This window comes from Gopherus evgoodei, chromosome 13, assembly GCF_007399415.2.
Source record: "Gopherus evgoodei ecotype Sinaloan lineage chromosome 13, rGopEvg1_v1.p, whole genome shotgun sequence".
In the NCBI taxonomy this organism is placed as follows: Eukaryota; Metazoa; Chordata; order Testudines; family Testudinidae; genus Gopherus; species Gopherus evgoodei.
The window spans coordinates 32,543,940-32,684,889 of record NC_044334.1 but is presented as its reverse complement, the minus strand read 5'-3'; the positions used below and the strand labels follow the sequence as shown (position 1 = coordinate 32,684,889).

Genomic DNA, 140,950 nt, shown 5'->3' with positions numbered 1-140,950 from the left:
AAAGCTTTCAATCTACTGAGCGTGTTCACCCTATTTGTATGAATGTATCATTCTTGCCTCTGAAGCTAGAAATATAAAGTATTACTCTGAAGTCTTATTGTAATTATGCAAAGTGTGGGCCATTAATGGTGGCTTGGAATCTTGATGGCTTCCATTAAGTAGGACAATTGGTTGTGAACGGCTCTGTTTACTTGTAGCCTTCCTGGGTACATGCAGGGAAGAGCTGGAAGAACGAAGGCTGGGATCTCACAGGACCTATCTTTAATCTGGTGCTTTTCCATGTAGAAGGAGGGGTGGGAACCCAGAGAGAGACAAAGGATTCCCACCTCGTGCCAAAGATATAAAAGGGGGTGGAACAGAACAAAGGCCAGTCATAAGAAAGCCCCTAGTTACCACTTGAGCTGGAACTAACAAGGATTGTACCAGGGGAAAAGGATTGGGCCCAGACTAGGAAGAAGTCTGTGAAAGAAGCTTATGGGAACATCTCTAAGGGCGAGATTTACCTGTAACCAGTTTCTTAATGTATTAAACTTAGACTTGTGTGTTTTGTTTTATTTGGCTTGGTAACTTACTTTGTTCTGTCTGTTATTACTTGGAACCACTTAAATCCTTTTTTTTTTTTAATACTTAATAAGATCACTTGTATTTACTGTTAAACCCAGAGTAAGTGATTAATACCTGGGAGAGCAAACAGCTGTGCACCTCTCTCTGTGTTATAGAGGGTGGACAATTTATGAATTTACCCTGTATAAGCTTTATACAGAGTAAAAAGGATTTATTTGGTATTTGGATCCCATTGGGAACTGGATGTCTGGGTGCTGGAGATAGGTGACCTGCTAAGCAGTTTTCGGTTAAAGTCTGCAGCTTTGGGGGCATGGACCAGACCTGGGTCTGTGTTGCAGCAGGGCTGCGTGTTCTGGAGTCCCAAGCTGGCAGGGAAAACGGGCTCAGAGGTAAATTCACTGAGAGGGTCTCTGTGACTGAACCTGTCACAAGAGTCACCATAGAAAAGAGGAGTGCCAGCTCTGGGGGCATTGCATCTACCATGGGAAGCGAGAGCTTGACTAGCCCGCAGGGGCAAGATGGAAAGAGACTGCATAAGGGAAACCCAAATAGCTTGGCAGACAGTAGCCCAGGCATATCAACTGCTGCCAGCCAGGACAGGAAGGGTGATTACTGGGCTGTCCAAGGCACATGGGAGGCAGATCCCAGCACAACCTGGAAGACAAGTCTATCCATCTGCTAGGCATGGCTCAGTCTCAGATAAGGACCAGCATGTTAATGAGCTATTGCAGCATTCCCCCTTCTTCAACAGCACTGGGGGGGCGGGGAGAGCCTGAGTCATAAGAACAGCCATACTGGGTCAGACCAAAGGTTCATCTAGCCCAGTACCCTGTCTTCCAATAGTGGCCAATGCCAGGTGCCCCACAGGGAATGAACAGAACAGGGAATCATCAAGTGATCCATCCCATCGCCCATTCTCAGCTTCTGGCAAACAGAGGCTAGGGCCATCATCCCTGCTCCTCCTGGCTAAAAGCCATTGATGGACCTATCCTCCATGAATTTATCTAGTTCTTTCTGAACTCTGTTATAGTCTTGGCCTTCACAACATTATCTGGCAAGGAGTTCCACAGGTTCACTGTGCATTATGTGAAAAAATACTTCCTTTTGTTTGTTTTAAATCTGCCTATTAAAATTTCATTTGGTGACCTGTAGTTCTTGTGTTATGAGTAAATAACACTTCCTTATTTACTTTCTCCACACCAATCATGAATTTATAGACCTCTATCATATCTCCCCTTAGCCGTCTCTTTTCCAAGCTGAAAAGTCCCAGTCTTGTTATTCTCTCCTCATACAGAAGCTGTTCTATACCCCCAATCATTTGTGCTGCCCTTTTCTGAACCTTTTCCAATTCCAATATATCTTTTGTGAGATGGGGCAACCACATCTGCAAGCAGTATTCAAGATATGGGCGTACTATGGATTTATTCAGAACCAAGCTATCCCTTCCTTAATGATTCCCAACATTCTGTTCACTTTTTTTTTTTTGACTGACGCTGCACATTGAGTAGATGTTTTCAGAGAACTATCCACAGTGACTCCAAGATCTCTTTCTTGAGTGGTAACAGCTAATTTAGACCCCATCATTTTATATGCATTATTGGGATTATGTTTTCCCATGTGCATTACTTTGCATTTATCAGCATTGAATTTCATCACCTCTCACATACAGTGATCTTATCCTGCTGTCACTCCTGCTTCTCCCTGGGGTGAGAGGGCACCAGGCCCAGTGTCTTTACTCCTTTTTCCGCACTCTGTTGTTGATCACATTTAGGCCATGGGTTCAGACATACTAATCAGTCAGTCTTTGGGCTGGTCTTGGCCCCATTGGCTCCCTGGAAGGGCTGCTATCCATGCCAAAGTGAGAGAAGGGCCCCAAAACAAGGATTACAGCCCAGAAACAAGTGTCTCTGCTAATCAGGAATAGAGAAGCCTGCAACAGGAACAGGCCCCATTCCTCAGGGTCTTTAAGGACAGTACCACAGGATCAGTCAATGAGCACCTCCCCAGTGCAGCGGGGGTCACCATTTTTTGTTTAAAAAAATTTTTTCTAAAGGAGAAATAGCCTTTTTCTAAAACAAACTTTTTTGTTTGTGTTTTTTGGCAAAAAGCCCACCCCGAAAGCCAGAAACTTGGAGGGTTGCTTTTTTGTTGGAAAAAGTCCATGGGTTGTTTTTGTTTTTTAAATGTTGAAGGCAAGTAATTGCTTATACAGACCCATGACCCCACCCTGACTTCTGCAATCAGACACTGCAAGTACCAGCACACGTTTGTTACTGTGTGAAGTTCTGAGTGCTAGTGGCACCAAGGCCACCATACTGTGACTGCAAAACACCCCCAACTCCAGCAGCTGATCATTGCAACCTCCCAGCTAGTCATTACCGGCTGACCTTACCACAGCCACGTGGGAACCTTAAAGGTGTAAAACAGCAGTTCTCAAACTGTGGGTGAGAACCCCAAGGTGGGTTGTGGGGCCCAGGGCCAAAGCTCAAGCCCAAGACCCACTGCCCAGGACCAAAGGCTAAGCTTGAGGACTTCAGCCCTTGGTGGTGGGGCTCAGGGTTATAGGCCCCCCTGCATGAGGCTGAAGCCCTTGGGCTATGGCTTTTGCCCCCCAGCCAGGGGTGCTGGGGCTTGGGCTTTGACTGTGCCCCTGCAAGGCAGACTCATGGTTCAGTCCCCTCTCCCGGGGGTTATGCAGTAATTTTTGTTGTCAGACAGGGGTCACAATCCAAGGACGTTTGAGAACTGCTAATGTAAAACATTTAAATAAATATTTTCACTGTATTAATGACAAATATCAAACCAACCAAAGTTGACAGAACCCTACGGGAGGCCGGATCTATTTTCATAGAAAAGCTGTTGTGTGACCTCTTATATAGTGTACAAAATCAGGAAGGGTGATTGAAGCCACACAAAATCTCTGAGCTGTGTTAAGTATCAGAGGGGTAGCCCTGTTAGTCTGGATCTGTAAAAGCAGCAAAGAATCCTATGGCACCTTATAGACTAACAGACATATTGGAGCATGAGCTTTTGGGGGTGAATACCCACTTCGTCAGGTTCACGTAGTGGAAATTTCCAGAGGCAGGTATACATATGCAAGCAAGAATTAGGCTACAGATAATGAGGTTAGTTCAATCAGGGAGGATGAGGCCCTCTTCCAGCAGTTGAGGTGTAAACACCAAGGGAGGAGAAACTGCTTTTGTAGTTGCTAGCCATTCAGTCTTTGTTTAATCCTGAGCTGATGGTGTCAAAGCTCAGCAGTTTCTCTTTGAAGTCTGGTCCTGAAGTTTTTTTGCTGCAGGATGGCTACCTTTAAATCTGCTATTGTGTGTGCAGGGAGATTGAAGTGTTCTACAGGTTTCTGTATATTGCCATTCCTAATATCTGATTTGTGTCCATTTATCCTTTTCCATAGGGACTGTCCAGTTTAGCCGATGTACACAGCAGAGGGGCATTGCTGGCATATATTACATTGGTGGACATGCAGGTGAAAGAACCGGTGATGGTGTGGCTGATCTGGTTAGGTCCTGTGATGATGTCGCTGGTGTAGATATGTGGGCAGAGTTGGCATCGAGGTTTGTTGCATGGATTGGTTCCTGAGCTAGAGTTACTATGGTGCGGTGTGCAGTTACTGGTGAGAATATGCTTCAGGTTGGCAGGTTGTCTGTGGGCGAGAACTGGCCTGCCTCCCAAGGCCTGTGAAAGTGAGGGATCATTGTCCAGGATGGGTTGTAGATCCCCGATGATGTGTTGGAGGGGTTTTAGCTGGGGATTGTATGTGATGGCCAGTGGAGTTCTCTTGGTTTCTTTCTTGGGCTTGTCTTGTAGTAGGAGGCTTCTGGGTATGTCTGGCTCTGTTGATCTGTTTTCTTATTTCCTTGTGCGGGTAGTGTAGTTTTGAGAATGCTTGGTGGAGATTTTGTAGGTGTTGGTCCCTGTCTGAGGGGTTGGAGCAGATGTGGTTGTACCTCAGTGCTTGGCTGTAGACAATGGATCATGTGATGTGCCCAGGATGGAAGCTGGAGGCATGAAGGTAGGCATAGTGGTCAGTTTTCAGTATAGGGTGGTGTTAACGTGACCATCACTTATTTGCACTGTGGTGTCTAGGAAGTGGACCCCCCGTGTAGATTAGTCCAGGCTGAGGTTGATGGTGGGGTGGAAGCTGTTGAAATCATGGTGGAATTTTTCCAGTCTCTCCTTCCCATGGGTCCAGATGATGAAGATGTCATCAATGTAGCATAGGTAGAGAAGGGGTGTGAGTGGATGAGAGCTGAGGAAGTGTTGTTCCAGGTCAGCCATAAAAATGTTGGCATATCGTGGGGCCATGTATGTGCCCATAGCGGTGCCACTGATCTGACGGTATATATCGTCAAATTTGAAATAGTTGTGTATGAGGATAAAGGCACAGAGCTCAGCAACCGATTGTGCTGTGGCATCATCAGGGATACTGTTCCTGACAGTTTGTATTCCATCTGTGTGTGTGATGATCGTGTAGAGAGCCTCTACATCCATGGTGGCTAGGATGGTGTTTTCTGGAAGGTCACGAATGCATTGTAGTTTTCTCAGGAAATCAGTGGTGTCATGGAGATAGCTGGAAGTGCTGGTGGCATAGGGTATGAGTAGAGAGTCCACATATCCAGACAGTCCTTCAGTGAGAGAGCCAATGCCCGAGATGATGGGGCCTCCAGGATTTCCGGGTTTGTGGATCTTGGGTAGTAGATAGAATAACCCTGGTCGGGGCTCTAAGGGTATGTTGATTTGTTCCAGTGTTATGTAGGGAGTGTCCTGAGTATATGGTGCAGTTTTAGTGTATTCCTCAGTGTGATCTGAGGGAAGTGGCCTGTAGAATTTGGTATTGGACACTTGTCTGGCAGCCTCCTTTTGGTAGTCAGACCTGTTCATGACGACAACAGCACCTCCTTTATCAGCCTCTTTGATTATAATGTCAGGGTGGTTTCTGAGGCTGTGGATGGCATTGCGTTCTGCACGACTTAGTTATGAGGCAAGCGATGTTGTTTTTCCACAATTTCTGCCTGTGCACGTCGGCGGAAGCATTCTATGTATAGGTCCAAACTGTCATTTCAACCCTCAGGAGGAGTCCATGTGGAGTTCTTCTTCTTGTGCTGTTGGTGGGAGGGTACCAATATGCTGTTCAGTGTTATCTTGAAAGTATTCTTTGAGTCGGAGACGCAGAAGCAGGCTTCCAGATTGCCGCAGAACTGTGTCATGTTTGTGGGGGTGGCAGGGCAGGAAGAGTCCCTGAGATAGGACAGACTGCTGCTGGGCTGAGTGTGTGACACAACCTGAGCAACACACTTCTGTTGTTCCCAACTCGCCAGGCCCCTGGCTCTGTGTATTTGGAGGGGTGTGACCATGCTTAGCCTTACACTTCACACATTCCCATTCTCTGTACAGTACCCTCCAGCCTGCTTGTATTGCCCCTACCCAGTTCTATTGCCCTTGCAATCTCAACCTGCCCACCTGCTACGGATGTGCTGAGCGGGGTGGGGTGGGGGGGAGGGGTGTCCTGGTTAAATTCATTCTGCTTGTTTCCAAACAGGAAATGTGGATACTGGATGTTTCCCTTGGGATTTCCACAAAGGACCCAGTCCCTGGGCTTAGCTGAATGGGTGGCACTACTGCTCCAGCAAAGACATTTCCCATTAGGGAAGGCCTCTCTCCTTGGACTGAGGTCTCAGGCAGCAGGCAGGCTTCTCTGCAGCACTGGGCTTCTTTTGGGCAGGAGGCAGTGAGTTAGTGCTGAGCCCACAGCCAGGCTGAAGCTACAGGTTAGTCAGTCTCAGCATGAGATTAGCTGATGTCTAGGATTGGTGAGTGGGTCCCATGCCGAATAGGACCTTAGTCCCCCCCCAGTTACAGGGACTGGGGACAGCAGCTGCCTCCCTCTGTTCACTAGAGGGCAGAGGCCTTATATGATGCTTGCCGGGTAAGAGACTCTGTGGGGCTAGACCCAAGGTCTGCAGGAAGGCCGATATCTCCATGCCACTACTCAGCAGCTATGCTAGAGCCCTCACAGCAGGCCAAACTAACAACTTCTCTTGTGGCCTTTGATTGGTCCGGGCCCCCTAGATAAGCCCAGGCAGAGTTCCAGGAAGTGTCTATACAAAGGGGGCTTCCCTGCCAGCCGTAGTGACAGACCTGCCACGTGGCTCGCTCTCGGACTCCTGCTCTGGTTTCTGAGCCCAGCTCTGACCTTTGGTGCTGTTCCTGGATGCTGACCAGCCTGCTCCAACCACTAGGCTGGACTTCCCTAGCCCCAGTTGTGACACCGGGGCCCTCACCAAGGGCACCCATGTGCTCCTTTATCTTCCCCCAGGCCCCTTCTGTGCCATCGGCCTACAGCGAGTCTGGCCCACCTTGCTGAGATAATTTGTTAGTCTCTAAGGTGCCACAAGGACTCCTTGTTGTTTTTGCTGATACAGACTAACACAGCTGCCACTCTGAATCCTATCAGCCTATTTAGGTTCCCCGAAGAGGTATTATTGCATCTCAAGCCACCTGCGTAGCTACCTGTTCCTATACGCCCAGTCTGCTTCACATCTGCCCCGGGATACAAGCCACTGGTGATGGCAGGCACTATTTATGGGATGGGTGGGCTTAAGGAGCCCCCTGAAACAAGCCACTGTCCTCAGTGGGGCAGCCCAGGGGTCTCTGAGGGTGGGATTTGTTGATGATTTGTGAGCCAGAATGGAATCCACTTCCCTCCCCAGTGCCAGCTGTGCTGCAATGCTAGCAGCAACCACACATCTCTGAAGTGGGCTAATCTGTCTGGGACACAGGGCAGGTCTACCTTGCAATCAAACGGTGTGACTGCAGCTCAGGCAGACCTGTTCTTGCTAGCTTTACCTGCACTAGCATTGCTACAAACACAGTGCAGGGTAGTGTCTGTGGCAGGAGCTTCAGCACAGGCTCACCAAGCCAGCCTGGATCCCTGGTTCCCTATTCACATTGCTGCCGCCCACGGCACCGCATCTACACTGCTCTGTGTAGCAATGCTGCCATGGGTACATCTACCTGAGTTTCAAACAGCACTGACCTACCCACACACGTAGCCCGGCCCCTCACGTAGCCCCCCCAGGCACACGCTGCCCACGCAAGGTGCCAGACTGCACTGTTTCCCACAAGCTGCTTCCCTCACCTTTCTGAAGACTGGTGTCTGGGGCCTGGAGGAGTTGCCAGTATCTCCGCTCTCCATTGCTGGCTTTCACCCCCATCACTGCAGCTAAAAATGGACCATGCAAGGTGTTCTGGGTTTCAAACCTAGAGTTGAAGGGGAAGAAGAGGAGATGTGATCTCCAGGCAGAGCAGAGAGCAGGTTGTTTCTACTTTGGTTCCACTCAGGCAGCAGCAGCAGGTCCCCACACCAGGGCCCTTTCACAGGGACTAACGGGCTAGGAGCACAGTCCTGACCACACACTGCTGCACCTGGGGCCAAACCTCCTCGTCACAGGGAAGTGCTGGGTGTAGTCCCCACCTATGAACAACTAGCTGCCTTCCCGCAGGTGAGATAAAAGGCCAACAAGCAGCACTGCAGAGAGGCACCTGCACGAGACCCTGGGCCGGAAAACAGAGCTGGAAGGGAATTGGCCACACCAGCCAGGGGAAGAGACCTGGCTGGGGATCCCGGGGGTGCTGGCAGCAGCAAAACCCCCCGAGGCAGAAGCCTTAGGAGGCATCAGATGGCAGGGCCTAGTTCACCTATCTGGACTGATGTTACACTGAGTTTGTGTGAACAATAAATCCCTGCCTTGGAGAAGGGAATGAAATGCTGATACTGGAGATAGCTTCCTCAATGTGCTGGCTGTTGAGTTAGTCTGCCAGCTAGCACAAGAGTGGGGAAACTGAGGCAGATGCCAGGTTTGGGGAGACCCTGTTACTCTCCCTTCAGGATCATCCCACTTGTACAGACTTTCCCCACATACCCAGTAGATCCCTACAGAAACTACGACCTATTCAAGCACAGAGGGATTGTTTCATAGTGATGGATGTCCCAGAACTGTCGGAAGAATCTGACACCTGGTAACTGTCTGGAATCCCTGAGGGGGTCTGGAAAATCCAGACCAGGCCCAGGAGGAGTACGGGACACTGTTGTTACTGAACTAACAGCTCATGGCACCGAAGGGTCTCATCACTTCACAGCAGGTTGGTGGGTGTGATCGTCCCCATATTACAGGAGCAGGGCAGGGGGAACTGAGGCACAGAGAGGGAAAGCAACTTATCCAAGGACACACGGTGAATGAGTGTCAGAGCCAGGAACAGAATCAAGGAGCTCTGCCTTACAGGCCTGGGCCCTGGGCTACTCTTCCTAGCGTTAGTCCTGGCGGTGTGCAAGCAGATTCCCTGCTAGCATTGTGGGTGGGCATGCCCTGGACTGCCTGCCTCCCCCAGCCCCTTTAGAAGGCGGCGTGCTCCTCTTCCCAGGCCTCCCCATCAGTTTGTTCCCAGCACAAGCAGGAGGCTCTCACGTGAAATGCCCAGGGCCCTGCTCTGCAGCGGTTCTCAGCATGTCCTGGAGGGAGGACCCAGAGAGCACCTGGATGGAGTGGTTGTACAGCGTCTCAGGGTTCGGAGGGTGCTCCACAGCCAGCTGAACAATGATCATCTTGGTCCCCAGAATTACTGTCCTGGCTCCTGGGCACTGGGTGTCTAGCTCCAAAGTGTCTGAGAAAGAGGGAAGAGGCTGTCCAAAGCACCAAGTGTCATGCAGACCCACTGGCACCAGATTTTGTTGGTGCCGGTGGGTGCTCGCACCCCCACACCCGGCCCCAGCCCTGCCTCTGCCCCCTCCCTGCCCCATTGGATCCCTCTCCAAATCCCTGCCTTGGCCCCGCCTCGAACCGAAGCACGCTGCCTTACTCCTCCTCCATCCTCCCTCCCAGACTTGCTGCACAAACAGCTGTTTTGTGGCACATGCGCTGGGAGGGAGGGGGGAGAAACACGATGAAGAGGTGAACTGGGGCAGGGGGGCGGGTCGAGGACCTGCCAGTGGGTGCTCTGCACCCGTCAATTTTTCTCTGTGAGTGCTCCAGCCCCGGAGCACCCACAGAGTCAGCGCCTATGTCCAGACCCCTGTGGGGAGCCCTAGCATGACAACCTGCTGTCCTAGTCCTCCTTCTCTGGGCATGTTTGCTGGGCTCCTGGGATTTCTCCACCCTAGCTCCTTTCCTCAAAGGCCCCTGTTGCAGTGACTGTAACTCCAGCCTCACCCCTTCCCTTCCTCTTGGTGGGATCTGCAACTAGGCATGGGATCCAGGGCCCCCAAACCCTGCCCCTCACTCTAGCATCCCTGTCCTTCCTGTTACCTTGCTCTGCCTGGCACTCCATGGTGGCAATATCCAGGTAGCTCTTGCCATCCAGTACGGGCAGCAGCTGGGACATGATCATGGGGTTCTGGAAGTGACCCTGTTCCAGGCTCCCCAACAGGGCATCCATGCCTTTGGGACACACTGGCTTCTTGCTCATCCTGGTGGCGATCAAGAGCTAACAGGAAGGGTTCAGAGGAAGTGAGAGAAGCCCCATTTCAAACAGCTGACCCCCCGCGTCAAAGCCAACTACAGGGGAAAGTGAAGCATCTGGCGGGCAACACCCCTGGCAAGGCAGCTACTTCCCTTCACATGAGTTGCGTGGGCCAACACCTGCTCTGTTTGCTCCCACCCAGGGCAGGATGTGGGGCCAGGATAAAATTGAGCATGTCACTGTAAGAGGAGGGGCAGGATAGTAACATCTGCATGGGGTGAAGCGTCAGCCTGACACACTTTAACATGTGGGGGAAGAGAACCGGGGGGTCTGAGGTGGTATTATCCCTGGGGTGAGTGACTGTCCCACATGTGCCAAACACGCTTACAGCTAATAGCTCAGGTGGTCCCTGGGGCCTGCTGCTGGGGCTGTTCCAGCTGGCTGCTGGGCTGCTCACCTGCCGCTGCTGGCACCAAGCTGCACCCCTGGGACTGCTGCTCAATTGGTCCCCGAGGCCAGCTGCTTGGGCAGCCCTGGGTTCAGCCACACTGGCCACTGCAGAAGTCACAGAAAATCATGAAATCCATGACTTCCACAACCTCTGTGAAAGAGGCAGAGTCCTACTCACCATCATTAGGAGTGCTTTCCATTAAAGGAGCATTGCCAAGTAATGTCGGCCTGGCACTCAGAAAAGATTCAAATAAAACTAGGTTTTCAATTTCACCGCTGCTTGCCCTACATTAGAAACTCAGAGAGGCTGGCTGGCCATGCGCTAGTGCAGGACAACCAGGAAGCACAATCCACCAAGTAGTTTTTCTCTCTGAGCTGAGCTAAGTGCAAAAAGCAAACAAACTGATGAGACATCAAACCAAAGCCCTTTCTGCTTGTGACCCTCACACACTGACTGACACTTTCTCAGAGTGAAATCTGTTAACTCCAGGGTCTCCAAATTCCAACATGGGATCATTCTTCCCACTTCAGGATCAATTGAAATAGTTCTTAATTTCCTGTCTTAAGTGACTGTGCAGTGATGATGGAGATTGCTAAAGAGCAGCTGCCTTCCACCCCAGAGGCGGCCGCCTTCCAGCAAGGAGTGAGGCTAAGAGATCCCAGAAACCTAGCTAGCCTGGTGATAAAGACTGGATTTGATTTGCTGACCTCTGTACTAAATCAGACAAGGACATTGGGAAAAAACCTACATCAGCCAGATGCTGGTGTAGATCAGGAGTAACTCCACTGAAGCAGAACATCAGTGTGAGACCTGACCCAGGTCCTATGTTTTTAAAGGGACAATGTCCCTTTAAACCAGTTTGTACTCTGTATGGTAAGAAGATGGGGCAGGACAGAGGTCATGGTGATGGACAAGCAGGTGACTCAGGGTATGTCTACACTGCACACAGAGCCTGGGCTCTGACTCAGATTTGAGCCCAAGCGCCCCTTCATCCACCCACAAATCAGTCTGACTTTGGTCAGCAAGTGCCCAGGGCCCAGGTCCTAGGACCCTGCTGGGGGGTGGGTCAGCACCCAAGTCCTGCTGCAACTCAGGTCCAAACCCTGTCACTTTGCAGTGTGGAGGGAGCTCAAGCCATAGACACCAGTCAGAAGCTCTGCGTAGTGCAGCATGGTTGCAGTAGCATGGCTGAGATATGAGTCCAGAAGCAGTAAGCCCAGGTTCACAGTGCTGTGTGGACATTCAAGCATGGACTTGGAAACACCAAAGCTACAGCTACAGAGCCCGGGTCAGTTGACTTGGGCTCGCAGGATATGTGCTACCGGCCTGACAACAGCTGTGTAGACGTGCAGCTCAGGCTGTCAGACCCACCCCCTTGCCAGGTTTCAGAGCTCAGGTTCCAGCACAGGATGAGCCAAGTCAGCTGACCCAGGCTCTGAGATTTGGGTCCTTCTTTGCAGTGTGGGTGTCCCATGGGCTGTGTGTGCAGTGCAGACATAGCCTCAGAGGGCTTCTCCAGAACAAAGGGCTACTCTACAGGAAGCTGGCAATGCTGGGATCCTGCAAGCCATGCAGGAGGAGGACGTGCTCCAGAAACCCGCTCTCCCCACCTGCATGGCCAGTGGGCTACTGAAGATGTTGCCGAAGGTGCCCCTGGTGGTCTGAGCCTGGAGAATCCTGTTCGTCACTCTCTGGACAGCCAGGCTGATTGCTGCCACTAGCTTGGGTTCATAGAGGTTGGCCTGCTTCAGGCAGGCAAAGGCCAAGCCTGCCATGGCCGTGGTGTCTGTGTGAGGAAGAGCAGGAGAAGGGATTACAAGGAGAACCACCCCTGCCCAAGCGACTTCAGTGGAGCTATGGCCTTGTGGGGCTGGAGCACAGAGCTGAGAATGGGAGAAACCAAACCCCTCTCGGAGGGAGCTGACTTGCATGTACATCCCAAGGGAAATGCAAAGGCTGTGCTGTCTCCAGCCATGGCAGGAAGGCCGGCTAGCCTGAGGAGCCGGCACAGAGGACCATGCCGACAAGCACGTACCCACAGAGAGCTTGCTGCCATGCGTGAACTTGTTGTGCTGCTCAGCATTCAGGAGCTTCTGGATCACATGGGAGTCGATCTTCTTGCCATGGACACACAGGGCCAAGACCCCCAGGCTGTACTGGTAGTAACTGGTGATGGGGCGGCCATTCCTTTTGAAAGCTGTAAGCAGGAGAAAGGAATCAGGACGAAAAAAGCAGCATGTGTTCCCATCCCCCCAGCACAAGTCATCCCTCCCCCCTCCATATCCTGGGATTCTGCACTGGGGGCTTCTCTCATTGCACCCCATTGGATGGATTACAAGCTTGCTGTACCAGTTCCAAGCCACTGCCCACACTTCTGATCCTCACCCTGGTGCATACTGAGTTGGAGGTGGAGGTGGACAAATGCTTCCTGGTGTTCCCAGCGTGGCTCTTTGTTATGAATGGCCCAGGAGGGATATTGCCACTGGATCTGAGCTGTGAGCAGAGAACTAGTGTTCCACTGACTCCTGTTCTCCGGCAAAGACACTGAGCTGGGAAGCATTCCAGAGATGCTGCATACCACCCCAGGCAGCTTCCTGCCACTCTCTGCAGTTGCCATTGGTGCCAGCCTCGAGCAGCACCCTCTTACCTATCTGCTCCTTCTCCTTGTGCAGATGGTGCTTCAACCGGGTCACCAGCCGCCTCTCCAGGAGCCTCTCCATGTCCTGGCAGGCAGCCCGCAGTGCTAGGAGGTACAGAGCCAGGCGGCCTGTGTTGGGCTGCTTCTGTTGGCCACCTGCTTTGGAGCTGAGGTGATAACAAGCCAAATACTCACCACATGGCTTCTCCTTCCCACACATGCCCCAAGCCCCCCTGAGGCTAAGGGAAGCTGTGTCCCCAGGGCAGCAAACACCAGCTCTGGGACAGTGGCGTCTCTCAAGATCCCTAGCAGAGTTTGGGGCCTGAGTGACCATAGCCCTGTGCTTTTGTGTACCTGACAGGAGCCCGTAAATGCATCCAGCCTCATGCCAATAGTAAATCAGCAGAGAGCCATGCCCACCCTCACACTGTCTGGGCACCTCCCCTGGTGCAACTGGGGCACAGGATCCTGGGGCAAACATGGGAGGTCACCACTCACAAGTGAGCAGAAAGCCAGCCCCGTTGAGAGGAGCCCATGACAGGAAGAAAGGCAGGGAGGAGAGCGTGTTCATCTAGAATGCAAGTGGCAAGATATAGAGGGGCCCTGCTCCTTGTTCCACTCTTGATGGTGGGATTTGGGCTCCATTGGCCATACCTGCTGGCACTGGGCTGGAAGACATTCTTCAGTCTCTGGAGGTACTGGGCCTCTTTCTCCAGACTGTGGTCAGCAGAAAGACGAAGGGCCAAATACACACTGGGGTTCAGCTCCTCCGACAGATCCTGGCTGAGTCTCAAGAGCTCCATGTTCAGGCATTTGATCAGAGCAGGATTTCCCCTGGGAATTTCTGGGATAAAAACAAAGGAAGGAAGAATGGAAGCCAAGGAACAGAGTAGATAGTAGGCAGCTGTGTGAGAAAAACAGCAAGTCCGTAACACTCAGAGTATCATCTGTAAATCTCAAATTGCTTCACAAAGTGAAGTCTCCTTTTAGGAAACTGAGGCACAGAGAAGGGGAAACGGCTTGTCTGAAGTTTCACAACAAATCATTCAGAGCCAGGAAGAGAACTGAGGTCTCCCAGCAAGGAGACCAGTGCCTGTCTGGTGCTTCCCATATATAATGATTAATAAAAGCAGCCTTACAGGAGATGAAATGTTGCATCTCATGGAAAATATAGCAATTTGGATAATGTAACAAGTCCAGAAAGGGTTAAGCAGCTCACAGGCTAAATTAGAATAATTTAACCTTTAGAGACATGGTAATTAGGGCCAATTCATGTTAAATAGACTAGAGCTTTGAAATGAAAATCTGTACGGTTAGAGAATTAGAGGTGATACTAATTGTGTTTACTTATATCTTCTTAGATGTTAAACATGTAAACAGAGGGGTCAGGTTGGGAGCAGGAGGCATAGCTCAGTGGTTTGCGCACTGGCCTGCTACACCCAGGGTTGTGAGTTCAGTCTATTTAGGGATCTGGGACAAAAATCTGTCTGGGACTGGTCCTGCTTTGAGCAGGGGGTTGGGCTAGATGACCTGCTGAGGTCCCTTCCAACCCTGAGATTCTATGATTCCACGATCTATTGATTCAGAGATCAAAAGGGAATATTAGCATTTTGATGAAACCTGTATTTCTCTTTAAAGTCTGTAGTAAACTGTCTATGAACTGCTTCATGGAGACTTACCTTATGCTGATGAATGCAACTAGTTACCTGTGTATACATAGGAAATAAGTAATTCTATTTCTAAGCAACTATTCTTCACCCAAGGAATATCTGCTGTCAAGAGGCTATCATAACCTGCCAGTGGTCTATAAAAGAATGCTTGGGCCCTGATACTGTCACCTTAGATCTACTTAAGTTTCATCAGGGAAAGTCTGAGTTGCAAGACTGTGGTCTCTAGTTCCATTCTGGATTGCCCTGATGTTGGATATTGGACTATAACTTGATGAACTGATTCTGGAACAAACTCTTTGCAACTCAAAAGCTCACCATCTCTACTATAAAACTGACCAAAGAACTTTATTCAGATCTGTATGTGTAACTTTCTTTTTTAATAGATTTTAGTTTAGTTAAGAAGAATTGGCTGTAAGCAGATATTTGGGTAAGATTTGAAAAATTCATTTACCTGGGGGGATAATGTGTCCAATCCTTTGGGACTGGTAGAACTTTTAATACGATTAAGAAGATTTTCAATAATCCTCATCATATTTGACTTGGCTGTCTGGGTAGGAGCTCAAGGCTGGGTTGCTTTAAGAGAACTGTTCTGGCTTCTGGGTAACCAGGAATGTAGTGTAGCTGTTTTGTTGCTGACTTGGTGAATCTAAGTATTAGAATAATCACCAGTTTTGGTGATTGTCTGCCCCATTCTTTGCAGTCTGCCCTAATTGAGCAATCTCAGCATGGCCCCCTGGCACCAGTAACAAAGTTGAACAATTACAGGTATTGAACTAGACTCAGCATTAGAAAGTTTCCATGACACCAATTGGAATTTGCGTGGAAACTGGATGGTGCAGAGGATTGAGAATGAATAGAATGATGAATTGTCCACATCTAGATCACTGGTCCAAATTTGTCACAGGTCAGTCATGACTGATGGCTGCTGCTAAGAAATGAGTTAACGAGGCTTAGACCGTCCCTCAGGGGGTGGGTGGCTAGGTCTCAGCTGGTATTACCTCTGTCAGTACAGAGGCCAAAGGCGATGAAAAGCAAGTCTCTCACCCAGCAGGCCAGCTCTGAGAGGGAGGAAGGATGAGTTTGATGGGTGGGATGGCACAGGGAAACTTGCCTGTGCTGAACTGGTCCTGTGGAGGGGTAAGAGGTCTCCAGCATAGCAGAATTTGTAAGTCTGGTTTTGCAACATTTGAGGAAGTGGGGCTCCATCTTGCAGCTGCCAGTTCCCATGCACAGACATGGGGGCCTGCTCTTCATCCACTATTCCCCTCCCATTGCTGCACAGTCATGTTCTGGCACTACTAGGGGGAAAGGAAAGAGCAGGGGGGGGCATCTGCAGAGGGGAACCATCTCCTTGGCCCCCACTGCAAACAGCCAAAGACATTTCTAGCTTCATCCCAACCCAGAAACAGGCTTGATTACAGCAGAGAGGTACAAAAGATCAGGGAGTGAAACAGCCAGGAGCCAACAATTCTTGGTGTTGGAGCAATGCCAGGCCTGATTCCTGGCATCTCACAATGGAGCTGTGGAGGGCATGGGGAAATAGGAGCCCTAGCAGCTCTGGCCAGTAAATTCCAGCCCAGCCTTTTCTCCAGCCTTAGACATGCTGCAAGAGGGAGATCAGAGGATGAAATCAGTTTACCTCCAGGCCATGTGTATGATGGGGCTGCACAAATGGCCAAATAATTAACACACTACTTGCACATAACTATAGCTCTGGAATCTCTCATTGTTGTATGCATTGTTGGTCCCAGGATATTAGAGAGACACGGTGGGCAAGGTACAGGAACAGCAGAAGCTTCCTAAAAGTTGGGAGGGGCCACTGGTGCACAAACCATGGCCTTGTCCCGCACCCTGCCTCTTCCCTCTGAGGCCCTGCTCCATGCTGCCCCTTCTCCTGGGCCTCCCCGCCCCCCCCCAAACTCTCCATTTCCCCCAGACCCCACCCCCATGCTCCCCTTTCCCCAAGGCCCCGCTCCCATGCCATCTCTTGCCCCCAAGCCACCCTCACTCACCGTCTGCCCCCTCCCCCTTTAAAAAGTGATGGGGCCACAGTGTCTGTTTGCACCCTCCCCTTCCAGCATAGGTAGTTAGCACATATTTCATGACACCATTCAAGGTGGAGTGGTCTGTTAACACTTCTGCAGTCACAGGACAAAAGAGCAGGGGGTATAGACTGTTGTAATAAGCCATAAACCCAATGTCTCTGTTCAATCCATGATTTTTAGGCCATGTCTACATTAGCAAGCTTACAGCAGCACACCTCTACGGATGCAGCAGTGCTGCTGTAAGATCGTTCGCATAGCCACTCTATGCCGATGGGAGAGAGCACTGCTGCTGACATTACAAAACCACCGAAACGAGCGGTGGTAGCAGGGCTGTCCTTAGGATTTATGGGGCCCTACGCAGTACTATTAAACTGGTGCCCCTATGCCCAATGGAAGCCCAGGCTCGCAGCCTGGCAGGGGGAGGATGAGGCAACAGAGGATACCGAGGCACCTAGCCCACCTCACAGAGGCTGAGAGTCACAGTTCACCGCAGAGATCCTCTTCCTCATGCAGAATGCGCGGCGCTGATGCGTTCAGCTGTGACTACGGCCCCTGCCTGAGGAGACTGCAGTGCGCACTGGGTGTGCAGAGCTGACCCGCTCTTACTGTGTCATGGGCAATGGGTGAAGCTGCCACTTGGGGAGTCCAGCTCCCCAGCCCCCCTCTTCTGCCTGTGGCCACACCCATACTCCACTCCTGCTCTGCTCAGGCCCCACCCCCTCTGCCCAGGCCCTGCCCTCTTCCTACTATCTCCTTCCTCACCTCCTTCCAGCCAAATCCCTGAACTCAATTGAAGCAAATGACATTTAAAAAACCTCTTCTGCAATTTCTTTCTAAAGAAAACAGAACATGTTTTCTACTGCATGCCAGACGGTGAAGACTGGACAAGCAGAAGATACTTAATTAAAAAAAACACTAAATTTGGGAATAAAAAAAAAAAGTCAGTCACAGGTTTTTTGATACACCCTGAAGTTTGTCAGATCTATTTGCAAAAATTTTGTAGTAAGGGCAAGTCAGCTGTCTTGCTGAATACAATATTAAATATGATGGAATATATGATGCAGCTCTTCTCTGTTTTAGATTTTCTTAATCAGTATTTCTAAACTGATTTTATATTTTAAATGTACTCCTAAACCATTCCAGATTACTACCTATTTACCTGACTGAAACAAAGACATTTTAAATTAATCAGTCGGAGGTTTAATGTGTTCATAACAATGTTCATTGCTTTTAGAAAAAGGGAACACTAATTTACTTTGTGTGATCTCCACAACAATAGACCTGTTTATGAAATTTCACCCCTGATGGCATGGGTGATGTAATTGATATGATGTGACATCATCACAGAACCTAATCACATCAACCACGCCATCAGGGGCTCAGTCACGTGCACACCTACCAATGTGATATATGCCATCATGTGCCAGCAATGCCCCTCTGCCAGGTACATTGTCCAGTTTTGCCAGTCTCTACACAAAAGAATAAAACGGACACAAATCTGACATCAGGAATCATCACATTCAAAAACCAGTAAGAGAACATGTCAACCTCTCTGATCACTCAGTAACAGACTTAAAGCTGGCAATTTTGCAACAAAAAAGCTTCAAAAACAGACTCCAATGAGAAACTGCTGAACTGGAATTAATTTGCAAACTAGGTACCATTAACTTGGGCTTGAATAGAGATTGGGAGTGGCTGGATCATTACATAAATTGAATCGATTTCCCCATGTTGAGTATCCTCACATCTTCTTGTCTGAAATGGGCCATCTTGATCACTACAAAAGTTTCTCTTCTCCTGCTGATAATAGCTCATCTTAATTAGCCTCAGAGTTGGTACGGCAACTTCCACCTTTCCATGTTCTCTGTATCTCTATCTTCTTACTGTATGTTCCATTCTATGCATCCGATGAAGTGAGCTGTAGCCCACAAAAGCTTATGCTCAAATAAATTTGTTAATCTCTAAGGTACCACAAGTACTCCTGTTTTTTGCAGATACAGACTAACACGACTGCTACTCTGAAACCTTTCACTTTTAAGTTACTAGGTCCCCTCTAGAGGAAGACTCACCAGGCTGTAGCAGCTAGCTGTGGGAACCTGCCTGTGGGAGGCTGCAGGAAGGGTCAGAACAGGGATAGGAAGAGGTGGAAGGGTAGACACTAAGACCCAGGGATACCCCAAGTTTTTGGATGCCCTATGCAGCTGCGTATGCTGCATATGCTTAAGGATGGCCCTGGGTGGTAGCTGTGTCAGTGGGAGAAGCCCTCCTGTCAGCATAGCACTGCCTACACCAGGAGTTAGGTTGGTGCACCTGTGTGTCGCTCAGGTTGTGGATTTTTGTAGTTATACCAACACTTGTTTGCAGTATAGATCAGGGCTAGGCTTTCATGTAAATGTAACCCAGGCTCACGCAATGGGGCATGCCGTAGTTGCTGAACCACAGAGATATTTAAGAGCCTGTGGCCTGGTCTACACTAAGCGTTTAAACCGATTTTAGCAGGTTAAACCGATTTAACGCTGCACCCGTCCACACGAGGCCCTTTATATCGACATAAAGCACTCTTTAAACTGGTTTCTGTACTCCTCCTCGACGAGAGGAGTAGCACTGAAATTGGTATTACCATATCGGATTAGGGTTAGCGTGGCTGCAAATCGATGGTATTGGCCTCCGGGCGGTATCCCACAGTGCACCATTGCTGTCCAGAGCGGTCACAATCTGAACTTGGATGCAGTGGCCAGATAGACAGGAAAAGCCCTGCAAACTTTTGAATTTCATTTCCTGTTTGCCCAGCGTGGAGCTCTGATCAGCACGGGTGGTGATGCAGTCCCAAATCCAAAAAGAGCTCCAGCATGGGCCATACGGGAGAAACTGGATCTGATCGCTGTACGGGGAGACAAATCTGTTCTATCACAGCTCCGTTCCAGAAGACAAAATGACAAAGCATTTGAAAAAAAATCTCCAGGCTATGATACAGAGTCCACAACACAGTGCTGCGTGACAAGCATAATGGAAAGCCAAAGAATCAAATGGAAGCTCATGGAGAGAGGGAGGGGGGACTGAGGACTCCAGCTATCCCAGAGTCCCCAGCAGTCTCCGAAAAGCATTTGCATTCTTGGCTGAGCTCCCAATGCCTGTAGGGTCAAACACATTGTCCGGGTTCAGGGTATATCTCGTCAATTTACTCCCCCTCCCTGCCCCGTGAAAGAAAAGGGGAAAAAATCGTTTGTTGACTTTTTTTCCAAGGTCACCGTATGTATACTGCATGCTGCTGGTAGACACAGTGCTGGGACAATGAACAGCAGCATCCTCTCTCCTCCCTTCCCCGGTGGCAGACAGGCAGTAGGACTGGTAACCATCCTTGTCATCAGCCTGTGAGTGCTCCTGGCTGGCCTCAGGTGAGGTCGGCCGGGGGCACCTGGGTAAAAATAGGAATGACTCCCAGTCATTCCCAGTAGATGGTACAAAACAGCTGGTAACATCTTCATCATAGCAACTGGGGGCTGAGCGCCATCAGCCCCCTCCCTTTCATGTGTAAAGAAAAGATTCTGTACTGTCTGGACTATTATAGCAGCAGGATGCTGGGCTCCTCTCCCCCGCACCGTTTAATGTCCTGCCTGGACTATCATAGCAGCTGGAGGCTGCCTCCCCCTCATTTTCTCTCACTAACAAGTCAGTGCTTCTTATTCCTGCATTCTTTATTACTTCATCACACAAATGGGGGGACACTGCCACGGTAGCCCAGGAGGGTTGGGGGAGCAGGGAAGCAACGGGTGGGGTTGTTGCAGGGGCACCACCTAGAATGGCATGTAGCTCATCATTTCTGCAGGATCTGACATGGAGCGGCTGTGCTCTCTGGTACACTTGCCCCATATTCTAGGCAGGGCTGACTATTTTTAGATACCATAAAGGAGTGATTGACTCGGGGAGTAATTCCCATTTTTGTCTTTGTGCCCCCGGCCGACCTCAGCCAGGGGCACCCATGACAGCAGCAGACGGTACAGAACGACTGATAACCATTTCTGCTATCTTGCAAAGGGAAATGAATGCTGCTGTGTAGCGCTGCAATACCGCGTCTGTTAGCAACATCCAGTAGACATACGGTGACAGTAAAAAAAGCTGAACGGGCTCCATGATTGCCATGCTATGGCGTCTGCCAGGGCAATCCAGGGAAAAAGGGCGCGAAATGATTGAAAGCAACGGCAGACACGGAGGAAGGAATAAGTGACGACATTTACCCAGAATCACCCGCAACACTGTTTTTGCACCATCATGCATTGGGGTCTCAAGCCAGATTTCCAATGGGCGGGGGAGACTGCGGGAACTATGGGATAGCTACCCACAGTGCAACGCTCCAGAAATCGATGCTAGCCTCGGACCATGGACGCACACCACCAAATTAATGTGCTTAGTGTGGCCGCATGCACTCGACTTTATACAACCTGTTTTACAAAACCGGTTTATGTAAAATCGGAATAATCCCATAGCGTAGACATACTCCATGACAGCATTCTTGCTCAGAGATCTGGTTTAGCCCAGGCAAGAGGCAGTCATGCCTCTAGCTCTGGAGGGTGCTGGTTCAGTCCCTGCTAACTCTAATTCACTAAGGGTTGGTTTTTTTATGTAAAAATATTAAGAGCAGAGTCCTTAAGCTGGAATCAAACATTCTGGGTTCAAACTTTTCAAATTCAGAATTGTGCCCTTACCTTCAATTTGAGGCCAAACTCATGGATGGCCTGGAAGGGACGGAGCACAGATGCCTGGTGCTTTATACAGTCTGTTAAATCTTATTCAGTAAGCCAGCCTCACTAACAGCCCATCTCCTGCAGGTGCTGGAGGCTGTTCACATGAGAGGGAAGGAAACAATGGCTTACCGACAGGGCAACTGGATCCAAACTGGTTGCCCCCACTCTGGTCTGGGTTGGGAAGGTCAGTTGCTTTGGTTTCAGCAGGGTGGGAAGGTACTTTGGGGGAGAAGAAGATGATATGTTCCCTAATAAAGGGAGGCAGCAGCAGCTCTGGCTGCACATGGACAGGTCTTTCCTGGAACACACACAGCTACTGGAGAGAGAGGAGTCTTATTTTAGAGAGCCTGTTTTGAGCCTTGGAAAGCAGGATTCCTCTAAGAGAGACTCTGGCCATGGGGCAGCAGGGAGAGAAGCCATCAGTCATGGCCCATGTACAATTAAAAGAACAACTGAAGAGCTGAATGCACCCAAGGAATGTGCCTGCTACATGGCCTCACTGGTATGAAATAGCATGTTACTAATCTAGAGGACTCTATGACTAAGGGAACCGGGAAGGAGATATGGAGCCTTCTGACTCTAAGCCACCCATTGGAATCTGGTCCTAAGTAAGCAATGACAAAGTTGGTCCCATCTGGCTGGTGGTCTGCATGAAATATATTGGGAGTCTTGGACAACTCTGTAGGGGACAGGTGTCCTCACCCCTGGGGGGCATCATAACTGGCACTACTAGGCACCCTGGCTGGCACTCCTAGCTGAGAGGCCAAGGGTCAAGAAGACATGGAGACCAAAGGTGAAACCCTGGTCCCTGTTCAGTAATAAAACTCACAATGACTTCAGTGGGGCCATGCTTTCACCCTACATTCTACTAGAGGAAGGAGGTCCCTCCAGGTCAGGATTAATGCATTGGGAAGGGGGAGACATCCATTGCTGCTCCCCATGCTGTGTCTGCTCTGGGCACAGATAGGCTCCAGGGACCTCAGAGGATTACATTAACTTTAGAAAAACATAAGGTGTGGAGAAGGAGGAGAGGGACATAAAGCAGGGACACAAATCTTCCTTAGAGGTTTTTAAGGTGAGGCTTGCCAAAGCCCTGGCTGGGATGATTTAGTTGGGATTGGTCCTGCTTTGAGCAGGGGGTTGGACCAGATACCTCCTCAGGTCCCTTCCAACCCTGATATACTGTGATTCAGTGCACTGGTCTCTCCCAATTCAACAGAAGCGGTTTGCTCACACCAAGGGCAGGGCTTGCTCCCACGTGGCCTACGTTAGCTATAAATTGCCCTGCACTCCAGTGAAAAAAGGAACGCAACACTACGGGCTTGGCTACACTTGCTAGTTACAGCGCAATAAAGGAGCCCTGGGCGCACTAGCTCACTCACTGTCCACACTGGTAAGGCATGTAGAGCCCTCTGACTCCGCGGCTATAGCGCTGCTGGTTCTCCACCTCGGCAAGTGGAATAACATTTGCTGCGCCTTGGTGACAACGTCCAGGCGTCAGTGTGAAGGAGGCGTTGTGTTACTGAACTCTGATCGGTCTCCAGAAACGTCCCATAATCCCTTAAATCAAGTGGCCACTCTTGTCACTGTTTTGAACTGTAGGAATGCAGAAATGCAGAAATGCCCTTTCAAAGCTCCATTTCTGACAGCTGGCATGCAAGCCATTACTGTGGAATGCTGGGGGGAGGTCTGCAGCTGTCTGAACTTACAAGACAGCATGCTGACATGCTCTCGGCCCCCAAAAAACCACATACACACAACACACTCCCTGTCACATTGCCCCCCACCACCCCATTTGAAGAGTATGTTGCAGCCACTTGTATGCTGGGATAGTTGCCCGTATGCTGGGATAGTTGCACATAATGCACCACTCCCAATGCCGCTGCAAGTGCTGCAGACGTGGCCACGCCAGTGCACTTGAAGCTGTCAGTGTGGACAGACTGCAGGGCTTTCCCTATTGCGCTCAAAGGCTGGTTTAACTCAAAGCACTCTAGGTCTGCAAGCGTAGCCATACTCTGAGCTTATCGTCTGCACCTTTTATCCAGGGCTGTACATGGTGCTCATTGCCATGGTATCTGAGGGCCTTTCACCTCCTGCAGCTCAGAGGAAAACTGTCATCACTCCAGGAAATGGAGAGGAAATAAAAACCAAGTGAGCCAGACACAAGCACCAAAGAGAAACTACTTGGAAGAGAGAAGCTGAAACAAGTATATGCAATACTCCTCCAGTGACTGCAGACATGCAGGAACCTAGGGCTGCTCGTGGGCAGACCAGGGCTCTGTCGGGAAGTTCAAGCTCGTTCTTAGCCAAGAGACAAATGCCCAACATTTATACAATGCTTTCCATCATCAACAATCCCAGAAGATGCAAATCATGCCGCCCACTAGTGAAAAACAGCCACCTCTGAAGAGGAAGACAGCATCTGTTTCCCAGTACACAACAAAACAGTTTAAAGCAGGAAGTGATTAAGCCTGGCATAAAATCACAAGGGGATTTGGTCAGGAGGAAATCAAGGCGAACACCCTTGATCTCAACAAAACCATCTGGACTCTTCAATGCTCACAAACAGTCAGGACTCTGTTATGTCTTGTGACATATGTTCAGCAGCCCAAGGAGTTCCTAGCATTGCTCCAATACTGACTTACAGGGAAGAGCACTCCCTACTGCAGCACCAATACTCAGCAATGGTTTATTTTTAATGAGAAGACAAGAGGAGCTTCCATCTACCCTGGTGGGGGTCTGCATGTATTAATCGATGCATGCATTGAGCGGAAGTGAGGAGCCTCTAAAAGTCTCTCATGATACAGGAAGAATGCATGTAGAAAGCTTCTGTACTCACCACAGAGCTGGACTGGGAAGGCCAAGACATGGAGGACGAAAAGGAGCTGCAACATCCTGGGCTCCATATCTGCAGTAGGAGGGAAGGCAGTGGGGAGATGTGATCAAAGCCCTGGCAGGGAGGCCACACACTGATCTGCAGATTCCTTAGAGGTCACTGATTAAACCAGAGAAGTGTCGCAACAGGATCCTCTGCTTGGGTTCAGGAGCTAAGTCAGCAGAAAGAGAAAGGACTTTGGCTGAGTGGAAAATGAAGAGAAACCCAGAGAGCTAAAGCTGCAAGGAGGTGCAACTGCTTTTCTTTCCTGCTTCTTTTTGCACACTCCTGGTAATCCGCCCTCATGGACAGTCTCCTGTTCTTGTACAGATAGTATGTTGGACATCTTAACCAGGCGGACTGAAGCTTTCAGCCCCTTCTCCTGGGCAAATAACAGCAGAACAATGCAGGGTCAGACAGCCCTGACAAGCGAGTCAGTTTCACACTGGTTTAACTTCACAGGAGCTACTACTGATTTACACAAGTGTGAGGGGAAAGTCCGGCCTGCTGAATGCCTGTGAACTGCTAGAGAAGCTCTTGGTGCTGGCTGTGAGGGACGTGGAGCTGGGGAGGGGGAAAGAGCTACTCAAACCATTTCCATGTCCCAGACCTAGGAAACTGCTGCATCCCAAGGATGCCCTCCCCCAGCTCTGAACGGGCTAGGACAGACACCTAGAAATAGCATCAGAAACAAGCAAAAACGGCTGGATCATTCATGGCCACCAATAGCACTGGGGTTATGCACATGCTAAGGGAACAGTGGGCTGAATCCTGGCCTCGGTTATGGGATAGAACTCCCCTTACTGAAGTCCAGGGAGCATCTCTGGATCAGGTGTAACTGACTGCAGCGTTTGGCTCACTATTTATAGATGTTAACCCAGTAAACCTGAAGTTCAGCCCCACTGACTGTGGATCTCTCAGGTAGCATTAAACCCAGTCTCTACCCAGTGCACACCCCCCTTGCCCTCCTGAACAGTAGCCATTCCTTTCACTGGCCTCAGAGCTCATCAGCTGCTGGCAATTCTGGCAGGCCTGATGGACACAGAAGGCTCCTTTTACTGTCCTCACATCTAGACCCCTAAATAAAGCAGCAGCAGATTATGCAGACACAGCTGATGACACATGTTCGAGTACTAGAGACACGGAACTGCAAACACTCCTAACAGTCAGGCCAGGCCAGTATTCAGCAAGTGACGAGTACTGGTGCACTTTAAATTGTTTAAGTGATTCACTCTTCTTTGAGGCAATGTCTGCCCTTCTCCAGGCTATGCAAACATTGCGTGGTCATGGTGATCAAGGGAGGGAAATGGCCAGGAGGAAAGAGTGGACTCATAGGTGTCAGCGCTAATTCCATTAAGATTTTTATATAGCAGTTATCACCATTGTATTCTGTCTGCCCACTAGGAGCTGCTGCATAGGTTCCTTGTCTGCTTCTGCAGCCTGTAATAACACAACTGCCCATAAAGAGAGGGCTCGGATAAGGGCTGGCCTGCTGCATGGATTCTCCAGAGCCTCCCCAAACTCACAGGATATGGGAACCCTCTCCTTGGAAGGAAGCCAGGTCCCCTTCCCTTCCTGTGGGCCAGAAAATTCCTGCTCCAGATATTATGGTGCCTTAGACACTTGGAGAGATTCAGCTCTAGAGCTTTACTATTCTCCTGCTGCCAGTTTCCCCACAGGACTGGACAAGAGCGCCCCAGCCACTAGTGCCAATACGAGAGGTTCAGAGAAGCAGCCATACAACACTTCATCGCCTCTGCTGGGCTTCATCCTGCTGGAACAAAGCAAGAAGACGTGCTAAATGTGTAACAAAGCACGTGCCCTGCAAACACCAGCCCTGAGCAAACCACTGACAGTGGGCTTTAGGACCCAGAGAGGGACGGAAATCTGCCTCTCTTGCTCGTAAACAAAACGAGCAGGGGGCGAAAGTTACACCCGATAATGGGCTCGTCCCTGGAAATCCTGGGCTGCCTGGAGTTCTGACTGAAGCCGAGGGTCTTCTGACCTGCAGCCAGTCTGCTAGCCTGAGTGGCTCTGAAACTAGCTGCAATAATACAGCAGTTCCCATTGTGTTTGGGGGGCTTTCTGCCCCGAATGCTCCAGTCTCGGGATTTTGTCCCAAAACTCGCTGTTGTAACAGGAGGCTGGCTGGCGCCTTACCCTGGTTACGGGCGCTGTTCTCTGTGATCCCGGAGCCAGAACAAAGGCTGGGCACGGTGAGGCGCTTCACCCTTTGTGCCTGTTGTGGTCATGTGACACACACACACCCCAGCCGGGTCAGCTGCTGGAGTCAGCTCTTTGCGTCCTGCCCCGGGAAGCACGGGGGGAGAGAGCTCAGCGCCCAGGAGTTCTGGAATGGAAACCGGGGGGCAAGGACCTAAGAAAAGCTCCAAATGGGTTTGATTATTAATCAAATCAAAAGGAAAAAGATTCAAAATAGCCTGAATTCTAGTCCTGGGTTTGGATTAAGTCTGTTCCCAGGTCATTGAACTTCTAGGTGAAGTTCTAAAAGAAATCCCTCTTCCCCAACAGATGGGGGCCGACATTCAGAGTCAGGAGGCCCATAACTGCTCCAGGGTGAACTGCTGGGCTCCGGCAGTAAGCCTAAAACAGGCCTGCACAACTCAAAGCGGTGAGGGCCATATTACTCCAAAGAAAACAGCTGAGGGCCAAACCCCTCCAGCCCTACTGAAACACCCCCTCCCTCAGCACCACCCAGCCCCGCTAACCCCCCCCCCCGCCGCGCACCACTCAGCCCCTGTGTAAGCAAGCAGGACTCACCCCAGCTGCACCACCTGTTGGTCTTCTTGGGAATTAGCTCATCCAGCCATTGGAGTGCCCTCAGCAGGCCGGTGTCCCACTGCCGCTGGCTTTGTGTCCCTCCTGGACTCCAGTGCCCTTTGATCTGGGGTGCTGCACCCTGGCAATACCCCCACACTCTGGCTCTGGGTCTCCCCTCTCTAGGGAACCCCCAAGCCTCTAATCCCCACCTTACCTCAGTACAAGCTACTGCCAGTCACCAACTAGCCCCCACACCCTGGGGCAGACTGCAGTATATCAGCCACTCATCACAGGCAAGATTGGGTTTGGACCTGCTGCCTTCCTCTATAGCTGGGCTGCCCCGGTACTGGTCTTAGGCCCTTAGATAGGGCCACAGCTTGGGGGTTTTCCAGGCTGGAGCTCCCATGCTCCTCTAGCCTTCCCCCAACCCTGCTCCACTCCCCCCGTACCCTACTCAGCTCCCTAGCAGCCAGACCCTTCTCTCTCTACAAGCAGAGAGAGACTTCCTCTGGCCCACAGCCTGTTTATACAGGCCAGCTGGGATGGCTTCCCCAATCAGCTCAGCTTTTCCCCTGCCACAGCCCTCTCTCAGGGCTGTTTTAAGTCCTTCAGGGCAGGAGCGGGGTAACCACCCTGCAACACCTCCCAAAACACATCCCCCCAACCCAGCGCTGCCCGCACCATGGAAACAAACCTTCCTTGCCCAGCACTGCCCCGCCGAAACAGCTGTGGGCCGAAAAGGAAGGGTTGGGGGTGGGGAGTGATACTTTAATTGAAAAATTCTTAATAAAGCAAACAATTTTTTAAATTATTTAAATTTTTTTATGAATCATGTAAAAATGAAAAACACCTGTTCCGTTGAAAGAAAACATTTGTACTTTTCATAATTACCTTGCAAATTTAATGAGAGATATTACATCTCTTTTCAGCGACAAGCTTGTCATATTCAGCGGTCATATTTGAAGTGGATATTTTCATAATGTCTTCCAAATGGTTGTCAGAGAAGAACGTTGCTTGTTTTTATTCATGTTCATGATGGAAAATGTTTGTTCACATAAATAAGTGCTTCCAAAAATGCTGAATGTTTTCAGTGCAACTTTGATAAGATTCTTGTATTTTTCATCGTCCAGACTTTTGTAGAAGTCCCACAGGCTAAGTTCTCTGTGCTTATTTCAGTAAACTGCCGAACATTGAAGTTCAATAATCTCCAACTGCAAATGTAGTGGCACTTCCTCTGGATCCACAGAAAAGAGATCTTCAGTCAGCTTCAACTGGATGTCTTCTTCTTTAGACAGACAAAGTAAGTCTTCTGTGAAATTCTTCAGTCAAAAGATTGATGTGCTTTGGGTATTTTTCTCCTAACTCGGCATGTTTGTGCTGAGGGATATGCTGTGCAGAAATGGGAAAGGGACACATTTCACTTTTTGACAGCTGACTTCTGAAAAGTTTCAGTTTCATTTTGAAAGCTTTCACTGCTGCACACATTTGACATATACGTTGATTTTTTCCCTGAAGTTGAATGTTGAGATCATTCAGATGTGCTGTAATATCACAAAAGAAAAAGATCTTGATTCCAGGACTCATTTTCAAGCTCTGGGAATTCTATTGGCCCATTTTCTAGGAATTTTGCTACCTCCTCTTTCAAAGCAACGAAACACTGGAGCACTCTTTCTTGACTCAACCACCTCACTTCTGTATGGTAGATTAAGTCGCTGCACTTGGCATCTTCCCCTTCAAGAAAGGCTCGAAATGTCCTATGTTTTAATCCTCTAGAATGGATGTAGTTTACAATGGAAACTACCACTGACATTACATGCTAAAATTTTAAGACTTCGCTACACAAAACTTGCTGATGTATAATGCAGTGATATTTGGTTATTTGTCTCCCGATAAATTCTTCAAGAAGACTAAGTGCTCCAACATTTTTTCCCTCACATACCTGGAGCACCATCAGTACAAATGGCCACCAGGTTTGTGAAATCTAATCCCAATTTATCATTCATGCACTTTATCACTTCACTGTAGATTTCTTTTCCTGTTGTGCGACCCGTCATGGAGCACATGCCAACAAGTTCTTCAGTAATTTCAAAGTTTTTATCAATACCTCTAATAAAAATGAGAAGTTGGGTGGTGTCTTTTAAATCGATGCTTTCATCCCTAGCTAGGGAGTAAAAGCAGAATTCACTGACTCTCTGCTTTAACTGATCACTCAGATTGGTAGAAATGTCAGCTATTCTCTGTACAGTCATGCGTGATAGACTGACATTCTCAAATAGTCCCTTTTCTGGACATAACTCAGATACAGCAATCAACATACAGTTTTTTAAAAACTCGCCTTCTGTGAAGCATTTCCCAGCAGCAGCAATTTCTTTAGAAATTTGAAAGCTTACTTTAGTAACCGTATCGTTCTCAGTGCTCACTTTCTTGAAAATTTGCTGTTCTCCACTAAGGTTTTTCACTAAACTGGCTGTTTTAATTATTTTTTCATTTGTGTTCAATTTGGCGAGATTGGGATGTTTAGTTTCAAAGTGCTGCCGAAGATTGTATTCTTTCGGAACGACTAACGTTTCGTGACACACGAGGCACAGTATTTTGTCTTTGGAAACAGTACATAAATATTTATTTGTCCATTCAGTGTTGAAAACTCTGTGCTCTGATTCTGTTTTTCTCTTTTTCTTGTCACTCATGGTAGCCATTATGAAGCTCAAGGTTTTGTTGAATAAATTCACACACAAGGGAAACACTCACAGTCACACACAAAGAGAAGAGATCTCTCACGGCGCGTGGCACACTAGCAAAGCACTGACAGTGTGTGGAAGCCTGTAGAGGGGGAAAGAAATGGCACACATAGGGTAACCAGATCACAGCAGTAAAATAGGACCCGCCCTCTCCCTGCTCAGCCCCACCATTACACCCCTCTTCAACCCCCTAGAGGTCACTATATTACTGCACGCAGCAGTACCGCAAATTAAAATACTGAAAATGGATGTCGCCCTCTAGCCACCAACTCGCCACTCGCCTCCTCACCCCCCCAAGTATAAAGCCTCACTGCCACTACCTGTCCACCCACCCTCTTGGTTCATCATCCCCCCATGAAAGAAGGGGAGGGGAAAAGGGGGACAGTTTGAAGGGATTTTCTGGGGCTATGAACTAAGCCAGGGAGAGGAAAGGGGGGCAGTGTAAAGGGATTGGATGTGACTGTCCAACACACAAACATAGGGGCTGCAGGGAGCCTGGGGGGGGGAAGCAGTGTGATAGGGGCCAGGGAGGGGTAAGGTCCCTGGACCAGGGAAGGGGGCAGCAGTCGGGACAGGGCAGGTGCAACACACACACGCAGGGCTGCCGGGGGGGGCAAGAGGGGCAATTTGCCCCAGGCACCGCAGGGGCCCCCACGAGAATGTCGGAGGCTCCATCCTGCCTCTGCCTTCACCTTCCTCCGGCACCTCAGCGTGCCACATCCAGGAGCAGCCCTGGACAGCGCTGCAGCAGTGTTGCTCCAGCTAGGCCTGAGCTCCTCCTGCTCAGAGCCATGTGGTAAGGGGGTGGGGCTGTCAGCTGCAGCCTAGTGGTGGGAGCTCATGCCCCGCTGGAGCCAGGCTGCTGCAGCACTGTCCAGGGCCACTCCTGGATGCGGCGCGCTGAGGCTCCGGGAGAGGGGGGAGGCAGGGGTAAGCAGTATGGTAAGCCTCTCTGAGCCCCCAGCCCTGACCCCCAGCTCTGAGCCCAGCTCCTCTGAACCGGACACCCCGCTGACCCCATCCCCCCACAGCCCTGACCCCCAGCTCCGAGCCCAGCCCCTCTGAACCAGACACCCCGCTGACCCCAGCCCCCCACAGCCCTGACCCCTAGCTCCGAGCCCAGCCCCTCTGAACCAGACCACCCTCTGACCCCAGCCCCTGCTGCGGCTCGAGCCCAGGCCGGGTGCCTCTCCTCTCGTTGCACTTACCAGCTCTGCCTTGTGCCCAGTGCTTCCCACTTCAGCGCCCCCGGAAGTGATGCTGAACCCCAGGCAGGGGGAGCGGGAGACGGAGGCGCCTGGTCAGAAGCATGGCTGCCAGGTTCGCCCTCTGCCTGGGGGCCGAGGGGGGGGAGGACCGACCTCACAGCCTCGCGTGCACTGCGCTCCGACTGCCTGGAGGGTCAGAAGCGCGAGGCTGTGAGGTTGCTCCTCGTCCCCCTCCCGGCCAGGGGGCAAACCTGGCAGCCGCGCTTCTGGCCGTCCGGGCAGTCGGAGCGCAGGGCTGTGAGGTCGGGCCCCCCGCCTTCCCAGCAGGGGGTGAACCCGGTCAGAAGCGCGGCTGCTGGGTTCGCCCCCTGCCTGGGGGTGGGAGGGCCGACCTCACAGCCCCGCGCACGCACATTGCGCTCTGACTGCCCGGAAGCACAAGGCTGTGAGGTTGCTCCCCCGCCTTCCAGGCAGGGGGTGAACCTGGAAGCCCCCCCTACCGCTTGCCCGCGGGCCAGACAGTAGGCCTATGAGGGCCGCATGCGGCCCGCATGTTGTGCGGTCCTGGTCTAAAAATAGCAGGGTAGACCTTTGGGAGCTGGAGTTTGGGTTCTGAGAGCCACCCCTCTTGTGGTGTTTCAGAGCCTGGCCTCCAGCCCAAGCCTGAATGTCAGCACTGCAATTTTTAGCCCTGCAGCCCACACCAGCTGACCTGGGCCAGCCATGGCTGTGTCTTGGGTCCTGTATTGCAGTATAGAGGTACTCTAAGGGTACGTCTACACTACAGGATTATTCCGATTTTACATAAACCGGTTTTGTAAAACAGATTGTATAAAGTCAAGTGCACGCGGCCAGACAAAGCACAATAATTCAGCGGTGTGCGTCGATGTACAGAGGCTAGCGTCAATTTCTGGAGCGTTGCACTGTGGGTAGCTATCCCATAGTTCTCGCAGTCTCCCCCACCCATTGGAATTCTGGGTTGAGATCCCAATGCATGATGGTGCAAAAACAGTGTCGCGGGTGATTCTGGGTAAATGTTGTCACTCAATCCTTCCTCCGTGAAAACAGCGGCAGACAATCATTTCGCGCCCTTTTTCCCTGGATTGCCCTGGCAGACGCCATCGCATGGCAACCATGGAGCCTGTTTTGCCTTTTGTCACTGTCACCGTATGTGTACTGGATGCTGCTGACAGAGATGGTACTGCAGTGCTACACAGCAGCATTCATTTGCCTTTGCAAAGTAGCAGAGACGGTTACCATCCCTATTGTACTATCTGCCATGCCATTGTAAATTGGCGATGAGATGACAGTTATCAGTCGTTCTGTACTGTCTGCTGTGCCATTGTAAATTGGCGATGAGATGATGGTTATCAGTCGTTCTGTACCATCTGCTGCTGTCATGGGTGCTCCTGGCTGGCCTTCGCTGAGGTTGGCCGGGGGCACAAAGACAAAAAGGGGAATGACTCCGCAGGTCATTCCCTCCTTTATGTTTTATCTAAAAATAGAGTCAGTCCTGCCTAGAATATGGGGCAAGTGTACTAGAGAACCAGTGTACCAGAGAGCACAGCCGCTCCGTGTCAGATCCCGCAGAAATGATGAGCTGCATGCCATTCTAGGGGGTGCCCCTGCAACAACCCCACTCATTGCTTCCCTCCTCCCCCAACCCTCCTGGGTTACCGTTGCAGGGTCCCCCCATTTGTGTGATGAAGTAATAAAGAATGCAGGAATAAGAAACACTGACTTTTTAGTGAGATAAAATGAGGGGGAGGCAGCCTCCAGCTGCTATGATAGATTATGTACTGCCTGGACTTTCTTTAGACATGAAAGGGGTGGGGGGGCTGATGGAGCTCAGCCCCCAGTTGCTATGATGAAGATGGTTACCAGCTGTTCTGTACCATCTGCCGGGAATGACTGGGACTCATTCCTCTTTTTACCCCAGGCTCCCCCGGCCGACCTCACCGAGGCCAGCCAGGAGCACTCGCAGGATGATAAGGACGATTATCAGTCATTTTGTACTGTACCGTCTGCCACCGGGGAGGGGAGGGGAGAGGATGCTGCTGTTCAGTGCCACAGCACCACGTCTACCAGCAGCATGCAGTAGACATGCGGTGACATTGAAAAAAGTCAAGAAATGATTTTTTTCCCCTTTTCTTTCACGGGGAAAGGGAGTAAATTGATGAGATATACCCTGAACCACCCCGGACAATGTGTTTGACCCTACAGGCCTTGGGAGCTCAGCCAAGAATGCAAATGCTTTTCGGAGACTTTGGGGTCTATGGGATAGCTGGAGTCCTCAGTCCCCCCTCCCTCCATAAGCATCCATTTGATTCTTTGGCTTTCCGTTACGCTTGTCACACAGTACTGTGCCGTGGCCTCTGTCTGTCATAGCCTGGAGATTTTTTCAAATGCTTTGTCATTTCGTCTTCTGTAACGGCGCTCTGCTAGAATAGATTTGTCTCCCCATACAGCGTTCAGATCCAGTATCTCCCATACGGTCCATGCTGGAGCTCTTTTTGGATTTGGGACTGCATGGCCACCTGTGTGATCAGAGCTCCACGCTGGGCAAACAGGAAATGAAATTCAAAAGTTCGTGGGCCTTTTCCTGTTTACCTGGCCAGTGCCTCCGAGTTCAGATTGCTGTCCAGAGCGGTCACAATGGTGCGCTGTGGGATACTGCCCGGAAGCCAATACTGTCGATTTGCGGCCACACTAACCCTAATCCAACATGGCAATACCGATTTCAGCGCTACTCCTCTCGCCAGGGAGGAGTACAGAAACCAGTTTAAAGAGCCCTTTTCATCGATATAAAGGGCCTCGTTGTGTGGATGGGTGCAGGGTTAAATCGGTTTAACGCTGCTAAATTCGGTTTAAACGCGTAGTGTAGACTAGGCCTTAGTTTACCAGCTTCAATGGATTTACACAGAGCTATAGGGAGAGGAAAGAAATAACTGAGGAGCTCAAACAAGACATGTCATAGATGGGTTCTTCAACTGTCAAGGACAGAGACTTGCTGTCAGGGATCTGAAAGAGGCCTATTAAGGGAGTGGACTCACCCCTCCAGCACCTCCTGCTGGTCGTCCATGGCAGTTAGCTCATTTTCCAGCCATTGGAGCACTCTCTGCAGACTGGTGTCCTGCTACCGCTTGCCCCCTCCATGTCTTTCCCAGAACCAGTGCCCTGTTATCTGGGACACTGCCCCCTGGCAGTAACCCCTTAATCCTAGGGTCTCCCATCCCCAGGGAACCCCCACCCACTATCCCCACCTCACCTCAGTATCAGACTACTGCCCGTCATGGTCTAGCCCCCGCACCCTGGGGCAGACTGCAGTATCAGCCTACTCATCACTGGCAAGGTTGGGTGTGGACCTGCTGCCTTTGCCTACCCCCGGGCTGCTCTCTGAAACCCCCAGTACCTGTTAGCCCAATGCTAGGTGCAGTCTGGGGCTTTCCAGGCTGGAGCTCCCCAGGCTTTCTCCAGCCCTGCTTCTCTCAGGTGCCCTGGCCCTGGCCCTGGCTCCAGCTCCAGCTCCAGCTCCAGCTCCAGCTCCAGCTCCAGCTCCAGCTCCAGCTCCAGCTCCAGCTCCAGCTCCCTGCAGCCCAGCCCAGCCCAGCCCATCTCCCTCTATAGCCAGAGAGAGACTGTTTGCTTGAGCTCCTGGCTCAAGCCTTTATAGGGCCAGCTGGGCCCTAATTGGGGCATGGCCCAGCTGAGCCTGCTTCCCACTCAGCCCAGGCTGTTCTCTCAGCCCTCCAGCCCTCTCCCAGGACTGGTTTTAACCCTGTCAGGGCTGGACCGGGTGACCATCCCGCTACAAGGCCAAAAGCCCCACCATACACTTGGACTGAGCAAGTGGTCAGTAAAGATGATCAAGGAAGAGACACCTTTTCCCAGCTCTGCCCAGGATTTGCTTTGTGACTTGGGCAAACCATTTAATCTCTCTCTGCCTCCATTTCCTCACCCACCCTTTGTCTAGCATGTGCATTTAGACTGTGAGCTTTTGAAGACAGGGCTCTTTGTTGTAGCAAAATTTTGATACTGTCTCCCACAGTATTCTTGCCAGCAAGTTAAAGAAGTATGGGCTGGACGAATGGACTATAAGGTGGACAGAAAGCTGGCTAGTTCGTTGGGCTCAACGGGTACAGATCAATGGCTCCATGTCTAGTTGGCAGCCGGTTTCAAGCGGAGTGCCCCAAGGGTCGGTCCTGGGGCCGGTTTTGTTCAATACCTTCATTAATGATCTGGAGGATGGTGTGGACTGCATTCTCAGCAAGTTTGCAGATGACACTAAACTTGGAGGAGTGGTAGATACGCTGGAGGGTAGGGATAGGATATAGAGGGACCTAGAGGACTGGGCCAAAATAAACCTGATGAGGTTCAACAAGGACAAGTGCAGAGTCCTGCACTTAGGACAGAAGAATCCCATTCACTGTTATAGACTAGGGACTGAATGGCTAGGAAGCAGTTCTGCAGAAAAGGACCTAGGGGTTACAGTGGACAAGAAGCTGGATATGAGTCAATAGTGTGCCCTGGTTGCCAAGAAGGCTAATGGCATTTTAGGCTGTATAAATAGGATTATTGCCAGCAGATCGAGGGATGTGATCATTCCCCTCTCTTCAACATTGGTGGAGCCTCATCTGGAGTACTGTGTCCAGTTTTGGGCCCCACGCTACAAGAAGGATGTGGAAAAATTGGAAAGAGTCCAGCACAGGGCAAAAAAAATGATTAGGGGGCTGGAGCACATGACCTACGAGGAGAGGCTGTGCGAACTCAGATTGTTTAGTCTGCAGAAGAGAAGAATGAGGAGGGATTTGATAGCTGCTTTCAATGACCTGAAAAGGGGGTTCCAAAGAGGATGGATCTAGACTGTTCTCAGTGGTACTGGATGACAGAACAAGAAGTAATGATCTCAAGTTGCAGTGGGGGAGGTTTAGGTTGGATATTAGGAAAAGCTTTTTCACTAGGAGGGTGGTGAAGCACTGGAATGGGTTCCCTAGGGATGTGTTGGAATCTCCTTCCTTAGAAGTTTTTAAGGTCAGGCTTGACAAAGCCCTGGCTGGGATGATTTAGTTTGGAATTGGTCCTGCTTTGAGCAGGTGGTTGAACTAGATGACCTCCTGAGGTCCCTGCCAACCCTGATATTCTATGATATGTTTGTACAGTGCCTAGCACAATGGGGCCTGATCTGAGCTGGGGCTTCTAGACATTATGGCAATACAACTAATACATAAGCATTAATAAGAGCAGGAAGAAGATGTTTGGGCAGCCAGAACCAAAAACGAACAGAATCCTTTAAGGTAAGAAAACCACAAAGATTTTCCACAAGACGAGGATAAAGAAGGATAAAGGTTCATATGTTAAGTCCAAAAGGGACCATTGTGATCATCAAGTCTGACCTCCTGTGGCCTGGTCTGCACTACGAGTTTAGGTCAAATTTAGCAGCATTAAATCGAATTAACCCTGCACCCGTCCACACAACAGAGCCATTTAATTCGACATAAAGGGCTCTTAAAATCGATTTCTGTACTCCTCCCCAACGAGGGTAGTAGTGCCAAAATCGACATTGCCATTTTGAATTAGGGTTAGTGTGGACGCAATTCGACGGTATTGGCCTCTGGGTGCTATCCCAGTTTACCATTGTGACCGCTCTGGACAGCAATCTGAACTCGGATGCACTGGCCAGATAGATGGGAAAAGCCCCGCAAACTTTTCAATCTCATTTCCTGTTTCCCCAGTGCGGAGAGCACAGGTGACCGCACAGAGCTCATCAGCACAGGTAACCATGCAGTCTGAGAATCAAAAAAGAGCTCCAGCATGGACCGCACGGGAGGTACTGGATCTGATCGCTGTATGGGGAGAGGATTCTGTGCTAGCAGAACTATGTTCCAAAAGACGAAATGCCAAAACATTTGAAAAAATCTCCAAGGGCATGATGGAGAGAGGCCACAATAGGGACTCACTAAAGTGCCACATGAAAGTTAAGGAGCTCAAACAAGCCTACCAGAAAACCAAAGAAGCAAACGGAAGGTCTGGGGCAGAGCTGAAGAAATGCTGCTTTTATGCTGAGCTGCATGCAATTCTAGGGGTGGGCCGCCACCAGTACCCCACCCCTGACCGTTGATTCTGAGGAGGGGGTACTCTCAGCCATGCCTGAGGATTCTGCGGACAGGGAAGATGATGAGGAGGAGGAGGACAACAAGCTTGCGGAGAGCACACAGAACTTCATTCTCCCCAATAGCCAGGATCTTTTTGTCAGCCTGACTGAAGTATCCTCCCAACCCTCCCAAGGCAGTATCCCAGACAATGGATCCATGGAAGGGACCTCTAGTGAGTGTACCTTTGTAAATATAAAACCTGGTTTAAAAGCAAGTGTTTTTTAATGATTAATTTGCCCTGAGGACTTGGGATGCATTCTCGGCCAGTACAGCTACTGGAAAAGTCTGTTAATGTGTCTGGGGATGGAGCAGAAATCCTCCAGGAACATCTCCATGAAGCTGTCCTGGAGGTACTCTGAAAGCCTTTGCAGAAGGTTTCTGGGCAGCGCAGCCTTATTCCGTCCTCCATGGTAGGACACTTGACCATGCCATGCTAATAGCAAATAACCTGGTAGCATTGCCTGACAAAGCCTGGCAGCATATGATCTCGGTGTTTGTTGGCATTCAAGCAACTTCCATTCTTTATCTCGCTGTGTTATCCTCAGGAGAGTGATATCGTTCATGGTAACCTGGTTGAAATACGGGGATTTAATTAAGGGGACAGAGGCGGCCATTCCTACCTGGCTGTTTGCCTGTGGCTGAAAAAAAAATCTTCCCTGCAGTTAGCCAAGCAGTAGGGGTTGGGGGTCGGGCATTGGCGCTGAGCTTTTCGTGTTTGGCTAGCAGGGATCTTCCATGATACCAGCCACGTGGTGGGAGGGGTGGTAAAACGATCATCCCAGAGAATTGGATTGGTGGGGGGGGAGTTTGGTTTCTGCTGCTGCATGTTAACATGAAAACCACAGCACTCATTGGGCTTTGCTTGGTATGTGGGAAAAGAGGGCACTGCTTTTATGAAGGTTCCAGAAACCGAAAGACAATAGCTTACCATGGCTGCATGCAAGCCAAATTCTGTTGCCCAGACCTGCGTCTGTGATCTCTAACACCAAAGCCGCAGGCACTCAATATTAAGATGCAAAATGCGACCTTGTACCGAAATCACATGTGCTATGTATTATGAATAGTGTTCACCATGAAAGAGTATAAGCATTGTTCTGTAAAATCTATCTTTTTGAATACTTCTCTCCCTTTTTTCCCTCCCGCAGCTGCAAATTTTACAAGCTTTCCTCCTCCGTCCTGAAGGCTATCTCAGATAAGGCAGCAAAATAAAAAACGGACGTGAGACAAAATGTTCTCTGAGATCATGGAATCGACCTGCAATGAAAGAGCTCATCTGAATGAGTAGGACATGATATTACAGTACAAGAAAGCTGCCAGTGAATGTGAGGCCAGGAGGGACAAGCGTGAGGAGTGGAGGGACGAATGTGAGAAGAGGAGGGACGCTTGAGATGAGCGGTGGTGGGATGCAACTCTGCAAGTCTGCTGCGGGATCAAACGGATATGCTCCGGCATCTGGTGGAGCTTCAGGAACGGCAGCAGGATCACAGAGTGCCACTGCAGCCCCTGTGTAACCGCCCTCCCCAAGTTCCATAGCCTCCTCACCCAGACGTATAAGAATGCGGGGGGGCGAGGCACCATGAACCTGCCCACTCCATCCCAGTGGACAGCCCAAGCAAAAGGCTGTCATTATTTTGAAATTTTGAAGTGGCCTTTTCCTTCCCTCCTCCCCTCCTCCCAAACCCCACCTGGGCTACCTTGTCAGTTGTCTCCCCCTTTTTATAATCAATTAATAAATAATACATGATTTTTAAATGATAGTGACTTTATTTCCTTTGAAGGGGGAGGGTGGGTTGCTTACAGGGAATGAGTCAATCAAAAGCGCGGGTTTTCATCAAGGAGAAACAAACACAACAGTCACACCGTACCCTGGCCAGTGATGAAACTGGTTTTCAAAGCTTCTCTGATGCGCAGCGCTTCCTGGTGTGCTCTTCTAATCGCCCTGGTGTCTGGCTGTGCGTAATCAGTGGCCAGGTGATTTGCCTCAACCTCCTACCCTGCCATAAAGGTCTCCCCTTTACTCTCACAGAGATTGTGGAGCACACAGCAAGCAGCAATAACAATGGGAATATTGGTTTGGTTGAGGTCTGAAAGAGTCAGTAAAGTGAGCCAGCGTCCCTTTAAACATCCAAATGCACATTCTACCACCATTCTGCACTTGCACAGCCTGTAGTTGAACAGCTCCTGACTACTGTCCAGGCTGCCTGTGTATGGCTTCATGAGCCATGGCACTAAGGGGTAGGCTGGGTCCCCAAGGATAACTATAGGCGTTTCAACATCCCCAACAGTTATTTTCTGTTCTGGGAATTAAATCCCTTGCTGCAGCCATTTAAACAGAGTAGTGTTCCTGAAGACGCGAGCGTCATGAACCCTTCCCGGCCATCCCACGTTGATGTTGGTGAAATGTCCCTTGTGATCCATCAGTGCTTGCAGCACCATGGAAAAATACCCCTTGCGGTTTATGTACTGGGTGCCCTCGTTCTCCGGTGCCAAGATAGGGATATGGATTCCATCTATCGGCACACCACAGTTAGGGAATCCTATTGCAGCAAAGCCATCCACTATGACGTACACATTTCCCAGAGTCACTACCTTTGGTAGCAGCAGCTCAGTGATTGCTTTGGCTACTTGCATCACAGCAGCCCCCACAGTAGATTTGTCCACTCCAGATTGATTCCGGACTGACCAGTAGCTGTCTGGCGTTGCAAGCTTGCACAGGGCTATCACCACTCACTTCTCAACTGTGAGGGCTCTCATCTTGGTATTCTGGTGCTTCAGGTGCTTCAGGGCAGGGGAAAGCAAGTCACAAAGTTCCATGAAAGTGCCCTCAGTGGTGAAAGAACAGGTTAAGGACTACTTGAACAAGTCCATGGGTCCAGATCTAATGCATCCAAGGGTGCTGAGGGAGTTGGCTGATGTGATTCCAGAGCCACTGGCCATTATCTTTGAAAACTCATGGCAATTGGGGGAGGTCCCAGATGATTGGAAAAAGGCAAATATAGTGCCCATATTTTAAAAAGGGAAGAAAGAGAAACCAGGGAACTACAGACAGGTCAGCCTCACTTCCGTCCCCAGCAAAATCATGGAGCAGATACTCAAGGAATCTCTTTTGAAGCACTTGGAGGGGACAAGTCATGCCTGACCAACCTGTGCCTTCTATGATGAGATAATTGGCTCTGTGGACATGGGGAAAGCAGTGGATGTGATATATCTTGACTTTAGCAAAGATTCTGTTACGGTCTCCCACAGTATTCTTGCCAGCAAGTTAAAGAAGTATGGGCTGGATAAATGGACTATAAGGTGGATAGTCCATTCATCTGGGTAGATTGTCGGGCTCAACAGGTAGTGATCAATGGCTCGATGTCTAGTTGGCAGGCGGTATCAAGCGGAGTGCCCCACGGGTTGGTCCTGGTGTCATGAACAGATAGCTAAGGGTTAATGTCTCTTACACCTGGAAAGAAGAAACCTGAAACACCTGACCAGAGGACCAATCAGGAAACAAAACTTTTTCAAATCCGGGTGGAGGGAAGTTGTGTCTAAGTCCTTTGTTTTTTGGGTTTCTGCCTGTCTCTCTCTCAGCTATGAGAGGATTTCTGTTTCCTGCTTTCTAATCTTCTGTTTCCAAGTTGTGAGTACAGAGATCATAAAAACAATAGGGGTTATTGTTTTTTTCTTTTGTATTTACATGGTGTAGTTGCTGGAATCTGGTCCCCCCAACAACCTTCCCTGGGGACCCCAAGACCCAAATCCCTTGAGTCTTACAACAAAGGGGAACAAACCATTTCCCTTCCCTTCTCCCTTCCAGGTATTCCCTCCCTGGGTTCCTGGAGAGATAAACAGAAGCAAACTCCGTGAATCTAAACAGAGGGATTCCACCCTCCCTTTTCCAGCCTTGGAAAACAGAAGTACCGAGAGCTAATCTCTCTTCCCCCCTCACCCAGAGGGAATGCAAAGTCAGGCTAGTAAATCTAATACACACAGATTTCCCCCTGACTTCTTCCTCCCACCAATTCCCTGGTGAGCACAGATTCAATTCCCTGGAGTTCCCCACTAAAGAAAAACTCCAACAGGTCTTAAAAAGAAAGCTTTATGTAAAAAGAAAGAAAAATACATAAAAATGGTCTCTCTGTATTAAAGTGACAAATACAGGGTCAATTGCTTTAAAGGAATATGAATAAACAGCCTTATTCAAAAGAATACAATTTAACACATTCCAGCAACTATACCATGTAAATACAAAAGAAAAAAACAATAACCTCTATTGTTTTTATGATCTCTGTACTCACAACTTGGAAACAGAAGATTAGAAAGCAGGAAACAGAAATCCTCTCATAGCCGAGAGAGAGACAGGCAGAAACCCAAAAAACAAAGGACTTAGACACAACTTCCCTCCACCCGGATTTGAAAAAGTTTTGTTTCCTGATTGGTCCTCTGGTCAGGTGTTTCAGGTTTCTTCTTTCCAGGTGTAAGAGACATTAACTCTTAGCTATCTGTTTATGACACACTCCCCAAATCGCCCCCAGTGAGCTTCCCCACTGTCTGCAGTGAGTACAGAGATCATAAAAACAATAGGGGTTATTGTTTTTTTCTTTTGTATTTACATGGTGTAGTTGCTGGAATGTGTTAAATTGTATTCTTTTGAATAAGGCTGTTTATTCATATTCCTTTTAAGCAATTGACCCTGTATTTGTCACCTTAATACAGAGAGACCATTTTTATGTATTTTTCTTTCTTTTTACATAAAGCTTTCTTTTTAAGACCTGTTGGAGTTTTTCTTTAGTGGGGAACTCCAGGGAATTGAGTCTGTGCTCACCAGGGAATTGGTGGGAGGAAGAAGTCAGGGGGAAATCTGTGTGTGTTAGATTTACTAGACTGACTTTGCATTCCCTCTGGGTGAGGGGGGAAGAGAGATTAGCTCTCGGTACTTCTGTTTTCCAAGGCTGGAAACGGGGAGGGTGGAATCCCTCTGTTTAGATTCACGGAGTTTGCTTCTGTTTATCTCTCCAGGAACCCAGGAAGGGAATACCTGGAATGGAGAAGGGAAGGGAAATGGTTTATTCCCCTTTGTTGTAAAACTCAAGGGATTTGGGTCTTGGGGTCCCCAGGGAAGGTTGTTGGGGGGACCAGAGTGCCCCAAAACACTCTAATTTTTTGGGTGGTGGCAGCTTTACCAGGTCCAAGCTGGTAACTAAGCTTGGAGGTTTTCATGCTAAGCCCCATATTTTGGACGCTAAGGTCCAAATCTGGGACTAGGTTATGACACCTGGGGACGGTTTTGTTCAACATCTTTATTAATAATCTGGATGATGGGATGAATTGCACCCTCAGCAAGTTCGCAGATGACACTAAAATGGAGGGACAAATAGATACACTGGAGAATAGGGATAGGGTCCAGAGTGACCTAGACAAATTGGAGGATTGGGCCAAAATAGATCTGATGAGATTCAACAAGGACAAGTGCAGAGTCCTGCACTTAGGAAGAATCCTATGCACTGTTACTGGCGGCAGAATGACTCGTTAAGCAGCAGTTCTGCAGAAAAGGACCTGGGGATTACAGTGGATGAGAGGCTAGATATGAGTCAACAGTGTGCCCTTGTTGCGAAGAAGGCCAACGGCATACTGGGCTGTATTAGTAGGAGCATTGCTAGCAAATCAAGGGAAGTGATTATTCCCCCTCTATTTGGCACTGGTGAGACCACGGCTGGAGTATTGTATCCAGTTTTGGTCCTCCCACTACAGGAGAGAATCCAACAGAGGGCAACAAAAATGATTAGGGGGCTGGGGCACATGACTTATGAGGAGCGGCTGAAGGAACTGGGGTTATTTAGTCTACAGAAGAGGGAGTGGGGATTTGATAGCAGCCTTCAACTACCTGAAGGGGGGGTCCAAAGAGGATGGAGCTAGGCTGTTCTGTGATGGTAAATGAAAGAACAAGAAGCAATGGTTTCAAGTTGTAGTGGGGGAGGTCTAGGTTGGATATTAGGAAACACTATTTCACTAGGAGGGTGGTGAAGCACTGGAATGCTATTATGTAAGGAGGTGGTGGAATCTCCATTCTAAGAAGTTTTTAAGGCCCGGCTTGACAAAGTCCTGGCTGGGATAATTTAGTTGGTGTTGGTCCTGCTTTGAGCAGGGGATTGGATTAGATGACCTCCTGAGGTCTCTTTCAACTTTAATAGTCTATGATCATACTCCTATGATTCTTAGAATAGGAAAAAATAACAAGAGATGAGTTCCTAAAACCTTTAGGTCTATTTAAATAATATGTTCATACCCTTCTAGCATCTAAAGAATGCAACTGAGATAGCCCTTTATTAGCATGCAGCTTTGGAAAACACACTTGTAAATTCACTGTCTGATTGACATGAAACTTGGAAACTATTTTTGGTAAAAACCTGGGATCAGGTGTAAGAACCACCTTGTCTTTATGCAAAACAGTAAGCGGCAGGTCTGCCATCACAGCATGCACCTTCCGGCTGCTGTTACAGCAACAATAGAGAAGTAAAATGTAGATCACTGTGCTCCTGAACAACTTTCCCCTTTACAGGAGGAAGAAAGGGTCTGAGAGCCATGCAAATGGCCCTGACTTCTAAAACGTTTACAAGCAAATTCCTTCCCTGAGATGCCCAGATGAGCTCCCCACCCATCGTTGGGACCATCCCTGGTCACTGTGCCGGGCGGCAAAGGAGCTGACCAGACCCCCTGCAGGCTCTGCCCATCGCACCGATCAACCCACTGAAACACCTCCAGCCCAGCCCCAGCCCAGTCCCAGCATGCCCCGCGCGAACCCGCCGCCCCAGCACGTTCCGCGCAATCTCCGGGACCCTATCCCAGCATGCCCCGCGCTCTCACCTTCCTTATCCCGGCAGGCCCCGCGATCCCAGGGTCTGGCCTACTCATGCCTGAGGGGCCGCGCGGGGCGCCCCTCTCTGCCTTCCCGAGGCTCCCCCCACCGCGGGCCGGCGGCGCTGCAGGCTCCGCGCCGGAAGAGAGGCGGGCGGCCTGGCTCAGTGCCGCTTGGATGGTGCCTTCCGCGCAGGCAGAGACCGGGCAGCCCCGACCCGTGGGGTCCTCGGCGAGCCGTGCGTCGCGCTCCACGTGGGGAAGTGGGAGCAGCCGCCTGCAGCCAGAAGAGCCGGCGGGAGCGTGGCCGCTGCTGAGCCGCAGCCATGGGCGGCCTGGAGAAGAAGAAGGTACCGGCGCGGGCAACGCGGGACCGCTGCTCAGACGCGCCCCGCCCCGCCCCGCCCCGCCCCGCCCCGCCCCGCTGCGGGCTCGTTCCCGGCGCTGGGCAGCGGGTCCCGAGCTCGCTTCTCTCCGCTGCTGCGCAGGGAGCGAGCGGAGTGCGGTGTCCCCGCGGGGGCCCTGGGCTGGACTCGGTGCCTTCGGAACGTGCCAGGGCTCCGCTCGCTGCGAGCAGCGCCTCGGCCCCTGTCTCCGGGCGGCCTGCCCTGCCTGGTGCGCCCCTTTCTGCGCAAGCAGGAGCGAAGCGCAGGGCACGTGCTGGCACCTGGTAGCCATCGAGAGTGTCACTGCTCCACCCCCATTGCATTAGTGCTCTGTCTGGCCTCTGCTTGCCAATTCTTAAAGTGCCCACAGATCGCTTTCAGCTGGGTGTCAGGGCACCTCCTGTAAATCCCTCTCGCCTCAGCTGCTGTGGGTTCCCCCTATATGTCCCGCACCCAGGTAATAATTCATAGACTATTACTGCCGTTAATAGATTCCTGAGATTCTAGGGATCTGTTCTTTAAAGGATCCTCAATTCGGAGGTGAGCATCTTTTTCTGTATCTCGGATCCTGTGTGGATTAGACTGCTTAATACCTGTGGTGAGTTTCTCACCTCACAGTCCCTGAATCAGGCATTAGTTTTCCTTGTGCTCAGTGATCCCAATTCAAGGTCACTTCTGTTCTCTGGGCTGCTAATGAATCTTTGTCTTTGTTTTTTCTAAAGTACGAGAGGGGATCTGCCACAAACTACATCACTAGAAACAAGGCCCGGAAGAAACTACAGCTGAGCCTCGCAGACTTCAGGTAAGGAATGGTTTAGTGTTTCCAAGTGAGGTAAGTGATGCTGAATTGTCAGCCTTGGATATTGACTTGTTCTGTTCACTTGTAATGTGACATACAGTTTAAGAGTTGTCCAGCCTCCTTTGCCAATCTGTGATAGTCCTGCCCTCGCAGGATTTCTCTTCTAGAGGCGAGAGGGGATTCTATTTGCTTATATATATATATATATATAGGTTGCTTCTCTCAGCCAATTCAGTGTTTTGGTTGTGTTAAGCTTGCTAGTAAGCATGTAAAGAGATGTGAGTGTCTGTTTTTAGTGCATGTCCACACTGGCACTTTACAGCGCTGCAACTTTCTCGCTCAGGAGTGTGAACAAATACACCCTGAGTGCTGCAAGTTTCGGTGCTGTTACATGCCAGTATAGACAGTGCACCCGCACTGGGAGCTGCGCCCCTCCTGGAGGTGATTGCCGCAACTACACAAGCCATGGCAGCGCTTTAATGTTGCCAGTGTAGACAAGCCCTTAGTGAACTGTTTACAAAATCACCGTTCTTCTGCCCTTTTTTTGCACATTCCTGGGACTCAAACTTTAGATCCTCCTGAAATTGAACTCAGTTGCTCAGAATCTATCTCAGCTAGTGTATAGTACCCATTCTCTGTGGGGAAGCAATATTGGAATGTTATTAAGGGTAAAACTTGTAACTCCAGATTGTCCAAGCCCAAGTGATGCACTAAAGAGATTCAAATCCCCATGTGTTGCATTGGGAAGCATGTAGAAGTGTACATAAGACCATATCTATGCTACAAGTTTTGGTCAATGCAAGTTATGTTGGCATAAAGACACTTTAGTTGTATACTTGTCTCCCTGTGTCAGCGTGACAGATTTTTGTTACCAATTTGCTTGGGCTACGGTTGATTAAGCTGGGCTATAGGGTTTTTTTAGAGAGGAGATGACGAAGCACACCAAGGGTTTAAGTTTTAATTATTTATTAATAAAATACAACAGTGTGTGCTGGGAACGTCATTGTGTTACTTAGGGGAAGAAAGAAAGCACTAGAGCCCCAAGCCCTAACCCACTTTTATACTTGCATACACATTATCTAAAACTGGCTAGGCCTGGGTGTAATGTAAGAAGAGGAGGGGGAGGAGTGGATGGGAGTTTTTGCCCTTGGCCCAGGTTGTTTGGGGAATTTGCTGTAATTTTTTAATTGCTTTAGCTTTTGGGAGGGTTTTTAAGTTTTGGTTTTTTTGGGGGGGTGTTTTTGCTTAGGGCCCTTTGCGCCTGGTGCTTTTGGTACCGGTGTTAATTGGCTTGCTGTGGCCTTTTTGGCTGCTTAAAATACACTGGATTTGGAGTGTTTTTTGTTTGATTTTTGTTGTCGTTGCTTTATTTGCTTTGTTTTTGCTGCTATTTTTGCAGCTTTGCTTTACTTAGTGGGTTTTTTTTCTTCTTTTTTTTTTTTTACAACTGGGCAGCTGTAAATTAGTTTGCAGATTATTTGTTGAGCCCATGACCTTGGGCTGGGGCCAGCGACTTATCTTCACATGGAGCTAGCTAAGTACTGAGTTAACTCGTTCTCTGCTTTTCCTTTCTCTCTCCTCCTGCCTCTTGTACTACTGCAAAGGAATCTTCCATTACCGACTTACACGCCTTTGACCCTCCCCAAAATGCTTTGTGCTGTTTGCAACAGCGTTAGCCACATACAATGCTGATCTACCTTTCCTGGGGACTCCCTGAGGAAGGGAGCCATTGGGGTGTGATGTCAGCGCTGCACATACTCACCAGCAGTGCTTGTGTTGATGCACAGTGTGGTGCACCATGGGTAGTCCAGCGCACTGTCTCTTGGGAAGCTTTGGCAATGCATGGTGAGTCATAGAATCATAAACTATCAGGGTTGTAAGGGACCTCAGGAGGTCATCTAGTCCAACCCCCTGCTCAAAGCAGGACCAATTCCCAACTAACTAAATCATCCCAGCCAGGGCTTTGTCAAGCCTGACTTTAAAAACCTCTAAGGAAGGAGATTCCACCACCTCCCTAGGTAACCCATTCCAGGGCTTCACCACCCTCCTAGTGAAAAAGTGTTTCCTAATATCCAACCTAAACCTCCCCCACTGCAACTTGAGACCATTACTCCTTGTTCTGTCATCTGCAACCACTGAGAACAGTCTAGATCCATCCTCTTTGGAACCCCCCCTTTCAGGTAGTTAAAAGCAGCTATCAAATCCCCCCTCATTCTTCTCTTCTGCAGACTAAACAATCCCAGTTCCCTCAGCCTCTCCTCGTAAGTCATGTGCTCCAGCCCCCTAATCATTTTTGTTGCCCTCTGCTGGACTTTTTCCAATTTTTCCACATCCTTCTTGTAGTGTGGGGCCCAAAACTGGACACAGTACTCCAGATGAGGCCTCACCAATGTCAAATAGAGTCGCACCGGGGTGGCTGGGAGCAAGGGTCAGCTTCACAGTGTGCAACTCGCTCCATCCCGTAATGTTATCTAAATCCTATAATTTTTCACACCCGTTAAAAAAATAAAAATAATCCCACAAATCTGCACAGCCCTCCTCCTCACTGTTTGTCACCTTTTGATAGAATCACAGAGCCTGCACAGATCTGCACTGTTGGCACCAGTGTTGCAAGCACAGGACGCATGCTCCTCCGGTATTTTACAGAGCCTCAAGAACTGAAGTAGTGGGGAACGAGATGACTTCTTGGAGGACAGATTGCTGTGGGACATAGTGAGAACTCATTCAGGGTTGTTGATGGTGTTCACAGAGTAGCTGTATGTGGTGGAGTGCCTATTCTGGGACTGAGAAACGAGCACTTACTGGTGAAATCACATCAAAATGCAGGCTTATGATGACAAGCAGTGGCTGCAGCACTTTTGTGTGCAGGAGGCCACATTCCTAGAACTGTGCTGAGCTCGCCCCAGCCCTTCAGTGCAGGGACACCAAACTGAGAACAGTGCTGACAGTGGAGAAGTGAGTGAAACACTGTTGAAATTTGTAATGCAGGATTGCTACTGGTCTGGGAGAAATTATTTTGCAGTTGGAAAATCCACTGTGGGGCTATTGTCATGCAAGTGTGCAGGGCCCCTACTATTTAGGGTTGTGACTCTCAGCAATGTGCAGGACATAGTGGTTGGCTTTGCAGCAGTGGAGTTCCTGACCTGCGGTGGCGCGCTAGGAATATATGTGTGCGCCATCTGTTTGGGCACTAGGCCACCTTGCCACAGAGTACATTAACAGGACTACTTTTCTATGGTTGTTCAGGCACTGTGGATCACTGGGGACACTTCACTGACGTCAGTGTAGGCTGGTTCTGGGAAGGGGTATGACACTTACGTGTTTAAGAACACAGGACTGTTCATAAAGTCACAAGCCAGGGACTTTCTTTCCTGATTAGTGGATTGCCATTGGTGATGTTAAAATGCCAATAGTGATCCTAGGTGACCCAGCCTACTCTTTACTTCCCTGGCTTATGAAGCTGTACACTGGCCACTTCAACAGCATCAAGGAGAGATTCAAATGCTGGCTCAGCAGGTGCAGAATGACAGTTGAGTGTGCTTTTTGATTGATTGAAGGGACATTGGTGGTGTTTATTCACAAGATTAGATCTGGGGGGGGGGGGGAATTCCCAATGGTGGTAGCTGCCTGACATGTCCTGCATATCATCTGTGAAGTAAAGGCGGGTAGGGGGAAATTGCTGCTGGGATGAAGGGCAGAGGTGGGCTTCTGTCTGCTGAGTTTGAACAAGGGCTATTAGAAGTGCTCAACAGGGAGCGATATGGCTCGGAGAATTTGAAAGTGCACTTTACTCCTGGGGGAATACTGCACCATTGTGCATGTGCAGAATTTTTGGACCATGCAGAATTTTTTTTTTTCTCTCTGCAGAAAATACATTCTGCTGGAGATGTGCTGCAGTTACACTTTTTGCCCACCAGGGGCTGCTGTGATACCCGGACAGAGATCTCCCACACCCAACAACTCTCCATGTTCACACCAAGGTCCCTTCCCTCCCTCTCCCTTAGCTCCTCTGTTATCCCTGACTCCCTCAAGCCTTTGCACTGCATCAGAGGGATGCAGGAAATATGGTTCTATATTGTAATTTAAAGGAATTATTACTCCAAATTCTCTATTAATTTGCCTAGTAAGAAATCTATTTATCAAAAAACACTTCCTGAATCTTTTTGTTGTCTATATTGTTACAGACATACTTACTGACATATTTTGAAATTAATTACCAAAATAATTGAAACTGATGTGATTCTTGTGTTATTTTGACAAATACAATTTGTAGTTTTTTCAATTTTTTTGGTGCCAAATTCCCGCAGGAGTAGCACTTTAACAGTGAGCCACAGTAATGCACTGTGGTGTACTGTGCTCTCCCTGGCCCTGCTATTTTGGAGCTGGTTAGGAACTGTGTGGTGCTTGATGTACATCAATGAATATAACACTGACAAGGCACTTATTAATTTTGCAGTGCTTGGTGTACATTTATGATTATTACACTGTGTCTCACTGATCTTATGGGTTGTGTCCCACTGTATATAGTAACAAGTGGGTGCTTTCAGAACTGCTAGGCACTCTGCAGCATATGCTGTGAACGAATAAAGATAAATTAGTTTTCCAAATAATATAACTTTATTCAGTAACAATACCAATGCAAAAAAAGTGTGTGTGATTTAAAAGCAAATACAATAAAAAGGTAATATATTAAAGGAACAGAATGTAACAAGGAGAAAACGTTTTTAGTTGCACACACTGATGTGTAAGAGCCGCAGCTGCTGTATTTGTGAAGCTGTCATTATCCTTAATGTCCCTTGGGGTGGAGGATGTGGCCCCTGATGCTACCTGCAATGATGAGGGGGTGGGGCTGTGGCTGTGGGAGGTTCTGTAATGGAATTCTCCATGGACTGCAAAGGGAGGCGAGCCTGTGGTAGTTGAACCGCAAAATCTGCAGCATTTGTGTTTTGCTGCTGGAAAAGCCCCATAATGGTGCATAATGGTCCTGGAGCATCTCTCTCTCCTTTCTCCCCCCTGCTTTTTCCTTCTCTAGGCGATCTGCAATATTTACCCTCCAGGCCCTGTGCTCACAGTCTGATAGCTGCACTGGCTTGTAGGATCTCGCTGAACATGTTATCCTGAGTTGTCATCTTTCTCCTCCTTATCTGCTTCAGGTGCTCCGCCCACATGTGGAGGGGGAAATCCCTCAAGGCTGCAATGGCAGCAGCTACAGATACAGCACACAGACATGCCATTGTCAGTATAGTCCCAGCAGAAAGCGAAAGTTAAGATTCAAAAAACCATTGGAAGAGAATTGCAGAGTATCTCCGTGAAAGTTTTATTGAGATCTTTCAGGAGGATTCGAGGAACATCCCTGTGTACATAAATAAACAGCTCCACATGCTTCTCCTCCCCATTGCCTAATGCTACAGGGTGGCAGTTCTCAAACTGTGGATCAGGACCCCGAAGTGGGTCACAGCCCCATTTTAATGAGGTCAGCAGGGTTGACTTAGACTTGCTGACGCCGGTCCCCAGCCCCTTGGGCTTCCGTTCCACTTCCTGGTATCATGTAGTAGTTTTTGTTATCAGAAGGGGGTTGTAGTGCAATGAAGTGTGAGAACACCTGCTGCAGGGAAATGAAAAGGAGGTGACGCTACCTCTCTTCATTGTACTGCTACCTTCCTAGTACGAGTAATTTAACAAAAAGTCAGTAGCTGTAGCCACTGTGAGGGTACCATAATGGGAAATACATTTATTTACACACCTACCTGAGGATCCTTCCCTTGCATTAAGCTCGCCTGTGCTCGACTGCCTGGACTGTGGTGGAGTCTCAAACAGGTCCTGGCTTGTGGCATAGTTGTACCCTCCCTCTCCCCCAACCACATGTCTCGTCCTCTTCACCACCTCTTTGTCTTGGCTGCTCATGCCAAGGTCCTGTGACTGGGGCGCCAGGGAGTTATCCACAGTGGTTTGTGGGGTGTTGGTATCTCCGTCAAGTATAGAATGAAACTCTTTGGGTCTGTGGCTTGGCATCTGATTGATTGTTGGCCTTCTGGTGTGCTGGACACAGTTCCTTTGCTTTCACTTGGTACTGCTGGTGGTCCCTGTTGTACCCTTTCTCCTGCATCTCCCATGCAATCTGCTCATAGATGTTCACATTTCTATGGCTGGTCCATGGCTGTGGCTGTGCCACTGTTAGGTCTCTAGTGTAGACATGGCTTCAGCCTGTGACACAGGTGTTTATATTCTTGGGAAAGTGCCTTGAGTAGCAGAGCTGTCTTAGAAGGGGCTTGAATCTTTATTCTGAAAGTCTGCACACAATGACAGTACTTTACAGATCCTCCTGTAAACAGTTAGGAGAGAATGACTGTTGGGCCCAGTGCTGCTTTATACTGTTTGGAGCGTAGCCTTGAGTAGTATTTTCCAAACTCTACTACTGCTCTGTATGCTGCAATGCTGTTTATGGTGACTTAGCACAGATCCTGCAAAGTCTGTTGCAGGGAATGTCCCAAACTACTTTCCAAATCAAACATTAGACCCATGCTGGGGGTGGGCTTTAGTATTTCCTGGTTTTCAGAGGTTTCTTTACAGCCCACTGTCTACCCTGTGGAAGGGCACGAGGCCTCACTAGGCCACGTTAACTCTCTATTAATAAAGTTTGGTGGCATTCAATTAACAAAGCCCTCCAAACAGCTTTCACCTGATAAACTTCTGCAGCGCCTGGCCTGCAGTGGCTTGGAGGTGAAAGGCTCTGCATCCCATTACCAATGGCTTGAGCCATCCAGTGTCTTTGTATGGTTTCTGATCTCCTCTGTATCTGTATTACAGGCGTCTGTGTATCCTGAAGGGGATCTACCCCCATGAGCCCAAACACAAGAAAAAGGTGAACAAAGGTTCCACTGCTGCTCGGACTTTTTACCTCCTCAAAGACATCAAGTTCCTCCTTCATGAGCCCATCGTCAACAAGTTCCGGGAGTATAAGGTAGGCTGGGAGGCCCAGGGCCAGCTGAGACCAAGTTATATTAGCTCTGTTCCATTTGAAAGAGACATTGCCCTACCACCGCTCTACATACAGGCTCTGGAGCGCCTGTCCTCTCTTGCCTGGGCTGCTGTCCACCTCCCATTTGGTTGTGCATATTCCTAACGTGCCATGGCTCTTTGGGCTGCTCTTGTCATGGGCACTCTGGGCTTTGGAAACCGAAGGAGGCAGGCACAAGCTGCTGTGTGAGACTTCTTAGGCTGGTAGAGTGGGAAACTGCTGATCTGAAGCCTGCCTGGGAGTAGTCATTGCTGGTGCAGATGGTCTGTTGCTGTAGATCCAGCTGTGCTTGTTAACATGCCGCAGGACCTTTGCTTAGGATTTTAGATCTGCGTGAAGAGATGCAGCCCTAGCGGTGAGGCACTTACATCGACACTAGAGACCAATAATTGGCTTTGACTCTGAGAGGGTGGAGGTGCCTGGTTTGTTACTGTGAGCCAAAGGGCAGAGCAGCGTGATCCAGCGAAGAGAGTAGTGGACTGGGAGCCAGGACTGCTGGGTTCTTCCCCCTGCTCTGCTTCTGACTTTCTGGGTGACCTTAGACAAATCCCCTTAGTCCTCACTGCCACTGTGTGATGTGGTGGTGTGCTGTGAGAAGGCAGGTTTTGAGGCCTGTTTCCTGTTGGGTCTGTTAATCTGCATACGCTGTGCTGTAATGGCAGTGATGGAAATGTGCTGTATGCCTTAATCTGAAGTGTGATAGATGTGGGAAGTGGTCACATGATTGCATTCCCTTATATCAACTCTTTGGCCTCTCTGTCTCTGCTGCAGGTGTTTGTCCGGAAACTCCGGAAAGCATACGGGAAAAGCGAGTGGAATACTGTGGAGCGGCTGAAAGATAACAAGCCCAGCTATAAGCTTGACCATATCATCAAGGAGAGGTGAGGAGGAGGCTGCCAGGGCTGGGACACCGATAGCACAGTGTGAAGCAGTCCTGTTATTGTATAGCAGATAAGGTAACCATGTAGGCTGTCTGAAACTTAGAAGGCTTTTCTGATTAGTGAGAATCCATCTGAGCAAACGGCTGGCCCAGGGAGTGTCATGCCCCGCAGCAGTAGGGCTTGTACCTGGGACACTGCTTGGACTTGACCTCAGGCAGCCTCTTTCATGTATCCAATTCCATGACTACAGCTCATGTAACCTGCTTGTTCCAAGATAGAGTCATAGAACTGGAAAGGACTTTGAGAGGTCATCTAGTCCCGTCCCCTGCACTCAAGGCAGGACTAAGTATTATCTAGACCATCCCTGACAGGTGTTTGTCCAATCCCCAATGATGGAGATTCCCTAACCTCCCTAGGCAATTTATTCCAGTGCTTAACCAACCTTGACAGTTAAGAATTTTTTCCTAATGTCCAACCTAAATGGCCCTTGCTGCAATTTAAGCCAATTGCTTCTTGTCCTAGCTGCAGAGGTTAAGAACAATTTTTCTCTCTCCTCGTGACAACTTTTATGTACTTGAAAACAGTTATGTCCCCTCTCTGTCTTCTCTTCTCTAGACTAAACAAACCCAATTTTTTCAGTCTTCCCTCATAGGTCATGTTTTCTAGATCTTTAATCATTTTTGTTGCTCTTCTCTGGACTTTTTCCAATTTGTCTGCATCTTTCCTGAAATGTGGTGGTGCCCAGAACTGGACACAATACTCCATTTGAAGCCTAATCAGCACCAAGTGTAGTGGAAGAATTACTTCTTGTGTCTTGCTCACAATGCTCCTGCTAATACATCTCAGAATGTTTACCTTTTTTGCAACAGCGTTTCACTGTTGACTCGTATTTAGCTTGTGATCCATTATGACCCCCAGATCCCTTTCCACAGTGCTCCTTCTTAAGCAGTTATTTCTCATTCTATATGTGTGCAATTAATTGTTCCTTCCTAAGTGGAGTACTTTGCATTTGTCCTTATTGAATTTCATCCTATTTACTTCAGACTGTTTTTCCAGTTTGTCCAGATCAGCTGGAATTGTAATCCTATCCTCCAAAGCACTTGCAACCCCTCCCAGCTTGGTATCGTCCTCAGACTTTATAATTGTACTCTCTATGCCATTATCTAAATCATTGATGAAAATATTGAGCAGAACCAGACCCAAAACTGATCCCTGCAGGACCCAACTCGTTTTGCCCTTTCAGCATTACTGTGAACCACTGATAACTACTCTCTGGGAATGCTTTTCCAACCAGTTATGCACCCACCTTGTAATAGCGCCATCTAGATTGTATTTCCCTAGTTTGTTTGAGACGGTGATGCGAGACAGTATCAAAAGTCTTACTAAAGTGAAGATATACCACTTCCCGCCCCCATCCCCAAGGCTTGTTACCCTGTCAAAGAAAGCTATCAGGTTGGTTTGACGCAAGTTGTTCTTGACAAATCCATGTTGACTGTTACTTACCACCTTATTATCTTCTAGGTGTTTGCAAATTGATTGCTTAATTATTTGCTCCATTATCTTTCCGGGTAAAACAGCTAAGCTGACTGGTCTGTAATTCCACCAGGTTGTCCTTATTTCCCTTTTTATAGATGGGCACTATATTTGCCCTTTTCCAGTCTTCTGAAATATCTCCCATCTTCCATGACTTTTCAAAGATAATTGCTAATGACTCAGAGATCTCCTCAGTCAGCTCCTTGAGTATTCTAGGATGCATTTAATCAGGCCCTGGTGATTTGAAGACATCTAACTTACCTAAAAAATCAGGAGTACTTGTGGCACCCTAGAGACTAACAAATGTATTTGAGCATAAGCTTTTGTGGGCTACAGCCCACTTCTTCGGATGCATAGAATGGAGCATATATTGAGGAGCTATATATACACATACAGAGAGCATGAAAAGGGTTGTAGCCAACAAAATCTTATGCTCAAATAAATGTGTTAGTCTCTAAGGTGCCACAAGTCCTCCTGTTCTTTTTGCGGATACAGACAAACACGGCTGCTACTCTGAAACCTAACTTGTCTAAGTAATTTTTGACTTGTTCCTTCCATATTTCAGACTCTGATCCTACCTCATTTTCAGTGGCATTCACTGTTAGACGTCCAATCACCACTGACCTGTTTAGTGAAAACCAAAACAAAGAAGTCATTAAGCACCTCTGCCATTTTCACATTTTCTGTTATTGTTTTTCCCCCTCATTGAGTAACTGGCCTACTCTGTCCTTGGTCTTCCTCTTGCTTCTAATATATTTGTAGAATGTTTTCTTGTTTCCTTTTATGTCCCTAGCTAGTTTGATCTCATTTTGTGCCTTGGCTTTTCTAATTTTTTCCCTACATACTTGTATTATTTGTTTTATATTCATCCTTTGTAATTTAACTGAGTTTCCACTTTTTGTAGGATGCTTTTTTGAGTTTTAGGTCACTGAAGATCTGGTTAAGCCAGGGTGGTCTCTTGCCATATTTCCTATCTTTTCTACGCAGTGGGATAGTTTGCTGTTTCTGTGAGTTGCATCGTTGCTTGTAAAATGTTTATAAACTGCTGCTTATGAGTTGGAGACAATGGGGCAAAGCAGAGTTGAGGCTGTGCAGCCTTAGTACAAGTTCGAGGGCCCAGGGGGCTGTGTGATACCTAGCAGGGTGTCATGGGCTCCCCTTCTCTCCCTGAGTGGTGATTTCAAAGATGACGCTCAGAGCTGCTCCTAGAGAAGTGTGAACCATGCAGATGATCTGCTCAGTCACATGGTGACTTCAGTGAAACATGAAGGACGCACCCACCAATGTGCCGTTATCAGCAGAGCTGATCTGTGTTCTGATGGTACATGGAGGCCTCAGCTGAGTCCATAGTAGATGTGGTGGGACCATAAACAGACCCAAGTGAGTGTTCCCAAGCTAATGCCTGTGGCATGGGTTGGTGAAACGTCCATTGTACACAATGCAAACACACACAGCATACGAGCCAGGGAGCCGCAAGTGTTTGTACAAGTCAGGCAAAGGGAACATGATTTGTTATTGCTCTAGTGAGCTTCCCAGGCTGTCTCCATCTCATTCCTCCCTACTGTGTGTTTCCTCTTTGCCACAAGTGTAGGTGTGCCTGGGGAGGCTTGTTCACTACTGAATGGCACCAGAGTGGCTCTGCACTCTGTCCCCCACTGGGGGAGCAGTGTCTCTGCAGATCCCATGGCTTTGTTGGCATCCGCTGGCAGCTGTGGTAGTGAGCAGCTCAGGGATGAGGAAGCCTGCTCTCTGGAACTGCTCTGAGATGGCCCCAAACTTGGCTCGCAGGGGCCACCCAGCAACTGTTGGAAGGTCCCAGTTTTTGGCCACTCCTGGGCTGGGTGCAAGTGCCGTCACCTAAGCCATGTGGGAGGATGCTGCTATTTGGAGCCCCCTCCTGCTCTCACCGGGATTCTCTCCTGTGGCGGCTGCAGATACCCGACCTTCATCGATGCCCTGCGGGATCTGGATGATGCACTGTCCATGTGCTTCCTCTTTGCCACCTTCCCGCGCACTGGCAAGTGCCACGTGCAGACCATCCAGCTGTGCCGCCGCCTGACTGTGGAGTTCCTCAACTATATCATCGCCTCCCGCTCCCTGCGCAAGGTGAGAGTCCCCTGCGAGCGCAGGCCCTTCGCCCACCTGGGCAGCGCAGTGAAGGCATCGCAAGAGGCGCCCTTTTGGGGCTGGCTGGGCAGCTGGGCTCAGAGATGCCTTCGGTTCCAGAGCATCTAGTCACCAACTAATGCTTGCCCTGAGAGTTCCCATGGAGAAGTGGGTGAGAGGCCTCCTGCAGCAGGGCAGCACTATGCTGTTGTCAGCTTGTGCTCTGGAAAACATTCACTCCCCGGATAGTGAGGGGTTAACAGATGTCAGTCTCCTGCCTAGTACAGATCTGAGAGCCCTGCTTACGCTGCTGGAGGCGAGGTCTGAATGCATGTGGGATTCAGTGTGCTAGACAGGCTGGCTCCTGCCAGCAGCCATGCCCCCTTCCCCCCACCCCTCCTTCTCTAGCTCCTCTCCCTTTGCTCTCCCGCCAGGTGTTCCTGTCCATCAAAGGGATCTATTACCAGGCCGAGGTGCTGGGGCAGCCCATCACCTGGATTGCTCCATATGCCTTTGCCCACGATGTGAGTAGCATCCGATCTGCTCCTGTGTGTCTGTCCATCTCCCAACCTCCCTAAGGCCTGTGAATGAGATGGAGGGCAGGGGGGGCTCTAGTATCCCTCCATCAGTATGTAGCGGGGGAGTCCCAGGAGTGGGCAGGTTGGTTCCTTGAAGCTGCTGTAGCTGAGCTGCCGCCCAGGGCCTGCATTGCAGCATGGCACATAGTGGCCAGGATATCCTGGGGCCTGATGCCCAGGGAACCATCTGAAACAGCCTCTCCCCTGCTCCTCTGGGGCACCCCTGCCTCTGGGTCAGAGTCACCACCTTGCATGCACTAGTCAGCAGCCCTGGTGCTGGCTCATTGTTCTCCTCTTGGGCTGAAAATGATTAACTTTAATAGAGTTCAGAGATTAACTGAGGCTGGGTGGTGAGTGGGATGAAGGAGGAACAGAGCCTTCCCTAGTGAGCTCACCAGCTCCCAGACAGCTCTGGTTGGTGGAGACTCAAAGCTGGTCCCATCAGAGCATGCGGGGGTGGGGTCTCAGCCATAATCCTGGGGCCATTAGCTGCTAATTGTCTCCACACTGGCCAGGCAGACTGCACTGCTCTGTAGAGGTCAGAGCTGCCTCGGGCAGTGCGGGGCACTCTTTGCTGCTCTCTGCTTGCCCCCTACCAGTGAAGGTGGGGAGAGTCTGTTGTGATCATCTTGACACAGAAGCTGGGATTTGTTCCCAGTTCAGTCGTGCTGGAGCTGGGACTTGGAGAGCAGCTGGGGATGGGGATGCTAGTGTCTGGGCTTCAGGAGGGGAGCCAGGCTATTAGACTGCAAATGTCATCTTCTGGAAAATCTCCTTTAGATGAAGGCTATGAGGTGCTATGAACAGGACTGTCCTTTGCTGTGCAGGTTAGATGTGATATGAGGGTGCAATGGGCAGCAAACAGAGCAGGGTCCTGCAGTGACAACGGGGTGACCATGTTGTCACGGACTTTTGATGCATGTGCACAAGGGGGGAGAGTTAAGGCTGAATGGCCCCTGCTGTCCCCTGCTTGTCAGCATTTCACTTTGCCACTGGCTGAGTCTCTCTCCATACTTATCTGGCCCCCTGTTACCATGGCATCCGAGTTCCACAGCGCTGCCGAGAGGGCTCTCATCCCCATGGTACAGGTGGGCAGTGGAGGCACAGAGACTAAGTGACTTGCCTTAAGTCACAGGATGTTTGTTGCGGAGCGGGAATCAAACTCAGGTCTTCTCAGGCTAGAACGCTGGCCACTGGGTCATCCCTTTGGTTTTGCTCTAGTGAAAGTCAGAAAGTACCACTATGATCATGTAGTCTGACCTGTATGACACAGACCAGAGAGCTTCACGCCACGATTCCTGCATCAGGCTCAGAACTTCTGCCTGAGCTAGAGTATCTCTTTGAAGATCCAGCTCGCTTCCCCTTCTGACATGTCCTATCGACCTCAATTTCTAGTTCCCACTGCCCCAGGAAGGTGTCTCTCTTTCCCCTCCCCCTCAGCTATGTCTCTGCTGGGTTATTCATTTACTGGCTGGGGATCTGTATTGTGCTCCTCCAGTTGACTGGAAATCAGTGACCTTTGCTGATCTTTAAGTCACTCTGGGGCCACTCTTGAGATCTGCCAGACCCCTCCAGACTGAGCAGCAGACAGTCCCGGAGATGCTGTACAGCCCTCTCCAGCTGAACCTGCCCAATCCAGGGCTTTGGCCGCAGACACTTTCTCTTGGTGATCCCCTGGAGGGTCTCCACGGGTGATTGAACTGAGCCGCACAGGCAGGACCCAGGAGTCCTCCCTGTTAGTCGTGTGCTTTAAGACCAACCTCTCATGGCTGCAACTGCAGGTCTGCCATGCTCTGGGGAACCTCTCTTGTGTGGGTTCCCTTGTTCTTTGGCTGTCCTGGGGTTCTCAGAGCAGCATGTGGGTGACATGCGGGCAGTGCCATTAGGGACTACTCTGATGCTAATGCCTCACACCCTGCCCTGCTAGGGGACTGGGTGGGGGGGACTCTGCAGGCTCCCTCCCATCAGCCCTCAAGCACCTTTTCCCAAGGTTGTTACCTCCCTGCAGTGCCTGCTCAGAGTGCTTAATGAGCTGCCTGGAAATGGGTGGCCTGGGGTATGGAGGCAGCTCCTGTGGACGCTGGGTGAGGGGGATGAGTCTATAATGCAGGGTCAGTGAGTTTCTTCCTGCCGTTGCCTGGAGATTGAGTTTCCCCTAGCTCCCTGTGCAGCGGGAGCAGCCCCAGGCGGAGGGCTAAACAATACCTTGTCCCTGGTGGTGCGGGGAGACAGCCAGGCTCAGCTGTCTTGGGGCTGACCACTTGCCAGGCAGACAGCTCTCAGGCTTGTGTGTGCAGGGCTGGAGAGGAGGGGGTACAGTGGTGTTATCTGAGAGACCCAGGCATGGGAACTAGGGTTGCAGGGGGTACTGCAGCACCCCCAGGTTTCACTGTGAGAAGTTGCTTTACAACAGAGGCCTCCTAGTCTGTGCTGCGTGCCTCCCTAGGGGGTGCTGAGGAACACTTTGGGGGCGTGAAGCTTAGGCCTGGGTCAGCCCCCAGAGGGGTGGGGAGGGAGCACCACCCAGTTCCACTCCTGGCCCCAGCCTGGCTGCTGGCCCTGGTTGCCAGTCCGAGGGCTCTGCTTCTGGCCCTGGTGCTGAGTATTGGCTGCAGGGCCTGAGGCTCTGCTCCCAGCCCTGCATGCGGGGTCCCGTCTGCCATCGGCTCCGCGCCTAGTCCCAGCTGCAGGATCCATGCTTGGGGCTTTGCTCCTGCCTCCAGGTATGGTCCCAGCCAGGCCCCCCTTGTTCCTGTCCACATCCTCCTCTCCCAGAGCCATAGCCACTCCTGGCCCCAGCTCTGGGTGGTGCAGACAGGGATAACGGGGAGAGCAAGGTAATTGGGGACCACTATCTTTTAGCACCCCCACTGTAAAAAGTGTTCCAGTGCCACTGCTGAGGGACACAGAAAGGCAGAGACTTTCCAGCCCAAGATCGTGCAGTGAGTCAATGGCAGACCTGCAGAGAGAACCCAGGTGTCCTGCGGCCTTCCCTTTAGAGAGCTGAACTCTCCTTCCTCCACCCCAAGCTGGTCGGGCAAGAATGGACGTTGCCTGGGCCTGTGGGGGGGGGGGAGGTGCTAGTTATCACTGCTCCCCCCCAAGCTCTGTTGATGCCCCTGGTTGAACTCCCACCGTCTCTTCTAGCACCCGACGGACGTGGACTACAGGGTCATGGCAACCTTCACGGAGTTCTACACCACACTGCTGGGCTTTGTCAACTTCCGCCTCTACCAGTCCCTCAACCTGCACTACCCCCCCAAGGTGAGGGGCAAGGGGCACCGCCGGGGCTTATGAGCCCAGGCCTCTGGGACCAAGGGGAGAGGTGACTGTTGCAGCAGGGCTGGGGGACCTCAGTGTGATCCAGGTGCTTAGTGTTGGGGCGCCAGCCAGTCCTCAGCTGTGCTGCATGACCCTACTGGTGGGGCGGGAGTGCTGTGGGTGAGCATAGAAGGGTCGGATCCTGCTGGAAGGGTGGTGATGCCTGTGAGGCTGGGGAAGGGAGCAGCAGGATCATGCCAGACTCTGGCCCTGCCATCACCCTTCTCCCCTCTGTAGATTGAAGGCCAGGCTGAGGCAGAGTGGAAGCCGGAGGAGGGGCAGATGTACGCCATGGACTCAGAGAGCTACATGGAGGTGAGAGGCCCTGCCTGGCATGTGGACCCTACATGACACCCTGGAGCTGGTTAATGGGGCCTGAGCCACATCTCACCTCAAGCATGAACCCTGCCCCACCCTGGGGGATCCTTCATAGCTGGACACTCCCCAGCTTCCCCAGGGGGTGGGGCGCAGAGCCTGCCATTCTTGGCCGCCCTGGCTGGGGAGCTGGGCCCCACTCCCTGATGTACTTGGCATTGTTTGTAGCCATGCAAATAAAAGGGACCTTGATCTCTGAGGGAGGGGCTAGAGGGGAGCCATTCCCTGGTGCCATGCAACGGACCAGGTGCATTATGGGGCTTCCTTTGAGCCCTTGGGTATTGGCTGCAGCTGGAGGTGGGATAAGAAAGACCTGCTGCCTGGGTCCTGCCCTGGGATCTTAACTACCTTTCCGAGCAGCCTGCGAGGAGCTGTGTGAGACGTGTTGCTGGTCTTTCCCACTGCAGAAGCTGTCGGCTCTGAGTGCCAGCCTAACCCGAGTGGTAGCGCCGAACCCAGAGGACGAAGTGCAGGTGGATGAGTTCCCTGTGGATGGGGTAAGAGCTCAGCCGGTTGAATTTATCACTGCTCCAAGTCCCCACACACCTTGAAGGAGGCTGGCAGGGCAGGGACAGCCACGAGGGAGGGGGCCCCCCCCGTCCCTCTCCTTGTCTGGGGTTGGCATGTGGGGAGCGGAGGGCATGGCAGAGGAACCTCTCACAGCACCTTGCTCTGGCCAGGAGAGTGCGGAGCAGGAGGTGGCGAGGAAGAAGGAGCAGGAGGCAGTAGAGAAGCAGAAGAAGCTGTTTGAGGGGCTGCGGTTCTTCCTGAACAGAGAGGTGCCTCGGGAGCCCATAGCTTTCATCATCCGGTATGTGCCGATCGCACTTTTCCTCCCTCAGGGTGAGCCGGGGAGGCAGGATGCAGACCAGACTCCCCAGGGGACTGAACTGGGTGGGTGCCAAGTCCAGGAGCAAGGGCAATATTAGTGATGGAGGAAGCCCATGAGCCACCTGGAGACCCTCTAGCCATGAGAGCAGGATTAACCCAAGCATGATGCTCCGGGGAGCCCTGCCCATGAGAGTTACCCAGTGAGGCTGGGGTACACAGGATCCCCTGGAGAAGCCTTGGAGCCTGGCTGTGGCCGTGAGAAGGTGCTGTGGGTCCCTAGACAAGGCTGAGGGAGAGGATCTGCATTTCTGCTCCTCTTGGCAATCCAGACTTCTCCAGTCTGAGCCTTGTGGGATGTCACCATGTCCCTGCAAGTTTCCACTGCAAATGGTGAGACCCCTGTGTGTCCCACACAGGACTCTGTTCCCTGCCCCTCAGCTGATGCTGGGCCCTCCCCACCCAGCCGGATTCATGGTTGTTTCTCATTGGGCAGGTGTTTTGGAGGCAGTGTGTCTTGGGACAAGTCTGTGTGCATCGGTGCCACCTATGATGTGAGGGACCCAACCATCACCCACCAGATTGTCGACCGGCCCAGCCTGGAGAAACAGGTGATAGGCAGGTGAGCTCTGTGCCTTTGCCTGGGTGAGATCTGATCCTCTGCACAGGTGGCAGGAGAGGCCCACTGATTGTCCTGCTCTGGAGCCATCCAGCCTGCTCTTTGCCCTCAGCTTCTGTCCTGCTGCCCCTGGGCGTCTGTCTGCTGACTTCAGTGCACTTTGAACCAGGCCCCGGTGAGAAGTCTGCCCCAATCCCCTTCTGGTGTGCAAGTGGCCTGCTCCATGCTCTAGGGACCCTGCTAGGGGGGTGTCACCCACCCACACCCACCTCCTCTTAGCTCTTCCCTCCCCTCCACCCCTCTCACTGACTCCATCCCTCTCCCCACCCTCCTAGGTATTACCTCCAGCCGCAGTGGGTGTTCGACTCTGTCAATGCCAAGATGTGCCTCCCAGTGGCTGATTATTTCCCTGGCGTGCTGCTGCCTCCTCACCTCTCGCCCTTTGTTTCGGAGAAGGATGGGGACTACATACCACCTGAAAAGCTGAAGCTGCTGGCCCTGCAGAGGGGCGAGAACCCAGGTAATGGAGAGGCCAAGTCCCTAGGATCCGGCCAGCTTTCCCACCTTAGGCATCCTTCACCTCCCCCCGGGTGTCAGTCCATCCCTCCTTTTGCACCCCCGTCCCAGGTTACCAACAGGTCCTTTGGGAGCACAGACCTGGGAAACATGCACCCAGGCTCTCTGCCAGCCCGTGCCAGGCTGGTTCTTCCTGCTCTGCTTAGGGTCAGAATCCCGAATGGTAACTCTGCTCTCTTGCCTTTTCTAGCGGAAGAGAGCGGAGAGGAGGAGGAGGAGGACAGTGGTGATGATGACGACGAAGGCTCTGAAAAGGAAGGTGATGGGAAACTGAAGAAGCTGGAAGAGCAGCGATCCCAGGGAAAGGTACTGTGCATAGTTATGGAGCCAGCGTGCCCTGAAGGGGACATCTCCATTGTGATACAGCTCTGGTCACACTCCATGCCTCCCCGTCTCACCCCCCTCAGGGTAGCACTTGCTGGAGGCAAGTTGCCGTATGGCTTCCATTCTGAGCCCCCTGCTCAGCTCTGCAGAACACTCTCCTTTGACTCAGTCTCTGCAGGTGATGTCCCCTTCTGAGAGAGCAAGGGCTGAGCAAAGGACTTGGAGCTTGAGGTTGATTTTTTGTTTTTTTTTTTTTTTTGTTTTGTTTTGTTTTTTTTAAATAAATTCACTCCTTAATCTTTGATGAGGCTCCTGCAGAACGGGCTGGGGACTGGGCCTGATCTGGCCAGTTTATCCAGGGCTAGCACCTGCCCTGTAATCCAGACCACTCTTCTCCAGCCCCACTGAAATCTGCATAGTGATCGTGCATAGCAAAAACCATTGCTACGCGCGCAAGTGCAAAGTCGAGACGCTGTGTATACTCATGGGAGATTGGAGGGGATAGGTCCCCCTCTGTGCCAGTCCACAGAGGACAGGAGTCTGCACAGCCCCAGCTAGGGAACATTGGCTCAAGCAGTAGCTGCTTATGCTTTTAACTCTGGAGATCCCCGGTTCAATCCCTGGTACGTTGGACGAATGTGTTCTAGGGACGTGTGTACGCATTGTCTGAGGAACCTTAAAAGTTCCCCCAAGCCAGGCAGTGCCCTGCTTTCTTCTCTCTTTATTTTTTGTAAAAAAAAAAAAAAGCGAATGGCAAAAGCCTGTTAGTGCAGTGCTGAGGGAGCACAGCTAAAGTTCCTGCTGCTGGTGGTGCTGGGCACATGCCCTCTTTCCCATGACGGTCTCTGCCTTAATTCCTGTGATGGTAGCTCTGAGCACATCCAGGAGGATCTTGGTGCATTCTCTGTCATGACGTTAATGGCACCTCATTAGTGGGGTGCTTACTTAGCACTCCGCCTTACCTGCAGGCAGTTCTAGCTCACGCTCCCCCAGCTGCTCCAGACTCAGCAGTGGGCTCCCCTCAGGATAGGGCCACCCTGCCGAGGAATGGGCAGCACCATCTGCAGGGCTGAGGGTGGAGTCCCTTGCAGTGGGTGAAGCAGGGGGCATCTGAGATAAATGGCTTTCTTGTGCCCTCCCCAGAAGCTGCCAGTGAAGGTGTCAGCAGGCACGGTGCGGCTGGAGGACAAGCAGCGAGCAGCCCAGGAGGAGCAGAGCGAGGAGAAGCGTCTCGCCATCATGATGATGAAGAAGAGGGAGAAGTACCTTTACCAGAAAATCATGTTTGGGAAGAAGCGCAAAGTCCGAGAGGTATTGTGGCCAGCGCTCCCTCCCCAGCGTGGGGATGAGGCCCCTGGTCACTAGAGCAGGGCTATAGGCCTTAACACTCAGCCTGCTCCCACCACAAAGTGCACACTAGTGAAGAGAGCTGGGTTACCCGAACTGAGCCAGGCTGCAGCGAATTCTAACTGGATGGACATAGCACTGCGGGAGTGGGGAGTGCTGCTTAACAAATGGGGAAACTGAGGCACAGAGCCAGTGACTTGCTTGGTGTCCCAGGGTGGGTTGAAGCCTCCACAGTGATTAGAGCAGAGTTGCTGACTCCCGGCCCTGTGCTCAGTCCATTAGGCAATGCTGCCTCTCTATGGTATATACAGAACAGGAGAGGCCACTGAGGGAGGATTGTGCATTCAGATACTTGGGCCTGGGTTCAGTAGTAATGGAAATGATGGTGTAAACTTCTTGGGGAGGGGGGCTTTTTCTATAACACCTCCCCTGGCCCACTTGGTCTGTAATGTACACCCATCCCGTACCTCGCCTCTGGACTTGGCCCTTGGGGCTTTCACCTGGGGTTTGCTGACATTGAATAAATGGGAGCAGGACAGCCTTTTGCTACTGGAGGCACTTCCGCCCCCCAGAGCATCTGAGTTCCTCCTCCTCCTCCCTCCCATCCCCCCACAGCTCTCACTGCCTGCTGGGGTGAGTGGAAGTCTGAGCCTGGTGCAGAGCTCTTGCCTGGGAGTCAGCGAGGTTAGGTGCCTGATGTGGTCCTGGGGTGTCCCAGGAGGCCTGTGTCCATAGCAGTGATGTGTACCATGAGTCGGCATTCCCCCCCCCCCCAAAAAAAAAAACAAAAAAACAAACAAAGCTAGAACTAGTGAGTGACTTAGCTAACTGGCCTGATCCAGCAGCAGGCCCAGAGCTAGGGGTGGCCCGGAGGCTGAGATCGAAGCATCATCTCCTCCACTGTTGGAGGGGGTTTGAGTTTGGCTCTAGCATGTCTGTAACAGGCATGCGGGAAGAACTGTCAGCCGTGTTCAGGGGTTAATCTGGGCCGCTTCTCACCCCGCAGGCGACCAGACTCGCCGAGAAGAGGAAAGCTCATGATGCTGCCACAAAATCAGAGAAGAAAACCAAGAAGGTGCGACGGGAGTGACGGGTCTGTCGTTCTCTGCCCTCCCTCCAGGACTGGAGCTGCCCCTTGGCCCAAAAGACCTGCTTTCTAGGCTGTACCTTGGGCCTTCTCCAGGACAAGCCATACAACAGAAGCCACCGGCATCTGGCCAGCCGTGACCTTCAGCTCTGTCAATGCTCTGGGGACACCCTCAATTACCACCTATCCCCTCTATTTAAAAACAAAGCCAACCTCTTCCCCGATCCTCTGGGACCGCATCCAAGGCGAGGCTGCGGGATTGTTCTTTGTCTGCTTCACCCACTCCAATGCTAACAAGTCATGGGTGGGAGGGGGCAGTGGATATCCCCCACCTGTTTTTTCCTGGCAGAGCCTCCAGGTATGCAGATGAGGGGTGTGGAAAGGGAAGAATCCTTCCTGTGGCTGCAGCAGATCATGGATGCAGCCAAAGGTCCCCAGAGAAGCCAAATGGCCTGTTAAGTGTCAGCAGCTCTCCCCAGGTCAGGGGAGGGGAGGCTGGGCCTGGTGCAGCCAAACATCTTGGGGCTCTGGGTACGGGTAAAAGCAGGACCCAGGGTGAGCTGGGCCAGGCTCTGAGCTGGGGCTCCTCCAGCAGGCTGGGCACCCTGGAGCCTGCGGCAGGTGCCGCTCTGAGGGAGGGTCCCTTTGCTGTTTGCTTTGCAGGCTGGGGATCTGCACCGTTCCTTGCAACCAGTGCAGGCAGGTTGTGGGGCCTCCTGGGAAAAGCTGGCCCTCCCCCTTGCCCCTGAGCTCCCCTCCTCACAGGGGCCTGTAAATGACTGATTTTTACTGTACTTTATTAAAGTCAACTTTCACAGCTGGTCTCCCATAGGGTCTGTCCCCTCCTGCTTGGTGCTGGCAGGGCTGGAGTAGTGTTTCAGGTGCCTGTTTGCAGATACTGCGGTGCCATCAGGATTAGATGGCATCTGAGCAGCAGGGTTGGAGATCTCGGAGGTGCCTAAATGTTGGCCTGATGCACCTAAAGCAACTGTTAGGTCATGTCTATGCAACAGTGGCTGCGGCAGCACAGCCGCGGCACTGCAGTTGTAGCCCTTTAGCATAGACACTTCCTACATCGAGGCTAGGGGGCTGTCTGTGGCTATACTTATTCTACCTCTCTGAGAGGCAGTATCGAGGTTGGCGGAAGAATTCTTCCCTCACCCTAGCTGTGTCCGTGCTGGGTGTTTCGCAGTCCTGGGCAATGTAGCTGGGTCCATAAGTTTTAAGGGTGGGCCAGGCCTAGGTTCCTCTGTGGCTGTAGCCCAGAGATACCAAGTGACTGGCCCAAGATCCCCCAGGCAGCCTAGCAAAGCAGGGCCTGGACTCAGGGTTTCAGTCCTAGATCTTCAGTGGGCCATCCTTCTCCATAGTCCCACTGTGTTAGTCCACTCTCAGGGCCCCACCCTGCTCTTTTGCCATACTTCTACCCTTTAGTTGCAACACCAGCAGCTCATTGACGTGGCAAATGGAACTACGATAACTAAGTTAATCATACCGTATGCCTTTTGCGGGGGTTTTACTCGGGGGGGTGGTGTGATCCACATGTTTATAGTGTGGTATTTGAGTTTTTAGGTGCAAAGAAAGGAAGAGAAGCAGTGGTGAGGAGTCACTGGTTTTATAATCCCTAGCTCTTATCAGCTCTCCAGCACTTTCAAAGAGGTCCATAGCATCATCTTTTTACAGCTGGAGAAGCTGAGGCACAGGGAGATGAGGTCAGCCTGCCAGGGGTAGTGCTGGGAATAGAACCCAGGTTTCCTGAGTCTTATTCCAGTGTTCAATCTACTGGGCTGCACTGCCTCTCTAGCTGCAGGCAGCCAGCCAGAGAGAGGAGCAGCTTAGCTAAAAGGAGCCAGAGAGAACTACCCAATGGGTGTTGGAGTTACTGGACATGCTCTTTCCGTGAAGTGTAGGCAGTCTTGCACATTCCACATGTTCGCTCTCTGAGAGATGAGCCAAGGGGCAAAGGTTATAAATATGGGAGCTGGGGAGAGTCCTGTGGATGCAGTGGCGGATTGATCCAGAACCGAGAGGGCTGCTCTGGAGACTTCATCCCTGATCTACTAGCTTTGGATCTAGCCCTGCTGCTGCTCTGAGTAATTTGCCATTGAAATCAGTGGGGTCCTGGTATACAAGGCAGCTGCTCATCTGAGCCCCTTTTCTTTGTCATGTGGCTCCATGCAAAGAGAGGCAGGCAACCTCACCAAATGCCTGCCAGACAGCAATGGATGATGTCTGATGTGCACCAGCCTGTACAGGGTCTGAATGGGTAAAAAGCTCTGCATTGCTGTACTCCACCCTCTGAACTGTGAACTTCCTGCCATTGGAAATTATTTTGCACAGTTAAAAATACTGATTAGTTTCTACATCTAGGCAAGGGCCCAGCCCTCTGATTTTATATTGCAGATCATAAGGGAATGATAAGGGGGTGGCTGGCTAGAGCATGCAAGATTGGACTCTACTTCCAACCTGAGCTAAGTTCTGCTCATAAACTTCAGTATCTGTCATGGGGTGGGGCGGAGGTTAAAACCTGTATTTTGCAGATGGCTGCTGTTTTTATAAAGTGTTGAACCAAAAGCTGGCATCCAAACAGTCTGAACAGCATTATGGGGTGAAAGCAGACTCCTAGTTTTGTGTCTTCTGTCTCTGCTTAAAGTAAGGGCAATATATCAACAGAGAGATAGTAATGCTTTCCTGACCACTCTCTGCTGCTTGGTAGCCACCGCCTTGTGCCAGCCTAGGGCCTGGCTCGAGCAGACCATACCAACTTGGGTGTATTTTGTACAAGCTCCACAGAGCCACCAAACTCCTGTAATTGGGATTGTAGTTTCAATTGAAAAGACTCATGCCCCAGCCTGCTTCCATACATCTTAGTATCTTCACACCAGTCTGCTCAAACCACCACCATTGTATTCTGAGCAATGTCTGTCATACAAACCATGTCCCCTAAAACCTTCCACTGTTAAACTGCAGCAGGGAACACAATGAGAGATGTAAGAAGGCAATGACTGGTTGATACTACAAGTAAAGGAAATTTTTTGAATGAAGTGATTTTTTTCATAGAAAAACAGCCTTGTTTTTTAAATAAAGCTTTTTTTTTTCCCCTTCAGAAAATTCTTTTTTACTTTTCTATCTAGGTTTGTTGGTGGTTGAGTTTTATTTCCTGGTTTTCCTTTTCTCCCTCCCCCTTTTCCCTATTTTTTTGTTAATTTTTTAATATAATTTTTCCCCAAACTAAAAAATTAACAAAACACTTTTTAAAAATTGACCCATTTTGAACCCCGCTGAAGAAAAATAATTAATTTGTACATTTTTTAAAAATGTTTTTCCCCCTTCTCTGACTAGCTCTAGTGGGTGTGACTGATGAGATGCGGGAGAGGATGATGCCGAGAGACGGCAGGAGCTGTGGTGGCAAAGGCTCTCGCACCGCGTGGCTTATTCTGCCTGAAGGGACATAGAGGAGGAGGCTGGGGGTCAGAGAGCTGAGGGCGTCAGGGAGGAGCAGCCGGAGAAAAGTCAAGGGACTGTTTGGTCCTCCATGCTTTCCATGTTGAGCTGGAGGATGGAGGCATCAGGCGTGGGGGGCTCGCTGTTCCCCGTGAGGTTGGCGGCGACGCAGCAGGTGCTGTGCTCTGGGGAGCCCGTTCTGGAGAGGCTCTGCCTGGATTAATGCTGTCGGGTGGAGGGGCCTGGTCTGGGCCCTGGTAGCGGGTTGGCAGGGCCAGGCCTGGGTGGGGAGCCCCCTAGTGGTGACCCCGGCCACGCAGCAGGACTGGCTCCAGCACGGCTCCTGTGGGTGAGGTCTCCAGGCTTGGTTCAGGCATGGGGCCTGGCTGGGAGGGGGTGGCACCGGTCCCCTCTCCGTGCCCCCAGGCAGGGGTGGGGGCAAGAGGGTTACAGCGCTGGGGCCACAGGGCAGGCTGGGGGCTCTGGCTGAGGGAGGGAGCAGCTCCCCCTGGCTTGGAGCAGAGGGGCTGGCAGTGCTCTGGGGGTGTAATTTTACCTCAGCGCCCCACGTAACCTCATGTAGGGCCAGCCCCCTGGAAACAGGCCCCACCCCGTCCTGTGGGGATCCTTGCCAGCAGACTAAGGAGAAGCAGTAACTTTCCCTACTGGCCTTTGTTTTCCAATGATGACTTCAATTGTAGAGCAGCTGCCCCAAGCAACCCTACAATAACAAACCCGTGTTTCCAGCTCAGCACTTGCAAGTCACCCTACAATAACAAGCCAGAGTTAGGGTAGCCTGTGGCTGGTGGGTTGCCCTATGAAACCCAAACCATTGCCCTAAAGTTAAGGGTCACGAGTAGGCCTCCAATAGCAAACCAGTGTGTGTAGCCCAGCTGTCAAGAACAACCCTACAATAACAAAACCAGGGGTGAGCCCAATGCAGGGGGAGGGGAATTCAGTAATGAAATGGGTTTGTGGGTCAAGGGTCTAGTGAGGTTGGCAGTAAATACAAAGGGAGGGCTAGGGTGATTTTTAAAATGAGAAATACCTCTGAGAAGCCTGCAGGCCCCCTCCCCCAGCATTGCTGGCTTGGGGGCAGATTCGGGCTGCTGCAGGTGTGCAGACATCACCAAGCAGTATCACAGGGTTGCCAGCCCTCCAGGATTGAACTGGCAGCCCTAGGCAGGGTATGTGTGCAGGGATGGAGCTAGCCCAGTTAAAGGTGACACTGCTGCATCCCAGGGTAACTGAAATGCGTCACTCCCTTTGCCAGGGTTGTTCCCAGGCACAGCCTAGCCAGGAGGGGCGCGGACTGAACGGCTGTTACACCCACACACAGTCACACCTGGTCAAACCAGAAAAATCCTAGTTTTTGTGTGTTGAAGGGCATAGGGAACAGCAGTCACTTGAATGTGTGCTGGCTTTGTCAGACACTTTGCTGAGCTTGTGTAACCCGGAAACAGCTTTTTTAAAACACCAAGCAGCATTATCCTGAACTGGGCCCTCAGTGATTATTGTTTGTGTATTAAAACTCCTCGGTGTAGATCAGAACCTTGCTTTGCTAGATATTCTACAAGGACCTCTATAATCTAAAGGGACAAGACGCACCCAGGGCAGGATGGGAAACAAGGGCCTAATAAATAACAAGTGTCAGAGCATTGCATGCAGACCCATCCCCTGAGGCAGCCTGGGCAGTGTGTCACTGGATTGTTTTGTTCTGTCCATTCAGCATGTAAATTCCAGAAGTATCAGACTCTGTATCCCCACTTAAACACTCCTCATGCTCCAGGGACAAGGTGTGATGAAGCTCAGATGGCCCCTGAGCCTGGCCAGCCAGCTCTGCCCTCCTCCCTAGGAAGTCCCCTTGCTAAGTATATCTGAATGTGCTGTCCGGGGATCTGCCCCCATTTCTTCCTACAGACTGAGGGATCTGATGATTTGTATGTGGGCACAGCTCTCTAGAGGGGAGCCTGTCAGTAAAGGACACTCCAGAGCATGCCTGTTGTCTGGCTGTTTGCACTGGAGGTGGGGAACCTCCTCCATCCAGCAGGGCTGATTCACTTTCATTCAGTTTAAACTGCGCAACCGCATGGAAACTCCCAGGGCTGAATCCAGAACTGTTTGAAATGGTCACAGCTCGGCTCCGTTTCCTGTCTATATCCCAGGTTTGGACTGCAATTCCTTTTCACTGCCTTGCCTGTTTGCATTTCCTGGGGGTGCATCAAGCTGGCTCATGTCTATCTGGTCACCAGCCTATACATGTTGATCTCAGTGTATTTAGACACCTGGGCATGGGGTTTCTAGGTGGTCACATAACACAGTTTTGTGATAGGGATAACAATTCCCACAGGACAGAGATTTACCTGGCTGCTAAGACAGGTGACTGCACTTAGCAGCTGACCATTAGGACAGTTTTCACTCCAGCCAATCATGACAGCTTCTGAGCAATCCAAAATGTGTGGACTCCCAGACTATAGGTTTGTAGCATGGAGCACTTTTCAGCATAGATTCTCAGTGGCTTTGCAGAGGTGGAGTAAGAATTATTGCCATTTGATAGAGGGGAAAACAGGCAGAGAGAGATGAGGTAATCCACCCATGGTCATGCAGCAAGTCAGTGAAGTTCTGGGACTAGAATCCATACATTGGGGCCTCCTACTGTAGTGCCCTATACCTTGGACTAACCCCATTAGAAAATTAAGCCAACGCAGGCACTGATTTCTGCTCTCATTTATATGTATGTACAGTCTTGAAGAAGGATAGTAGATAGTGCAGCTCAGACTCAACTCTTTCAGATCTTCAGCTGCTAGCTGTTTGCACCCATGGCCTGAGTCGCATCTCATTTGCAATAGTCTAACTCTGCTAACTTCAGGGGAGCTACTCTGGATTTATTCTGGTGCCAGTAAAAAGAAAAGCAGGCTAGATGGTTTCTCTGTTATTTCTCAGCTCAGCTGCATGTCTGTGGGTTTTAGCTCCTGTCTAGGCACACTTAGGGCTTGTTTTCACTGCAATGTTAATGTGTGAGTGTCAAATGGAGTTTGCCTGGAATGGTGGGAGAGGAGCTACAGTGAGTGCTGCATTAGGGGGGCTGTGGGCGTGAATATCTGAGTGTCTATCTGCTGTGACCATTTGTTTGACTGGTGCTAGTTGCAGAGACTGTTTGACCGTGTTTGCTTGAAAAGTGTGACTGTTTGAGCCAGTGGTTGTTTGTTTGAAAAGTTTGAATTGGGAGTGTTTTGTTCCAGCTGAGCCTTGAGTGGTTGATTGGAGGGAAGGCTTTGAGCCGGGGCAACTGCTCTGAGCCAGCAGCCTTATAAAAAAGCAGCCAGTTGTGAACTGAGTGGGCTGGGAACAGAGAAGAGACAAATAGAGAGCGTTTGGCTGGGGGGAGTTCCCACAGAGTTTTTTTCTGCCTTTCAGGCTTCTGTAAGCAGTAATACAATGTCTGAAGAGGTTTTTAGACAATATGGATAGTGAGCAATCAACTGTTGCAACCTACACAGGATGTGCCATGTTTGTCTTTCTCCCAGAGGATAGAAGTGACTTCATCTGTACAAAGTGCAAGCTGATTTCCATACTGGACGAGAAGGTTAAAGGATTAGAGACCCAAGTATCAAACCTGTGTTGCATCAGATAAAATGAAGAGTTTCTGGATAGAAGTCAGCATTTCATACTGCAGGCGCAGCATGCTGAGGAATCAGAGAGGGCAGTGAAGAACAGGGAAGAAAACTGGCAGCATGTGACCTCCAGAAGAAGAAAGAGGAGAACCCATGTGCCCCCAATGCAGATAGAGGTAAGAAACCATTTTCAGGCTCTCTCTGCACAGGTACTGCAGTGGAGAATGGTTTGGAAGAGTCATCTGAGGGAAGGGATCAGAAGGAGACCCCATCGACCGGAAGCTATGGGATGCATTGTTCTAAAGATGGGGTTTCCACAACCACCACTCCTAAGAAGAGGAGACGGGTGTGGTGGTTGGGGACTTCCTCCTAAGGGGGACGGAGTCATCCATCTGTCATCCAGACCGGGAAACTCAAAGTGTGTTGCTTGCCTGGAGCTAGAATTCAGGGTGTGATGGAGTGTCTGCCGAGACTGATCAAGCCCTCAGACTTCTACCCCTTCCTACTTCTCCATGTGGGTGCCAGTGATAATGCCAAGAATGACCTTGAGCAGGTCACCGCAGTCTACATGGCTCTGGGAAGAAGGATAAAGGAGTTTGAGGCACAAGTCGTGTTCTTGTCCATACTCCCTGTTGAAGTAAAAGGCCCAGGTAAGGACCATCAAATTGTGAAGGTAAATATGTGGTTGTGCAAGTGGTGTCAGAGAGAGGACTTTGGATTCTTTGACCATGGGACATTGTTCCAGGAAGGATTGTGAGGAAGAGATGGGATCCACTTAATGAAGAAAAGGAAGAGCATCTTTACAAGCAAGCTTGCTAACCTAGTGAGGAGGGCTTTAAAGTAGGTTCACTGCAGAATGGTGACCTAAGCCTTGAGGTAAGTGGGATACTGGGAGAAAACACAAGGAGGAGGGTGCAACAGGGGAGACCGCCTGATTCATACAGAGAAAGTATGGCAATCGGCTAGTTATCTCAGGTGCCTGTACACGAATGCAAGAAGCCTGGGAAACAAAGGGAAGAATTGGAAGTCAAGGAACTATGATGTGTTTGGAATAACAGAAACTCAGGAGTGTAACTCACATGACTGGAGCATTGTCATGGATGGGTATAAATTGTTCAGGAAGGACAGGTGGGAGAGAAAAGGTGGAGGAGTTGCACTGTATGTAAGAGACCAGTATCATTGCTCAGAGCGCCAGTATGAACCTGGCGAAAAGCCTGTTGAAAATCTTTGGGTTAAGGTTAGAGGCGAGAGCCACAAGGGTGATGATGTTGTGGTGGGCCTCTACTATAGACCACTAGGCCAGGAGGAAGAGGTAGACGAGGCTTTCTTCGGACAACTAACAGAAGTTTCCAGATCATAGGCCATGGTTCTCATGGGGGACTTCAATCACCCTGACATCTGCTGGGAGAGCAATATAGCAGTGCACAGATAATCCAGGAAGTTTTTGAAGAGTGGTGGGGACAACTTCCTGGTGCAGGTGCTTGAGGAACCAACTAGGGGCCGTGCTCCTTTTGACCTGTTGTTAACAGAGAAGAATTGGTAGGGGAAGTAAAAGTGGGTGACAACCTGGGCAGCAGCGACCATGAGATGGTCGAGTTCAGGATCCTGACAAAAGGAAGAAAGGAGAGCAGCAGAATACGGACCCTGGACTTCAGAAAAGCAGACTTGGACTCTTTCAGGGAACTGATGGGCAGGATCTCCTGGGAGAATAACATGAGGGGGAAAGGAGATCAGGAGAGCTGGTGGTATTTTAAAGAAGCCTTATTGAGGATGCAGGAACAAACCATCTCAATGTGCAGAAAAAATAGTAAATATGGCAGGCGACCAGCTTGGCTTAACCGCAAAATCTTCAGTGAGCTTAAACACAAAAAGCAAGCTTACAAGAAATGGAAACTTGGACAGATGACTAGAGAGGAGTATAAAAATATTGCTTGAGCATGCAGAGGTGTATCAGGAAGGCCAAAGCACAACTGGAGTTGCAGCTAGCAAGGGATGTGAAGGGTAACAAGAAGGGTTTCTATAGGTATGTTAGCAACAAAAAGAAAGTCAGGGAAAGTGTGGGACCCTTACTGAATGGGGGAAGCAGCGTAGTGACAGATGATGTGGAAAAAGCTGAAGTATTCAATGCTTTTTTTGCCTCAGTCTTCACAGACAAGGTCAGCTCCCAGACTGCTGCATTGGGCAGCACAGTATGGGGAGGAGGTGAGTAGCCCTCAGTGGTGAGAGAACAAGTTAAGGACTATTTAGAAAAGCTGTACATGCACAAGTCCATAGGGCCAGATCCAATGCATCCGAAGGTGCTGAGGGAGTTGGCCGATGTGATTGCAGAGCCATTGGCCATTATCTTTGAAAACTCGTGGTGATCTGGAGAGGTCCCGGATGATTGGAAAAAGGCAAATACAGTGCCCATCTTTCAAAAAGGGAAGAAGGATAACTTGGGGAACTACAGCCTTACCTCAGTCCTTGGAAAAATCATGGAGCAGGTCCTCAAGGAATCCATTTTGAAGCACTTGGAGGAGAGGAAGGTGATCAGAAACAGTCAACATGGATTCACCAAGGGTAAGTCATGCCTGACCAACCTGATTGCCTTCTATGATGAGATAAGTGGCTCTGTGGACATGGGGAAAGTGGTGGACATAATGTATCTTGACTTTAGCAAAGCTTTTGATACGATCTCCCACAGTATTCTGCCAGCAAGTTAAAAAGTATGGATTAGATTAATGGACTACAAGATGCATAGAAAGCTGGCTAGATCATCGGGCTCAAAGGGTAGTGATCAATGGTTCGATGATCAAGGGGTCAGTCCCGGGGCCAGTTTTGTTCAACATCTTTATTAATGATCTGGATGATGGGATGAATTGCACCCTCAGCAAGTTTGTGAATGACACTAAGCTGTGGGGAGAGATAGGTACACTGGAGGGTAGGGAGTGACCTAGACAAATTGGAGGATTGGGCCAAAAGAAATCTGATGAGGTTCAACAAGGACAAGTGCAGAGTCCTGCATTTAGGACAGAAGAATCCCATGCACTGCTACAGGCTGTGGAATGACTGGCTAAGCGGCAGTTCTGCAGAAAAGGACCTGGGGATTACAGTGGTTGAGAAGCTGGATATGAGTCAGCAATGTGCCCTTGTTGCCAAGAAGACTAACTGCATATTGGGCTGCATTAGTAGGAGCATGGGCAGCAGATCAAGGGAAGTGATTATTCCCCTCTATTTAGCACTGGTGAGGCCACACCTGGAGTATTGTATCCCTTTTTGGGGCCCCCACTACAGGAGGGTTGTGAACAAATTAGAGAGAGTCCAGCAGAGGGCAATGAAAATGATTAGGGGGCTGAGGCACATGAGTCATGAGGAGAGGCTGAGGGAACTGGGGTTATTTAGTCTGCAGAAGAGAAGAATGAGGGGGATTTGATAGCTGCTTTCAACTACCTGAAGGGGAGTTCCAAAGAGGATGGAGCTAAGTTGTTCTCAGTAGTGGCATATGACAGCTATTAGGAAACACTATTTCACTAGGAGGGTGGTGAAGCACTGAAATGCGTTACCTAGGGAGGTGGCGGAATCTCCTGCCTTAGAGGTTTTTAAGGTCAGGCTTGACAAAGCCCTGGCTGGGATGATTTAGTTGGGGTTTGGTCTTGGTTTGAGCAGGGGGTTGGACTAGATGACCTCCTGATGTCTCTTCCAATCCTAATATTCTATGAGTTATATCTTGAGTGTTAGCCCTAGCTTGAGTCCTGTCCAAACTCAAAATCCTTCCATCAAGCATGATGATATTTTTAATTTGAGTTGGTTACCTAAGAGGTATAGGGGTATAGATTACAGTTCGAGTGAGCACAACTCATCAGCTGCTAACGTGACCACTCTGTTGTGTGGACGTAGGCTAGTTCCACTTCAATGCAGCTAGTCCTCCACTATCCTCCCACAATTCTCCCATGTCTATCCTTCCTGGGCAACTTCTCCAACAATTCACTAGGCAAGAGTTCATAGAGCTAAGGACCCGGGGGTACAGCAGTCTTAGCACCATGCCTGTGAGTGCAGCACCAGTATGGGTGTCGCAGCTCGAGTCTTTATCACAGTGTGGCTACTGTCACTTGAGCAAGGCCACCTTGACAGAGGTGTAACTAGAGAGTAGATAACTCAAGTTAACTCTGCAAGGATGACACCCCAGTCTCCTGAGCCAGTGGTCAATTGGTGCCCTTGAGTTTAAGCCTGTGACACAAATCCTGCACTGAATCCCATCCCATGTCACCCGTAAAAGTGTATGCGATTGCACAGTGGCAGAATTGGGCCCTCCATGGCTCTGTCTACATTAGGCACCCTTTCACAGATATGTCCCACTGTCACTAACGCCCAGCAGGAACCATCCCCAGTGCAACTGCCACCAGCATAACCACTGATTGAGTTGTGCCCACTGGGAATTACAGGGCTAAAAACCTAGTGTAGATGCTGCCTTCGATGTGAGGTTGTTTGTGGGTCTGTCAGGAAAGCCATCTTGTTACTTCAAAACTGAGCTAATTTGATCTGGAGTCTCTAGGAGACAATAAATATGGAGCCCCGATGGTTACAGAAACAAAGTACAAATGCAGCTATATTCCACGCTCAGCACTAGCTATTGCATTGGGTGTCTCTGTAGTGGCCAAGTTTGGTAACCTCTTGTACAGGGAGTTCCCTCCCCTTCTGAAATACTGCCTCTACCAATAAAGGGTGGTATTGCTAAGTGGATAGCACACTGAACTGGATCTCAGAAGACCTGGGTTCTATTAGCACCCATGGCCTGCTGGGCAAGACATGTCACCACTCTGTGCCTCCGTTTCTCCATTGTAAAAGTGAGTTGATGATACTGGCCTCCTTTGGAAAGTGCTTTGAGACCTATGATGAAAAGTGGTTTTTAAGAGCTAGGTATTCTCATTTTCCTACTGTGTATTTGCTTTGACACCTCAGGGAATTACAGACCAGACACCTTAACAGGTAATGGAGCAAATAATCAAACAATCAATTTGTAAGCATCTAGAAGAAAATAAAATAAGTACCAATCCAACATGGATTTGACAAGAATAAATTATGTCAAACCAATCTAATAGTAACAAGCCTTGTGGATAGGGAAAGTAGTAGATGTGATATATCTTGATTTTAGTACGGCTTTTGAAACTATCCCACATGACAGGTTTCAAAGTAGCAGCCGTGTTAGCCTGTATCCGCAAAAAGAACAGGAATACTTGTGGCACCTTAGAGACTAACAAATTTATTTCAGCATGAGCTTTCGTGAGCTACAGCTCACTTCTTCGGATACATAGAATGGAACACCTTTGACATCCGAAGAAGTGAGCTGTAGCTCACAAAAACTCATGCTGAAATAAATTTGTTAGTCTCTAAGATGCCACAATTACTCCTGTTCTTTTATCCCACATGACCTTCTCATAAACAAGCCAGAGAAATACAGCCTAGATGAACCTACTATAAGGTACGTGCCTAAGTGGTTGGACAAGCACACTCAGTTACCAATGGTTCACAATCCAGCTAGAAGGGTATAGAAAGTGGATTGCCACAGGGATTTGTCTTGGGCATGGTTCTATTCCATATCTTCATTAGTGATTTGAAAATTGGTGTACAACATACACTTATAAAGTTTGCAGATGATACCAAGCTGGGAGGAGTTGTAAATGCTTCGAAGGACAGGATTAGCATTCAAAATGATCCTGACAAATTAGAGAAATGGTCTGAAATAAATAGGATGAAATTCATTAAGGAGAAACGCAAAGTTCTATGCTTAGGAAGGAACCCAGGGGGGGTCCTGGGCCTGTTTTTGTTCAATATCTTCATTAATGATCTGGAGGATCTGGAGGTGTGGATGCGCCCTCAGCAAGTTTGCAGATTACGCTAAACTGGGAGGAGTGGTAGATGCGCTGGAGGATAGGGATGGGATACAGAGGGACCTAGACAAATTAGAGGATTGGGCCAAAAGAAACTTGATGAGGTTCAACAAGGACAAGTGCAGAGTCCTGCACCTAGGACGGAAGAATCCCATGCACTGCTACACACTGGGAACCGAGTGGCTAGGCAGCAGTTCTGCAGAAAAGCACCTAGGGGTTACAGTGGATGAGAAGATGGATATGAGTCGACAGTGTGCCCTTGTTGCCAAGAAGGCTAACAGCATTTTGGGCTGTATTGCCAGCAGATGGAGGGATGTGATCATTCCCCTCTATTCGGCATTGGTGAGGCCTCATCTGGAGTACTGTGTCCAGTTTTGGGCCTCACACTACAAGAAGGATGTGGACAAATTGTAGAGAGTCTAGCAATCGGGAACAAAAATGATTAGGGAGTTGGAGCACATGATTTATGAGGAGAGGCTGTGGGAACTGGGATTATATAGTCTGCAGAAGAGAAGAATGAGGGGGGATTTGATAGCTGCTTTCAGCTACCTGAAAGGGAGTTCCAAAGAGGATGGAGCTAGGCTGTTCTCAGTGGTAGCAGATGACAGAACAAGGAGTAATGGTCTCAAGTTGCAGTGGGGGAGGTTTAGGTTGGATATTAGGAAAAACTTTTTCACTCAGAGAGTGGTGAAGCACTGGAATGGGTTACCTAGGGAGGTGGTCGAATATCCTTCCTTAGAGGTTTTTAAGGTCAGGCTTGACAAAGCCCTGGCTGGGATGATTTAGTTGGGGATTGGTCCTGCTTTGAGGGGGGTTGGACTAGATGACCCCCTGAGGTCCTTTCCAACTCTAATATTCTATGATTCTGATTCTAAAGAGTACTGCAGGAAAAGATCTAGGGGATTATAGTGGATCACAAACTAAACTTGAGTCAACAATGTAATGCTGTTGCAAAAAAAGCAAACATCATCCTGGAATATATTATCAGGAATGTTATAAGCAAGACTTAAGAAGTTATGCTTCCACTCTACTCAGCATTGAGAAGTCGTCAGCTGGAGTGCTGTGTCCAGTTCTGGGCACCATGCTTTGAGAAACGTGGACAAATTAGAGAAAATTCAGAGGAGAGCAACTGAAAGGGTCTAGAGAACAGGACAGATTGAAAAAAATGGGTTTGTTTAGTCTGGAGAAGAGAAAACTGAGGATGGACATAACAGTCTTCAATTATATATATGAATATTATGAAGAGGAGGGTAATAAATTGTTTTCCTTAACCTCTGAGGACAGGACAAGAAGCAACTGGCTTAAATTTCAGCCAGGTTGGTTTAGGTTTGACAGGGTAGTTAAGCACTGGAACAAACTGCCTAGGGAGGTTGTGAATGTCCATTGTTGAAGGTTTTTTAAGATGAGATTAGACAAACACCTGTCAGGGATTGTCTAGATCAGTGGTTCTCAAACTTTTTCTGTTCAGGACCCATTTGTAAATGTCAGTGTCATGTCACAACGCAGTCAGTTGCTTTCATACAAATAATATCTCTCTTACTGATTACACATGAACGCAATAAATACTAAGTACACGGTACCACAGCAGCGGCTCTTGTCCCCCACAAAGCGGGCTGGGCTCTGAGACTGCAGCACTTTTTAGGTTTGCCTTAACTGGGCCAAAGTTGTTTGAGTGGCATTGCAACCTGAGACAGGGTCACAGCACCACTCACTCAGATTTGGTCCAGCCAGCACCCCCTGTCGTCAAAACCGAGCGGCTGGTGGGCCAAAGCTGAGCAGTACTGCGATCCCATGTACCAGGTTGCAACATCCAGAGCAGGAAGCCAAGCCCAGCTAGCTCCATAGGACAGAAGTCCCAAGAGTCGCTGCTGTACAATGAGCGTGGGCTGGCTTTGCAACATACCCCCTTCCCACAGGCCTCCCATGAGACTCTTTGTCACATTCTGGCCACTCACAAGGTGAGAAGCCCTGGTCTAGATAATATATAGTCCTGCCTCAGCGCAGGGGACTGGATTAGCTGAACTCTCAAGGTCCTTTCAGCCCCACTTGTCTATGATTCTATGTGTAAGACCCTAGACTGGCAGAGGTATCTTTCAGCTCAAGTCTATGACAAAGGCCTGTGTGACATACTTCAGAAGGTGTAAATCCTCCACACTGGACAGTTATAGTCTATCCTGCTCATGGGAGTTGTTGGTTCCTGACCCCAATAGCTAGTGAAGCATAAGAATTGATTTCTCTTCTGCATTTTTATCCAAGCTACAATAGCTGTGGCTGTTCTTATTCTTATCTATGTCTATTATTCCCTTATTGTGGGACACTGGTTTACAGGTGGGTGGGACTGTCCTTTTACTCTGGTTTGAAGGGATAAGCCAATCCCTTTGTCTGTATTTAATGTTAAAGCCCCATTCTTACTTTCCAGCTCTTGGGAGAGTTTCCCAGGCAGGGCCAGGTGTAGTTGTGCAGACGGATCGATGCCAGGTGTCAGGGTAAGTCCTTCCTCCCAAGGTTAAACTGATGGCAGTGTTTCTTCTCTCCTTGCGCAAGAGTGGGTGCGGGGCATGACACAGTGGCAAATCCACATGGTGCTACACCAGGACAGTCCCATTACAAAGAGGCTCGCACTGGAATCAGGTGATGCCCAACAGCACTCAGTCATGCTTCTGTCTTGGATGTACCAAAGTGTAAATCGGGTCAGACTGGGGTAAAAAAATGGTGGTACTTTCCTAAGCCCCACCCACAAAATAAGTTCTGCCCTATGAGAGTCACCACAATGAGACTCTGCTCACAGCAGATTGTGCAGATGTTCAGAACATGAATGTGTCTAGTCTCTAGGGTCAACTGGCCTCTTGGTGCTTAGTTCCCCTCCTTGGGCTTGTCTCCTTGATTGGGGGCAAAAAAAATTAGTAGCATCTCCCACCCATTGTGGCACCAAAACGAGATGTCACTCACAATAACTTGTGCAGCTCCATAACCCTCCCTCTCCTTCTTCACTTGAGCAATGAAATATCATCACTGGGCATGTGAATCAACCCCTCGCTGGGACGGTTGCAGTGGTTCACATCTCTCAGAGCTATTGTCCCAGGCGCTCTGCATAATCAAGTAGACTTCTTAGGGCCAATTCAGATTTGTGAAGTTTTCATAGTGATCGTAATAGCCAGAGATGTACTTTATTTTGTAATTGAAAACTGAGGTTCTGATACAGGATATACGTGCCTATTGGCTGTTTACTAGCCCTAGTTAGGTAGTTACCTTTCTAACTAATTTATCTAATAGGTTAGAATCCCTTTGATAACGGATATCAGAGTATATGGGGTGGGAGAGTTGTGCTATATACCAGATGAGTAGGGCCCTACCAAATTTATGGCCATGAAAAACGTATCACAGACTGTGAAATCTGCTCTCCCACCTTGAAATCAGGTCTTTTGTGTGCTTTTACTCTATACTATGCAGATTTCACGAGGGAGGCCAGCATTTCTCAAATTGGGGGTCTTGACCCATATGGGAGTTGCGGGGGGGTCGCAGGCTTATTTTATGGGGGATGCGGTATTACCACCCTTACTTCTGCACTGCCTTCAGGGCTGGGCAGCCCGAGAGCATCGGCTGCTGACTGAGGGCCCAGCGCTGCAGGCAGCAGCGTAGAAGTAAGGGTGGCAATATCACAGCATGCCATCCTTATTCTGCGCTGCTGCTGGCGGTAGCTCTGCCTTCAGAGCTGGGCTCCCAGCCAGCAACCACCGCTTTCCAGCTGCTCAGCTCTGAAGGCAGAACTGCTGCCTGCAGCAGTAGCGCTTAGCAGTACCACAGCCCCTCCTACAATAACCTTGCGACCCTCCCCTCAACTCCTTTTTGTGTCAGGACCCCTACAATTACAACACTGTGAAATTTCAGATTTAAATAGCTGAAATCATGAAATGTATGATGTGTCAAATCCTTGACCGTGAAATTTGACCAAAATGGACCATGAATTTGATAGGGCCCTACAGCGGAGTCAACAGGTTCTCATATATTAATTAGTTCAATATCAACATAGCCCGACTATTTATTTCTATCAGTTTGCCTCAGGGACCGGCAATGAGACTGACAATAAATCATTTGCTAAAATCCAGCCCAGGCTGGTATTGGTTACAATGTGTCATTGTCTGATGGCTCGTTAGTGGCCTGTGTGAAGTGCATTTATTGGGTCTCACCACTCACCAGACTCTAGTAAGGCCAGGTCTACTCTTAGAAATGTGGCTGGCATAGCTGGGGCAGTCAGGGGGGTGAGTCTGAGCTGATATAGTGGCCTCGGGAAAAGCTCTGGAGTAGCTGTTATACTGGTATAAAAGGGCTTATGTCTATTAGGCTGTTTGTCACCCTGAACCAGATGAAACTCTGCTAGCCTTAGTGCTGTTATACTAGCATATCTATGTCCACACTGGGGGCGGGCAGTTCATCTGTAACTATGCTGACAGAGCAGCAAAACCTTTCAGTGTAAACAAGGTCTAAGACAAGTATCAACAGGCTGCTTGGCACGCCTTGGCCCCTTTGCCAGCAGTCTCAGCAGAGAGGTCAAGGCTTTTCCCAGGAACAGAGAAATTGATGCCTTGGTGAATTGCCCTCCCCACACGGAAAGCTTTAATTTAATGCCTGCCTCCCACGATTAAGCACTTTTAAATGCCCATCGTGGCTGCCTGCTGCTCTGCAGTGCCAGGAGAATGGAAAGACCTGGCCACTCGACCTGGGCTGTATCTGTGCAGCACGACCAGGGTGCTCTCCCTGGGGCAGTGAGCAGTGAAATGTGACTTTTCCCTGTTATCCAGTCTCCTGTGCAGTGCTGTCAGCCCCTCCCAGCAGCTCCCCCAGAGTGGGGCTGTACTGGCTGGTGACACAATGTCCAGAATCTAGGCTCTCAGCAAGCACCTAGTTCTTTCTGGCCCTGCCCTAGCTGCCTTTCTTAGACTGAGCGCACAGCAGCAGCACTGCTCCTACGCCGGCCAGCATGGATCAGTACAAAGATTCCCTGCCACAGCATGGGCGCTTTCCAAGTCCCTGTCCTGGCTACAGCTTTCAGGGGGCTGCTCCCTCTCCAGACCCTGGAATGGGATGGGGTAAAGGGGGGTGGCAGGCCAATCTGATCAGAAGTACAAAGGCAAGGAACATACCCTCACTGTGCCCCTTCCTTGTCCTCCTGATGAATAGAGGCCTCGAGGGCAGAGCTGAACCACTGGCATGCATCTGGAATTCTCCCCATTCCAGACCTGGTCAAGGGGGTGGTGGGCGGGCTGCTCATTGCCATGGAGACCTGGGCCCTTAAGGTGGTGGGAGGAGCTTGTGGCTCTCTCCGACCTGCTTTGCGGAAGGCCAGAGCTTGTCAGGCGCATGTATCACAGTTCCCAAAGAAGGAGTCACTAAGCCAGCAGCTGGGAGCCTGATGAACTGAGGCAGTGGCTGAGAGTTAGACAGATGTAGGACCCTAGACTGGCAGAGGCATCTTTCAGCTCAAGTGTCTGACAAAGGCCCATGTAAGATCCTTCAGAAGAAGGTATAAATCCTCCACCCTGGACGGTTATCATCTATCCTGCCCATGGGAGATGTTTGTTCCTGACCCCTGAAGCTTGAGAGTTGATTTCTCTTCCCCATTTTTATCGTAGCTAAAATAGCTGTGGATGTTCAGATTCTTATCAGTCTCTCATTCTCTTTGGAACCCTGCTAAGCTCATGACCTTCATGATATCCTGTGGCTGGGAGGTCCTCTGGTTAGATATGCTTTGAGTGTAAAGTAAGGAAGCATGGTCCCTCAGGGTGCAGAAAGAGAGCCTTACTATGCCCCATGATTCTGGTAGTCTATGGAGAAGGCAGTGCTACTAGAGATGGGGCAAATCCATACCCTGGAGCCAAACACTGGGGAAGCCTAGATCCAGATCCAACCCAGTATGAATGACACCATGTGATTTGGCCTGAGCTGCAGAATTCAGATCTGCTTCATGGCCTGTTCAGGGCATTTACTAACAGATTATCCTGATGCATTCAGCTGTCGGGGGCTCACGAGCCCCTGAGTTCAAACGCCAGGTACATGCTGCTGACTGATTCTGTTCTGATCTAACCTGGGCAACCTTTGGGGGCTCACCCTGTTAAGTGTGACACCGTAACACAGGGGAGTTCTTCCAGACACAAGGGCTGAGTTCACGCTTGCAAAAATGAGAACCATATTTCAGGCAGTGTCTGCTGTAATATATGTGCAGCCTCTGAACACTGTCTACACTACAGCTTCTATCATTGCTCTACTGATGGAAAATTACAGGTCCCTTTTTGCCAGTGTAGACTAGGCCAAGGTATGACACAAGGCATGGAAGATGCCTTGTGACGCATGCAGCTCAAGGTGTGCAAGGAGTACAAAGGCCACGGTCAGCAGTGCACAGCACAGGGCGAGGGGTGGGCAAGGAGGAGGAGGTGCAATGTGAGGTGTTAGGCATGCTTGGGGCTGCACCAGCCATGCAAGATGGCAAGTGAGGGGTGCAATATGGAGGGCAAGGAGCAGTGGGAGGCATGGGAGGAGATGAGAAACACATATGAAGGCACAGGGCTCATTGCCCAGCACAGCAAATGCTGGCTTCGTCTGAGTGGGACCTCGGGGGGGAAGGGATAGCTCAGTGGTTTAGAGCATTGGCCTGCTAAGCCCAGGGTTGTGAGTTCAATTCTTGAGGGGACCATTTAGGGAACTGGGGTAAAAATCTGTCTGGGGATTCGTCCTGCTTTGAGAAGGGGGTTGGACTAGATACCTCCTGAGGTCCCTTCCAACCCTACTCTATGATTCTATGACCTCAAGAGCGGCCTGGGGCAGGGCACAACAAGCCCCGGGGAGCAAAGTGCTGCTGCATCATCCCCTTTAAAAGCAGCAGTCTGATTTGTCAGCCAGATGGGAAGGAGCCAGGGCTGGGGCTGGCTGAACAATGGCCCCTATTCTGTGCCTGGGGTGATGTGTTAGGCGGTCCCGGCAGATGAGAGCAGGGTTCCACTGCTGCCATGGGTGGAAAGAGCACTTCAGCTCTGCTTTACGCTGCCTGCTGGGGACAAAGGAGCCTATGGGCTACCTCGGTCCCCATCTCCCCATCAGGAGCTGCCAGCAAAGGGCCGGTTTGTTTCCTCCGAACAAAACACTGCTTCATACCCCAGGCCAGGCCCTGCCCCTCCTCCCCACACAGGTCTGCGGGCAGCACTGTGGCTAGGTATGGGCTGGATCCATGCATGAATAGAGGCCATGGGAATCAGAGACAGGCTTGGCAGAGAGGCAACTTTCAGAGCAGTGACTGAGCCTCAGGTGGGGAATCTCTAGCAGCTGGGCCAGAACCCCTCTCCCTAAGCTAACAGTACCAGTCTGTGAGTGGGTGGGTGGGTGGGTGGTGGATGCAGCATCCCTCACTATACAAAAGACAGGCCTTGATTATAGTGACTAAGAGGGGATTCTGTACTGAGGCTGCTAGACACAGACAGACCTTGTGGTCCCCTTTGGCTGTGTATCTGCCATCCTGAGCCGTGTGGTTTCACCACACAGGGTCTTCCTATGTCCTGGCCTGGCTGCAGTGGTCGTGGTAGGGACAGCTGATAGTGGAAATAAGGGGTGATATGAGATGATTAGCGATGGAGGTTTAGCAGCTATATGAAGCCACAAGAGGAACTGATTAAACACTAGGGGCTGAAATGCCAGCCATACACAGGTGGCACCCAGCTCTATGTGTCCCCTCTGGCAGATGTGACCAGCTCCCTTTCCCTACTGTCCTGGTGCCTGGCTGGGACCAGCCCCTGGACAAAGAGCAGCTGGTGAACGCTGCACCCAGGTGAGACAGAGGAGATGCTGCTATGAAGAGGGAAGTGCCGTGAAGATCTCTCCTCTTCCATAACTTCCCCCACGATCGAGGGCACCTGCCCCTCGGGGATACCAGCTGCCCAAATAGCCCATGCAGCACGAACTACCCCCCTCCAACTGTGACTAGCCAGATGATCGTGCCCTGTCCTGTCTGACACAGACCTGGCCAGGGTGAGGACATTTGGGACCTCCTGGCTCCATTAGTGCATCTCAGCTGCCAGGATGGAGCTGCACGCCCTGGGAATACGCCAACTGGTGCCATGCACAGCAGCCTGTCTGCTTAGCAGCATGCCTGTGCCCTAAGCACATCACTCCAGCACTGCACCCCATTGAATAGAGTCCAGCAGAAGAGCCTGCTGTCCCAGCCCTCCAAGGAACTGGCGCTGCTGTCTGAGAGATGCCTCTCCCTCCGTGAGCACAATGTCCCATGACAACTATTTTCCTCCGGGGCCCTGACAATTTCTCCAATGGGGGAGGTTTGTGAGTGCAGGAGTCAGAATTCTCATGGGAGCAGGGCTTAGACTGTGGAACTCCCTGCCACATGAGAGATGAGACCACAGGCCTCAGAGGGATCAGAACTCAATGCAAAACTCATCTCTTCAGCTTAGCTTCCCCTCAAGAGCTCTCCACTTGCAGGCTTTGTCTTCACTGCCAAAGAATGTGTGTTTTTACACTGATAATGGACGCAGGAGGATAGGCGAGGTCAACCATGGGCAGGGGAATAGTGTTGACTCGGGGTAGGACTTGACAGTGGGCTGGCTAACGTGCAGTCATGACCCCCCTGTAAAAAAAATCCATCTGTTTTGCAGAGAAGACAATAGCCACAGGCAAGATAAGCCGTAGCCAACCTCACCCACTTAAACACACCAGAAAAAATAATGCCATGTCCTTTAAATGAAGAGAGAGTTTGTGTGATTGTAATTGGACTTTAATAGCTTGGCAGATATTCAGCTACTCCCTGATAATGCAAAGAGTCTATAAATAAATAAAAAGTAAGGGTGGGGATCAGCAATTCAGTGAGAGAAGGGATGCCTGGGGAATCAGTGAGACCGGGACAGTGATGTGACTAAGCAGACCAGGCTGAGATGTCAGCTTCTGGCTTGCAATGGGGGTAGAGCTGAGCACAGACTGACTCCGCCTTGGATAGGATCTCTGAAACAGGTCTCAGCCGCAGAGTTCAGATCCAGATCTCAGCTCCCCAAAGGTCAAAGCAGCAAGGTTCCCCGCCCCACCCTTTTCAGAGGGTTGGAAGGGACCTCAGGAGGTGTCTAGTCCAACCCCCTGCTCAAAGCAGGACCAATTCCCAACTAAATCATCCCAGCCAGGGCTTTGTCAAGCCTGACCTTAAAAACCTCTAAAAACCTTTCAATTGGCTTCCAACCAGGCCCACAGTGAGCAACCTCCTGAGCGGTGTGAAGCCATTTCCCAGCCCCAGCACATAGGAGACCATTCCTGGCCAATAAGCAGCCAGAGTGGGGCTTGCTGTCTGCCTCTCCCACAGCCCTGGGGGGTGGAACTGGCCCTGCTTACTGAACCTCTCACTCTGTGTTTACTGAGAAATCTCAGCCAATCTTGAAACCCCACCCCTGCTGGCAGCTGCCTGGTGAGCCAGGAACCTGTCGGCTTTCTAGCCCATCAAGCCTGCCTGCCTGGAGCTAGGTTACAGATAGGGCCCTCTCCACTAGCCGCCAATGGAAACCTGTCCTGTGGTCAAGTGGCACCTGGCCCCAAAAGCCAGTGGCTCCACAAGTGAACAGCAGTGCCTGCCACAAGCTCCCAGCCCTGGCTGTTTTATCTGCATGCTCCGTGCCCTGGACTCCTGCCGTGGTTGGTAGGGCTGGATTTTGCTGTGCCTAGCAGGAGAAATGGGGAAGGAGTGCATGGTCTCCAGTGACAATGTCTTTGTTGATGTCAATGCTGCAGATGGATACAAATGGTTCTGTTGTTCTCAGCCCTGGAAGGGAGGGTTGTGAATGAGCTCTCTGTGCTGCTTGAAGTGGGAGGAGAGAGGAGCCAGGGAGCCAGCTAGGGTGGTGGTGAGAGCTCACTCTCCGGACATTCTCCCTCCAGGAGATGGTGGGAGGATCCAGCCCCAGCTCCACTCCTGGGAGGAGAGACTGAGATCCTGGAGATAGCAGGCACCACTGGGAAGAAACTGCCTGCCCTGAGGCTCCAGAGTCCCAAGCTGATGGCATGGCTCTGGCACCATGGAGATGGCATAGGGAAGGTGGCCACAACTTCTAGGGAGGGGCGAGCTGTCTTGTAAGAGCTGGCACTGGGATAACTGCCCAGGAGATTCCATGTCAAAGCAACATTCCAGCACCCTTTGCATGCAGTCTGGTCCCACTGAGCCCTGGAAGAAAAGGGAAGTTTGCAGAGAGGAGCTTAAGCCAAAGAAAAGGTGAGGTTCACAGGGTTTTTTTTACGGTGTATCTACTACAGTGGGGAGTGTGTTTGTGTGTGTGTGAGAGAGAGAGCATGCAGGGGGAGTGTGTGTGAGAGAGACTGTGCGGGGGTGATTGTGTGTGGTGGAAGAATGAAAGGGGGTAAGGAGATGATAGTGTTTGTCTGTAGTGGGGAAGGGAGAGCGCACAGTAGAGTGCCGGGTTGTTGTATGCAGTGGGGTAGCAGAGTCTGTGTGTGCCAGGACACTGTTTGTAAAGAGTCTGGCTGTCACTGAGAGTGTTTGCAGGTGCAGCAGGGAGCATGGGCATGGGAGAGGGAGATGTATGGGGAAGAGTGAAATCCCTCCTTTTCCTCTGGGATGCCTGCTCTGCAGGAGGAGTGCCATTGGGGACAGGCTTTCTGGGCATGGAGGGCTGCAGGAGTGGGGGTAATTGTGGGAAACCTGCTGTCTCTGGGGTAGTAGTGGGGGCCATATGTGTCTACAGGAACATGGGGTTAGCTGCATGGGACATGCTGTCTGGGAGGGGCAGTTGGGGCCATGTTCTCTGCGGGGGCATAGCTGTGTTACTCTCATTAGGAAGGTAGCATACAAGTGGCAGGCCTGGTAGCGACCATGTCCCCTAGTCCCCCTGCTAACGGGAAGCCACAAATAACAGGAGCTGCTCCTTGCAGCCTGTATTAATTATTAATCCACTAACCTAAGACAAAGTCAATACTGAGGCTAGGCTAAGAAATTGATCCCAGGCGCATTTGCTTATAAACATCCCAGCGGAGGCCAGGCCTGGGTGGAGGAGAAAGTCCTCTCTAGCATCCCTGGGAGCGGGGGAAATGTCCCCTCCACTCCAATGACAATGGATTGGGGATTAGAGACTCCTCCTGCAGAGCCAGTCACTGGCTGGAAGAGGCAGTTACTTGGTTCTCTGCCTGTGTCTCAGGATTTACAGAGCTGGACTCCAGCTAATAGGCTTTCATGTGTTTCTTTTCACATTTAATTGATATCTCTGTAGCTTGAGTTTAGCCAACGTCCTGCAGTGTTCTGGGCCCAGCCTTGGGCCGGTGCATGGGAACCAGGAAGTGAAACTGACAAGAAATAGAACAGGAAGCTGACCAGCTTGTTCACTAGCCCTGCTGAGTAAAAGGCAAAAAGTAAACAAAACTGAATGGGCTAGGAAAAGTGAGTTAGATGCTGAAAGTGAGATTCTGCTTTGAATGTGTCTGCAGCAGTGACCCTCTCCATGCTCAGCAGACCTGCTACCTGTTTGTGTCCGACTCACTTTTCCTGACTTTAGTGACCAAACAAACAAAAACCCCAATAACGTTTGACTGCTCTTAACTCCTGGAAAGTCACACAGCTCTGGGAAAGTGAGCCAGATTGTATTCTGGCTTGTGCATAATTATCATCATCAATAATAATGATTAATAAAATATTAATCATAAATACCTACCTCTCATGTAGCGCTTTTCATCAACAGAACTCTCAACGGAGTTTCAATGCCAAGGCCAGTTATCTGATCCCAGAACACAATGGTGTCACTGAAGCTGTAATGTGGTCTGCAGAATTTTAATGACCAGCAATGATGCATGGGAAGGAACGAGCCAAGCTTTGCTCTCTGATCCCAGGGCTGGCTGTCAAAAACTGAGCGCATTTGTTCTGGAGGCACAAGAAACATGAAAACCATTGTACGATTTTTGTTGTCCCTCCTCAGGGAAGAGATGCTCCTTATAATTGTTTCCCTGTCAGTAATCACAGGTGTAATCAGTGGTAGAGGGAAATAGCATGGCCCAGATTCTAATCATGGCAATACGTTCACCTCTAGTGCTATGCTTAAAGTCAAGGCTTTGCTGTACCCTTGGTAAAGAAGGTGGGAAGGAGTGAGTTTTCAGTGCAGCCAGTTTGCTGATGTCACAACCCCTTTACGCTCTCATCACTCATCTGAAAGTGATTGACCAGGAGTGACAATGGTCTATGCCTGATCTGCACACAGACTTGTGCCAGTTTCACTATAATGTGCTTTTAAATCCGTTTAGTTAAATCAGTGAAAAACCTTGTGTGGACGCACCTAAATTGATTTAAATGTGGCTTACATAAATTTAGTTTAATTTGGCTTTTAATTTGTTTAAACTGAATCGACAAAAAATATTTTTAAACCAATTCAAGAGTGCATGTGGGTCTTTGCACTGCACTAACTTAAGTTGATTTAAAAGCAATTCAGTTAAACCAGTACACTTTGTGTGTAGCGAAAGCCACAGTGAGAATGGCTTGACTGACAGGCCCTTTGCACAGCAGGTTCCATACACATAGGTAGGGCCCTACCAAATTCATGGTCCATTTTGGTCAATTTCATGGTCCTAGATTTTTAAAAATCATAAATATCATGATTTCAGATATTTAAATCGGAAGTTTCACAGTATTGTAACTGGGGTCCTGACCCAAAAGAGGTTTGTGGGAGGGGGGTGCAAAGATATTGTAGGGGGTCGTGGTATTGCCACCCTTACTTCTGCGCTGCCTTCAGAGCTAGGCGGCTGGAGAGTGGCAGCTGCTGTCCAGGAGCCCAGCTCTTACGACAGCACTGCCACCAGCAGCTTTGCAGAAGTAAGGATGGCATAGTGTTGTATTGTCACCCTTACTTCTGCCCTGCTGCCTGCAGCGCTGGGCCCTCAGTCAGCAACTGCCATTCTCCAGCCACCTAGCTTTGAAGGCAGCAGGGCAGAAGTAAGGGTGGCATGGTATGGCATTGCCACACTTACTTCTGCACTGCTGCTGGCGGAGCACTGCCTTCAGAGCCAGGCGCCCGGCCAGCCGCCGCCACTCTCCGACTGCCCAGCTCTGAAGGCAGCACAGAAGTAAGGGTGGCAATCCTGCAATCACCCTACAATGACCTTGCGACCCCCTTCCCAAACCTTTTTTTGAGACACACTGGTCTCCCCCATGAAATCTGTATAGTACAGGGTGAAAGTAAACAAAAGACCAGATTTCGCGGCAGAGACCAGATTTCATGGTCCATGACGCATTTTTCACAGCTGTGAATTTGGTAGGGCCCTACACATAGGGCAGCCTTTTACTGCTAGTGACAGTATTTTCTTTCTATTGTGTAAAAAGAGATTTAATCCTACTTCAAAAAGAACAGGAAAGCTTATGCTCAAACAAATTTGCTAGTCTCTAAGGTGCCACAAGTACTCCTGTTCTTTTTGCTGATACAGCCTAACACGGCTGCTACTCTGATTCCTACTTCAGCAGCCAGAGAACCCTGGTTGCCTGTGTGAAGCACCTTGACCTGGATGCTCAAAGGGATTTAGGTGCATTTCAATGGGAACTAGGCACATTGGAGAATATGGGCCCTTCGTCCCACCTCAGCAGCTTCTGCATGGCAAGGGAGACACGTTTACACGCTCCCACTATGCTGCTCATTTTTACATGCTGGGCACTTTGTAGGGTAGAACAGATGCTGGAGCCAGCTGGTTCTGTCAGAGAAAATCTCTCTGTTTCCAGATTAGGCTGTAATAATAATGCCTTGCATTTCTACAGCACTTTCACACCAAAGCCCTTTGCAAACTAGAGTGTATAAGGAATTCCTACACTCACCACTGGATGGTGCTAGGTGTGAGTGTGCTGGTGGAGGGGCTGCTGTATTTTGGATGAGCTGTAAAATCAAAGCCTTGACCATTAGTGGGTGTGAAAGATTCCAACTCACTTTCACACGTATCAGGGTAGTAGCTCTGGTCCTGGCCCACTTCTGGCTATGGTGTCATTGATAATCTCCTGTTCTTCACATTTCCCCCTGCATTTTCAGTTGGATGCAGGACTTAGTATGCTAAATTGTTGTTTAGTGTTTTAGGATTCTGTTAAAGAGCTGCCATGTTCCACCCCAGAGATGGCTGCATGGCAGTTCTGGGTGAAGTGATGCCTTTTTTGGCCTCCTTTGGGCTAGAAGCTGCTATGAGAACATAGGCCATTATCTTACCATTACTGCCACTCTTGAAAATAGCCACAAAACTGTCCTCCGAAGAGAACCTATTAAACCCACTCTCTTCTCTGCCAGACGTGTTTGCTGGCCATTTGATAAAATCACCTTGGGGGCTATCGAGGTTGGAGTCAAGGCCATTAGGTGCATTTCAGTGGGGCTTAGGGGGCTGCTTGTCTAATGGGACAAACGATAGCCTGACCCTAGTATGTTTAGGCAGCAATGTGATGTTTCAAGGCCACAGGAGGTGAGTTACGGTGCAATTGCTCCAGTAGTAGTTTTCCTGTCTAGCAGGGAGGTAGAATCATAGAATCGGAGGGCTGGAAGGGATGTCTTCTAGTCCAGTCCCTTACACTCAAGGCAAGGCTAAGTAATTATCTAGATCAGTGTTTCTCAGATTGGGGTCTGCGAGGGTACTCCAGGGGATCTGTGGGCATCACAGATCAACTCCTTCCCCTCTAATTCCCAAAGGCTACTGAAGCCAAACTGGGAGATTTTAGGTGCTAGAAGCCTGGCAGCGCAGCGGCGCTAAGAAGGCTTCCTATCTGCCCTGGCTCCACAGCACTCCTTGAAGCAGCTGGCACATCCCTGCAGCTCCTGGATGGAGGCTGGGAGTCTCCATGTGCTGCCCCCGCCCCGAGTGCCAACTCTATAGCTCCCATTGGCTGGGAACTGCGGCCAATGGGACATGCAGGGGCGGTGCCTTTGGGAAGAGGCAGCACACAGAGACTCCCTGAACCCCCAACCTAGGAGCCGCTGTCAGAGGGGTGTGCCAGTTGCTTTCGGGAGCCACCTGAAGTAAGCACTGCTTGGATGGAACCTGCACCCCCTCCGACACCCCAGCTCCCTGCCCCAGTCCAGAACCCATATCCAAACTCCCTCCCAGAGCCTGCATCCCACACACACCCTGCACCCCAATCCCCTGCCCCAGCCTGGTGAAAGTGATTGCTGGGGGAGAGCAAACAATGGAGGAAGGGGGGGATGGAGTCAGTGGTGGGGTGGGGCCTTGGAGGAAGGGGTGGGATGAGGGCAGGGCCTGGAGCTAAGTGGATGGGCTTGGGGGTCCCCAAAAAATTTTAAATCAAAATGGAGGTCCTCGTGTTGCTAAAGTTTGAGAACCACTGATTTAGACCATCCCTAACAGATGTTTGTCTAATCTGCTTTTAAAAATCTCCAATGGTGGAGATTCCACAACCTCCCTAGGCAATTTATTCCACTACTTAACCACTCTGACAGGAAATTTTTCCTATTGTCCAACTTAAACCTCATGGGTATTCCTGGTGCTGCCATCCCAGTGGTATCAGCCATTTCAGTCAGTGCCTAGATAGATCCCCTCCTAACCTGGAGGTGTTGGGGTTGGAAACACAGACTGGTGTTTGATGATGCCTCTGGTTGCTGATGTGGTGGCTCTTTGTCATAAGCCCAGGAGGAGACTATCTTTCCTGCGTCAAGCCATAGCCACTGGGTCAGAGGGAGAGAAATTCTGCTGGGAGCTGAGGTGCCAGGTCCCTCTTGAATGACTCGGAGGAAGTGAGGCATTAGAAAGACCATAGCTGCTGCTGCCAGGAAGGGGATCAGCTTTCTGATCCTTGTGCTCAGATACAAAGGCTGCTAGGGATACAGCAGTGAAGGGTAGAAAGGACAGCAGCAGAGAGGCAGTTTGTGAGAGCATCCCCCCACTGCACCTGGGAGGTCTGCGTATCACTAGACGATGCCAATAGACAAAAAGCTGGCACCCTTCTGCCCCCACCCAGCTTCAGATCCAGAACTCTTCCTATGGGCCAGGCTTAGTGGAAGGGAGGCAGCTAGCTCTGCCTGAGACACTAGGCTGCAGTGTTGGGTGTCAGAGATAAGGGAGTCCTGTTACCAGCTGCTGCCCTCAACCTCAGGATCCATTTACAGGTTCCATTCATTATTCAGTGAGACGGGAATCTCAGCAGCAACCAGTCAGCACTCAGTGCTTAGCCCACTCCCCTTTCTCAAGAGAGAGAATGGACAAGGGAGGAATCCCCACTGGTACGGAGAGGGCACTGATGGGGGAAGTTCACACAGGTGAAGGAAATTACAGATTCCAAGGTCAGAAGGGACCATTGTGATCATCTAGTCCGATCGCCTGTATCGTACTGGCCAGAGACCAGCCCCTAGATAATTCCTAGAGCGGAGTGTTTGGAAAAACTTCCAATCCTGATTTAAAAATGGAGAGTGATAGAGACTCTAGCAGGAGGGGAGGGATAGCTCAGTGGTTTGAGCATTGGTCTGCTAAACTCAGGCTTGCAAGTTCAATCCTTGAGGAGGCCTTTTAGGGAGCTGGGGCAAAAATCTATCAGGGGATTGGTCCTGCTTTGAGCATGTGGTTAGACTAGATAACCTCCTGAGGTCCCTTCTAACACTGAGATTCTCTGATTCATTTTTTCTTTTTTCAGGGGAGGGAGAGCTCAGTGGTTCGAGCATTGGCCTGCTAAACCCAGGGTTGTGAACTCAATCCTTGAGGGGGCCATTTAGGGAATCTGGGGCAAAATCAGTACTTGGTCCTGCTAGTGAAGGCAGGGGGCTGGACTTGATGACCTTTCAGGGTCCCTTCCAGCTCCCTGAGAGAGAGATAGGACTCTGGGTAAATTGCTCTCACTGTTAAGAATGTACACCTCTCCTGTGTAACACTCTTAAAGGTGACAGGGAGGGCAGAGACCCCACACTGTTATGCTTATAAGAAGCACACAGGGTCTTTTTCAGGGGAAAAGGCAATACACCACATTTATTGAGATACAACAATTAGCATATGCATTCAATAACACACACAGTCCTGCCAGTCAATGTTATAGTTACCAGTCCATAGTCTGGATCAATCTAGTGGCCAGCTAGGTTGATCACAGGTAGGTAGGAGCCAAGTTCTGTTAGTCACAACACAATTCTCCAGGGAAGTCTTGGCAGGAGGAACCGGAAGTTTCATGGCAAGGCACCCTGTTTACATACTGATTTTCCTTCCTTGGGACCAATGAGTTTTGCACCATCATGCTGTAATCAATTGTTTGATGAGTGCTTGTTTTCTTAAATTGTTTTTCTCATCCTTTATCTTATTCTTTCATTAAGTCTCTCAGGGAGTTATCCCAGGCTGGTTTTGATCACAGCTATCTTGTCTTCATTGATAGGTGCCTGTCTCATCTTTAGAGTCATCAATCTGCCCTCCTCTGATATTTCAATAGGGACACGTTGCAGCCTCCTGGCACCCTGCGTTTGTCTCCAGTTCCTCTCTAGAACATCTGGTTCAGCAATGGCCTTCACACTTATCTCTTAACACCCATTCCTAATTCACATGCAAAACAGAATTAATTTACACAGAACATTTTGAACAGGAACATCAATTTGCAATGCAGAAGAAAAATGATCATGACATTCTTTGACTTATTTTAAAATGCTAAGCCTACAACAAAGTGGTGACCCTGAAACGTCTGTTACTGGCGTGAAATCAGTTCAGATACAGGATTATACAAAATACAAACATAAAATCCTACTACTACAACAGGCCTGGGCTCGCTCTCTCTCTCCCACCCACCCCCTCCCCCTTTGGTCTGCACACGGTAATGTTTTTGGAAGTATGAAGGGGCCTCAGTTTCAGTTTTTTGCCCTGAGCCGCCCAAAACCTTTGTGGGCCTTGCCTGGAGCTCAGCATTGCTGCAAGCAGCTGTCCCGTCCCCAGGTAGCATGTCTCCTTGTCCTGACACAGAGGACAGCATTGCTGCAATGCAGTCACTCACACACAGCTCCAGCCTCAGTGTCAGACCTTGAACCTGCCCATTCCCTCTGCTCCTGGGACTTCCAGAGAACTCATCCCTTGCAGGCTGTGGCTGGCGGTTTGCAGGTGCTGTACCCTTTTCACTTCCCTCTGGTCCCTGCTGGCTGGCTTGGGGCTTCCTAGAGAAGTTGAGGGGATCAGGCAGGAGGGGCTGTGCTTCCCAGGAAAAGTTGTATGCAACCTGGGCCTAGGGTGGGGTGGGGTGGTAAGAATGAGTGGTGTCCCTCTGGATCCAGGATCAGGTGCATCCCATGTGCCTATGAACTATGGAACTAGAGAGCAGCAGGAAACTGTCCCTGGGGAGGCTGGGTTGCAGGGCTCAAGAAGAGGAGAGCCCTTTCCTTGGCGAGCAGGTGAAAAGTTTACTGCCCCATGGATATCTATAAGGCTGTCCTGGCAGGTGCATGTCTGTGCAGTGCTGCCCCCTGTGGGAGTGAATCTGACGTGTGTGTCCTTCTGCTACCAGGTATGTAGACTTAGGCTATTTCTACACTGGAAACTTCAAAGAGCTCCCGCGGCAGTGTGGTCACGCACAAGCGTGGTAATCCACCTCCACGAGGGAATAGCTCCAGGCGCTCGGAGCCTGTCCACACTAGTGCTTTAAAGTGCTCAAAAGTGCTGTGTGATTTTTCACGCCCCCCCGAGCCAGCAAGTCAGAGCGCTATAAAATGTAAGTGTAGACAAGTCCTTAGACCAGGTTGTGTGTGTTTCTGGTCACCTCTGCCCCTGCTTGGATGGTTTGACTTTCATGTGTGTGCCTGTGTGCACAGGTGGCTCCAGGCCCCTGGAAATTAGTCTGAATGATGGATGCAGGTCCCCAAGCATGCTAGGCCTGTACACACCTAAAGAAAGCCACGGTCCCTGCCCTGATGAGTTTACAGTCTAAAGAGAGCGAGCTGAACAGGAGGGCAAAGTCAGAAGGCCTGGGACCCGCGTGACCAGGGGTGGCTCCAAGCACCAGCACGCCGAGTGTGTGCTTGGGGCAGCAAGCCACTGGGGGCACGCTGCCAGTTGCCATGAGGGCAGCAGGCAGGCCGCCTTCGGAGGGTCCGCTGGTCCTGCAGGAGGTCCGCCGAAGCCAGGGGACCAGCGGACCCTCTGCAGGCAAGCCGCCAAAGGCAGCCTGCCCGCTCTGCTTGGGGCAGCAAAATGCCTAGAGCTGCCCCTGTGCGTGACCCAGCGACGCACATCCCGTTACACACTTGCCATCTGTGTGGCAATGCTGGTCCCTCTGGGCTCAGATTGGCTGCTGTTGTCGCCCATGCATGCTGAACTGATTGGTGTGAGTGTAGGGTGAGGAGGGGGCTGTCTGGAGATATAGAAGATCAAATGGTTACAGCAGCTTCTCTGGACTCCACGGGCACAGCATGGGCTTCTTTAGCTGGCAGCGCCCATGCTCTTGTCTAGAGTCACTGAAGCATGCGGGTGGGTGCAGATTACTGTCCCCTTTTGCCTGCAAGCTGCTGTCTTTGCCATCCCTGTTGCGCCTCGGCTGATGCCTTAAGATAAGCAGTGCTTGGGCAGGAGGCCCTATGCAGCGTGTGGCTGGAAGTGAAGCTGGTGGCGAAGTAGGAGGAGGTGCTCCACCTGGAGCTGTGCTGTGCAGCGAGATGTGAAGCCAGTGACCTGAGCTGCATTTGTCCAGCCCTTGTGGGAATGTCATGGGATGCTCAGCCTTTGTTTCCACTACCCACGAGACTGCTACTGTTGCGGGCATGAGAAACAGCCTAGTGCCACCTGGTGGTGAGTCAGTTTCTGCTGCTGCCCACAGGAGAGAGCTTGGCCCCTGTGAGTATCAGCAACGCCCCTTCCATTCCTTGGCTTCCCCCAGCTTGAGCTGCTCCCCCCTCCAAGGGGCAGTCCCTCTTTGCACGCTGTGAGCAGCCTTTAAACACTCTGCAGGGACTCCTAGCGATAACGAGCCATAGTCGTGAAATAACAGCTTCCGCGAGAGAAAAGCAGGAGCAGAGCAGGTGGCAAAGTGCCCCAGAGTGAAAACCACTGGTTAATATAAAGATGACAGTTTAATGTTCTGTACCTCAGTGTAAACTGGTTGGGACTCACCACCCATGGCACCTCCTGCTAGTGATTTCAGGAATTAGCTTGATTCCAGTGGAGCATCCCCTCCTAGTGGTGTCCCATCCGTTGTTCTGCCCTCTGTTGGTGTCTCTGGAGCCACGTTGCTCCCTGCTCGGCAGCATCCTCTTTGAGGCCACTGCCCTCCAGCAGTGTCCCTTAGTCCATCTGGACCCCCTTCCAGTGATCAATGATCAGCAGTCCTCCACTCCAGCCACCATCTGCAACTCCACACCCCAAAGTCTAATCCCTCTTGTCAAGGATCTGGTGTAGGCTGTAACAGCCCCTCCCTACAGCCGATGGCTGGGTGTACTGCAAGGAGGGAGACCCAGGTCCATCCTCTACTCCCAGGGACCCCAGCCCAGGGGCCCTTTGGCATTAGCCTTGCTGTCCTCTTTCTTTTCCCTCCTCTGTCTGTTCCCCTGGGCTGCTTCCCCTACAGTCCCTTGCACCCGCTAGGCCCTTCCCTTCAGGGCCTGCAGCCTATGGGCTAGAGCCTTCTAGCCTCCCTGAGCCTGCCCAGCGGTGCACGGTGCTAGTCTCCCCCTTGGAGACTGACCTTCCCCTGTCAAAAGCCTGGGACAGACTGACTGCTCCAGCTCTGGGCAGCCTTTATATATGGGTGAGCCTGGCCCTGATTGGTTCCCTCCAATCTGGGCCCTGATTGGCTCCCCGTAAGCCCTTTTCTAATTGGCTCCCGGGCTGTGCAGGCTCCCTGGCCTGCCACAGCCCATCCTCCCACGGAGTGGGGCAGTGCGCCCCACTACACCCAGCCAGAAGAAAATGGGGCTGCGTCTAGATCCCGCCTGCTGGCCCACAGTGCTGTCCTTTGACGCTGCTGGGCCTGCCATCTCACACAGGGGAACTGACCTTCGCTGTGGCTGAGGGAGCAATCCAGGTCCTAATTATTGTATTCTTCCTGCCTATAGTCTAAACCAGACCCGAGGTCTAGCAAACACAGCCACCTTTCACCTGGAATTCATACTCACCCAAACACTCAGCTGGGCCCTTGCTCACTGTCACTGTCTGAAGATCTATTCAACACCCAGGTAAATTGAGACAAAAGGGGTCTGATTCCAGCCCAGCCAACAGCTCCCCCCACAACAAACTAGTGACCTTGGCACTCCAGCCTCCCTGCCAGGCTACATCCTACTCCTGACTCACTAGGGCACACCCAGAATTCTCTGGCCTTTGGACCTCATCCCACGGAGCCTGGAAGCCAGACTTTGCGGATCCATGAGCTTCCTTCCCACCCAAGGACTGGATCCCTAGATCATGCCCTAATCCACCTCCTGGGAACCTCTGCTGTGAATTTGTTCCTTACAGACCACCATGGTTAATGTACAGAAGGCTGTGCTCTGACAGACAGCTGGGCCGGAAGCTGCTCACTCAGTCATTTTTCTACAGCTATTTCATTAGAGCTAAATCTACTTTACTTAACAGAAAGAGAAGCTTCAGCAATGACTTGATCACAGCCTATAAGTAGCTACATGGGGAACAAATATTTAACAATGGGCTCTTCAGTCTAGCACACAACGGTCTAACATGATCCAATGGCTGGAAGTTGAAGCTAGACAAATTCTGACTGAAAATAAGATGTAAAGATTTAACAATGAGAGTAATTAACCATGGGAACAATTTCCCCAGAGGTGTGGTGATTCTCCATCCCTGGCAATTTTTAGATCAGGATTGGATGTTTTTCTAAAAGTTCTGTCCTAGGAACTCTTATGGAGCAGGTCTCTGCCCTTGTGAGACAGGAGGTCAGATGATAATGGTGGGACCTTCTGACCTTGGAATCTAGGACTCGCTCACCATTTCTGTAGCTCAAGCAGCTGCACTTGGCACATACGGGCTTGTTTTTACAATCCCAGCACTGTGTGCCTAAGCTACTTTTAATAGTTACCCTGGTCTTCTGGGGTTGAGGTTGCTGGTATTTCTCACCCTTAATGTGCCCGTGTTTTGTCTGGAAATTTCTCTAGGGTTTTTTTTAAGTGATTTAGAATTTATCCGTGAGAGGAGTCAGTGTGGGGGTCTTTAATCTGTCATTGTGTATGCAGGGCTCTCTAACTCCACCAGGTTCCCAGGGGACACTGAGTAGTGAGCCTGGGGACAGAAGGCCTGGAGCCTCACTTCCCAGGAGGCCTCTTAGAGGTTAGGGGGTTGCTGAAGCAGACTCAAGCCCTGTGGGAGTCCAGGGGAGCCTGAGGAAGAGCAGAAAGGAACGGGGTCTGCAGCAGGATTGCAGGCAGGCCCCATCACCCCTAGCGGCTGAGACATGCACTTATGAAGTATCAGTTGCTGTTTCTGATACCTTGCCAGTTGTTTTGTTGTCTGTTTGCAGCTGGTTGGAAAGGATCTCACCATCCAAGCAGCCAGGAGAAAGCAGGACCTGATGAGAGAGGTGACATGGTGAGATCAATTAGCTGTGTGTCCTTCTCAGCAGAGGACACTTTGGCAACAGGCCAAATATGTGAGGCTTCCCACAGGAAATAATTTAAATGTGTGCTTGAAAAACTGCTTGCTCCTTCATCCCATTCTTGAGTTTTTCAGGGGACTCCTTTGAGCCCAGAATGCTAGGAGGTGGTGTGTGATTTGGAGCAGTGGTTCTCAGCTTTCCCAGACTACTGTCCCCTTTCAGGAGTCTGATTTGTCTTGTATACCCCCAAGTTTCACCTCACTTACAAACTATTTGTTTACAAAATCAGACATAAAAATACAAAAGTATCACAGCCACACTATTACTGAAAAATTGCTTGCTTTCTTATGTTGTCTGTATGCTAGTGCTTTTTATGTAGCCTGTTGTAAAACTAGGCAAATATTTAGATCAGTTAATGTACCCCCTTGGAATCTATGAATTTATTAATTTTGTTAGAAAAATAATTTAAAAATAGAACTGGTCGAGAATTTTTGAACCATTTTTCATCAGAAAATGCTGATTTGTCAAACCTGAAAACCTTTGTGGGAAAAGGTCAGTTCTGACAAATGTCTTGTTTTGAACATTTTTTGGAAAAAGTGGTTTTGAAATTGTCAGAATGAAAAGTTCATTTTTTTGGTTTGGAACAATGTTCTGTTTCTAAATGTCAGCTAAGGAGAGTAAAAATGATAAAAATTATAAAGGTCAAAATTGAAATGAAACACTGAAATTATTGAAACAAAACATTGGGATTGACTCAGATTGTTGGGTTTTGCAAAAGATTTTGAAATTGTAACTTTTCGTCCTGATTTGGGAGAGGACATTTTTTTGAAATCTCAGCATTTTTCCCAGGGCAGGAAAACACTTTCCCTCCCAACTCTATTGAAAAATGACAATAGCCAACCTCAATTTGGCAGTTTGGTCGGAATGTTCTTTATCCCCCCCCCCCCCCCCCCCGTTTGATGTTCTTCCTTTGTCCCTGAGGGGTTGTCTGCACTGCCACTTAAGTCTAAGTAACTTATGTAGCTCAGGGGTGTGAAAAAGCCACCCCCCTGAATGATGCAAGTTACATCGACCTAAGCGCTGTCCATACCAGTGCTAAGCTGGTGGGAGACGCTCTCCCACCGACACAGCTTGTTGAGATGGAGTAATTATGCTGACGGGAGAGCATTCTCCCATCGGCACAGTGTGTCTTCACCAAATGCGCTACATCAGTACAAGTGTAGTGTAGACTAGCTCCGTGGCTCTCAACCCTTCCAGACTGCTGTACCCCTTTCAGGAGGCTGATTTGTCTTGCCTGCCCCCAAGTTTCACCTCACTTAAAAAACTACTTGCTTACAAAATCAGACCTAAAAATACAAAAGTGTCACAGCACACTATTGCTTGCTTTCTTATTTTTACCATATAATTATAAATAAATCAATTGGGAGTATAAATATTGTACTTACATTTCAGAATGTAGTACAGAGAGCAGTATAAACAAGTCATTTCTGTATGAAATTTTAGTTTGTACTGACTGCACTAGTGCTTTTTAAGTAAAACTAGGCAAATATCTAGATGAGCTGATGTACCCCCTGGAAGCCCTCTGCATCCCCCAGGGGTACATGTAACCTTGGTTGAGAACCACTGCACACCAGCCCGAAGATCTGCATACACAGGGCAGAGTCTGGTAGTATGTCTGTGGAACAAGCTATTACCATAGGACAGGGGTGGCCACCCTGGGGCTTTGGAGCCACATGAGGCTCTTCAGCTGTTAACATGCGGTTCCTTGTCTAGGCACCGATTCCAGGGCTGGAGCCACAGGCGCCAACTTTCCAATATGCCCAGGGGGTGCTCACTGCTCAACCCCTGGCTCTGCCCCAGGCCCGGCCCCCACTCCACCCCTTCCCGCCCCCTCCCCTGAGCCTGACGTGGCCTCGCTCCTCCCCCATCCCCCAGGAGCCTCCTGCACACCATGAAACAGCTGATCGGGAGGTGTGGGGAGGGAGGGGGAGGTGCTGATCAGTGGGACTGCTGGTGGGCGGGAGGTGCTGGGAGTGTGGGGATGGGGGAGCTGCTGGGGAGCTGCTGATGTATTACTGTGGCGCTTTGGCAACGCGCATTGGTAAATTCTGGCTCCTTCTCAGGCTCAGGTTGACCTCCCCTGCCATTGGAAATAACACTAACCCTTTCTGTCTCTAGGCATTTCTGGTGAACCCATCATCTGGGTATGTCAAGTGGCACTAACTCTACTGGTTGGTTTCCTGGTTGCCATAGATCAGTAAATTAACACCTCTGTGTACAGACAGTCCATCCCAAATGGAGTGATGGACTTTTAAGGCTAGCAGGGACCGGGGTTATCTGGTCTGATCTGTAGTATAACACAGGCGAGAGAGAATGTACCCATTTCTTCACATATGCCTTTGTTTCATTTCTTTGTTGCTCCTTTCCACTGCTTTGGCTGCTGCACCAAAACATTAGCATAAACCCACAACTTCTAACCACGCACACATTAACAACAATGGGCCAGATTTTCAGAAGAGCTCAGCTAGCAATAAGGAGCAGTGAGGGTAATTAACCATTGGCTCAGTCCACCAAGGGTTGTGGTGGATTCTCCATCGCATGCAATTTTTAGAGCAAGATTGGCTGTTTTTGTAGAAGCTCTGCTCTAGTTCAGGTGGGATGGATTCAGGGAAGTTCTCTGGCCTGTGTTATGCAGGAGCTTATGCTAGATGGTCACAGTTAACCCTGCTGGGGTAATAATCTAGGGATCAGACCTCTTTTCTTCCCAGTGATGTTTGTGTCCTCCACATCTCCTCTCTCTTTCCCGTCTAGGGTGACCATACAGCAAATGTGAAAAATCAGGACGGGGGTGGGGGATAATAGGAGCCTATATAAGAAAAAGACCCAAAAATCAGGACTGTCCCTATAAAATCAGGACATCTGGTCACCCTATTCCCATCCCTTCTACCTTGGCCATCCTCTCACTCTCTCTGTCTGTCTCTAGAGAGTTACTGAAGCTTATCTCTGGTTGCCTGCCTCCCTAATTGCTCCTCTCTCTGGGATTTGCAGGTGACCGCAATGCTGCAGAAGAAGCAGCACTGGAGGTCCATGTGCAAGGGGCTTGTTCTGGGAACTGTCCTGACGAGCTTCATGCTGCTGCTGTACTCCTATGTGATTCCACCCCTGCAAGTCAGCACGATGGAGTGAGTGAGTCCCTCCTTGCCATAGGGTCTGGGCTTTCTCTAGAACAGCTCCTTTCCATCCGCTCAGAAATGTTGGCTCCAGAGGTGGGGAAGGGCTGGCTCAGGGGATTGGCAGGTGGGGTACGGAGCCACATTGGGTCAGCTCCAGCCCAGGTGGATTCAATCAAGGAGTGAAATGGTACCTCTACACTGCAAAGAAAACCTCCCAGCAGTGAGTCTCAGAGCCCACGTCCACTGACTCAGGCTCACGCCACAGGGCTAAAAATAGCAGTGCAGATGTTCCCGCTGGGGCTGGAGCCTGAGCTCTGAGACACACATTCCTGGCTGGGTTTCAGAGCCTGGGCTCCAGTCTGAGCCCTGGCACCTCCACAGCTATTGTTAGCCTTTTCTCACAAGCCCAAGTTGGCTGCCCTGGGCTCTGAGACTTGCTGCCACTGAGGGGTTTTGTAGTGTAGTCATCCTGAAAGTTGTCATCTGTGTGAAGTCAACTGGGGGGCTCAGTCCAGTTCTACTGGACAAGGATAAATGTCACAAAACAACACCCCAGTTCTCAGAAGAGAGCCCATGGCTGGAAGAGCTCCCATGACAAAGTTGAGCCCCCTTGGCTGAGAGGCTTGCTCAGCTGCCTCTGCCTGTGATGGGCCATTCTGATCTGGGAGCCATTACCCACCTGCTTTCTTACTTGCACACCTTTGAGAGCTACAGATGCAAAGTGCTGCATTAGAGCTTGCTATTGATGTATAATTATTATCTAGCCATGGTGGACAGTGGTAGATGGACAGTCCTGCCTTGGCCAGGTCCCTTCTAAAGGAGAGTTCAATCTCCCATCTCACTAAATTATCTTGAAGCTGCCGACAAGAGGCCAGTGGGTGCCAGTCATGGTGGAGGCATTTCTGATGGGGATGCGTGTGTTAGAACTGGGCTGAGACGCACCAGTCTTATTGCACATGGGAACAGCCACCAGATTGTACACACACCAGGGTAGCAATAGCTCCATCCATTACAGCCTCCGATCACAATGTCCTCCCCAGTCCCTGGGCTTCTCACACTGAGCCTGAGCTATCCTCATCCTAGAAGCAGCTCTCTGTGCTCTGTGCCACATGCTCTATATCTCAAATGGGAAGGGAAAGGACAATTGCTGGCGCAGAAATGGCAGAACGGTGAAAACCTCCAGGCTTCTGCTGAGTCACAGGGACAAACTCCTCCTTCTCCCTGGGGTACATGGAGGGGCTGTCACAGAGATGGAATGATAAGGGCTGCACTGTTGCAGCATTAGAGCCAATATGGGGCCGTGTTGAAGACTAAGGAACATTCCCTCGCCAATGAGAGACAGCCTGGTCCCCACCTTAATCAATACGGGGGTAGGGTGAGGTTTAGTTTGACCCTGTGTGTCCCCCCACCCCTCCCGGCAGCAGGGATCAGTGGGGTTTGCCCACTTTAAAAAACGGCTACTCCAAGGAGAGGTTTCAGAGACTCTAATAAGTCCACCAGGGACTTTGCCATTGCTAGTGATTTTATGTGGAAGGTGCTCAGATCCTACAGTGATGGGCAGCAGGATAAAACTCTTGACATAGATCAATAGGTAGATTCAGAATAGGGAAGATCAGACTTGATGAGTGGGTGTTTGCTGCCATACACAGATTTAACCTGGTGAAGGGGAGAGGAGACAAAATCCAACAGCTTCAGTTATTGCAAGTGCCAAAGGTTCCATGAGCCAGCCAGAAAAGCCCCTGAATGAAGGGAAGGGGCTGGATTCCAGTCTGTGTCACCCTGGTGTAAATCCGTAGTAACTCCAGTGAAATCCTCACTGACTTACTGTTTACCTCGCTGTTCCTGACAGGTGCTGGCCTCAGGCTGCCATGATTCTCTGAAAGGACAAACTTGCTTTCAAATCTTGGGGCCAAATTGTGACTTCAGATTGGTGGCAGTTGAAGGCAGACTTTGGTTCACTAAATTCGTACCAAAGGATGTCAGCTCCCGGGGATTTGTTGGCTTGGGAGTGGGGAATGGAGCGTGGAGCCTTTCGCCCCAGCCATTGTTTCTAGTCAAGCCCAGGACAGCAGGGTGGAATGGAAGTTAGGAGCCTAACTCCTTTTGAGCATCCCCCATAGTGACTAAAGTGGCTCTCCTCTGATGGCTGTACAGTGGCCAGGGTTACTTACAGTGATGTCAGGCTAGTTCCTACTGAGCAGGTGTGCACATCACCCCTGCACTTATTGGCCCTCTTGCTGGCAATGATAGCAAAGAGGCTGAGCACGGAATGGGCCATTGGCCTAGCCCAGGTACTTCAGGAAGAGGCCCTGTCAAAACAGTTATACAGGGCTTGGTTTCCTCTCCACCCCACAGCTGGTCCCTCAGTGCGGGCAGCGTGTGCCGGGGAGCCTGCTGTGTGGCTGTCTGTGCTGTACCCATTCAGGGGATCAGCAGAGGACTCTCATGCCCAGAGCCCTTGAGCCAGCACCTTTCCCCAGAGCTGAACTCCCTCGGAAAGGAATGGCTCTTTTCTGCAGGACCCTCATGGCTGATCTGGTCTGATCTGAGGGGGGATTTGATAGCTGCTTTCAACTACCTGAAAGGGGGTTCCAAAGAGGATGGAGCTAGACTGTTCTCAGTGGTAGCAGATGACAGAACAAGGAGTAATGGTCTCAAGTTGCAGGGGGGAGGGTTAGGTGGATATTAGGAAAAACTTTTTCACCAGGAGGGTGGTGAAGCACTGGAATGAGTTACCTAGGGAGGTGGTGGAATCTCCTTCCTTACAGGTTTTTAAGGTCAGGCTTGACAAAGCCCTGGCTGGGATGATTTAGTTGGGGGTTGGTCCTGCTTTGAGCAGGGGGTTGGACTAGATACCTCCTGAGGTCCCTTCCAACCCTGATATTCTATGATTCTATGATTGTGGTGGCTGACCAAAGCCAGTGCAGAGATCCAGCCCTCATGGATGTGCCTGTTCTTTCCTTTCCTCCAGGATTCCTATCCCTTACTCCTGCTCCTCCTATCCTGCCCAGGCCAGGGTGCCAGATGTGGCGAACAGCACCCACAGTCCCCCAGGGCAAGGGTGTCTGCCCAAGCTGGACATCATGTTCATGAAGACACACAAGACAGCCAGCAGCACCATCCTAAACATCCTTTTCCGCTTTGGTGAGAAGCACCGCCTTAAGTTCGCCTTCCCCAATGGCCGCAATGACTTCTTCTACCCCTCCTACTTTGAACGCAGCCAGGTCCAGGACTACCAGCCCGGCATGTGTTTCAATATCATTTGCAACCACATGCGCTTCCAGTACCAGGAGGTGCGCAAGCTACTGCCAGCTGACACCATCTTTCTGACAGTGCTGCGGGACCCCGCCTACCTCTTTGAGTCCTCCTTCCACTACTTTGGGCGCATCATCCCCCTCACCTGGAAGCTGCAAGGTGAGGACAAGCTGGCAGAATTCCTCCGTGATCCATGGCACTACTATGATCCTAACGGGTTCAATGCTCACTACCTCCAGAACCTGCTCTTCTTTGACCTAGGCTATGACAACAACATGAATGCCAACAGCCCCTTGGTGGACCAGTACATCCAAGAGATCGACCAACATTTCCATCTGGTCATGCTGTTGGAGTACTTCGATGAGTCCCTAGTGCTCCTGAAGGACCTGTTGTGCTGGGAGCTGGAGGACATCCTCTACTTCAAGCTCAATGCCCGCAAGGACTCCACTGTCTCCAAGATGACGGGTGAGCTCTATGAGAAGGCCACCTACTGGAACCTCATTGACGCCAAGCTCTACCGCTACTTCAATACCACCTTCTGGCGCAAGGTGGAGGCCTATGGGTGGGAGCGAATGGCCAGGGACGTGGCTGAGCTGCACCGGGAGAACGAGAAGATGAAAAGCATCTGCATCGATGGAGGGCGCCCTGTGGATGCCAATGCCATCCAGGAGTCCTCCATGCAGCCATGGCAGCCGCTGGGCCAGAAGTCCATCTTGGGTTACAACTTGAAGAAGAAGATAAACAAGAAGCACCGGAAGCTGTGCCGCAAGATGCTGACACCCGAGATCCAGTACCTGACCGACCTGGGCGTCAACCTCTGGATCACCAAGCTCTGGAGCCATGTGCGGGAGTTTTTAAAGTGGTAACATGTGAACTGCAGCTGTCCCCAACTCCCTCCCCTCCGCTGTCCCCATCCCCACCCAAGAGAAGAACCAAGTGATTTCATTTTAATTTCTTCCTTACGTCTGTTGGCTGGATAGGGGACATGACGCATCATCAATGATCAGAACTGGCTTGAGGCTCCAACAGGGAATAGTAAGCTAGAGACCACACCTCCCACCCCCTATTCTGGAGATCTGGTTACACAGGAGAGAAGAGGAGCCTCTGACACTTGCAAGTGGACATTCACTGGGGTGTGAGTAAGGAAAGAGTCAGTTGGCCAATCCTCCCCCCACCTAGTTCCTCAACACCATCAGTCTGGGGTGCTCCTGGGTCAGTTTCCACCACTGCATCCTCAGGTCAGTGCTGCACCACTCAGTCCAGCCACCTTAGCCTGCTCCCCTGAATGAGCTGAGGGCAGGCCCTGGGGAGCACGACCTGGACACGGGACACTAGAACTGATTACAGTATCTTACTAGTTGTTTGGGGGTTGCTTTTCCCAATGTTTTTTTCCCTTCTATTTGAAAGCTTTGGGAGCAGCGTCTGTGACAGCGGGATCCCAGCCCGGGTCCGTCACTCATGTTAATAGCATTATATGTGTCACAGTGTAAAGAGACAACTATAGGAGTTGCAAGTGTGTGTGTGTGTTTGTACTGATGGCTGAGTTTCTGTGCTGCACACTGATGAGTGTATGCTTTAATGTGTATGTGTTACTCCAGCTGCAAGAATGTATGTGCAATGCATTGCAATGTGTGAAGGAATCTCGGGGGGATGGGGGATGTCAGATGTGTTATACTGTATGTTCTGGGTGTGAGTGCGCTTGTGAACAATACATTACTCTGTGTGTGTGTGTGTGTGTAAATAGTGCATGACAGTAAACATTGGAATTAAGGGGGGGATGGCCAGTATATTTGCTGGTGGCTGGGGGGGAGCCTTAGTCTGTTACATGACAGGATTCTCTCTGTGTGTAAGAGACTAATCTGTTACACTGTGTATATGTTGTGTGAACAGTACTCTGCAGCAAACATTGGTCTCTCTAGGTGTGTCTCTATGTCACTGTGTGTATCAGTGTGTGCAGGGTGTGTGTACAGGAATCTGTGCATGATTGACATGTGGTGGCTGTGTACAGTACAGTGAATGTCCAGATCTTGTCTAGGGGATGTAAGAGATGGATGTGTGTGTGTGTGTGTGTGAGACAGAGAGAGAGAGAGCGAGCGAGCGACAGAGAGCACAACCTGTTCTTGGGTGTATTGGGATCTGTGTGCATATTTCACTCAGTGTGTGAGAATGTGACCAGCCTGTTTGCCTGCGTATCTGTTTAGAGCTGCACAAGTCACACTATGGCTGATACACCAGACAACACTCAGCACTCTGTCCATTCTAGAGACAGCTGTTTGCACTGATTCATACTGGCCTAGAGACGGTCAGTTCCATGTAGACCATATACAGTCTGTGTGTGAAGGTTAATATGTGTCTACATGCTAGTTTTTATCTGCATCAGAGGGCTTAGTTGGCCACAGTAGTCTTCTACCTGCACTGACTCAGACAAGTCCATATATGGAAAATAATGCCCAAGGCAGCGGTCCTTAAATACATTAAGATGGCCAATGTGGCACATTTAATTAAACTGGTTCTCCCATAGCATTGATTTTGAACAGTCTATGCATGAGTCATACCGCTCTGAGAGGTATATATTACCAGCTCAAGCTGCACCTAGCTCAACCTCTATGTACATGTTTTTATGGCGTTCAGTCTATAGTTGGCCATCGGTCCTTATAGCACATTATTAACTAGCAGCCAGCAAAATGATGTTATTGTTTGAAGCAGCATCAACACTTGAGTTTCGGGCATGTATAAAAACCCCACTACACAAGCCTTCTCTGGTTTGGTTTGTGGTCCTTGAATTTTTAACCAGCCTGGCAGGTTCAAAGCAAAAGAAAAGAGATGATGAAAGTCCTTTCAGGGTGTCTGTCAACAAAATCCTGGCCTCCAACAGCTGTTGCCTGTGGAGCTTTCACTGCATGAACCTGGCCACTGTCAGATCCTTTGCTGCGGGGGTCTCAGGCCTAGGGCTAGACACTGGACAGTAGGTTTCCACTGTAATCCATAGCTCCAGTTGCCCTGTGTGTATCATTCCCTGAGCCAGCATGGGCTCAGTGCTCCAAGCTTCCCATCTTCCTGTTGGACCATGGCTGGTTGGCCCTCAGCAGAGCAAAGCGTGTTCTCTTCCTGCCTCCATACCACCAGTTAGAGGGTCCCATGGTGCCCCTCCCTAGAGGGGAGGCTGGGCATGAGCCATGGAATCTGGTGAGAACTGGTGGGGGTACAGGGAGGGCTTGGAAGAGAGGCTGAGGGTGCAGGACAGCATGTTCCCTGCTTTCTGTTCTTGCTTTGACGCTTGGCTGGGGTGGGGAGTCCAGAGGGAGCAGGAGACAAGCTCCCAGCGGCTTCTATGCTTATGACCCCTCACAATGAGCCACCCGCTAACCCTGCAGCCACTGCACCTCTCTGCAGGAGAATGGGACAGAGCCAAAGGGCGATGGGACCCAACTAGGGTGTTTAGTATGAGGGCGATGCAGGGGGATCAATGTGGGGAGGGACTGGGCTGAGCAGCAGCCATCATGGACGTGTTAGGAGGGAGCCAGCGAGCAGGGAGGGGCCCGAGGATGGTGCAGCTAGAGGCACATCTCATTGGGCTACCTAGGGAGTAACCAGAGCACCAGGCCTGGAACCGGGTGGAAGCAGCCCAGCTGCACAGAGGCAAGGAGGGAGGGTGGCAAGAGCAGACTGAGGGCAGCCTTTTGAGGGAGCACTGTCTGAAGAGGGGAGGGGTGGGGAGAGCCCCTGCTTGGCGCTAAATCCCCCAGCTTTACAGCCCAGCTATCACCACGAGCTTGGACTCTGGGATTGCAGCAGCTGGAGACTCCCTGGCGGTGGGGGAGTGGGACAAGATTCCAGTCACCCCCCAGCAACACCAGGAATTTCCAGCAGGGGAGAACTCACCTGTCCTGCATTCGCAGCCCAGGGTCCTCTGCCCCCACCCCATGGACTCAACCTCCCGTGGCTGCAGGGGAGCTGGGGTGGCTCTACCGGCACAGTGCTTGGTTCACACCAGGGGCAGCAGTTCGAGGAGTGACAAGAGGCCCAGTGAGAGCAGGGCAAGCGCTAAAGGCCTCTCCCCCCACCGCCCATATGCAGCTGCTGGCAAAGGGGTCCTCTGCCGAATCTGCAGCCCAGGGTGTTCCAGAGGGGGCATGGCGGGGATTGGGTGCGGTGGCGTGTGGCATTGGCAAAGGAGCTGGTTGCAGGCAGCTGGAAGATGGGAGCCGGGGTGATGCCCCCACCCCCCAAGACAACTGCTTGGAGCATAGGCCGCAGGTTCATGGGGCCGTGCTGGAGAGAGCCTTGCCTCACAGACAGGACTTGGGGGGCATGTTAGGGTGAGAGCAGGCAGCTTGAGGGAAGTCTGGTCCCTGTCTCTCCCCTGTGAGTGGACTTTAGGAGGCAATGGCTGGTCCTGGGCCCCGTCTGCCCTGGCCCCCGTCTTTAGTTCTCAGCAGCATCTCCAGGGCTGTGGCAGAAGCGTGAGGGCAACCCCTAACTGGCTACTGCAGAGCACAGTGCAGTGCTGCATCCTCGGGGTGACCTATGGGACAGCAGTGCCAGCGCACCCTCAGATGCAGAAGGAGCTGTGCAGGCGGGGATCTGTGGTCCTCATGCACAGCCCATGTGCTTTAAAGCAGAAGGTAACCCCAGACCTTGCTGTCAGACGGCATCCTTCCTCCCCCAGCCACAGCAGTTGGGTGCCGTCGATACTCCTTGGCAGGAGGGTGTCTAATGTTCTGCTCTGCTTGGAAAGACAGGGACTAAAATTACCATTTTGTATGACAATTATACTGTATATTTGACAGTTTTTAATATATGAACCATTCAGCTGTTCTCATTGTGGTCTCTTTCTTTTCCCCTGGGGGCTGACAGAGGGGTCCCGGCCCCATTAGCAATGGATGGAGACCCACTGGGGGCAGCAGCCTCAGGGGATGGGGGGGATCTGGCCCAAGGGACAAGTCTGTCTCCATTGATCACAAAGGGCAGATTGATTTCATTTTCTCCCTCCTGACCTCCTCTGCTCAGGCCTGACCTCCCAAGAGGAAATCCCAGGAAAGTGGACGGAGAGCAAGTGGGCACTGCCTTATTCCTGGATCCTGAGCAGCTATCCCTGGCTACTCCTGCTGGAAAGGGCTTTTCCAGCTGGGTTGCCCCCTCTCTGACTCTTTCTGCCATTGCTGCCCTACTGCAGTTCCTCAGCAATTCCCCCTTGCTGATACCCAATTCCTGGATCCATTTCCAGGCAGCCTTTCTGACTCACTGCTGGGGTCCCCAGCGCTTGCCTATATGGGGGAACCTACCCAGCTCCCCTTCTAGCAGTCTCGTTCAGCATGCTCCACTGGCAGGGCCTGCTGGGATTCTCCAGCAACTGTCACTGCTCAGCGGACGCTGTCCTAATCTGGCCTTGCCTGTGAGGGAACATGATACTTGTACTAAATCGGGTTAGAAACTGATGCAGGTACATCAACGCAATGCCCTGGTGCAGACAGTCTTGTTTCTGGTTAAGAGAGCACTACAGTAAGAAATCAGCATGTCAGGTGCTCTGAAACAAGTGAGTGTCTACACATGTGGCACTGAGTTAACCCAGGCATTGCACAGATGCTCAGAGCACAAAGAAAGAATCACATTTATGCTTATGCATTTTCCACCCATGAACATTACAATGGCAGGTCAGTATTGTCATCCACATGTTACAGATGGGGAAGCTGAGGCACGGGGAGAGAATATGACTTGCCAAATTCACCCAGCAAGGCAGTGGCAGAGCCAGGAATAGACTCATATTCAGAATGGAGCCCTGGCCACTGAAGCAGTGCAGATGCCAATGCCTTGATCCTACCAACATCCACATGCTTACCTTTAACGATGTGTACAAGTGCAGGATCAGGGTCTAAAAATGTCCCTTGCTGCAAATAAAACACCAAGATCCTGCCATGAACCCAGGTTTCCCTGCAGCTGCATTGCCTTTGCACAGCACGCTGGGACGCTGGCAAAGGTAGGGCCCGGCTAGTAGCAGGATTTGTAGAAGTGGAGAGCCACCTTCCATCCCTCAGCAGCTGGTGATAACTGACACTTCTAGATTGCTTTGCAGCCTGACACCCTCTGGAGACTCTGCAGGATTCATCTGACCCAGGATTGAAATGTGGCCGCTGTTTAATAGCTCACAGCAGGGTCATTTTAGGACAGGGAATGAGAGGGTCCTCTGTAATGACACAGCAGGGATGATTTTAGGGAGGCAGAATACAGGTACCTGGGTGGATACGTGGCTGGACCCCACCTTCCTTTTGCAAAAAGCGCCCTGGGATTTTAATTACTCCAAGCAGTTAGGACATCGGCTTTATGGGTCACCCAAACGACAGTGCCACTTTGTGTGGCTACTCTGTGCTAACTCACTGGAGCAGAGAGAAAACAGCTCACTTTCTACAACACCTCTTCTTTTCCTGTGAGAGTCTTCCATCTCCACTGCTGCCAGAGGCCCTCATCTGAATCAGGCCCTGTTGTGCTGGGTGCTATACAAACACTTCTGAAGGTGCAGCCCCTGGTGCAAAGAACTTACAGCACATGACCTCAGTTCTGCAGCCGGCTTGGGGGTGGGGGGTGTGCACCTTGACGCCTGCCCAACTCACCACGGACTTGGATGAAGCAGAGCAGAGCTTAGGAAAGCATCCAAGAGGCCTGCCCACATCTGTAGGTGACACCTTTCTCTGAACCTTGGACTAGCTGAACAGGCGTTGTGCTTGGAGACAGTCGGGTTTGTCTGTGCGGGGCTGAAGGCTGGCTTTCCGGATGGGAAGGCAGATGAGAAATGCCCAGCACCTGTGCTGAATGGCGCCCGCCCACCCACTTCCCAGACACCCAATAGTACCTGTGCTGAATGGGGCGGTTTGCAACTTCTGGCTGGGGCTGCTTGTGGAGGTTAAGGAGGTGGCTTTAATCACAGCAGTAGCCTATCACCAGATGGCTATATATAGCTTCTCCCCATGAGCTAAAGGTATGTTGCATTCTTCCTAACCTCAGTGTGGGTTGCTGGCATTATGGGGCTGTGGAAAGTGTTTCTGGGGGTGCTTGTCTGGAGCTCAGCTCTTGTAGCTCAGAGAGGTAAGTGTGTGGTGATAAGTTCCCCTGTGGGTTCTAAGCTAAGGTCCAGTACTCAAAAATCAAGGGTGTTTTGTTTTTAAACACACTGGGGTTCTTTTTATTTGTCCTCTAGCTTTTAAACCTTGTCTCAGCAACTAAATCACTTTGCTCTCAAATGAAGTTGAGTCTCATGCAATAACATGACTCCAGAGGCTGGCTCTGTAAGAAACCTCTAATGTTCTAACTCTAGTTTTATACTTCCTAGAGCTACCAACACACTACTCTTCAAAGGACCAGCTTTGCCTTGACCCTGCTCCTTTGATCTTGGCGATTAAGGTTGTAAATGCAGTAACCCACCCTGAAAGCTGCTTGCAGGCTATTTCTGAGACTCCTTGCCAGCCCATTTATTTTGCAGCTGTAACCCTTCAGTGCCCAGTTGCTGACTTTCTTCTTTCTGCATGGGTGCCCCACTCATGTTCTGCCTCTTCCTGCTCCTTCCCTCTGAGCACACCCCACCCTTGCTCTGCCTCCTCCTGCCCCTGTTCCTTCACCTCCCACTGAACAGTGGGTGCTCAGCACCCACCATTTTTTCCCCATGGGTTCTCCAGCCCCAGAGCACCAATGGAGTTGGCACCCATGTTTCAGCCCACCCCCAGGATAGAAAGTTTTGAGAAGGCTTGAAAATGGCCTCCTTTCCTTAAAGGAGCCTGACAAGCAGGGATGGGCTCTAAAACAGTTTCCCTGGAAGTCCCCAGGTGATGGGTGACTTGTTTAAGAGTAACAAGCACAATGGCATTTGTGAAAATCTGATGGTGATGCGCACTCACCTTTCAGAGGAGTGAGGCCAACAGTGAACCAAGTGCATGAAATTCCTCCTAGTTATTAACAGGCAATATGACACTGAAGCCAGATCCTCTAGCTTGAAGGTCAAAGAGCCTGGGTAGTCAAACCTCCAGGTGCTGGCTCCTTTCTAGTAACCACAAAGGTTCTGAAGGGTGGGCTAGCTGATAGCTCAGCCAGCAAAGCTGAGGACTCCTGACATTCTTGCACAGAGGTCCTGTTACCTGGTGGGATTACAGTAGGTCTGGGGGAAAAGATGTCTCTGGGGGCTTCTCCAGAGGGTTATGTCAAGTCTGCTCACTCTCCTCTAGCACCCATTAACTCTGTGCTCTATGAGTGTAATAAAACCAGCATCCACCTGGCTGTAAAGATGGACCCCTGGGGAAATGGACTCCTGCTGGATCCACAACTTGTGCACCTGGGCAGCTGCCTCTACTCAATCAATGATCTGCAGGGCTTCCTGCACTTCCAGTACCACCTGAAGGACTGCGGCTTCTCACGGCTGGTGAGTCAGAGCCCTAGCTGGGGCCCAGGCTTGTGTTCCACTCAGCATGGTGCTGTCTGCTACTCAGATGCCTGTGAGCTGGCTTGTGTTGGCTGTGTGGATGAGAACATACTGCCCTCCTGCTGGGTGAGGGGTCTAAGAGAATGCCCCTCATGTGCTGAAGTGGCAGGGCGACGGGGATGGCTGTACAATATCCCAAGAGCCTATTACATTGGATTCAGATCCTGATGCTCCATTATGGACTGTTGCTCTAGCTTGGGGGCATGGGGTGAGGCTGGGTCCAGGCCCACTAGCTGCACACGTTGGATCCCCTGGCAGAGGGGAGAAATACGAAATGACAAACACCCTTCCCAAGTAGTTCTTACCTAGCTGGGCTTCTATCCATATTCCAAGTCTAATACTCCCAGTAACAGACTGGTGCCCTGCCAGGGAAGGGGCAGGGGGCAGTGCGGAGCAGCATCTCTCCCTTGCTTAGGGGCAGGGCTTGTCTCGAGGAACAGAAATCCTGTTTCACTTCCTTAGCAATGAACCAACCCTCCCACTTTGCTTGGCTGAGAGCTACAGAAGGAAGCTGTCACTGATGCTAGTGCTGACTGCCACCCTCTGATTTCTTCCCCAGATATCTGGGAACATGGCTGAATACTTCACGGACCTGGTCTACAGGCCTTCCCCTGGCACAGGCGGACGCTACGCCAGCTCCTTTACTGAAAGGATCAACTGCACTGACTACAAGTAAGCTGCCAGCACTTGGCCTTGGCTACAGTCCTAAGGGATGATGCTAAAATTTCCCAGGCTCATGGGCTTCACTGAGGGGTAATAGGATGCCATAAAAAGAAGCAGGGATACAAGGCAGGGTCTAATCAGCTGATATGAGGGGAATGATGTGCACCCCTAGTTGTCAAAGGGGGGGTTGATCACAGGGCCAAAGCAAGCACATGTGGGATGAGTTGTCCTGGCTATTGCCATCTAGTAAATCTGGCTCAGAACCCCAGTAACAAAGAACCTAAAATACCTCTAGGAGCCTGGCTGAGGGTGGGGAGGGTAGCAGGCACCCTTGAGTACTGCAGATGAAAGGACTCAGCATGTGCGGCTCTAGTGCTAGTAAAGTATTATTGTGGGTACCTCAAACACTCCTATGAACTACAAACAGGCTGGAGGGTCTCATCCTGCCCTTCCTGGCAGAACAGTCTGATATTTTGGGGGAAGGGGGTTGGGGACCTCCAGTGCTAGGGCCAATACAATGGGGGAACTAGAGCTCAAGGATCTGAATGAGACTTCACCTGGTAAATGGAGCTAGTGAAGGTGGCTATGAGAACTTGGTGGGAGGGGGCAGCCTGGGGAGAAGGGAAAGCCTGGGGCTATCAGAGGGAGTCAAACTACATTAGTGTGACACTCGTGGGGCTGACTGCCATGTTTTCACAGCAGTGCATGATGGGGTCACCAGCATGAGCTGACCCTGCAAACACCTGTCTGCAGGTTACTCTGGGATATTCAAGCCCCTGTGGACATGGGGGTGGGGGTGGGGGTGGGGAGGTGTCAGCCTTCACTCCCGCTCTAGAGCAGCCTCTGTCGGGTATCCTGTGGAGCAGGAGTGACTTGAACTTTCCAGTGCAGCTGAGGTGGCCTCTGGCCTAGCACTCCCTGATACAAGCAGGGAGAACTCCCCCTTCCTGGGAAGGGAATGATAATCTGATCCCTGCAGGGTAACCCTTTCCTGCCTCTCCTAGGACAGGGCATTTGGCTCCTATGTACGTATCTTCAGTGACTGGCCACCTGTCTGCCTCTGGAGTGCTAACATTCACGGTGACCCTCATGAATGGTAAGATCCCTGCAGAAGCAGTGAGTGGTGCCAGCTGAGCTTGCTGTGATCTCCCACTGAGCCTCCTGCAGCTTCAGGCAATAGCCTAACCCAGTTCCCTCCACCCCTGAGACTCCCTTTGCCTCTCTAGGATGGTGTCTTATGCTCTTGACACCATGGCCATCTCCTTCTAGAAAACTACTGAAGCAAAGCCTTGTGCCTCATGATCTTGTAATGCATTCGCAGGAATACCCATCAGAACACACATCCCCAAAACCTGCATGCACTTGCAGAAGGCTCCCAGTGCTTGCTGGTCTTGGATGAAGACTTCATTCTGTATAGTGCACTTTGATAACTAGCTCTCATTTTCTTGCAGTGGACTTCAGTGCCCCATCAGACTCAAAGGTCATCTTCCTAGGCTCTCAGATCCATATGGAGTTTTCTGTACAGAGTTCCTTCCACCAGCCTCTGCAGATCTTTGTGGATGAGTGCACTGCCACCCCAACCCCAGAACTTAGCAAGTCTCTCAGGAACTATAGCATCATTGCAAACCATGGGTAACTATCTGCAGGAGACAGCAGCTCTGGGGTGCTTGAATGTCTGAAGTGGCATAAGGTGTGGAACATGCTCCTGGGACTGCCCCAACTCCCTTGTAATGGAACACGCTGGGTTCTTAAAGCTCCTACACAAATCCTAGAGATCAGCCTCTCTATTCCAAATCTGACTCCAGCTGACTTGACTAAGCCACAGACTACCAAGAAAGTAGCAAATGAAGATGTCTGGCTTGGCCTCTGGTAACATGACCCCTTAAAGAACTGGACATGCTGGCATAATTTGACATATCAAGCCTTCTCCATTGCTAGGGCAACTTGGTGTTCATATTGCTCTGTAACACTTGGCATAGGTCTTTGAAGCTCTTGAAGTACTGACTGCAGGTGGGGAGAGAATAATACAGTAGGTCTCTCCTAGGGTCAAACAGTTAAACTCACTGGTCCAGGGACTGAGAGAGAGACCTGTCTTCCTGTTCCAGGTGTCTTGTGGATGGTAAGGTGGCAAACTCCCAGTTCCTGCCCAGACGAACCCCTGAAGCTATCCAGCTCTCCCTGCAGGCCTTTGAATTTGTAGGTGTGGACTCTGATGTAAGTAAGATTCTGAGTTAAATGTACAACTTCCATCTAGGGCTGGAATGCCAAATGCCTGCATCCTCTGAATGCAACTTGTTAAAAGCCATTCTTCACTGACTAGTTGAAGGTCTCCACACCATAAAGCCTTTATGGCTTTAGTTTCAGCTAAACTCTCGCTTGGGGAAACTGGCACACAACTGCACAGTTCTTAATGCAGTTATCTGTTCAACTGATCGTCCAAGAATCTAGTGAACAGTGCCTGAGGACTCTTCACCTCTCGCATACTTCTGTGAAGCATAGCAGTTTAACTCCCCTACCTCATGCTTTCCTTAAGCCAGTGATTCTTGACCTATTTACCACTGTGGGCTGCATATGCAGCTGTGTTATGTTGTGCAGGCTGTATCCACACATGTATGGCCCTGAAGATGTCACATGGGCTGCAGCTGTGTGCTGATTAGACCACTAGCAGGCCATGAGTTGAGAACCATTGTCTTAAGCACTGAAAGGCATCTTCAGACAACATACCCTAGTTTGGAGGCAGGGCATCAGCCATGCTCCTAGCAAACAGGCCTTTGCGAAAGAGATTCCATGCACCAAGATGCTTTTACACTGATGTTGAAGTGGCCTAGTTAGTCCAGAGCTGGATGTTCTGGCCACCTCAGGCTAGCATCACACAGCTTTAGCATGGTGATACTGAGCATTGTGAATCCCAGGGACTTCCTAGGTGTGGCATCTAAGTCCCATCTGCAGGGAATCCCCAAGCTGTGCTTGGGATTCTCAGCCCTATCAGACCAGACCTAGTGGTGATCCACGTTCAAATCTCCCTCACCAACCCCCTACCCCACATGCCTGAAGGTAGTCTCCCAATCCCCAAATGCTGGGCTAAAAAGGGAGAGCTCTTCCTTCCCCTGCTATCTTGTGCAGCTTGCCTCTAGGGGCCCAATAAGTAGGTAGGGTCTGAGCAAGCTTACCAGACTGGGCCCTACAAGCAGCTCTGTGTCTTCAACCCTCATCCCCCAGGCCACTTGCTCTGGGGCTGAGTGCCAAGCATGGGGCTGCAGGGTGCATGCCCAGAGATGGAAACCTAAGGAACTTGGCCCAGATATCTAGGTCCTGAGCAAGGTTAGGCACTAAGGGAGGGGGGTGGAAGCCCAGTGGGGCTTCTGTAAATCCTGCTTCTGGGATTTAGGCACTTAACTACCACTTTAGGTGCCTAACTCCTTGTGAAAGCAGCATTTTAGGGGTGGCAACTGCCTGGAAGCCCCATCTGACTCCTCCATAACAAGCATGGGGTCATGACAGATCCATCCCCAAACCAGAGCATCTCTGAATGGCAGCACATGGGGGTGGGGGGTGAGAATGGGAGTCCTGGGCTCTGGACTGCACTCAGAGCCCTAGTCAGCATAGCTGCTCTGCTTTTCCCCACCCCACCAGTGATGAATGTTTCTTCCTGCTAGGCAGTGGGGATGACTTCAATCTGCTTTCTTCTCTTTGTGCCCACCTCCAGATCTATCTCCACTGCCAGGTGCTGGTCTGGGACCCCAAAGTGCTCATGGATCCCACAAGGAAGGCCTGTTCATTTCACAGGGACACCAACAGGTAAGGGCTGCTGGGGGGAAGGAGGAAGTGCTATTCTCTAGCACTAAACCAGCTAGAACAGAATCTGGCTGTTGTCAGTGGGACAGACCCATGTAACGCCACCCACGAAGGACCAACCTGCAGAGATGCTTGCAAACAATAGCCCTCTGGAGATTCTTCTGAGGGCAACAAACTTGGCTTTAGTGGCCAAAGCAACTCTAGCTTGTGATACCACTTGCTGCTTCATTACCTTTGTTTCTCCCACTCCACTGTGGTGGACGGACTATAACTAAAGGCAAAAGCAGCAAACTCAGTGGGACTAGCTAGACAACACTAGAAAGCATTCAGGTGAACTACATTAGGTTGGGATAGGTGATAAAGGCTGGTTTCCCTTGCATACCTACCTAGCTTCAAGTGCTGTGCCAAAGTGACTTGGTTCAAAGTAGGACAGAAAGGCCCTTCCCTAATGATTCTCTCCCTTTCATGAAGGTGGGAACATGGTCCCTATAAACACAGAATATAGGCTTCTCTTGCAGTAGTGAGACTGGGTTTGACAAAACAGGTCAAGCACAAGTGTAGAGGGGGAGGAATCCATGTCTGCTGGAATCAAGGCCTGTCTGGAGCAAGGAACCAGGCAATTCACATGATCTGTACCTGCTTCCCTCTGTGATGGGTAGTGAGCTTTACCAGGATTTCTAGCACGCACCTCTCCCCATGGGATGCAGTGCTGGAATTCTTCACTGGGGGAGCAATGACCAATGATGCCCTTGTGCTGCTGAGTCCATGAATTTTGTTTTGAACACTTAAGATTGGATGAGTTCAGTTGCAAAACCAGCAGCTGGCCAAGCAAACTCTTGGTGTTTTCAGGGCTACAGCCACATTATAAGCTTTTGTGGGGGTTGAGTCCCAGTCCATCCAGACATAGAGCTAGTGCAAGTAGAACCAGTCATGCCAAGCATGGACCATGGAGTCAGGTGGATTTGTCCTCTGCATGGCTGGCAATGCTACTGCAGCATAGATAGTGGCACTGTTTAAATACCTGCTACCTCATTGTACATGTACTTGAATTCATAGCTGGACTCTCACCCCTGCTCAGTGTAGATATCGCCTAAGAACACCCATGCTCTGCCAGTGCTCATATCTTACAACCACACCCAACTTCTCCTTGCTGCAAGGGACAATGCTCCCAGTCAGCTCTACAATCCATGCCTGCTTGCTCATCTCACTCCCCTTAGGGGACCCCCTAGGAGAGAACTACCAAGCCTCATGCCTGTCTGACCCCAAACAACTGACATTCCAGCTCCTGTTGCAAGCAGATGCTCAACTGCCCTTTCTCTTCTGAAAGCCTCAGTGCCTAGGTGAGTTAGGAGCTGCCTGGGACAGCATAGGGACCTCACATAATCCCATGTAACTCAACTTTTGAGATGTTGATCACCAGGGTGAGTCACCTGTGTACTGCTCTCCAACAGGTGGGAACTCCTGGACAATCCCTCTCTGAGCTCTGGCTGTAGCTGCTGTGACTCCCTATGCCAAGCCACAGCCTCTCGCCACAAGAGGGACCTGAAAGGTACTGGGTCTGAGAGGGAAGCATGTGGGGGTGGGGTAGGATGTTCTGTGTGCTCAGTGGCCAAGTCTCCACTGTCAGGAATATGTCTGGCAGGCTTGGTTTGGGGTGTCCCTTCAACTTCATGCCACAGGAGTGTCACATGGCATGAGTATTCCAGCATCTCAACTCTAGTGAACTGGATATCTGGTAATGATGTGCTCCTCCTCTTAGCCCAAGTGAAGGGAAGAGCTCGCATCTCCTGAGCTAGCTGCGTAAACGAGCTCCTGGCCAAGCAAGAGATGGATTGTTCAGTATTTGGGGGGCAGGGGCAGCAGGCTTGTATAATTTTCAGTGGTGCCCAGAATGGGTCCAAGTCCCACCCCCACACCTGCCTTGTAAGCCAAAATTCTTTTTTAAATCTAACATTTCTACTGTTTCCAGTACACTTTAACAGTTTCCCTGCATTGCTCTGGGGTGAGGGCTCTAGGGTGCAGGCAGGCTACCTTGGGGCTGGGGCCAGAGAGGACTCTAGTCCTGTTCTCCCCACCAACAGCACACCCACGTGGCACAGGCTTGGCATATGCTCCTAGAGGCCAGGCCCTTCTTGGGGTTAGAAAGCCTGTCCTCTCCCCTGCAGGGGAGACCTGACATCACATGTGCACCTCTTCCCCCTTCTGTAGCTGGCAGCAGTTGGCAAGGGGCCACAGAGCAGCAGGCAGGGCCGGGATGCTCTGGGGGAGGTACAAGGGGGTGGCAGGCAGGGCTGGAGGAGAGACCCAGCCCCAAACACTAGTGGAGTCAGGACCTGAACTTGCTGGAGCACAGGCACCATGGGCCCATATAAACTGCTGCCCCAGGAGTCTGAAGGTTCCCATCTTCTTCCCTTGCAGAGCCTGGGGCAGGACTTGTCCATGCTGTTGTTGTTGGCCCCTTGAGGGTGCAGAAACCAGCTGCAAAGACTGGAAGCTATGAGTGGGACTCAAGCAGCTCTCCTGCAGCCCAGAGTGTCACAGGTAACTACCCCTCATGTGGGCTGAAGCTGTGTTCCATAGCAACCAGACAACTGCTGGCTACAGTGGGAGCCCTGACAGGCAGGGAATGGAGTTGGTACAACAGCACCAGAAAGCTTAGCTGACCAGTGGGAGGGGAGCAGGGTTTGAACTGCCTGATGCTTTGCTCAAGAGACCTGAAGTGTCTCCCCACCTGGGCAGTGGGTGGGTGTGTGGGCACCTACAGTCATACCTCCTCCAGACTTCCCACCATTCCTGGCCTTGCTTTAACCAAGGGAGCTATTTAGCTTGTCATGGAGAGAAGCTGTCTTCATCCAAGCTTCTGAATCCTAGCACACTCCAGCATCTATTTCTTGTCTTTAAAGAATGTAGAACCCCCAAGGAAGTCAGAGCAGGTGCTTGCTAGTCTTGGCTAAAAGCTGTTGCTGCACATAGGGGTGGATCAACTGGGCTTTAATCTGAGAATTCCATGTGAGGTAGAACTGCCAAAAATGGGAAGAGACATAACTAGCTTAATGCCCTCCCTGAGCATGGTGAGAAGTTGGGAGGAACTAACTACCCACCTTCCACCCCAGTTACAATGGGCTTGTCAGCATAACTAAGCTCCCATGAACATCACACCTGTGCCCCACCCTGGCCTAAGGGTATCCCAAAAGATGTGGCCCATTGTTGCAGTGAGGGATGGCTTTGGGGAATAAGCTGACTCTTTCCTCTTGCAGGAGAGAAACCAAGTGTGATGCCACCTCCTGTTGGTGCCCTGCTGCTGGAAGTTGCTCTCATTGCTGTGGTGTCCCTGGGTTTCTGCTTGTACAATGGCCATCACAGGAGGCTCTGCCCCAGAACCAGGAGGGCTGCAGACTCCTGCCCAGATGAGCTGGTTACTGCAGACCAGGAGAGTACAAGCATTAATGCAGATGTGGAATGAATCCAAGTAAAACCTTAAATTCAGATGGTGTATGCATGTCACTTACAGCTGGGCTGGGAGCTCCTGGGCCTCTGAGGTGGAAGGGGACCAGCAGGTTGAAAGCTGCATTTGACTATCTAGTACTGCTTTCTAGCTAAACTACTTCTTTACCAATATTCCCTCACTAGCCTGAGCCAGGGCAAGTCTTGAATACTTGTTGTGGAAGAGCTTCACTTAGGCTTGATCCTAACCCCTGCTGGTAGAAGTAAATCACCTTCAGTAAATGGGGGGTGTCTAGATTCCAGTACTAACCTCTGGGGGAGTGTGCCCTGCCTGGAGCAGCCGTTCCCTGGACACTCCATGTGCTGGGGGTCAGCACGAAAACATTCTGGTGTCCCATAACTGTTCAAAATGCTCTAGCACTCTGACTTGCTTTGAAATGTGAGCAAACTGCTGCACTGTCTTGCTCCTACAGCTAGATATCCAGTAATTCCTGCAGGACTAGAGGAGGGCAGGGACTTTGTTCAGTCTGACCTTAATGAAACAAAGTCAATTTAGCACTGGAAACATCCAAGTGCAGGTGTAGTCCTGATAAACCCTCTTTCATGTGTCCTCTCCAGAAGAATAAGAGACAGAATAGTCGAGTTCCTCAATAGACTCAATATGGGGCAAACCAGCTGAGCCTCCATAAGGGTTTAAAAGATCTTGCTTGATTGTTTTAATGTAGGGTTTTTCCTTAAAGAAAAAGGCATTGGTGGGGCCACCTACTGCTCTAGGGAAAGTAGAAAGCCTCTGTCAGAGCTAAGGGTAGAGCTGGACTAGATTTGACAGCAGTGGAGGGGACTACTAGTTTAGATCTGCTGCCTGCTCCTTCTGTTCTAAACACCTCTAACCCCCAGAGAGATTCCTGGGGCTCTTTTTGCTGGCAGGTCAGGGAGAAGTACTCTGTCCCTGACTGAGTTTACCTTGGCTCCCCCTCCAAGTCTGCCCAGCAACCAATAGGCAGTGAGAGGCTGTTCCCAGGGTGCTCAGGAAAGGGGAGAAGCAATTTTTGAGTCAGTCTGGAGCCAGCCAGGATTGGCTATTTTGGGGAACTGGCGCATCCCAGGCCTGCAAGCAGGGTTCCCCCTGAGAATTGCCCTCTAAGGACCTGACAGCAAGATTCCCTCAGCTGGGCTTTTCTCTCTCCAGTGACTCCGTTTTGTCAAGGTTGTTTTGTTTTTTGCTGGGGAACTTCCCCAGCCAGGCTGAGTTTAGCATTCCAGTTTCCTAGGTGAGTCAGTCACCACCTGATCCACTCTGCTGTGGCTGCTAGTCCAGGGCTGCTGCCTGCTGTGAGTGTCTTAGGGTGACCAGATGGCAAGTATGAAAGATCAGGCTAGGCAGGGGGAGGTAATAGGAGCACCCTTTTAAAAAAGGGTGGGGAAAAAAAGCCCAACATCATGACTATCCCAATTTTATAGGGACAATCTTGATATTTGGGGCTCTTTAAAAAAACTGAAAGGGTGCTCCTACTACCTCCCCCTGCCCCCATCCTGATATCTTGTCACAACGTGTCTAGGCACTGGCCTAGAAGACATCTTGGATTTTTAGTACAGTTGTGTAACCTGTACCTTGAGCCCTGCACCCTTTGTGGTGACAAGTAATCCTGGGAGTGAAGCAGCCTGACTCCTGCCTGAAGAGGATCCCTGCCAGTAGAGATCAGCCTCCCTGCAGTGACTGAGTCCAGAGTCAGTTTTGAATCTGAGGATTATTCATGGAGTTTGAGTGCACCATCTTTTAGTTAGTCAGGGGATTTGTTGTGGGGATCCCCCTATTCCCTGGACTGTCCTCAAGCCAGGGAGTGAGGGTTTGGGGATTTTATAACCTACTTCATATTACACCTGTGGAGGGATTTACCACCCCCTCCCACTTGAGTCCACACTGCTAAACAACTGCAAAGAAGATATTTTGGTCATAGGTCATCAAGGGCCCTAACAAAATACACATACCAACAGGCTGCTAATCTTACATTTGTTACCTCAGGTCACATGACTGGGGGAAGTTACAGGTATTATCAGCATGGGCATCAGTGACCCTAAGCATAGTGTTTTACCCTGTTACATTTATCTCCTGTTTAATAAAATATATTTAGTCCAGTAGTTGTATTTGTGTTATTTCTCAGAAGTCTACAACTATCTGGCAAGTAATGGGAGATTACCCTGGGGTTAGAATTTTCCTCCCAAGCTGCCCTGGTGACTCTGTCAGGACCCTGTCAAGAGTAGAAGCACCACCAAATTCATATGGGAAAAAATAAAGATACACCCTGCTGAGTGGGTGGCAGGATCCAGAAGAACTCAAACATGTCCATCAAAACCTGTAAGCAGATTGGCATTAAAGAAGGTAATGAGGGTGGAGAGGGGGTGCTACAAACCTTTTTCCTTTAAACCCCGTTAGTGATCTTACATGCCCATAACTGACCTGCAGCAGGACTCACTGCTCCAACTCATAAGAACAACTGTACCGCATCAGACCAAAGGTCCATCAAGCCCAGTATCTGTTTACTGACAGTGGCCAATGCCAAGTGCCCTAGATGGAGTGAAGCTAACAGGCAGTGATCAAGTGATCTCTCTCCTGCCATCCATCTCCATCCTCTGATGAACAGAGGCGAGGGGCACCATTCTTTACCCTTCCTGGCTAATAGCCATTTATGGACTTGGCCACCATGAATTTATCCAGTTCCCTTTTAAACATTGTTATAGTCCCAGCCTTCACAACCTCCTCAGGTAAGGAGTTCCACAAGTTGACTATGTGCTGTGTGAAGAACTTCCTTTCGTTTGTTTTAAACCTGCTGCCTATTAATTTCATTTGGTGACCCCTAGTTCTTGTATTATGGGAATAAGTAAATAACTTTTCCTTATCCACTTTCTCCACATCGCTCATGATTTTATATACCTCTATCATATCCCCCCTTAGTCTCCTCTTTTCCAAGCTGAAGAGGCCTAACCTCTTTAATCTTTCTTCATATGGGACCCTCTCCAAACCCCTAATCATTTTGGTTGCCCTTTTCTGAACCTTCTCTAGTGCTAGAATATCTTTTTTGAGGTGAGGAGACCCACATCTGTACACAGTATTTGAGATGTGGGCGTACCATGGATTTATATAAGGGCAATAATATATTCTTAGTCTTATTCTCTATCCCCTTTTTAATGATTCCTAACATCCTGTTTGCTTTTTTGACCGCCTCTGCGCACTGCTTGGACATCTTCAGAGAACTATCCACAATGACACCAAGATCTTTTTCCTGACTCGTTGTAGCTAAATTAGCCCCCATCATATTGTATGTATAATTGGGGTTATTTTTTCCAATGTGCATTACTTTACATTTGTCCACATTAAATTTCATTTGCCATTTTGTTGCCCAATCACTTAGTTTTGTGATATCTTTTTGAAGTTCTTCACAATCTGCTTTGGTCTTAACTACCTTGAGTAGTTTAGTATTATCTGCAAACTTTGCCTCCTCACTGTTTACCCCTTTCTCCAGATCATTTCTGAATAAATTGAATAGGATTGGTCCTAGGACTGACCCTTGGGGAACACCACTAGTTACCCCTCTCCATTCTCCCAGAGTGGAACTGCTGCTCAGACTACAGTAGAACCTCCAACATGAACACCTCAGGAATGGAGGCTGTCTGTACCTCTGAACAAAACATTAGGGTTTGTTCAAAAGTTTACAACTGAACATTGACTGACTTAATACAGCTTTGGAACTTTATGATGCATAAGAAAAATGTTGCTTTTAAGCATCTTAATTTAAATGAAACCAGCTCAGACCACTTCCTTAGCTTGTCAAGTCTTTCTTTAAAAAAAACAAAAACTTTCCCTTTCATTGTTAATTTTACTCCCCCCGCTCCCCCTGCTGTCTGCTTGCATACTTCCACCTCCATCTGAGGTGTGTAGTTGACTGGTCAGTTTATCTCCGGTGTTTGTAACTCTGACATTCTAGTGGAGCTGGGAAATAACTGAAAAATGCCTTCAGGGCCTTCCTCAGGAGGAGACAGGGTGACCAGACAGCAAGTGTGAAAAATCCGGATGGGGGTGGGGGTAGTAGGAGTCTATATAAGAAAAAGACCCAAAAAACAGGACTGTCCCTATAAAATCAGAACTTCTGGTCACCCTAGAAGGAGATAGTGCCAGACAACTTCTGCATTTAACTTCTTCTACCTTAATCTTGTAAGCTTAGGGCAAAGCTGCCCTGCTCAATCCTAGGCCTACAATCTCTTCAAAGGATTTCCGGGGTGTTTATCAAAATACCATCAGAGCATCTGAGAGCACTAGATCTCAAAACACTCATTAACTGGAGGTATAGAGAGGGGAAATGACTTGACTCAGGTCATCCAGGGGCTAAGCTGGGCCTAAACCTAGCCATCCTGAGGCTCCAGGCCTAGTCTATAGCCACTAGACCACATTACCTACCAGTGCTAGGCACAACCAGCCCTGTTTGGGAAATGTAGCCAATGAGGGCCATAAACTGAGTTGCTCAAGTTCCCCCATAGAAGGCTTCTGTCAGAGCCAAGCCTGAGCTTTCAGCATATAACCATCCTCTCTGCTGTGACCCAGGCAGGGGTAGTGGTGGTACCTAACCCTTCCTTGCAGGGGAGAGACTGAGGATCCTTGAGTTCAAGGAGAAGCACAGCAGCAGACTTGCCCTGAGGCACCTTCATTGACTAAGGGCAGTGGCTGGGAGGTGAAGCCCCCATGCTGTTGTAGAGCAAGGTTATTGTTTGCGAAAACCAGTCTGCAATGAAAGAGAAGGGCGAGAGCAAAGCAGCCTCTGCATGAACTGATCATAAAGGGATGGGGCATCTAATTAATAGTGACAAGCCTGGGATTTTATTCTGTAACCTAGACTGTCTGAATCAGTGTGAAACTAAGCAACCACAGTTCAGACTATCACCAGGTTCAATCACTGGGATTCATAGGCTGTTACCATCCAGTGTTTAAGTTCAGACCCTTTTGGCTGTTTGTACATACATGACTTTACAAATGACACCTGTGAACTAGCAAGACATTTTGTACTATCTTGGAGTCCTGAGCTCAGTTGTGACCCCTTCATGCTAGGGTCTGGGCAACAGTCAGCTGACCTTGCACCTCAAGAGCTTCCAGTCTAAGCTGATCAGGGACAGGATGAGAAGTGACTTGCATGATGTCACATGGCAAGTCAGTTGCTGAGATGGAAGTAGACCCCTGTCCCACGCACTGGACCACACTCACTTTCACTTTTATCATTTTAACATGCGCACATGCTGTTACTAGACTTCTCAGCAGTTTCACCAAATTTAAAGTGATGCTGATTTAAACTGGACTCTGGTGTGGAAATGGTTAGTGGTGGTGTTCCAAGTAGCAGGTAAGGTGTCTCAGTTAGGAAGAGGTTAGCCTTTGTTTACTTAGTACAAATACGTACTCTATGGCGTGCAGGTAAATGCCCTTTTGGCAGAGTCAGTTTCATTGCTGGCCCCAAACAGCCACGTCCCCTTTTGTTTGCTTCTTCCTCACAGCGACACGGGAGATCAATGCTTCTGAAGGATAAGAAAATGGGCTTGTACACACACAAAAAATAGCAGCCACAACACCTCAATCTCTGCTTTCTTCCTCAGAAATGCCTAGGCTTGACTCTCTTTAATGATATTGTCTGTCCATGGTTCTGCTCTTTACCTTGTTTACGTACTGGTCTCTGCCTTGCGCCCTTTGCCTGTTCCCTGAAGCTTGTCCACCCTACTGCCCCCGGTATTTTGGTTCTTAGTCCTGTATCTGATCAGACTGATCCTAGGGCTGGCAACAGTTGATACTGCTCAGACAAAGCTGGGTGAGCATTGTGACCCGCTGTGTGATCTCCACAGGTCTGGCATGTTTGTGACATAGACGGGGGCTTTGGAACGCTGCTCTCAATGTTCACTCTCCATTTCCTTCCCAGCAGCAGTGTAGAGCTGCCATGCTGGGTCAGAGCATAGTCTGCTTTTGCCCAGTATCCTGTCTCTGACAGCAGCCCATACCAGAGCTTCACAGTGCACAGAGCAGAGCAGTTATGAAGAGCCCCTGTCTTCCACTCCCAGCTTCTAATAGTCAGAGGTTTAGGGTCACCTTGAGCATGGGTTGCTTCTCTAACCATGTTGGCTAATAGCCATTGATGGACCTATCCTCCAGGAACTTATACAGTTCTTTTTAACACCCAGTCATACTTTTGGCCTTAACAACATCCCATGGCAATGAATTCCTCAGATTAGTTGTGGCGTGGAAAAAGTACTACTTGTTTGTATTATTGCATCATGTGACCCGTTTTTTGTGTTGTTATTTACCCTTTCACACATGTTTTTCCACACCAATCTTGATTTTTATGGGCCACTATCATATCCTACCCCCTCAGTCATCTGTTTCCTAAACTGAACAATCCTAATCTTTAGTCTCTCGTCATATAGCAGCTATTCCAGATCCTTCATTGTCTTTGTCCTTCTCAGAACCTTTTTCAGTTTCACTATTCTTCTTTCTGAGATGGGGTGACTAGAACTGAACATGACACTGTCAAGGTATGGGTGCACCATGGTTTTATATAGTGGTATTATGTCTTTTTCTGTCTTCTTTTCTATCCCTTTCCTAATAGTTAGTAACCTACTGTTAGCCTTTTAGACTCCTTCTAATTTAGAACCCCTCATTGGTAATGTATAGTTGGGATTATGTTTTCCAATGTGCATTACTTTGCATTTATCAGCATTGAATTTCATCTGCCATTTTGTTGCCCAGTCACCCAGTTATGTGAGATCCCTCTAACTCATTGTGATCAGCTTTGGACTTAATTATCTTGAATAATTTTGTTCATCTGCAAACTTTCCACTTCACTGTTCACCCTTTTTTGCAAATGTTTAATGAATATATTGAACAGCACAGATCCTTGGAGGACCCCACTGTTCACCTCTCTCCAGTGTGAAAATGACCATTTATTCCTACTCTTTGTTTCCCAACTTTGTACCAGTTACTGATCCAGGAGAGGACTTCCCCTCTTATCCTATGGCCACTTAGTATTTTTTAAAGAGATTTTTATGAGGGACCTGGTCAAAGGCTTTCTGAAAATCCAGCTACACTGTATCAGCTGGATCACCCTTATCCACATGCTTCTTGATGCCTTCAAAGAATTCTAATAGAGTGGTGAGGCATGATCTCCCTTTACAAAAAATGTGTTGACTAGGGTTGCCAGGTGTCCAGTTTTCAACCGAAATGCTTGGTCAAAAAGGGACCCTGGCAGCTCCGGTCAGCACCGCTGACTGGGTCATTAAAAGTCTGGTCAGTGGGGCAGCAGGGCTAAACCCCTTAGGGGCTCCCAGTAGTGGCCAGCATGTTCCTATAGCCCCTAAGCGCAAGGGCAACCAGGGAAGCTCTGTGTGCTGCCCTCACCTTGAGCGCCGCCCTTGCAGCTCCCATTGGCTTGGAACCACAGCCAATGGGAGCTGCGGGGGTGGTGCCTGCCGCACGGGCAGCAAGCACTACGCGGAGCTGCCTGGCCATGCCTCTGCCTAGTGGCCAGACATGCTGAATGCTTCTGGGAACAGCACAGAGCCAGGAGCCCCATTGCGCTGCCAACCAGGAGCCATCTGATGTAAGTGCTGGCCAGCTGGAGCCTAAACCACCTGCCGCAGGTCAGAACCCCTCCTGCCCCCTAACTCCCTCCCAGAGCCCGAATCCTGAACCCCAACCCCTTACTCCAGGTCAGAACCCCCCTCCCACACCCATTTTCTTCAGCAGCAACCGCGATGGCCGGATCTTCGGCTGCCCTGGTCGCCGGCATTTAGGCGGAGGGAGCTGGGGCCGGGGAGCATGGGGGAGAGCCGTCTACAGCAAATAAGGGGGCAGAGGCGGCACGAAGAGGAACTCCCCGCCCCAGCTCACCCCTGCCCCGCCTCCTCCCCAAGCACAGCGTGGCTGCTTCACTTCTCCCGCCTCCCAGGCTTGCAGCGCCTAAGCTGATTGGTGCCGCAAGCCTGGGAGGCGGGAGAAGTGAAGAGGTGACGGCGTGCTTGGGGTGGAGGTGGAGCAGGGGTGAGCTGGAGTGGGGGGGGTGCCTCAGGGCGGAGGGTGGGGGTGGGGAGCTGCCGTGGAGGGGAGGAGCTACCGCGGGGGAGGAGCACTTCAGGGCGAAGGTGGGGAGCTGCCGCACAGGGGGAGGCACCTCAGGGTGGGGGCTCAGGGAAGGAGGAGGGTGCAAGGTGGAAGTTTTGCCTAGGGCATGAAATATCCTTGCACCGGCCCTGCTCTTGAGCAAGGTGCTTCTCAAATTCTTTCTTGGCCTGCTGTCTTATACAGTTACAATTTACTTGCCAGAGTTTGTGCTCCTTCCCAGTTTCCTCATTAGGATTTTTCCTTCAAATTTTAAAGGATGCTCTTTTGCTGTCTATTTGCTATAGCGCCATTCTTTTGGTCCTCCTCCTGTCTTTTTAGATTTGGGGTACACATTTAGTGTGAGCCTCTATTACAGTGTTTTGAAGTCGTTTCCGTGCTGCTTGCAGGCATTTTACCTTTGTGACTGCTCTTCTTAATTTCCAGCTAACATCCTCATTCTTGTGCAGTTTCCCTCCCAATAAAAATACAATTTAACTACATTATTGTCACTATTACCCAGCAGCTCAGTTATAGTTCCCTCGTGGAACAGATCCTATGCTCCACTTAGGACTAAATCAGGAATTGCCTCTCCCCTTGTGAGTTCCAGAACTACCTGCTACAAGAAGCAGTCATTGATGATGTCTAGAAATTTTGTTTGCTTCATGCTTGGAGGAGAACATGAGGATTTCAGATTGAGATCTTGTCTAGATTGGATTTTAAAACCCACCTTCATATCTCAGAGGGGCTTGTGCTCACATGGGGAATCTTGCCTGCTTGACTAAACTGTCAGTCTTTACTCTTGACCTTTTTAGTACAGTAACTCCTTGCTTAATGTTGTAGTTCTGTTCCTGAAAAATGCAACTTTAAGCAAAACGATGTTAAGTGAATCCAATTTCCACATAAGAATTAATGTAAATAGGAGGGTTTAGGGTCCAGGGAAATTTTTTTCACCAGACAAAAAATGATATAGGACATAGATAGATATACTCACAGTGTACGTTTTAAACAAACAATTTACTGCTGTTCACAGCTATGATGATTGTGAAGCTTGGCTGAGGTGGTGAAGTTAGAGGGTGGAAGAGGGTGCGATATTTCCCAGGGAATGCCTTACTGCTAAATGATGAATTAGCACTCGGCTGAGCCCTCAAGGGTTAACTCTTTGTTAATATAGCCTCTCACACAAGGCAGCCCGAACACAAGGGAGGGGAGACAGCACAGCAGACAGAGACAGACACATACATTGTGTGGGAGGGAGAGAGATGCACACTGCCCCTTTTAGGAAGCTGACTTACTCTAAAGTGCATTGTCTTTTTAAGTGGATCAGGAAGTTGAGACGGCAGCTGCTGCCCCAAGCTCTCTGTGTCTCTCTCGGTCCATGTCCCCTCCCTGGTCTCTATGGAGAAGGGGTAAGTGGGGTGCAGGAGCAGGGGGGAGGGAGACACCCTGACATTAGTCCTCCCCTTCTCCCTCTGCGCAGCAAGCAGGAGTCTTTGGGAGCAGCTCCAAGGCAGAGGGCAGGAACAGCACATGGCAGTAGGGGGAGGGACACCTGAACTGCTGATTGCTAGCCTGCTGGGCAGCTGCAGCACAGGAACTTAGGGGAGCGGAGAGCTGATGGGGGGCTGCTGGTCCACCCTGGATACAAGCCCCCACCAGCTAGCTGCAATGGGCTGCTCTTCCTGCAAGCAGTGGACAAAGCAGGCGGCTGCCAAACGACGTTAGAAGGGAGCATTGCACAACTTTAAACAAGCCTGTTCCCTAACTGATCAGCAATGTAACAACGTTAACCGGGACGACTTTAAGTGAGGAGTTCCTGTAGCTGAAAACTCGCTTCTGTGGAGTTAGTTTAGTACCTCTCCCTCATTCTCCATGTATATGTAATAAATGTATATGCATGAACCTGACTTTGCTGTTATGCCAAAGAAGGGTAGACTCTACCTGCTGATCAGTTAGATTAAGTGTGAGGATCTGCCAGGTTAGACGCAGTAATTTCTCAATGATCATGTGTTACGTGATCTCTAGTAAAACACCTGCCTTGGTAGGGACACTCCTCTTCCGCAGCTGGGATAAAGGAAAATTCAGGCTCTAGATTTAAAGCATCACCACCATTTAAGTGGAGACTGTTCTTATACAGTAACTTATGGAGACCGGCCTTGGTCTGTATCATCCCCACAAACAGCAATCGGATGCCTCCATAGAAAGACTGTTGCAGAGTGAGCTGTTTGTGCCACATGGAGCATTTTGTAAAGCCATCCTGTTTGGACTCTGTTCAGCTCCAACAGCAGCTCTCCATCTCCCCTTTGTGAGACCCTTTTTGTAGGAATTCATCTCTTCTTACATCTCCTTCCTCCTGTTCTCAAACCTGGCCCGTGTCGACAGCACCCTGGGTATCAGCCATGCTTACCCAGCAGGCTGGGTTCAGCACCTGTGATTCTTCCCTGAATGAGTCTGTGAGCAGGGGGACCGGACAGCTGAAACCAAAGTATTGTTTGTTTTAACAGTGTGTTGGTAGTCCATCGCTGACGATGATGACAATATTGTTGCAGTTCTCATATATGGCTATGCATATGACCCCGCAGTCCAAACCCTGATGAACAGAGTCTGCCACACTGAGGGATGGGAAGTCTGTATCTATGATCTTTGCTGATGCAACTCTGTGATGCCTTTCATGTGCAGCCTGGAGATGATTTCATCAATCTGCTCAAACTTGTCACACACTGATCTTGTCAGAGACCACCAGTGAGTCCTTTTCTGAGCAATTTGCTCAAATTCTTTGGGATTGATGCCAGCTGTCAAAGTTAGAATCAGGACTCACAATTTGTCAGACCACTCTGTTTATTAGCGCAGCGCTCCGCCAATAACATTCAGACTATGTGAGTGGCCATGCAAGGCCTGAACAGTCTTATTTATACAAATAAAAGAGTGGGAATTAGACAAAGGGACAAAGAAAGCAAAACAGTAAAATTCACCTGGGGCACAGCATGCATATCCTACTTTCTTACTAACTGTTATCGATCTAAGGCTAATACTTCACCAATTGCCCTTAAACGGTGCAATTGTTCTATGTTAATGTCTGTGTTCCTGACACCTGGATTGCAACATTCCAACAATTTTGCTTAAAGGTACAGACAACATTTCTTTAATCCTTTCTGTTCTTACAATATAATTCATTCTACTTTCACACAGCCCACCGGGGACTCCTCTTCAGCTTATCTTTGAAGCATTTATACAGATGACCCTTCTTTCTTTTGCCCTGACTGAGCTAACAGCTCCCCATATAAGATCTGTTTTGGGACACAGTGGGTAAATGTGCAGAACATTTACCCATTCTGATGACATGTCCGGTCCACCTAAGCTGTGCTCTAAGTAACATTTCCTCAGTGCTGGTTGTCTTTGCTCTCTCAAAGACCTTCATATTGGTCACTGTGTCCTGCCAGCAAATGTTCATTACTGAGCAGAGGGAGCATATGTGAAATTGCTCAAGCTATTTAATTTGACGTCTATAAAGAAGCCACGTTTCAGATCCATGCAGGAGAGAGGTTAGAACTACTGCACTGTAGATCTTCAATTTGGTGGAGAGATGATGTGATGTGTCCCCTCTGGTGTTAGTTGGACTGGTGATCCGCTATATCACTCTAATCCTTGACTCTGGGGGCCAGCCTGACCCTGCTCCGCTGTGAGAACCCCCACTCCAGCGCTGTTCACACACAGCCTCTGGCATGTAAGCTGCTCCCAGCACACGAGTGAGCACTTCTGGCCAGCCGCTGCTTGGATTGTGCAGCTGAATGACACTAGCCAATATCTCCAGTCCCAGACACAACCCTAGGAACATCTGTCTTGCAGTGTCCAGTTATGTCCCCTGGGTGCTGCAAGCTTTTATGAGTTCGTCAATTTGACAAAGAAATTGATATGTACCAGGCTTGTTATCCCAAGGGGAGTCTTTGACACGCTTCAAACCAAACGCGCTGCTTCAGGTAGAATAAACAAACTAATTTATGAACTACAAAAGATAGATTTTAAATGATTATAAGTAAAAGCACAGTAAGACAGATTTGGTTAAATGAAATAAAAGCAAAGCACATTCTAAGCTGATCTTAACACCTTCAGTGCCCTTACAAACTTAGGTGCTTCTCACCACAGGCTGGCTGGTTGCCCTTCAGCCAGGCTCTCCCCTTTGATCAGCACTTCAGTCACTTGGTGGTGGTATCTGCAGATGTAGGTGGAAGAGAGAGAGAGCATGGCAAACGTCTCTCCCTTTTATGATGTCCTTTCTTCCCCCTTGGCTTTGCCACCCCACTTCAGAGTCAGGTGAGCACTACCTCATTGTAGTCCCAAACTGATCAAGGGAAGGGGGGGTGATTCACCCAAGAGTCCAACAGATTCTTTGTTGCTGCCTAGGCCGGTGTCCTTTGTTCCTGTGAGGCTGGGATGGGTTTGTCCCATACATGCCCTGATGAGGTGTGAACTGCTCCTCTGCTCCTGGAGAGTTTTTGCCTGGGCTTGTTTTAAGCCATGAGGACACAGTTTCAGACTCATAACTATATATATGAAATTACAACCTATAACATTACTATAACAATAATGCTCATCATGAGCCTTCTGAAGACACCTGACATGACAAACTTTGCAGTGGATAACACACAATCATATTATAAGGATGAACATGGGGGTGGAGGGTGTTTCCTCAAGGTACCGAGTGTCACACCTGCCCCCTTAGTCGGTGACTAACCCTCTTGCAGTAAACTATGCTGAAGGCAGTTTGTGTTATAGTTCTCTTGGCACCCAGCCATTAAGGCCATGAGGCAGCATGCCTCAATTTCTCCCTCACCCAGCAAACTGGGTTTGTTATGGTTTCTCTGCTGTGGTATGCTTTAAGTCTGTTTATGGGTATCAATTGAAAAGTAGCATTATCATAAGGTTTAACATCCATGTCAAAATTCTTATCTCCAAAACTTAACATTAACATTTATCACAGATGTGCGTTTACAAGTGTCTGTTCAGATATTCTAGTTTGAGGTTAGTTTGCTCATTACCCATGGCGTCCTTTGACTTTCTCCCATGTAATCAATCACTGGCTTTTCTTTCTCTCCAGTGTTCCCCTCTGTGTGGACTCTTAATTTAATCATGTTTCTGGAATTATGGTGCCTCAGGGTCTGGAAAGATGGGTGTTCAGGGGGATCCTGCCCATTGGCTGCCCTTTTGGGGAGTGGTCTCCCAATCCCAGGACTGTACATATATGGAAAATCCAGCTCCCTTTTTTGGATTACCCGGTGCTTCCCCCTCCCAGCCCTGAGTGCTTCGTTGCCCCTTTTCCCAGAGCACTACAATCTGTGCTCTGTGGGCTAGGTGTGTTTACCCTTTGATCAGATGCACCTTTTCCAAGCAGCTTTACCATAAGTGGCTTTACTAATTCTGGAGGAAATTTCCTTATTGGGGGAGGCGGGGTACCATTACTCAAGATGGTACGGCCCAAATATTTGAACTGATCCACATTGTTCAGCTGTGTGCCTTGGATGAAGATGGCTGGTGCTAGGGCATTGGAATGAGGTGCTGGTTGGAACAAGACCTCTGTCTTCCCAATATTGATGGTGAGGCCAAAGAGTTGAGATGCTTCAGAAAACCTATCAACAATGATCTGAAGGTCATCATGTCTATGGGCCATCAAGGCGCAGTCATCTGCAAAGAGTATCTTGACGAGAAGCCTCTCCAGTGTCTTGGTCTTAGCACTGAGTCTTTCAAAGAGGGAGCCACTGAGTCGGTAGCAGATGTATATCCCCTGATCCAAGTTGTCTTGTTGCATGGCTGAGGAGACAGGCAAAAAAACAAGCTGAACAGCACTGGAGCAAGTATGCAGCCTTGCTTCACTCCATTTGAGATTTCAAACGCATCAGAAAAGTTACCACTGGCAAGTACTTGCAGTGTCATGTGGTCATGGAACAAATGGTTGATTTGTATCAACCTTCTTGGGCAGCCCAGTTTATGCAGAATAGCCCATAGACCCTCTCTGTTGACCATATCAAAAGCTTTGGTCAAATCGATGAAAACTGCATACAAGTCCATGTTCTGCTCTGAACATTTTTGCTGAACCTGCCTTACGGCAAAGATCATGGCCATATGTAACCCACACACCTGCTGGGTGTGATGTTCTATCCCGTCTAGGGCACTGAGACCACTTAGGAAGAGAGAGAGAGAGAGAGAGAGAGAGAGAGTAAAATGGGTCTGCTCTACTTAGCTAACAGCTAGTTGACTTTTAGCTCATGTGGTAGAGGCTCAGGCAGTAAGCTCCAGAGGTCACCGCTTCAATCTCGTCTGTTGATGACTGGGCTCTGTCGGCATTACACATAGTACTATGACCTGGTCTGAAACTACATTGTGCTTCTGGAAGATTCTCTTCAGAGATGTTGCAATGAATCTGTTCAGTAGAATGCACGCTAGTATTTTCCCTGCTGTACAGAGGAGAGCAATGCCTCCGCAGTTTGCTGCCTTTGTTTTGAAGAGTGATACAATAACAACATATTTGAAGCCTTTTAGCATTTCTTCTTCCTCCCAAATGCTACTCAAGTTGTCATGAAACACCTCGATGGCCTTGGGGTGGCTACTTTATACAATTCTCCTGGGATGCCATGCATTCCAGAGGCTTTGCCAGAGTTCAGTTGTTTGATGGTGTTATAAACAGATAAGTAAGAGTTAATAGAACAAAAGTGCTTCATATCTCTTTGCCTGGAAAGGGTTAACAAGAACAGTGAGCCTGGCTGTCACCTGACCAGAGGACCAATCAGAGGACAGGATACTTTCAAATCTTGAGAGAGGGAAGTTTTGTGTGTGCTGTTAGTTTTGGTGGTTGTTCACTCTGGGGGCTCAGAGGGACCAGACGTGCAACCAGGTTTCTCTCCAATCTCTCTGATACAGGCTCTTATAAGTTCAGAATAGTAAGTATTAGGTAGATAAAGCGAGTTAGGCTTATATTTGTTTTCGTTATTTGCAAATGTGGATTTGGCTGGAAGGAGTTCAAATTTGTATTTTGCTGAAAGGATTTTAATTTGTACTTGTATACTTAGGCTGGGAGGGTATTCCCAGTGTCTATAGCTGAAAGACCCTGTAACATATTCCAGCTTAAATTTACAAAGATAAATTTTTACCGTTTTTTCTTTCTTTAATTAAAAGTTTCTTGTTTAAGAACCTGATTGTTTTTTTATTCTGGTGTGAGACCCCAGGGGACGGGGTCTGGATCCACCAGGGAATTGGTGGGGAGAAAGGAGGGAAGGGGGAGAGAAAGGTTATTTTCTCTCTGTGTTAGTATTACTTTCTCTCTCAGGGAGAGTCTGGGAGGGGGAGACAGAAGGAGGGGGAAAGGTGAATTTTCCTCTCTGTTTTAAGATTCAAGGAGGTTGAATCACAGTAATCTTCCAGGGTAACCCAGGGAGGGGTAGCCTGGGAGAGACAATGGTGAGGGAAAGCGTTTACTTTCCTTGTGTTAAGATCCAGAGGGTGTGGGTCTTGGGGGTCCCTGGGCAAGGTTTTGGGGGGACCAGAGTGTACCAGGCCCTGGAATTCCTGGTTGGTGGCAGCGCTACAAGTTCTAAGCTGGTAATTAAGCTTAGAGGAATTCATGCTGGTACCCCATCTTTTGGACGCTAAGGTTCAGAGTGGGGAATTATACCATGACAGATGGCTTCTATAACTTCCTCAACTGATGGAGGGAGATCGAGATCCTCTTTGATGGGTTTCGCAGGTAAATGATCAAGGACACACCGAACAACTGTGGACTATTGTGGACTATAGTAGACTATTGAAGCGTTCAGCCCATCTCTGTACAATTCCCTCCTTGTCTTTGATGAGGGTTGTGCCATCTGCTGAGTTCAAGGGGGCTGTGCCAGATTTAGGTGGACTGTAGACTGCTTTACGTTGTTTGTATCTGTGTAATGCTGGACTTCTGCAGCTTTCCTCTCCCACCACCCATCCTGCATTCTCCTCCTTCTCTTCTCATTCTGGGCTTTGCTTGGTAGGTACTTAAACCTATCTTGCTTTGAGATTTGGAAGTGAGATCTTCCTGCCATTCAACAGATGCTTTCTGCTTGTCACTTAGGTGTTTGGGGATGTCCTCGCTGTTCTCATCAAACCAATCCTGGTGCACCATTTTCTTTGTCCCCAGCACTGATTTAGCTGTGTCAATAATCACGTTTGAACTGGTTCCATTTTTCTGTTGGGTTGCCAGGAATTGGCAGGCATGAGAAAAGCTTGTCATCAAGTGACTTCTGAAACGGCACCTGAGAGTGAGTGTGCTTGAGCTTTGCTCTGTTGACGGCTGTTCTAGGAAGTTTGGAACACTTCTGGTGTCAAGGGACTATATGCAGGTTGAGCACTGCTCTGACTAATGTGTGGTCTGCCCAGCATTCTGTACCACGCATGGTTCTGGTAATTCTGACATCGCAGATGTCTCATTGGTAGGTGATAACATAGTTGATCAGGTGCCACTGGACCATGGGTGCATCCATGTAGTTTTATATTTATGAAGATGGTGTTAGTGAGGAGCAGACTGTGTTCTGCACATTTACCCAAGAAGAGTCCATTGCTCTTCATCTTTCCCACTCCATGTCATCCTATCACACCTCTCCAGCCACTGCTGTCTCTACCAGTTCTAACATTAAAGGCTCC

The 140,950-nt window shown here is 49.9% G+C and overlaps 4 protein-coding genes across 13 annotated transcripts in view; 3 read left to right on the top strand and 1 right to left on the bottom strand.

The window, feature by feature from the left end:
• TCN2 (transcobalamin 2) overlaps positions 1 to 28,689 on the bottom strand; it is a 30,274-nt gene extending 1,585 nt beyond the window's left edge. The window contains exons 1-10 of one of the 7 annotated variants that reach the window (XM_030582459.1): positions 26,623 to 26,730; positions 26,114 to 26,236; positions 24,427 to 24,634; positions 13,785 to 13,974; positions 13,140 to 13,297; positions 12,528 to 12,689; positions 12,103 to 12,278; positions 9,888 to 10,065; positions 9,051 to 9,246; positions 7,724 to 7,845 (exon numbers count right to left, since the gene is read on the bottom strand). In XM_030582459.1, coding sequence (XP_030438319.1) covers positions 7,724 to 7,845; positions 9,051 to 9,246; positions 9,888 to 10,065; positions 12,103 to 12,278; positions 12,528 to 12,689; positions 13,140 to 13,297; positions 13,785 to 13,974; positions 24,427 to 24,493 — 1,249 coding nt within the window. In that variant the 5' untranslated portion in view covers positions 24,494 to 24,634; positions 26,114 to 26,236; positions 26,623 to 26,730. Of the gene's footprint in view, positions 1 to 7,723; positions 7,846 to 9,050; positions 9,247 to 9,887; positions 10,066 to 12,102; positions 12,279 to 12,527; positions 12,690 to 13,139; positions 13,298 to 13,784; positions 13,975 to 24,426; positions 24,635 to 25,988; positions 26,063 to 26,113; positions 26,237 to 26,622; positions 26,878 to 28,134 lie in introns of those variants that run through there. The other 6 variants (XM_030582458.1, XM_030582462.1, XM_030582457.1 and 3 more) reach the window with 6 other exon arrangements.
• A 15,740-nt stretch (positions 28,690 to 44,429) lies between these two features.
• Positions 44,430 to 69,003, top strand: PES1 (pescadillo ribosomal biogenesis factor 1). Its single transcript, XM_030582455.1, has 15 exons — positions 44,430 to 44,531; positions 45,290 to 45,369; positions 52,174 to 52,327; positions 53,156 to 53,265; positions 56,733 to 56,904; positions 57,339 to 57,428; positions 60,630 to 60,746; positions 61,041 to 61,118; positions 61,586 to 61,675; positions 61,859 to 61,989; positions 62,503 to 62,628; positions 62,961 to 63,145; positions 63,392 to 63,507; positions 64,669 to 64,836; positions 65,879 to 69,003. The coding sequence occupies exons 1-15, from the start codon at positions 44,508 to 44,510 to the stop codon at positions 65,960 to 65,962; spliced, it is 1,725 nt and encodes a 574-aa protein (XP_030438315.1). The 5' UTR covers positions 44,430 to 44,507; the 3' UTR covers positions 65,963 to 69,003.
• A 3,449-nt stretch (positions 69,004 to 72,452) lies between these two features.
• On the top strand, positions 72,453 to 112,621 carry GAL3ST1 (galactose-3-O-sulfotransferase 1). 4 transcript variants are annotated; one of them, XM_030583150.1, is made up of 6 exons: positions 72,453 to 73,193; positions 81,304 to 81,370; positions 88,797 to 89,127; positions 101,302 to 101,369; positions 104,425 to 104,558; positions 107,521 to 112,621. In XM_030583150.1, the coding sequence occupies exons 4-6, from the start codon at positions 101,367 to 101,369 to the stop codon at positions 108,668 to 108,670; spliced, it is 1,287 nt and encodes a 428-aa protein (XP_030439010.1). In that variant the 5' UTR covers positions 72,453 to 73,193; positions 81,304 to 81,370; positions 88,797 to 89,127; positions 101,302 to 101,366; the 3' UTR covers positions 108,671 to 112,621. The 4 variants fall into 4 exon arrangements, with proteins under 4 accessions (XP_030439010.1, XP_030439011.1, XP_030439013.1 ...); XM_030583151.1 differs by lacking the exons at positions 72,453 to 73,193; positions 81,304 to 81,370 and adding an exon at positions 83,368 to 83,470; XM_030583152.1 differs by lacking the exons at positions 72,453 to 73,193; positions 81,304 to 81,370; positions 101,302 to 101,369 and having other exon boundaries at positions 86,514 to 89,127.
• Positions 112,622 to 115,911: 3,290 nt separating this feature from the next.
• Positions 115,912 to 125,607, top strand: LOC115660942 (zona pellucida sperm-binding protein 3-like). The gene is made up of 9 exons (XM_030582915.1): positions 115,912 to 116,208; positions 116,828 to 116,940; positions 117,936 to 118,027; positions 118,383 to 118,563; positions 119,037 to 119,145; positions 120,638 to 120,729; positions 122,178 to 122,275; positions 123,145 to 123,267; positions 123,984 to 125,607. Exons 1-9 carry the CDS (start codon positions 115,960 to 115,962, stop codon positions 124,187 to 124,189), a joined length of 1,263 nt encoding a protein of 420 aa, XP_030438775.1. The 5' UTR covers positions 115,912 to 115,959; the 3' UTR covers positions 124,190 to 125,607.
• Positions 125,608 to 140,950: the final 15,343 nt, after the last annotated feature.

Coding starts and splice junctions, on each gene's coding strand:
- PES1 (XM_030582455.1), top strand. CDS start 44,508: ATGGGCGGCCTGGAGAAGAAGAAG. Junction 53,266..56,732: donor GACCATATCATCAAGGAGAG/GTGAGGAGGAGG, acceptor TGGCGGCTGCAG/ATACCCGACCTTCATCGATG. Junction 56,905..57,338: donor CCTCCCGCTCCCTGCGCAAG/GTGAGAGTCCCC, acceptor CTCTCCCGCCAG/GTGTTCCTGTCCATCAAAGG.
- LOC115660942 (XM_030582915.1), top strand. CDS start 115,960: ATGTCTCTGGGGGCTTCTCCAGAGGGTTATGTCAAGTCTGCTCACTCT. Junction 119,146..120,637: donor TTGTAGGTGTGGACTCTGAT/GTAAGTAAGATT, acceptor GCCCACCTCCAG/ATCTATCTCCACTGCCAGGT. Junction 123,268..123,983: donor TGCAGCCCAGAGTGTCACAG/GTAACTACCCCT, acceptor TTCCTCTTGCAG/GAGAGAAACCAAGTGTGATG.
- GAL3ST1 (XM_030583150.1), top strand. Junction 104,559..107,520: donor CTGCAAGTCAGCACGATGGA/GTGAGTGAGTCC, acceptor CCTTTCCTCCAG/GATTCCTATCCCTTACTCCT.